The sequence below is a fragment of the Notechis scutatus genome, chromosome 3 (assembly GCF_049901735.1).
Source record: "Notechis scutatus isolate UNSWTSFEM ecotype Mainland chromosome 3, rNotScu1.2, whole genome shotgun sequence".
Classification (NCBI taxonomy): Eukaryota; Metazoa; Chordata; class Lepidosauria; order Squamata; family Elapidae; genus Notechis; species Notechis scutatus.
Window position 1 is genome coordinate 108,553,657 of NC_142011.1, and position 116,593 is coordinate 108,670,249.

Sequence of the window (116,593 nt, forward strand, 5' to 3'; positions counted from 1 at the left end):
AGGCCTCCCCGGCTGGCCAGCTGCTCTCCTCCTTCTCTGCCTGTTTGTTCTGTGTGACCGAGGAGGAGAAGACCGGCCGGCTGGTTGGGGAGGCTTTCTGCGCCGAGGAGCGGCTGCTGGTGTCCAGCTTTGCTCCGCTTCTCCGATGGTCCGGCGCGGCCCTGTTCTTTACTTGGGCAGCCAGGCGCCCACGCGGCGCCCACGGCGGCAACAGGCAGTTCCGCCCGGGCTCCGCTCAGGTGTCTGGCTGGGGCTGTCGGGAGTTGCTGCCGCCGGTGCGGCCCCAGTCCGCGTCGCCTCGGGAAGGGAAAGGCAAAAAGGAAGAGCGCGGCAGTGCTGAGTGCAGGCAGAGAAGGAGGAGAACAGCTGGCCAGCCGGGGAGGCCTCCCGTGCTGCGAAGAGGCAGCCAACTATCTCCGGCGCCGTCCTGCTCCACACTGGCTGCTCGGACTTGCCGGGCCTGGCACATAGAACAGGGTGGTGCCGGATGTTGGAGAAGCCGGCGGGCCGGGGATCATTAGCCGCCTCTTTTGCAGCACAAGAAGCCTCCCAGGCAGAGAAGGAGGAGAGCAGCTGGCCAGCCGGGGAGGCCTCCGTGCTGCGAAAGAGGCAGCCACGATCTCCGGCGCCGTCCTGCTCCACGCGCTGGCGGGTGTCGTTGCTGCCTCCTGAGGGAGGGCGATTCTGGGCTGCGCGATTGGGGGACTTCGTGGCTTTGGGTGGGTGGGTGGGTGGGTGGGAGTGAGGACGGACGGAGTCTGTGAGCGGGGCTTGCCTGCCCTTGCTGGCTGCCTCTGCTTCCTTAGGGGCGGGGAAGGGGGCTCATCTGGACCAAGGGTGAGTCTCCCCCTCAGTTTCCCCTGAAGGATCTTCCGTCGCTTTTGCCTTCTCCCTACATCTCCGCTCAGGTGTCCGGCTGGGGCTGTCGGGAGTTGCTGCCGCCAGTGCGGCTCCGGTCCCGCGTTGCCTTGGGAAGGGTGGGGCAAAACCAGGAGCCGCTGAGCCTGAGCCTCCGGTGCCGCTGCTGCTGTTGCAAAGTGCTGCCGCGGCTCTTCCTTTTTGCCTTTCCCTTCCCGAGGCGACGCGGGACTGGGGCCGCGCCGGCGGTAGCGACTCCTGACTCAGGGGGCCTCCGAGGGAGGGGAAGAGAGTGACTCCTGCCTCCCGCTGTCATCATCATCATCTTCTTTTGGGTTAGTGAATCAATTAAACCTTTCATGATAGTGAGATCGTTTCCCAAATTAATTATTTTTATTTTTGAAATTTACCAGTAGCTGCTGCATTTCCCACCCTCGGCTTATACTCGAGTCAATAAGTTTTCCCAGTTTTTTTTTTGTAAAATTAGGTGCCTCGGCTTATATTCGGGTCGACTTATACTCGAGTATATACGGTAGATGTTCTTATTGGCATTGATGAGGATGAACTTCAACATTTATGAAGGATACTCAAATTATCTATTTACTCACATACTATATAAGCACAATGATCTTTGTTATTGGTCCAATACAGATTAAGAAAAACTTGGAGTAATAACTGCAGTTATCCTATGGCACCAATTTTTGCATATTCCATAATTCATACTGCATAAGATCTGTAGTGCTCCTCAACAAAATATCCATCACATTGGGTCCAAATGTCCATCAAGAGCTTACACTGGTATAGACCACCCTGTCCTTGAATGGATGGGTGGACTGGACATTAACATTTGAACCACTATTAAGTCCATGTATTTGCCATACGCTAAATAAATAAATAAACTGCATCCTAGGTCAGTGGAGTGAGGAAAAAATCAACACCAGTCATTTTACATTAGAACAAACTACTGCTAAAGCTTCTAGACCATAGAAGTAAAATTAGAAGTAGTTGCAACTGCAGGGACCAGCAAAAAGTATGCTTTCTAGCTATGCCCTTCCCTCACAATGCCTTTCTCCCATCTTTCTATTTTTTTTTTTTGCTAGTCAAAGGTTCTTAGTTGTTTGTAGAAGAATTAGTGCAAGGACTCCATTGCCTCCTTTCACTGTTGTTCTGTGGCTGGTTCTCTATTTGTTTCTGCTATCAAATGTTTTGGTCTGCTTTGCAAAAAAAGATTAGTGGTATCCTTAATCAGGAGTGGTTCAGGTTCAGGACAGGTTCGGGTGAACCAGATCCCCTCCCCTCTCCGGAGTCCCCACGAGGCCCATCTGGCTCCCAGGTAACTGTAGGGTAGCCTCCTGGGAGCAAAAACGGGGCATGGGGGGGGGGGTCCAGCGCTGCCCCCCTGCTTTTGCTCCTAGGAGACTCCAGGGAGATTTGCTACACCAAAAACACAAAGTAGGGGGGTCCGGCGCTGCCCCCCATTTTTGCTCCTAGGAGGCTCCAGGGAGGCTTGGGCCTAGGAGGCCTCCCTGCAGCTTCCTGGGAGCATCTAGCCATCCAGTATGCCTGGATTCAATGTTTAGCCAAAAGAACACTTAGAGCTAATACAGTATTGATTACTGCCGTGGGAATGTTCTAGGTAAACAAAACTATGCAATCTCCTAAAACTGTTGGAGCCAATCTTCTTTCTTTATTCCATATCCCCCTCTTCAAAACTAGTAAGTTGCTCTGCTTTTTCATGCCAGGATTAGTGTGGTAAGTTCAGAGTGGATTTTGTAGAGAACATCTTACCTTTAGGTCTCAGTCATTTGCTCAATTTCAGGGCATACATTACACAATTTCCAAAGCATAATTCAAACCAGTTTGCCTAGCTGCTGCTTCATTACTTCTATTGCTGTCACAACCTTTATGGAGTGCCCAATGGCCTTTTAAGTTTGACAAGCAAAAACACAGTAAATATTTCTCACAAATATTTTCCTTCTTCCACTTTGTTGTTCGATATTTAACATATCAAATTATGTGCTCTGTTACTATTCAGGTAGTTTGCAAACTTGTGTTTTTGTTGTTGGAAGACAACTCTTTAATTTGAAGATGGTGGTAAATTCTTGGTAATAAAATGGCAAGTAGAAAGGCTCATTTCTACTTGCCATTTAGAAAGGGTTAGAAAGAATGAGAAGGTTAACCTTTCCTTTGTTTCCAATCTCCTTTTCTTGACTTGGTCTTCATAAAAAGTAGCTTTGGAATTGAAGCCATATGTGTTAAAACAAAATTCTTTCTGTTTAAGTACAAGTATGCAAAAAGTTTCAAGATTAATCCAAGATGTTTAATGGCTTTAAATATCTTGGTTTTGTACTAAGGTTTAACTCAGAGGTCTTCAAACTTGGCAACTTTAAGACTTGTGGACTTCAATTGCCAGAATTCCTAGCCAGCTATGCTGGCTGGAGAATTCTGGGACTTGAAGTCCACAAGTCTTAAAAGTTGCCAAGTTTGGGGACCCCTGGTTTAAGTAGAAAGAGGTTCCAGCTGAAAATATACCATGAATAGCATAGAGATGCATAGTAGCTCTTTCTTTCTTTCTCTTTCTTTCTTTCTTTCTTTCTTTCTTTCTTTCTTTCTCTTAAAAGGAAGAAAAAGAAAGATGGAGGGATGGGAGAAAGTAAGGGAGGGAAGGGAGAAAGAGGGAAGGGAAAGGAATGTGAATGAGATATGGATGGATGGATGAATGGATAGAGGGAGGGAGGGAAAGAAAAAGGAGATGAAGGAAGGACCACAAACCCTGGCATGAAACGCAGCTTCAGAGGATGCTTTGAAACAGCACAGCAATCCAGGGCTGGAAGGAACCTCAACCCCGCTCCAAGAGCATTGTTAAAGTGAGTTTCTATCTTTTGACCCAGCCAGTCACGTGACCAAGCCATGCTCAGCCAGTCATGTGACCATCAAGACACACCAGCCAGCAAGCCACGCTACCCAGTCACATGACCACCAAGCCACACCCACAAATTAGGCCATGCCCACAGAACCGGTTGTTAAGAAATTTGAATCCCACCCCTGTCCTTAATATAGCTACTTCTTGAAAAATTATTCAAGATTAACTTGTTGTAGAAATATGCAGTAACAGTATGACTTATAAATCCATTTGAACAGGACTTCCTGAGCTACACGTTCTTTCCAATAGACTGCTTCTAGCTACTCATCCAAGTGCCATTCTCCTCCCCATACCTCATCTTTATTTCTTGAGCTGCACGTAGGACAGATTCCAGCCTGCCAACATCTATTTTAACAATGCTGATGTGTGCACGGGGGAAGGATGATAATAAGTTGTCACGGGTGGCATTGGCTTTGTCCATGTTTCTGCAGGCTAAACAAATATGGATGTTTTCATCTTCCTGGAGCAGACGTTCACACAGCGCAGAACCAATCCCACTGCAAGAGTAACAACATACAGTTAAGGCCTGTCATAGAGTATCACTATCAACGCTCTTTGAAGTTCATTATGCAACAGTTGAGAAAATATATTCCCTAGTATCTCTCTGTAAATGTATGCATTCCATAAATGCCAAAATGATTTTCCTATAGATGTTAAAAGAGATTTTATAAATTAATTGTACGAAGATACACGAGAGTAGGAACAGTGAACTAGAAGACCCTGAAACATTTCTTCACTGGTGGACAGAAAGTGGCTTTGCTTTGTCTTCAATGACTTAATTTAGCATGCTGAAGAGGATCTTGGAAAGGGATTCGACTTATAGTGCATCCCTGTTCTTTCCTGTGAAATAATCTCACTACCATTAATTGGATAGATATGATGAATGTTAATGTTGGGAAGATAGGACATCATTATAATGAAAAAAAACTTATTTATAAGAGATCACCTGATTTTTTTAGTACAGATCCAACAGACTTGCACAAAAAATTTATCTGCCATTATATATTTGATAGAAGACTATTGGTTCATTATCCAAACAACTGGATATTATTAGAAATACAGATAGATACAATAGCATGACAAACATATAGATGGTTAACAAAATGAAATTCAATGTAGAGAAAAATAAAGTCTTACACTTAGGCAAGAAAAAGCAAAAGTACACATATAGACTGGGTGAAACCAGGCTCAATAACAGTAACTGTGAGAGTGATCTTGGAGTCTTAGTGGACAACCAGTTAAATACGAGCCAGCAGTGTGCAGCAGCAGCCAAAAAAGCTAATGCAATCCTAAATTGCATCAACAGAGAGATACAATCGAGATCTAATACCACGCCTTAGTAAGACCACACCTAAAGTACTGCATCCAGTTTCGTCACCACACTATAAAAAAGATGTCGAGGCTCTAGAAAAAGTACAGAGAAGAGCAACCAGGATGATTAGGGGGACTGGAGACTAAAACATATGAAGAATGGTTACAGGAACTGGGCATGGCTAGTCTAGTGAAGAGAAGGACCAGGGGAGACATGATAGCAGTCTTCCAATATTTGAGGGGCTGCCACAGAGAGGAAGGAGTCAAGCTATTTTCTAAAGCACCCAAAGGCCAGACAAGGAATAATGGATGGAAACTGAACAAAGGAAGTTTTAACCTGGAAATAAGGAGAAACTTTCTGACAGTGAGAACAATCAACCAATGGAACAGCTTGCCCTCGGAAATTGTGGGAGCGCCATCACTGGAGGCTTTCAAGAAGAGATTGGACTCCCATCTGTCAGAAATGGTGTAAGGTCTCCTGCTTGGGCAGAGGGTTGGACTAGAAGACTTACAAGGTCCCTTCCAATTCTTATTATCTGTTATCTGTTATGGTTGTTAGAGCTAGAGAGGAATAATTAGTTGTGGGATATATTAGCACCAATAATTCTAAAAGAGCTTTTTCCAAAAGGCAGCTGGTCTTTCTTGGCTTTTTCTTCGAAAACATTTCCCTTCTTATCTAAGAAGCTTCTTCAGTTTTAACTTTAGAAGTGAACCTAATAACCTGGATGACTGAGAATCTACACAGACAATTAGCACCAGTAATATTCAAGAAATATATAGCTGTGTCATTCCAGAAGCAAAAAAAAAGTTTGGTAAGGAGGATGCTAAAATCCAAATAGTCCAAGATAAGCCATCTACCACATTTCACATATAAGTCAACAAAATTTCCTTGCCAAAGAGACTACAATTGAAAAAGCAAATCACCAATCCATATCAGACTGGCATGGATGACATGAGCGGGTTTATGGTGGTTCTGGAAAAGAGGAGCCTGGAATGAGAGTATACAGACAGATCTGCTTTCTTGCTATGCACAGGTCTTGCTCCTTAGTTCAATACACTGTAGGCAAAATGGCTTCAAAACATGCGGCCGAACTGCCTTATTGGTTATGAAATCTTCTAGCAAGGCATCTTCACCTTCTCCAAAGTAGCCTGCATTTATAGAATAAGTTGCAACCATTCTGCCTTGCCTGATTTCAAAACTAAAATTGCAAAGGCTCCAAAATATTGCCCTCTAAAGCATGAAGAGATTTCTTTTAAAGGTAATTTACTGAATCCCCTTATCCCTCACGGAGAGACCGCAGTGAGACTTTTAAGTGCATCCTGGGAAAGAGAACTCTCTGAACCCTTAATTTAAGTAGTTGTCTAGGTGGTGGCAAATATGGTAATTGAATTATGCACTTTGAAAAAGTATTGTTTTATTGGCTTTAAATCGTTTGCTAGTCTACTTAATTTGGCGACTCCAAGTTACAGTATTAAGAGAAGTTTCTTTTTACCCAGTTTTTTTAAAAGAAAACTTTTATCATGTAGAAAAACACCCAGATACTTTAATGTTTCTTCACAAAACTGCAACTATCTGATTGCTTCTTTTAAGATCCAGTTATTTATCAAGCTTGACATTTTACTGACAGCTAGAACAGAATATTCATGTTCCTTGCCTTTCCACAAATGAAAGGATTAGATACTTGATCTGCCTTTGACCTGCTTTTTGTTAAGGGATGCAAAGATATTAGGCTAGCTGACAAGAACGAAAGTTGAGTCTTAAGTAAAAATAGCAAGGCATCCTTTAATTTATTATACTGATATATACCATTCAATTCTGTTTCACCGCATTTATCCCTGTCCTACAGAGCCCCCTTCACTTTACCGAACTTTCAAGAGGATGGTGAGCACAAAGCAGCTTGTTCTTAAAAGTCAGTCAACAAAAATTAAAATATTAAAAGAATGTACAAAATGTAGCCTGGACACAATTCAACAGAGTAGAATATTTTCAAGTTCCCACCGAGCCTACGCTTTTACCCACAAGGTTCATCAATACACCGGATCTAAGCATGCTATTCCTGCCGGATCGTCTTCTATGGGACCGGCACCTCCTTTCAAATTAACTGCATAAACAGATTACATCCCCCCCTTTTCCAGGCTTTATCTCAGCGATCCGTTCTCACCTGGTGGCGCCGGTGACTATGGCTACCCTTTGCATAGTTGTAAGGATCACAAGTCAAGGGGGTCGATCGAAAATGAAGGCGAGACGCCGGGACCGGCTATTTAATTCAGGGTGTGCGCTGCCTCCAAGGCTTCCTTCTCAGCAAGCAAGGCCCCGCCCCTTAGCAACTCCTCGCTGGCTCAGATTGGCGGCCACCTCCCCGTCCCCAGTCCGGAGGAAGGTCTGAAGCAAATGGGGAAACGGGGCGGTGGCGTGAGAGTAGACCGATGATGGGAAGGCGGGACCTGGGGAAACTCAGCCACTTCGCTTAGTCACAGGCATTGGGACGGCGAAAGAACGTTCCCCGGGTTGTGAGCTTGTCATTGGGTGGAGGCAATGCAAAGGAATATGTAAATAGCTATGGCTCTGCTGTAAGAAGGCGCGAAAGGCGGCTAAGGTAAAGAAAAGCGGCTAAGGTGAAGCGTATGAGCTATTAATGAGCCGATTAAGTCGACTTACCTGCTTGTTCCCAGACTTCGGCTTTTATTTATTTATTTATTGATTGATTTGATTTGCCAATTGTTTACAAGATAATAAGTATAAGTGTATACATAGTTGTGAATACATGAAATGGGTACATATAAGAAAAATAAAAGAATAAGAGAAACAATAGGACAGGGACGGTAGGCACGTTGGTGCGCTTATGCACGCCCCCTACATTTTCCCAGAGCCATTGAAAGAGATGATTGGCTCTTGAAAAACCAATGCTTTAGATAAGAAGGCTTCGAATACAGGCCTGTAATATACTCAGAAATTAATACCATTTAATTTAATGAAATTCACGGAATTGAACATAGCTTTAAGAGGGCCTGAAGGAATTCGTGGATCGAGGCTACTTGGTAGACCACTCAGTTAAAGATAGCCTCCCTGTTTGGAAGGAACGTGTCTCCCTGTACCACTTACAAGTTGCACAAATAAAAGTAAAGGCAGAGCTTTCCAGAGCCAGCTATAAAGCCAATTGCAAAGATGGTAGGATTGCATGGATCCTCCTGAGCTTATTGGGGGACTCATCCCTAATTAAACATTTCTCTCAATACAAGGCTTGATTTGAACAAATTACTTCATTCACAGTCTAGGTTGGTGTTTCATAGAGTTGACAACTTTAAGATGTGTGGGTCTCAACTTTGAGAATTCCCCAGTCCAGCTCTGATTAAACACTACCTTGATGATGCAGTCAGTGGTTGCCAGTTGTTGAGCTTCTCTTGGTTGCGTGGGCTGTTGCACCATGCCCCATCACCTTCAGTCACTTCAAGGCCATTTTGGCCTGGGATGCAGGGAAAATGGGACCTTTGATTTCCATAGAAGCATCTGCTCACAAGCCCTGACAAGCTTTATATGGGTTCTTTTTTTTTTTAAAAACCAAGTTTTATTTTCAAGACAAACAATACATAGATACACATAAAACAAAACATAAAAGCATAAAAAAATCTCTTATCTGAAAGTTGATTAGTCCCGGGTTAAAACTCTTGGTACAGACACAAATTCAAATTCATATTCATTTTACATACCATTTCATATCTTATTAACATTTTCAGTTTTCTATATGTCTTCTCCTCTCCTTTAAATTTTCTCAATTTTATTTTATTTTATTTATCTCCTCTCAATTCATATCATAATATTTATTATTCTTTGTTCTATTCCAGCCAGCCCTTTATTTTCCTTCTTTAAAAAAAAGAAAAAACTTCTCCTGCACACTATATGGAGTATGATGCCTTTATCTCTTTCCCCTACATTTATAATACTTAATATAAAACACATAACATATATTGGGATTCTGTCTGGTACATTCTAAAATTATACTATATTATCAAAAATAATACAAATCTATTCATTAGTATTAATATTCATTCATATCTTAAACATTTAAATCATTACTTTTCAATCAAATCACATACTTTTATGGGAGCCCTATTTTCCATAGTTATATATTATATCCCTCATCATATATTATAACTCATTATTTCATTAAAAAGTACCTCCTTCTTCTACTTCAATTCTCATTTCACAAAAAATTTCACTAGTATACCATATTCTAATCATTAATATTAACAATCATTTATATCTTAAACATTTTATCCATTTCAATTAAATATCATGCCTTTGTGGGAACACTTATGCTTTTCAAAGATTATTACCCCCACACACATCACAATCTTGAATTATGTTTCGTTACAGTACTCCCTTTTCTTAACCAAAAATTTCACTAATTTATGTTAAATATTTTATCACATTTTAGGTTACATATTGTTTCTAATTTTCTATGTTTACTTCTAAATACAAGTATAAAAAATGCAGTCTTATGTACCTTTCTAGAATCCCTTTAACCATAAAGCTTATCCATTATCTCTAAAAAAAAATTGCTTCTTAACATCTTGCTCCCCACCATTAGGACTTCTCATCCCTTCCTTTCTTGTTCCTTCTCCTTATCCTCTTTAACCACTTGTCTCTCCACCTCCCTTTTGTTCTGCTTTCCCCCTTTCTGTTGTTTCTTAACATAATATCCCCTTTTCACCTTATTCTTCTCTTTTTGGGCTATTTTTCCAGATCTTAAAGACCTTTTCCCCTTTTTCTCTTGCTTTTTCTCTTCTCCAGTCAAAGTAATTTGTTCATCAAAGATGGCATCTCCTTCTTCTTTGTCCCCATCATCCTCATTCTGCTTCACATAAATATAAACCACCATTTCCAAGTATTGAAAAATAGTGTCAAGACCATCTTCCCCTCCTTGTTTTTCTCTTTCAAATTTTTGATATATAAGTTCCAATTCATCCATAGATGATGCCATTGTGTAGAGAAAAAGTTTTTCCAAACAACCACCCAGATGATTTAATCAGAAGTAATTTCCAAAGGTTCCAAAGTCACCAAACAATCCAAACAGACTATTTCTTTTAGATACCTTTTTCTTCTTCATTTTCTCTTTCTGGGGTTAAAGTAATCACAAATCTTTTTCAAATATATTTTTTGGAAGTTTTTAAACTCTTTGTAATTCTAGACAATCTTCTTCTTATTTTCAAATTTTGCTCTAATTCTTTTTTTCACTCTCCCTTCCCACTCACAGCCAAAAAGGTTTTTGTTTTTTTCCGCTGTCACTTTAGGAAGGAGAGTAGAACAAAGAAAAAACTTTCCCCTTTAGAATATTCGCAAATTAAAACTCTCACAGGGAACAATATATACTTAGCAGCCTTCAAGATTCCAGGTCATTTTCTCCCGTCTTGTCCCGGTTAGAATCAACTTTCACTTTTCTTTCAGCTTCCTCCCTCCTGCACCTGCTTGTCCGGCTGCAGCTTTCTTCGTGGCGGCCATTGCTGACCGCCGTTCCTCCGCTTCGGGAAAAGGGGGTTTAGCCGGCTGGGGAGGGGGTTTGCGACACCCCCAAGCCCCTTGCCGGATCCCCCCTGTCTTCAGCTGCCTCTGCGGGGCAGCTATATCCCCCAGATCCAAATGGATCGGGGGAACCTTGACGGTGAACGCAGCAGGGATCGCGCAGTCGCGAATCCCTGCCGCCGCCGAAAGGTTGCAAACCGGAAGTCCTAAGCTTTATATGGGTTCTTATACACACTACTAAACTAACCACACTTGTTGGTTTACAAGGGATAAGGGAAGTGGTGGAATTCAATTTTTTTTTACTACCGGTTCTGTGGGTGTGGTTTGGTGGGTGTGGCAGGGGAAGGATACTGTAAAATCTCCAGTCAGAGCTGATATTTGCCGGTTCCGAACTACTCAAAATGTCCACTACTGTGTTCTCCTGCTGAATACCACCTCTGGGTAAGGGTGGAGGGAAAAGAAGGTTGACAGTCAATTTAAAATTGAGAAAGATCTGTATTGTTGGCTTCTATTTATTTGTTAAACATATTAGACTGCCCAGTTGCCAAATTCTCTGTGCTGATTACAATAAAACACAAAAAAATCACTTTGAATTCAAACATACAAAGTCAAATACAGTGCAAAATGAAAACACCATGCATACCAGTCAGCAACAAGGGGGTTTTTGGGATTCAAATTTTTTTACTACTGGCTCTGTGAGCATGGCTTGGTGGGCGTGGCAAGGGAAGGATACTGTAAAATCTCCAGTCAGAGGTGGGATTTGCCGGTTCTCTGAACTACTCAAAATTTCCACTACCAGTTCTCCAGAACTGGTCAGAACCTGCTGAGTACCACCTCTGGCTTTCAGCATATATTCTGAGGGATACATTCTACTGTCGACTAGCCAGTTGCCACCCTGAGTTATTGGGGATTGGAGTTGAAATTGACCAAAGTTCTACTGATTTCCCATTGTTAGCCCAAGTGATGGGAGGACCAGTAAAGAAGAGCCCAAATGGCAGGCTGGTCAGCAGAGGACAAGTCCAGTATGAAGTGGAATTCTTTGAGGGCACTAAGTGAGAAACTTCAAGCTTCATTCTCTTCCACTCCTTTGGGGACATAGGTTTGTTGGTCTCTATCTATCTATCTATCTATCTATCTATCTATCTATCTATCTATCTATCTATCTATCTGTCATCTATCTATCTATCATCTATCTATCTCCTGGCTTTAAAAAACTCAAGGGAGCCAACATACCTTTCTCCTCCTATTTTCCCCACAACAAACCTGTGAGGTGGATTGGACTGATTAATCCAAAGTCACCTAGCTGGTTTTTATGCCTAAAATGGGACTAAAACAAACAGTCTCCTGCTTTCTAGCCTGTTGCATTAACCACCAGACCAAAGTGGCTATGTTAAATTATATTATAAAATAGTACTGCTGTATAGGCAGCCAAATCTCTACACTGGACACTTATTGCTCAGAAAACTAAAAAGGTAGCTAAAGTCTCTGTCCCAAATTATGTTGTCTTGTTTTTCTGCTGACTTGTAGAATGGAGGAATGTTCATTAACATGGTTTTGAGAAACAGTCCTTGGGAACTGCTATATGTTTATACAAATAAAACCAAGTATAGAGAAAAATCTCCCTTGTATATTGTAAATTACAATTCTCAAACTAGGTAACATTAGTAATCCAACAATTCATCTCTGGGCTATATGCAATATATTTTCCACTAGGAATACTTCTGAATTCTTCTAAACTTTCTTTTTGTTTTTGGAGGGTGAATACCAGTGGTGGTATTCTACTGGTGGTATTCTGCCGGTAGCAGCAATGAGCAGTGGAGACAGAACTGGTTCTCTCCACTGCTCTGCTGTTGGGCCCGCCCACCTGCCTGGGCTCCCATACTCACCTTTATCCTTTGAATTTGAAGCGCAGCTACTTTGCGTGGCACAGAAGAATGCCGCGCAGCAGCTGCTGAAGCTACCGGGATCGTGCAGGCTTGCAGGAGGTGAGTTAGAATGCCTCTGTGCCTGCACAAATGCCTCTGCGCCTGCACAAAGTGCGCGTTTGGAGTGCGCATGCACGCAACGTGTGTGCACGCATGCAAAGTGTGCCCACCAAGCCATGCCCACCGAACTGGTAGTAAAAATATTTGAATCCCACCACTGATGAATACTGTGTGGCCCATAGTATATTCTATGTATTCTTGGCTTGTCAGGAATTAGTTCTGCAGAGATAAACTTCCTTGTACCTGGATTCTACCTGCTTTTGAAGAAATAGATCATGGGAGTAATATGGTAAAAGTGCCCAGGAAAACCTTGACTAGTTGTCATAAATTTAAATTGCTCATTTTTTTTTCTTTCTTAAATTTGAAGTTGCCTTGGCTGCGATGAAACCAGTACTGTATCAATAAGAAGCAGCCCTTCCTGGTCCAGACTATTTGTAAAATAAGGCCCCTCTGCCCAATTTTCTACTTGTAGGGTCTTTAGAAACAATTTAAAGATTTGGGGCAAGTTTTTGGTCTTTTGATATTTAAGAAATGTGTTTTAAGTATAGGATTTAAAGTATAGGATTTGTTAATTTAGCAATAATCTTACGGCCACTATGATTGCTTGATCCATTTATTGGATTAAAAAATAAGATAGAATCCAAAGAATCCAAGCTCAGTAAAAAAGATTACATTTAATGTCAGGCAGTTTGGTGCAGTGATCAAAGCTAGGAAATTGGTGAAGACTAGTTTACCCTTCTACTTCATGGATGCCTTCATGCCTTCTCATGGCAAAGGGGCTTGCGTAGCTCAATGAAGCTATGAGCTATGCTGTGCAGGGCCACCCAAGACGGACAGGTCATAGCAGAGAGTTCTGATACCCTATTGAAAAGAAATGTTAAAGATGTCAAAGATTATAACTAACATTAATGATAGAGCTGAATTGGAATAGAATAAGTATTTTATTTATTATTGTTTTATATATATATATATATATATATATATATATATATATATATATATATATATATATATATATATATATATATATATACACATACATACATACATACATACATATATATATATATATATATATATATATATATATATATATATATATATATATATATATATATATTCTCTTTAAGAACTTGGTATTTTAAGAATGTACCAAGCAGAATTCGACTGAAAGTTATGTGTTATATTGAATGTTATCATTGTAAAGGCATAAATTGAAGTTTAAATAAGAGTTGAATGGATAAAAAATAAAAGATACAAAGGTGTCATACTCCAATTAGTAACTACAGGGAAAAAAATTTGTTTAATGAGAAAAGAAAATATGAAATTGAAACAGGACAGACAAAAGTATAAATATAATGACTAGAAAGGTATTGATACTTAAAAAAAGATATATATAATTGAATTTAGGAAGGAATGAGATAATTAAAAGTAAGATTGAGAAAATGAAGAGAAGGGAAAAGTTACTGAGAAAATGTTAAAATAGTAATAAGATATGGAATAGAACACAAAGATGAATATGAAATTGAATTTGTGTCTGTATGGAGAAGTGATAACCATGCTATTCTCAAAAAAAGAAATTGTACTTGTATTATGTTTTGTGAAAATCCAAATAATTTTTTTATAAAAAAAAGAAAAGAAAAAGAAATGCAAGAAAGCAAAATGGCTGTCTGAGGAAGCTTTACAAATAGCTGAGGAAAGAAGGGAAGTGAAAGGCAAGGGAAAAAGAGAAAGATACACCCAATTGAATGCAGAATTTCAGAGAATAGCTGGAAGAGATAAGAATGCCTTCTTAAATGAACCGTGCAAAGAAATAGAAGAAAACAATAGAATTCTTGACTTGACTTGACTTACACAAAAATTATACCTCAAAATATTGATTGATTTATGCCTGGCTTTACCATTCTATTAACAAAGTAGAAGCTCAATAAATCAGTCTTGAATAATTTCACAAAATCTAAATTTATTGATAAAATCCATAGGTATTCAAGACTATTGCTAATTTCAATAGATGGCTTGAGGATGGCAATGGGAAAGCAGCAGTGATTACCACTTTCTTTCGTTCATGTGCTGCATTTATTTTGCAACCCTTATGGGAGTTACTGTAGACAAGAGCATGCTTATTTCCAGAGAAACGTTGTCCCACTGCTTCAATATATGACAGAAATAGACAATATGTTTCCATTAAGCTATCAGGGTGAGTCATTTTAAAAGGAAAAAAACCTTCTCTCGGCTCCAAACTAGTTAATGCTATATAGGACATTTGGGAAGCATGAGGCCACTATCTCACCCATTCTGCTCCCCTCTGCATTCCTTGAATGGCAGGCAATTCTTTATTTTAACTCCCCCAGTCACAGCCTTGCTTTCCCTGAACTCTGCGGTTTCTCTTAGCGATTATCATTCAAGGGAAATCTCTTCCTCCTATTCCAATGGAGAAGAAAAGTCAGACACAGCTTTCTTAAAAGCTTCTCTTTAACCAACAGAAGAACAACAACAAAAACTGAATTTGGGACAGAAGGAACAAACACTCTTGTTTACAAGTCAATGATTTGATAGAAATACCATGAAATAGGACTTTCCAGAGAATAAATAAAAGAAAAAGCCTATACATTTATTATTAGACATATTCTTTAAAAATACTAAAAAATTTAATTGGCAATAAATGTCTGTTATCTACCATTTTCAGCCTAGATTAACCATGACACCTGCACTTCCTAGAAATGAAGGGAACTCCATGATTAGCATCCTCCCGTAGTAGAGAGATTAGTTCAACTCATTCACTTGTCTTATACATATTATGCATTTGTATGTTGGTATGCATCACACACACACACACACACATACAAACACTTCCCTAGCTTCCACCCTGTAAAAAATCATTGCCCTTGAGCTGAGGGTGGCCCCACCCCTTTTGGACCTCAAGAAGACCCTTAAAATGTGGTTTTGTCATCTAGCTTGGGGATCCCATGATAGAGTAGAGCCTGCAGATGGCTGTACGTTGGTGGATGAACTTTCTATATGTTTTGCTGCCATTCGATTTTGTTTTTACTTTCTTTTTATCTTTAAAGTTCAGTTAAGGGGAGATTTGAGTTTCCTCATACCACACAGAAATTGGTGGGCCAATTGTACAGATTTTACCTCCTTTGAGGCTATAACTGAACAGTCCAAAAAAGAGGGGAAGACTCTTCAATAATGATACTGATAAGGACAAGAATGCAATTCAAGGGGGAGCAAAAAGAACAACAACCTGGCTAGACCTGAATATAGGTAGGCCCCAAGACACGGTTGCTATCTGACCCTGTCCCCTAAATCAAGGGCTCTGTGGAGGAAGGAGGACCTAAAAGAGAGAAACTGCAACTGGTGGTGTACCAGCTAATGGGAACCAGCTCTCCTCCACCCACCCTCCAGAGCTCCAGGCTCTCAAATCACAAAAGAAAAATGTCATGTGAATTTTGGACAGGTGAACTGGTCAAAAGTTATTTTGATAGCTCAACACAGATATTAGCAGGGGAACTTGCGGCCAGATCCCATATCAAGTTGCCCATAGTAAAACTTGGGCCGTAATAATCTTATCAAAATGTACAGTATAGTAAATGGCCTCATGAATCTAAATCTAATAGCGTTTCAAAATAAATAATATAGACTCGAGAAAAGTATATATTGTGAAAATTTAGCTGTTTAATTTCTAATCAGTTTAACATTGGGATCTGCAGAAGGGAAGACACGTGTCATAATGTCTGTTGTAATGAGGCAGTCAAGGTGTTTGATCATGATCAAATGAATCATGATGACTTTATTGGAGTCTAGTCTTGCATTTATACACATTTTTAGTAATCCTCCAACATTGGTTAACTTTGGTTTCTGCTTAACTTTCATTACTGTTTAGCATAGTAATTAACACAATTAATTATCTCTAGTTAAAGTCTAATATATGTTTACTTCCTCTCTCTAATCCTCCTTTACATTAGTGACTTTGTTTGCCTGAGTTGTATTTGCTTTGTAAACATTCTTTATCTGAGGTTTGCCATCCAAGATAAGAACATTCCTGCAATTACAACTCTACATATCCTCGTTTTTTATTTTAAATGGAGGATTCAAAGATTTATGAATGTATCTCAATTGTAAAGGAGTAAGAGAGGGGGAAGAAGGACGAAACAATGCGAATAAATTTGGAATACATTGAATAAAACAACAGGTTACAATTAGTACAATAATAATAATTATAACATAAAAGAAAAACTGTCTGAGCCAAGACCAATCAGGGAGCCAATTGGTTAGCCACTCAAAAGGTGAGTACTGAGCATGGATATTATTTTGAATGTATGATTGCAAATTGGCAAGCTCATCCTCAATAGGATTCTTTATTCAAAGAATGAAAAATTCTGAGGATGAACATTAGTAGCATATTTATCAAAAAAGAACCACATATTAGGATTCTTAAGCTGCCAACCAGCACATATCGATCCTGTATTAGAGTGATCAGAGGCATTAAAAATAGGAAAATTGTCAGGATACATATCAGGAGCTGTATTAATTCCATATAAAGAAGAATTAAAGGTACCTGACAACCAATAGTAGTTAGAACAATAACTATAATTCCCTAGCTTTTTTAATATGTGCTAAGCAGCATCATAATCAGACCAATTATGAAGCCAAGTGTGTTTAGCATGACAACAGAAACACAGACCCCTTGTAAATTGACTAACTTTCAAGTAACGCCAACGGACAGAATTAAATTGCATAGGGGGTTTAGAAAATAGCCAGGAGTGTGAAATAGATTGTAGTTGTGAGACAATAAATGTAGAAGACATGATCAAGTTAGGGGTAAAAGAAATTTGACCAAATGCCATTAGGGGCTCATAGTATAAAGTAATATTTGTGCGATGGGTCATAAACATATATTGGGCATGACGAACCCACAAATTAGGGTTACGACGAACCACAGAAGTGTCATTTTGAGCAGAAACACCATTAACCATAAACAAGAAAATACAAAGTAAAATGGGAACAGAGTTAGCAGTAATAATAGCAAAAACAACAGCAACAAGATTTTCAGGAGTCTGAGGTAATGAGGCCTGTTGCAGTTGTTGTTGAACTTGATATGTAGTAGATTTAACCTGGCCCCAAGTGATGGATTGCGGGCGCTTCAACCTTTGAAGACGGACTTCTGTGTTCAGATGAGGATTGAAATCCGGAATCAGGTTGTGAAGGCCTTGGTGCCATGCCATGATATGGACGAACACAGTGCGCTGGAAACCACACTGCTTGTCCAGTAGAAGGATCTTCCATGGCAGCGTAACTGCGACCCCAGGTGATCAGCGGTGTAGAGCCTTTCCAGGTTGGATCTGGAGCTTGGCGATACTTTACCAAAGGCCTTGCTAAAGATTCAGTAGTTCGAAAATGCAAATTAACAGGTGAGTCTGCAAGAGAATCTAAAAAGGTTAAATAATTCCAAGTATATAATGCTACAGCAATGAGATTTTGAATCTTTCGCAGATGGTAAGGGCCAGACTCAGTTTGTAATTGTTTCTGAAGCAATGCCTTAAAAGTACGATGAGCTCGCTCAACTATAGCTTGACCCTGAGAGTTGTAAGGAATTCCATGCACTAAAGTAATATTCCATTTCTGACAAAAGGTTTGAAATTCCTTACTAGTGGGCGTCGCTGGCGTCGCGACGGTACGGTCTGCAATCGAGCTCCAAGATTGCAGCCAATATCTCAGCCCCTGGTCGGTCCAAACGGACCTAAACCGTCCCGTAGAGACGGTGATAGTGAAGGGCACATCCTGTGGATCCCAGGGACACCGCAAAGTCCCTGGTTGACCCAGGAGAAGCCCTTTTGCCAGCGGCGGAGAGCCAGCCATCAAGCTGCTGAAGTTGGGACAGCTCCGGAATGGAAGAGACTGAAAGAGAAAGTGTGTCGGTTGGGTGAGAACTTTTTTTTTACTATTCTTCTGAGACTTAAAGGACACCCTAAGAAAAAGGGAAATCTGTAAAAGTTTTGACAGAACTGAGTAAGCGGCGGGTTTTAAATGGAAACGTCAAAGTGAGGCTTGGCTTTTTACTTTTTTACTTTTTTTTTCTACTGGACTTCTATCGTGATTTAGCTTTGTTAACTGGACTGGTTTTTTTCATATATATATTTATTTTTTCTTCTCTTTGTTGACTTTTTAATTTTTTAGATTAGAGGCTCCCTTTAGTAATCTTTTTCTCTCTTTTTTAATATATATATATTTCTATCTGGGAAAGGAGGGGGGGAGTGAGAACAAAGAAACTTTCTAACACCGTCAACTAGAGGCTTAAAAACATTTTACTTGAAGTTGAGAGAACTGTGAAAGATTCCTCTTTCAAGGACATTGCAACTTGATAAGATAGAGGGAAGAACATGAGAGTGTTATTACAGGTGTTCTTCTGGACTTCTGTCAACAATTGAAGTTTGGCTTTGAAGCTTGTGGAGAAGAGACTTTTAAAAAGAGCCTTGGATAATTAAATAAAGTGCAATGCGTTCTTTTTTATTTTATTTTTAGCTGTGCCGCCCCTCCTTACCAGTTTTACTGTTCCCCGTTTCCTTTTTTTTTCTCCTTAAAAGAATTTTTTTTTTTTGGTAAGATTTCTATTTTTGCCTTCTGTTTTAAAGGGAAAGCCTCAGAATCTCTCCTTTTTCTTTTTCCATTGGGATTTTCTTTTTTGCTATTCATATTTTTGGTTCATCTTTATGGTTTTTTTTGTTTTTTTATTTTTCACTTTTGAGACCTCTTAATTGGATTAAGGTGTGAAGAACCTGAATAAATTTTCTCTCTCATTCTTTTTTTTTTTTAATTATTATTGGGCTTTTTTCTTTTTCTTATTTTCATTTTTTATCCTGGATTACAACTGACCATTTTATAATTGGATTAAGGTCTTGAAGAACCTGAAGAATTTTTCTTTCCTTTTATTGGGCTTTTTATCTTTTACCACCTCTACCCACCATTTTGGATTATAATTGGCTACTTGAATTTGAAGATTTCGACGTTCAAAATGAGTAGGAAACTCATACCTTCTGGCGCCTCAGCTTCCGCCTCCCCACCATCTGGAGGTCAACGTTTAATTCAGACAATGTTAAAGCAAGATAAAGAACAAGAAAAAGTGACTCTACAGATGATTATGCAAGGAATCCAAGACATTAATTTGTCTATTAAAGACATTAAAATAAAATCAGATACTATTGAAAAAAGAATAGAGAATATTGAACAAAGAACAGAGAATATTGAACAAAGAACAGGCAAGACTGATGAAAAAATTGAAAATATTCAACAAATGATGGTGAAATATGATGAGAGATTCCAAAAAATTGAAGAAGAAGATAAACAAAGAGAGAAGAAGATTGGAAACATTGACAGCAGACTAACAGTGGTTGAACAAGATAAAAGTGGGATGCTGAAGTGGGAGATGGACAGGTCAGAATTCTATCTCAGATTTCAAAATATAGAGGAAGAAAAAGGACAAAACCTAGCTGCGATAATGATAGAAATTCTGGCTGAAGCCTTGGAAATAACAGAGGAAAAGATGATGGATGGAGTAGATGAGGTATACCGAGTCTTTACAAGATATGCGATGAGAAACAACTTACCAAGAGAAGTTCACATCAGATTTACAAAAAAATCCATTAAAACACAAATATTACAAGTGCCAAGAGAGAAGACGTTGAAATATAAAGGCAAGGAGATTGTGGTTTTAAAACAAATACCTAGAAGAATGAGAGAGACGAGAAGAGAATATCGATTCCTGACTAAAATGTTATTGAAAAAGGAGGTGAATTACAGATGGTTGATTCCAGAAGGACCAATGCTTACATGGCAAGAACAGAGACATAGAATTGATTCAATTGAGAAAGCAGAACTTTTCTACGCAGAATTTTTTGGAAGGAGAGAGGAAGAGGCAGAAAAAGAGGTCTCACTAATTGAATTCCAAGAGGACCAAATGGGGACTGAAAAAGAGGAAGGCGCAGTAGGTGGACAGGTGGAGATCAAAGAACAACGTGAACCAAGATCTCCGAGAGCTGCCAAACCTAATTACAAGATATAACCATGGAAGAGAAAAAACTGATTACAATGAATATAAATGGACTTAATTCAGCCGTTAAAAGAAGGAAATTTTTTTTCACAAATTAGAGAAATTAAAATTTGATATAATTTGCTTACAAGAAGTACATATCAAAAAACAACACAAACAATTGCTGGTACAGCCAAAATTAGGGAAAATATTTACTTCTTTGACTCAATGTAAGAAAAGAGGAGTGGTTTTATACATTAAAGAGGCTATCCCAGCAAAATTGATTTATACTGATGAAGATGGAAGAGTATTAATGGTGGAAATAATGGATAATAATATGAAAACACTCCTGATTGCAATTTATGCTCCGAACAATAAACAAGAAGAATTCTACAAAAATTACACATGAAAATAATTGGACTGGACTATGTCAATATAGTTATGATGGGAGATTTTAATGGAACTGTAGACAATAAACTGGACTATACAGCAACAACAACAAAGCAAAACAGAAAGACTCTCCCTAAATCCTTTTTTAAAATGACAGATGAATTAAATCTAAAAGATATATGGAGAGAAAGAAATGCTAAAACCAAGCAATATACTTTCTATTCAAATAGACATTTATCATGGTCCAGATTAGATATGATTTGGATCTCAACAGAACTAATATCTAACGTTCAAGAAACAAACATTGAAACAAGTACTTGGGCAGACCATAATCCAATGACAATTAAATTGAAAGGACAAAAGAAAAGATCGAGATGGACGTTAAATAATACTATTTTAAAGGAAAAAGATTTTACACAATGGATGGAGAAAGAACTGGCCTTTTTCTTTAGAGAAAATAAAAAAGAAGATACTTCAATTCAGAATGTCTGGGACACAATGAAGGCATATGCTAGAGGCTTGATAATAGACTATATAAGAAAAAAGAATATCAGGAAAAGGCAAGCCACTAAAGTTTTAGAAGATGAGTATAAAAGACTTGAAAAAGAACTACAGAAAATGCCACAGAAAAAAGACATTAAATTAAAATTGGACATAATCAAACATAAAATGGGCCAAATAGAGAAAGAAGAATTGGCACAGAAAATTAGAAGTGCTAAACAGAACTATTTTGAAGATGCAAATAAACCAGGTAGATGGTTAGCATACAAATTGAGAAAGGAGAAAGAATCAAGGAAAATATCACAGTTAATAGATGATCAAGGCCAGGTTTGCTATGGTAATAAAGAGAAAAAGGAAATTATTCGAGACTTCTATGGGCAACTATATAAGCAAGAGAATATTGATGAGGAAAAAGTCAAACAGTATCTACAGAATGCTAATCTACCTAAGATACCTAAAGAGACTGAAAAAATGTTAGAAAGTAATATAACAATGATGGAATTAACTGAAGCACTTAAGAAGCAAAATAATGGGAAAGCACCAGGTCCAGATGGGCTTCCGGCAGAATTTTATAAAACACTACAAGAATCATTGAGCATTCCACTGCTAGAAGTCATGAATGAAGCTATGTTAAAGAAGATGATACCTAAAGCATGGTCAGAAGCTTATATTACACTTATTCCAAAAGAAGAGGCTGATCAATTGCAAATTAAGAATTATAGACCTATTTCTTTACTAAACGCAGACTATAAAATCTTTGCTTCAATTTTGGCAGAAAGACTTAAAAAATACTTAAATAACTTTATTCATCCAGATCAAAATGGATTTCTGCCAAAGAGACAAATCAAAGACAATATGAGAGTAATCTTGGACACTTTGGAATATTATGAGGCACATCCTGAAAAGCAAATGGCTTTGATATTCTTAGATGCCCAAAAGGCATTTGATAATGTGAATTGGAGATTTATGTTACTATTATTGGAACAGATGGGTTTTGCCAGAAAATTTATTCAAGCAATAGAAGCCATATACCATAAGCAAACGGCAAAGGTAATGATAGAGGGAGAATTCACAGATTCTATTAACATAAGAAAAGGTACAAGACAAGGATGCCCTCTATCACCTTTGCTATTTGTATTGACTTTGGAAGTGTTGAATAGAAATGTTAGATATGATAAAAGCATAAAAGGAATGAAAATTAAAAAGGAAGAATTTAAATTGCAAGCCTTTGCGGATGATCTGGCCTTTATTTTGGAAGACCCTTTAGAAACAGCTCCAAAATTACTCGAAAAGATAGAGGTGGCTGGTTTGAAAATAAATAAAGATAAAACAAAGATTTTGACAAAGAATATGTTATTAAGACAAAGAGAAGAACTGGCAGACCTATTGAAAATTCAAGTCACCAACAAGGTTAAGTATTTGGGGATATATTTGACACCAAGATGTAGTACATTAAAAGAGAACAATTATATTAAACTTAAACAACAGATAGCGTTGGACTTGAAGAAATGGGAAAATCTACAACTATCACTAATAGGGAGAATCTCAACAATCAAGATGAATATCCTACCCAGAATCTTATACTTGCTTCAAACAATACCAATCAGGCTTGGAAAAGACTATTTTGAAGAGTTAAATAAAATTGTGTTGAAGTATATATGGCAAGGTAAGAAAGTGAGAATAAAGTTAAAACTTTTACAAGATGCCAGAATTAGAGGAGGTTTTGGTTTGCCTGATTGGGAGTTGTATTATCAAGCTGCAAATTTGATGTGGGCCAAGGAATGGATAACACTAAGAAAGACTAGATTGTTGACATTAGAAGGTCATGATTTGTTGTTGGGCTGGCATGCCTTTCTGTGGTATAAGGGAACTAAAACGCAGGGCTATTTTAGAAGACATTATATATGGGAGTCTTTGTGGTTAAATTGGGAGAAGATCAAAAGACAATGTTATTTGAAAATTCCAGTTTGGTTATCGACCATTGAAGCATTTTCCTATCCTATAATCTATAAGTAGGAACAAACAGTTAGATATGGGGAAATACTGGATGAAAAGGGTGAACTTAAATCAATGCAAAACTTAGAGGAACAATGTATAAAGATGAATTGGTTTTCATATGCACAAATACATTCAAGGTATGATGAAGATTTTAAAACAGGGATTTTATGATAAATTGACTGATTTAGATAAGATCTTGACAGGTACTGATGAAAAGGTGATTAAAAAATTATACGGTTATTTACTGGAAATTAAATTAGAGCAAGAACAAGTCAAAGAAACTATGATTGCTTGGGGGAAGAATTTTGGATATGGGATAGATTTAGAGAAATGGCAAAAATTGTGGTCTCAGAATTATAAAATGACTATGTCAACAGCTTATAAAGAAAATTTGTATAAGATGTTTTACAGGTGGCACTTTCCCCTGACAAGAATAGCAAGAATGTTCAAGAATAAATCTGAAAAATGCTGGAAATGTCATCAGATAACTGGCTCATATTACCATATGTGGTGGACTTGCAAGGACGCTAGAAAATACTGGACTAAAATTCGCATGTGGTTGGAAAAAATGACAAAGAAACACATAGATTTGAAACCAGAGATCTTTTTATTGGGAATCTTACCTGATACATATAATAAAGATTTGAAATATCTGATTGTAAATGTATTAACAGCGGCTAGGATTGTATTTGCTAAAAACTTGAAAAATGAGAAAATACCATTGCAGGAAGAAATTATTAAGAAAATATTGAAATGTGCTGAAATGAGTAGATTGACATTTGAAAGAGAACAAGAGGAGAAACAATTCTATAAAATTTGGGACCTTTTCTATCAATGGTTGGATGATAAAATACAATAATAGAATATTTAGAATTTTAGATAATAATGAATATATAAAGAGATTTTTTTTTCTTTCCTATTTGATATCATATCTATAAAATGTTTTCAGGATAGATTTGGTATGATTATATGATTTGTTATAAAATAAATTAAGTAAATTATAGTTATCTCGCAAAGTATGAATGAATAAAATCATAGTCAAATGATTGTTTAATAGTGATACTAGGGTATATAATTTCTGATTGATAATATGAGTTATTATGTAATGTAACTGTAACTGAGACTACGAAATGAATGCACAAAAACTGGTAAACCAACCGATACACTGTTTGTATATTTATGAAAGAAAGCTGGATATTTTTATGTTTTGTTTGTTTTGTCTGTCTTTAAAAACTAATAAAATTGTTTTCAAAAAAAAAAAGAAAGAAATTCCTTACTAATATAAGCGAGGCCATTGTCAGTTTTCAACTGAGAAGGCCGACCCATTACAGCAAAAGAGGATAGGCAATGAGAAATAACATCAGAAGTACGTTCATGTTTTGAAACAGTAACCCAAAGGAAATGTGAATGAGTGTCAATAGACGTATGAAGATAACAGTATGGCTTAAAGGTTGAAAATTGAGTTACATCCATTTGCCAAATTTGATTAGCTTCGGTTCCTTGTGGGTTAATACCTACTGGAAAGGGAACTTCCAGTTGCTGACAAGCTGGACAAGCACGGACAATATCCCGGGCTTGAGATAATGAAATTTTAAATTGCTTTGCAAGCGATTTGGCATTTTGATGAAAATAAGAATGGCTATCAACAGGATCAACAAACAAAGACACAACATCCTTTAAGGATTCATTTGCCTTCCTATTTCCTTCAGTCAAGGCATTAGTAAAGGGAGTATGACTTCGAATGTGTTCTACATACAAAGAATACAAGCGAGTTTCCAAACTTCTTTAAAGATAAAAACAAGGATAACAAATTCTTATCCAAAGAGAGAGCACAATAAGAAAAGGGAAGAGATTGCATAGCTAAATACACATATTGAGTATCAACGATCAAGTTAATAGGTTGGTCATTGAACAATTGTAAAGCCAAAATCACAGCAGCCAGTTCAGCACGTTGAGCTGAAGTCTGCGTGGCAGTAAATTTAGAATACCATTGTTGTTGAATCTGCCAGACAACCACACCCCTTGTAGGTGAGCCATCAGTAAAAACTGTAAGAGCTTTAGAAATAGGATTTCGCACAAAAATGGAAGAAAAGGCCGAATTTAAAGTAGTAGTAACCACTTTTCTAGGATCCTTGGGTAAAGAATACAATAAGTTTCCCACATATTGAGAAAAGGCTATCTGATATGATTCTGAAATCATATAACAAAAACAGGAGTATTCCAAAAACTAGTAGAAGGTTCTATATGACCAGCAGCCAATTGTTCTTGAACCAATTGTTGTAAAGCAGCAAGTTTTTCCCTTGATAATGGCCATTGTTCCACCCAAACCAGCATAGAACAGAGCCATTTAAGAGGAAGAGCCATCATCAAGAATCAAATGAGCATTAAGGAGAAAGGATATCATGGCTCCAAATATTAGTATGAATATCTAGAATGTATGGTTGTAGGAAAAAGGACTTACCAGCAGGTGTTGTAACATTAATTTCTTGAACACTCTGCCAAGCAGCTGTAGAACCTCCTATTCCCCACAATAAAGAAATTGTCATTTTTTGGCCACTGTACTGGCCACTGTAAAGAGGAGATGACAGTAACATCGGCTCCAGTATCCAATAACCCTTGAAATGGTTGTTTATTTAGGAAGAGTGTTAACAAAGGACGAGAGGAGTTCAGCTGATGAAGTAAGCCTACAGATAAAGAAGTTGATCCAAATCCTGCATCCACACGATTACCTATACCAGGAGATGGATTTTCATATAGAAGAAGAAACAATTGAACAACAGAAGAATTACAAGGAAGAACTTGAGGAAGATTCACCCAAATCTGAATCATGAAGATACCAGTGTAATCTGAATCTATTACCCCAGGCACAACAAAACAGCCCTTTTTGTGTGCAGAAGAACGAGGCAAACTTAAGCCAACTAATCCTGAAGGAAGAGGTCCTTTAAATTGAGATGGAACTATTTTAACTTCCAAGGGAAATTTAAATTCAATTTCCTCTTGAGTGATTAAATTGATCCCAGCACTACCGGCTGTGGCTGGGGAGGAGTGAGAGAGACTGCTGGAGGAGTCAAGTGATATTTGTTTCCAATCTTCAGGGATCATTGTATAACCATTTTTTATTCCTTCTACAAGTCCTCTTGTAAAATTACCACTAATCCCATAGTCTGTAACTGCCTTTTTTAACTCTCTTAAGATCTGATAAGGCAGACCCTCCCATTCTGCTACTTGCAGTCCAAGCTGTGGCCCCTGACCAGGATGATATTGTACTGGACAAACAGACAGTAATTCTGCAAGTTCTGTTCCTGAAACAGAGGCATCCTTATTACAATTCTCAACCATTTTCTGAAAAGAAGACTGGACAATAGAGTCAGGAGGCTTTTGCCCTGTATCTGCAGGAGCTGAGGGAATTGAAGATTCAGGTGAAGAAGGGGGATAAATGACAGCATTAGTATAACGTGAAGGTGGAGGTGTTAAAAGAGAAAGTTCATTGTGACCAAATTTTTCAATTGCATGTCTACATAAATGCCACACCTGCAAAACTTCTATTTTTGCTCGAGGTTCAGTATGCAATGTTTTCCCTATACATTCCCAATCAGTTAATTTTAAAGACCCACTCTTCTGGGTACCATAAGCACTGAGCTGCAATCTCCTGGACCAGCCTTAAGAGATTTCTCTGTGGTACCTCAGTATTATTTTTCTTCAACAAATAGCCTAATTCATCTACATGCTTCCTTTGTTCCTCAGAAAGCGAAGACCCCATACTTACAGAAACCAAAAGGTTGAAGAAACCACAAAGGGTTGAAGGTGCACCAAATCCTTGCCGGATGAAGTAAGAGGGTCCCTGTTCAGGCGCCACTTGTTGTAATGACAAGGCAGTCGAGGTGTTTGATCATGATCAAATGAATCATGATGACTTTATTGGAGTCTAGTCTTGCATTTATACACATTTTTAGTAATCCTCCAACATTGGTTAACTTTGGTTTCTGCTTAACTTTCGTTACTGTTTAGCATAGTAATTAACACAATTAATTATCTCTAGTTAAAGCAGAGGTCTCATTCTCACGGCCCGCGGGCCAATTGCGGCCTGCAGGACGATATCCTGTGGCCCCCACTGTGATATAAAAGTATAATATTAGTGCGGCCCGCAGGGGGAATGGACCTCTGAAGGAAGTCCCGCCCGCCGTTCCTCGTCGTGGCTGAAATTTGGTGCTAGGCTAAGCTACACCGACTTCATGCACACTACACTTGTAACAATAGTGTGGCGGATGACGAACAGTCCGGTAGCAGTCGCCTTTTTTTGCGGTCGCCATTCCGGTACTTTCTACCATCAACAAATGCCACAATCAAACGCAGAGAAAGGCGACTGCTACCGGGCTGTTCGTCATCCGCCGTGCTGTTGTGACAAGTAGAAGCGGAAATGACGTCACGTGTCGAGACATTCTCCATGCGTCGCTAGCTGGCTAAACACTTCTATGAAACGTGGAACAAGAGCAACGCCAAGTGGAATAAACTAAATTTTGTCACACCCTCATCATGTCTTTGTCAAAGCCTGCAGTGAAGAGAAAGATAGGTGACGAGCACAGACAATTTCAGCAAAGGTGGGAGATGCAGTATTTCTTTGTTGAGCACAGGGGCATCCCGACATGCCTTATTTGTGCTGAAAAAGTTGCAGTGCACAAGGAATACAACCTGAAACGTCATTATTCAACTAAACATGCTGAGGAATGTGCAAAATATCAGGGGGATGAGAGAGCCAACCGGGTTGCCAGCCTTAAAACATGTCTAGTGAGGCAACAAGATTTCTTCAAGAAAGCAACCAAAGAGAATGCTGCAGCAGTCGAAGCTAGCTATATGGTTAGTGAGATGATTGCTAAGGCAGGAAAACCATTCACAGAGGGCGAGTTTGTAAAAAAATGCATATTACAGGCTGCAAGTATAGTTTGTCCGGAAAAGAAAAGTCAGTTCAGCAACATTAGCCTTTCTGCCAACACAGTGGCAGAGCGCATTTCTGATCTGTCAAGTGACATTTATCATCAATTGTGTGAGAAAGCCAGATGTTTTGATGCATATTCAGTTGCTCTTGATGAGAGCACAGACATAACTGACACTGCTCAGCTCACAATTTATGTCCGTGGTGTTGATCGCAATTTTGAAGTGACAGAGGAGTTGCTCAGAGTAATTCCAATGCATGGCCAGACCACCGCTCATGAGATATTTCGCCAGCTGTGTGATGCCATTGAGAATGCCGGTTTGCCATGGAATAGGTTTGTTGGAATAACAACCGACGGAGCGCCATCAATGACGGGGAGGAAAAATGGACTGGTGGCACTTGTTCAGAGAAAACTTGAAGAGGAGGGTATAGAAGAGGCTATTGCTCTGCACTAGCCTGCATTATCCATCAGCAGGCCCTTTGCAGCAAATGTCTGAAGTGTGACAACGTGATGTCCGTTGTTGTGAAATGCATCAACCACATCAGATCCAGGGGCTTTTAGAGGAAATGGAGTCAGAATATGAAGATGTGCTGTATTTCACCGAGGTACGTTGGCTCAGCAGGGGAAATGTCTTGAAAAGATTTTTTGAACTGAGAGAAGAAGTGAAAGCCTTCATGGAGAAGGATGGGATGGCTGTTCCCGAATTGAATGATCAGAAATGGCTCATGGACATAGCTTTTCTTGTCGACGTCACACATGAGCTGAATGTACTGAATAAGAAGTTACAAGGCCAGGGGCAGCTTGTCAGTGCTGCCTATGACAACGTGAGAGCATTCTCCACAAAACTTGTGTTATGGAAAGCCCAGCTCTCTCAGACAAACCTTTGCCATTTCCCAGCATGCAAGGCACTTGTGGATGCAGGGACACCATTCAGTGGTGAGAAGTATGTTGATGCTATTTTGAAGCTACAGAAGGAATTTGATCACAGATTTGCAGACTTCAAGACGCACAGAGCCACTTTTCAAATTTTTGCAGACCCCTTCACCTTTGATGTGCAAGATGCCCCTCCTGTGCTTCAAATGGAGCTTATTGACCTGCAATGCAACTCTGACCTCAAGGCCAAATTTAGGGAGGTGAATGGAAAAGCAGACAAGCATGGGCAATTTTTGAGAGAATTGCCCCCCAGCTTCCCTGAGCTTTCCCGAATGTTGAAGCGTACCATGTGCCTTTTTGGGAGCACATATTTGTGCGAAAACTTCTTCTCCATCCTGAACTTTAACAAGTCCAAGTACAGGTCCAGACTTACTGATCTTCAAGCCATACTGAGGGTCTCAAGTGCCTCCTCTCTCAAGCCAAATGTGGCTCAGATATGTGAGAGGAAGCGTTGTCAAGTCTCTGGCAGCAAGGAGTAAGCTGGAGAAGCCATGTTCTGAGGAACTGTTCATGATCTTCATTCAATGTTCCATTCATGTGTTCAGGACAGTTCATGTATTGGAGAAATCATTAACTGTTGATGACATTTGAGGATATTTTTTTAACGTTTTTTGTGGAATCCCTTATGCGGCCCAGCCTCACCCAGACTCTACCTCCAGCGGCCCCCAGGTAAATAGAGTTTGAGACCCCTGAGTTAAAGTCTAACATATGTTTACTTCCTCTCTCTAATCCTCCTTTACATTAGTGACTTTGTTTGCCTGAGTTGTATTTGCTTTGTAAACATTCTTTATCTGAGGTTTGCCATCCAAGATAAGAACATTCCTGCAATTACAACTCTACAAATGTCCACAGGCATCACACAGGCTGACCCCTGACTTATCTAGTAACCTTGAAAAAGTTTTCGGTGATGTGGTAGTGACTTATTTATTTATTTATTTATTTGATTTGCCAATTGTTTACAAGATAATAAGTATAAGTGTATACATAGTTGTGAATACATGAAATGGGTACATATAAGAAAAATAAAAGAATAAGAGAAACAATAGGACAGGGATGGTAGGCACGTTGGTGCGCTTATGCACGCCCCCTACAGACCTCTTAGGAAAGGGGTGAGGTCAATAGTAGACAGTCTAAGGTTAAAGTTTTTGGGGTTTGGGGAAGAAACTACAGTGTCGGGTAGAGTATTCCAGACATTGACCACTCTATTGCTGAAGTCGTATTTCCTGCAATCAAGGTTGGTGCGGTTAACTTTGAGTTTGTATCTATTGTGTGCTCTTGTGTTGTTATGGTTGAAGCTGAAGTATTCATTGACAGGTAGGACATTGCAATGTATGATTTTATATACCATGTTTAAGTCAGACCGAAGACGGCGTAATTCAAGGTTTTCTAGTTCTAGAATTTCAAGTCTGGTGGCATAAGGTATTCTACAACGAGTAGAGGAGTGGAGAACTCTTCTTGTGAAATATTTCTGGACTTTCTCAATTGTGCTAATATCAGATACGTAATGTGGGTTCCAGACTGATGAACTGTATTCGAGTATTGGTCTAGCAAATGTTTTGTATGCTCTGGTTAGTAGTGTGATATTACCAGAGAAAAAGCTACGTAGGATTAGGTTAACAACTCTTAATGCCTTTTTGGCTATGTAGTTGCAGTGGGCTCTAGCACTTAGATCATTAGAGGTGAGTATTCCAAGGTCCTTTACAGAGCTTGGGTCATCAACAAGATCTTGACTATTCAGCTTGTATTTTATTTTCTGATTTTTTTTTGCCAATATGTAAGACAGAGCATTTATTTGTTGAGATTTGAAGTTGCCATTTGTTTGACCATTCTGATACATAGTCAAGATCTTTTTGTAGGGTAGCAGTATTGTCTGTGGTATTGAACAGCTTTACATCATCAGCGAAGAGAACGCAATTGCTCTTAATATGATCACAGAGGTCATTTATGTAGAGTATGAAGAGAGTTGGTCCTAGAACACTGCCTTGGGGGACACCACTATTGACAGGTACTGGATTTGATAGGACGCTCCCAATTTTGACCATTTGTTGTCTGTTTGACAGGAATGCTTCTATCCAGTTATTCAGTTGTCCAGAGATACCATAGGATTTTATTTTTAGGAGTAGTTTGTCGTGTACCACTGAATCAAAGGCTTTACAGAAGTCTATGTAGATTGCGTCTATTGCTTTGCCCTGGTCGAGTTGTGTCGTCCATATGTTTTTGCAGTGTAAGAGTTGCAGATTACAGGATAGTTTTTTTCTGAAACCAAATTGTTTATTGGAGAGTAGGTTATTTATAATTATTTACATTTATTTTATATTTATTTACACAAGTTATACTTGTGTAAAGGAAAACACTAAAAACCAGTCCTCTATATCATCTTTATTTAAAAACTTGTTCCTAAACAGAACTTAACTGAACTTAACAAAATATTGAGAGAATGAATTTCCATTTCCCCTTGAATTGTAACAGTTTGGCTTGTGTTTTGATTATAAATACAAATGATAAAAATACAAGTATCTCTGACCTGTCTAGAAATTACAATACTGTGCCCTAATATGTGATTCATGTCCGTATTATAAACTCAGTGACTACTATAATCTATTCATTAATTTGTTTCAGCAAGATGATAATTGTAAATGTGAGGGGGGAAATCAGCATAGATTATCTCGTGGTTGTAGAATTCACTGAGCTGTCCACAGCCTTTTGCACAGGATGAGTAGCCTTCTCAGTTTGTAAACTGCATTTCTTTAAAAGGCTTTTTTTGTTTTTTTTTGCTCTTTAGCTTTTATAGGAGTAGGTATGGGAGGTTTGGAATTTATTTCAAAAAATAAAGAGAAACAATAAAACAAACACATCAAGTCTAATTTAGGCTTAATTTACTTACCTGGATTATTATTATTTTTTTAAAAAATACTATTCAAAACTACACTACCATAATTTGGGGAAAGCCCAGATGTCATAAAAAAGAATGGTAGATGCTTCAGTTAATAGATTGCTGACCTATGCTTCAAGATCTAGTGTGATACTTTACAGAAATTTTGCAAATGAATATTTTTAAAAAATAGATAAAAACACTGCATTTACTAGTTACTGTAGTAACTTATACAAACTACTGCTTATTTCAAAGTTCTACAATTTGTATTTGCCCAGTTTTATTTGAACTGCACTGCAAATATGATTTAAATACAGCTTTATAGATGAATTCATGAAAATATGCTCCTGTATTGAGGGCTTGGGGAAAGGGTTACTTACAAAGCTTCAGCTGGATTGTCCATAAAGGGTTGTTTCTTGCCTTATTCTCCTATTTGTGAGCAATGTGAGTTTATTGGCATTTGTTTCTTGAAGAGACAAGTAAAGGACTGATTATTATTGCTTGCGACCCAGTTAGAAGCTCAAGCCCAGCTTCTAATTAGAAGTTCAACCCCAGCTAGAAGCTCTAGCCAATTCATCTATAAAGTAGGAGAAATATCAATTTTTCAAAGGAGAAGTGTGTGTGGTCAGGAATATGTGTGGTCAGGACATGAAGATCATTTTCTTCCTACATTTAACCTACATTTAAAATGGAATTTAAATTCCATTTTATCCCTAGCCTTGTTCTGATTCTACAAGTGAGTTATTTTCGTATAGTTTATGAGCACCCAAAGTAAGTACAAGGGGAAGAATTTCCTATGGCTGCATTTTAAATGAGCAATCAAAAAGAAGACATGCTATTGAATTAATAGCATAAAATTTGCAGAAGAAGCCAGGTTTAGGTACAGAACTTTCCATCTATAAGATACACGTTAATGAGTAAAACAGAAAAGCAGAATTGGAATACATGAGTCTCCCAAGACATTCAAGATAAAAGAACCTGGCTAGTAACTTCACTTTTCTTGTCCTTGACCAATGATCAAAGAAATAGGTAAAGAAGCTGACCATAAAGACCAGCAAAGCTTGAGTTAAAGGTCTTTTGTAGATTAATGCCAAGAAAACAGAGATATATTCCAGCAGCAATCCATTTGTGCAGTATGTGATAAAACTGTGCTGCAAACATAATTTCTCATCTCAGTCAAAACATGTCAAGCCAGGCCAGCCTTGAAGTTTCAGAAAAGAATTTCTCCTCCCCGCAATACTTTGCCTAATCTCTCCAAGGACACTTACTTTATTATTTCTAAACTATACTGTTATAATTATATGGTACTCAGTTTTCAATGTCATTGAGACAGTCTGGTCTTTGTTCAGGGTCTACTGATCCCACAATCTGTAAAAGAAGCAACTTGCCCCAGTTAACTGATGGGTCCAAGTCATATCTACAGATCATAACTTCTTGGTGTTCTGTCACCAAACAAATAAGGAGCCACTGATTTAATATAAAATCTATAGCATGAAAAGATCTGCATGACCAAATTTTGGAAATTTATATTCACAATGTCTTAAATTCACAATGAAGAAATCCAAGACATTTGATTGCAAGAAGCACAAATCAACCTATTCTTAATATGGTTCATAATCTAATGTGAACTATAACTATTGAAATATCACTCAACCTGTGTCAACTGTCAGTTGATAGCCTCTCTTCCATAGATTCCACATACAAAAGAAAAACATAAGAAATCTACTTTAACTGCACATCACAGTGATTTTTGAGGTTTGATCTAGCAGCAGTCCTGTATCAACATTCTTGCTTTTTGTTTAACTGGACATCCTAATTCTACACATTTTTTAACTCCCATACTATGCACGATTTAATAATGACCATTTTAAAGCCCATGGCCTGCTTGTAATTTACTAGATCCAAATTTCATGCCCTAGCATCCTAAGACTATGTTGCAAAATACCAATGGCTTTTTTTAAAGTGATAAAACTGGAACATGGGGATCTTTGGGCATTTTTTTCTCTCATACTATATTCCCATATCTCAAACCTTCAAACTAACCTGAAATTGCTTGTTTAGGAATTTGGATAATTGAGAGTGGAAGGTCTCTCCCCACACATATGCAAATAATTTGAAATGTGCTCCACAGATAGCTATTTAGATTATTTCTCTGTGTTGATGTGGAGGAGAAGTTTGCCTCTTGGAGGTGTCCTGCTTCACCAGCATCCCTAAAACCTTGTGGGGGGGGGGAATAACTGAAACAAATTTAGTCCCTTCCCTTACATCACCAAAAGGTTTCTTATAGTCCCCTGGAAGGTCAGGGGCTAAACTGCAATCTTGGCTGGTTTGTCCCAAGTTGTCCTGAGTAAAGAGCATCACACATGCTAGTTTATTCTCATATGCTCCATTCCTTTGATCATTCTCATTGCATTTCATTGCTCTTTATTGACATATCCTCCTTTCTTTGGGGGCAATCAGAATTATATACAGGCTTCCAAGCGTGACATAAAGCGCTTCCAAGAGACATAAAGCCCATGAGAAAGGACATCTAGGACATTCAAAAGCATGACTATAAAGCAGCAGGTATCGCAGCTATATACCAGGTAAAAGCAAACCCATCTTTGTGTCTTGAAGTATCTGCTGTAAGCTAAAATCAAGGTCAGATATTCAAGCTAGAAGAGCCAGAAGCCATGAGGGGAAGTAAGCAAGATATACTTAAAAGTTATGGTAACTGCAGCACAGCACGGGAGGAATTGACTAATTTTTCCAGTACCTAAGTTCTGAACAAAAGACATGCATCTGAATCTACCTAGTATCAAGTTTTTGTATATAACTAAGTGAAGTGAAGAAGGGATATATTTTGTATATAACTAAGTGAAGTGCCTCTGTCTGGGCCAAACTTTATCCAATGCTCTTATGAAATGCCTTGGCCAAACCTGTTTGACTGTGAGATTGCACATACAAATGGAGTATGATTTGCATAAGAAAATCAACAGTTTTATTGTTACTCTGCTTTCGCTCAGGAATGGCACATCTTTATTTAAAGAACTTTTAGTCGATCTTCAAGATGTCTTCACGTGTCCCAAAAGTGCTTTTCCAAAACTTCTGAAGAAACTTCTTGGATGAGAACTGAAACATTTTCAAGGAAAAAAACAAGAAAGTCCAGTTGCCTTTTGGAAAAGCATCTTTGGGATAACCATTACCTGAATGATTGATAATCTCCATAGACACAATGTCTGCTACCTATTAATACATGTCACCTATTGTAACTTTTCTCTTTTATTGTATCCCTCCTCTTCTGGCAGCACCCAGATTAAGAGCCAGGGAGAGAGGCCGAGGCACTCTGTTCTGTACAGGGCAGTGAGTGAAATGTGTTAAGACTATAAGCGAGACATATTCTATATCATCCAGATTTTTGTAACACACAAACATTCGCTCAAAGCATTCTAATTACATTTTGCAAAGTCTGCATAGTGTTTAAATGATACAAAATTGTATACTTTCTCTAAGTTTACCCAACCCATCCTGTATTAGCAAATCCTGTGCTAAATCACAGAAAATCGATTTCAGTACCTTCTTTGGCTTTTGAGATTTCAGCAAGCATTGTCCAAGCCACAATCTGTGTCCAGTATGATATTCTTCTCTTTTACTGCCTCTTACACAATTACAGTTCTTGCACACAGCAGCGGCATAAAACACTACCAATTGCTTCAATACTTTCCAAGTTCATGTGCCTATTTCCAGCTCAATTCCATTTTCAAGCTTTTTTTCATATCCTTTTTTAAGGAAAAATATATTTTCTTCTCTTTCACAGACAAACTCCATTAAAAAACAACAACACACAACCTAGAACATTTACAAGATAAATAACTTTTTCAGTCTTTACCAATCCAAAACACAGCACCATGAATGAGTTTATGTGGCAGACCTGGTCAGATCCCCATTTCTCTCTCATCTGTCCTTGGACGGTTGATTTGAGTCCAGCTGTGTTATTGAAGGAAAGGTGAAGTGGCTTCAGTTCTGGGTATAATTTGGAGAGGGTCACGTGGCGGGGGGAGGGGTGGTCTATAGCATTTGAAGGCATCACTATGAAGTGGTTGCTTCTTGAAGAAAGCAGTGGATTTCTTGGAAGGAAGGCCGAGCTTTGGTATCTCGTCTCCAACAGTTGAGCATTAGCTTATATACAGGATCAGGGCAAAATGGAGGCTGTGGAAGGTAAGTCTGAGAGGGGAGAGGGAGAGAAAAGTGAATATTGAAGGAAGGCAGAGCAATTCCTTCTTAAAAAAAACATTAAAACCTCTTCTGTTCATATTCTGTTCATTTAAGGGATGTTAGTTGCATATGTGATTCATAGTAGATGATCTCATTTATTTTATGATGGTGATTTATTTAGCACATTTGCATCTCACCCTTTCTCCACAGAGTTCAGTTAGTTTGTAAGATGCTACCTCTCTCTATTCTTAAAACAACAGAGTGAAATAAACGTGGGTTAAAAGTGATTTTATCAACACATTGCCCAGCAATATTTCTTTTTCTGAGTTAAATACTGGTCTGCTCTGCAGAATCAAGCTTGGGCAAGACACTGTTTCTTGAAAGCAAGAATGCATAATGTTACTATCTACCCAACCTGAGCCAACACAGAAGGAAACTTCCACTGCTCAATCTCTACCGTTAGACATCAAAAGTAGTGTGTTTGACTTGCACTAGCACAAGTGGTGCTCTCTGGTTTTCCTATTGTGCCTCATTACATTGCAGGCAAACACATTCAGTCCACCTCCCATTGACACTGCTTTACGTGGCCCTTTTTTTAAAACAGATTTTTAAAAACTGGACTTTTGTTGTTGTTATTAACTCTTCAATGAAAGGTGGTCATTTCTCCTTTCTTTTTAACCTTGGGGATTTGACAAGAGTTGTGCTAGTTTTTCCTTCTAGCCCAGGTGACAGGAAGTATGGTAAAATTGGTGGATTTTTCCCTTTTTTTAACCAGTCAGTGAATGCAGCATACAAAAATGTGTCAAAATAACATGAGTCAAAAAGCATGCCTACTCAAGCAAATAAAGTGAACATAAATTATTCATAGCTAGATACTGAATTGCATATTAAAACACAGGAGGTCCTCACTTAATGCCAACTCACTCAGCACCCAGGTCACCATTGCAACCTTGCAGCATCCTCCGGTTACATGGTCACCATTTGCGACCTTCACTGCTACCTCCAACAAGAAAAGCCTGTGGGGAAATTGGCATGAGGATGCAAATGGTGACCATGAGATGTTGTGCTTAACAACATCACACAATTCCTTAACAACAGTAATTGTAAAGAACTAGAACTGCTGTTGCTAAATGGGGTGATCATGTGACATCAGGCTTCATCAGACCACATCACTTAGCAATTGAAATTCTGGTCCCAATTACCATTGTTAAGTAAGGGTTACCTGTATAGTGTCCCCAAAGATCAAATGATGTTTCCATTTTCTGAGTCTGCAAAAATCTATCTAAAATATTCATATATTTTCATACCTGTCGTCCCTGATTTCTGAAAAATTCTCCGGTGTTCTCAATTACTTGTTCATCAGATAGTTGAGAATATGGTTGCTCTCGGCAAAATGTGAAGGTTTCCCAGAGTGTAACACCAAAAGCCCACACGTCACTTGCAGTTGTGAATTTTCCCTGGTTGGAGAGGGGAGAAAATCAAAAACACATAGCTAATCAGAGATTCATGGTTTCCATAAGAATTAAGCAGCTCCAAGGATTTTCTATTTCAATGTTTCTGGAAATTGGAATAGATCTATTCATCTTTCAATCCCCATCTGGAACAGGGAGGGAGGAAAGAAGAACAAAGAATGGGGGAGGGGAAGAAGGAAGGAAAGAAGGAAGGAAGGAAAATTTTCTGACATTCACTGCCCCTTTCCCACAAGGAAACTTAATGGGAAGTTGGAAGTCACTCCCACTGATTATTATTTTTTAAATGCCTGTGATCGTTTTGTTTCTAGGTCAGGAAATATCTTTGAAATGGTGGCCCAACAAGTCATGGGTTGTCTAGTCCATGATTAAATGTGCATTAGGATAAGAGTGAAAATGCTACTTTAATACTGGCACAGATAAATATGGTCTAAAGATATCTCAAGCATGTGCTGGTGATGAGATAAAGGCAATATCATGAGATCAAAAAAGAAAAAAAAGATGCTTAGCGTTTTTACATGAAAGTAGGGGTAGGCCCTGTTGTCAGATTAGTGGGCAGTTATTTCATGGCTATCGCTAAAAGCTCCACTAATCTCTAGTCATAACAGCAAGTGCAACATGCTCACCAAAAGAATGCTTTCCCAGGACATCCAGCGAATAGGGAGCACTGCCCGGCCCTGGATTCTGTAGTAGTCCCCACTGTAGAGGTTGCGGCTCATGCCAAAGTCTGCTATCTTGATAGTGTAATTCTTCCCCACCAGACAGTTGCGTGTAGCCAAGTCTCGATGAACAAAATTCAGGGAGGAAAGATACTTCATGCCGGAAGCAATCTGGATAGCTATTAATTTCAGGTTGGCATAACTGAATGACAGAAGAAAAAGAAACAGAAATAGGTCCTTTAGTAATTGTCAGCAGTCTTAAAGAGGAAACATGCCGTGTACACCGTCAGTTACCCAGGACAAAAGAGTAGGATTTCCACTCAGAATGTTTGTCAAATCTTCTGCAGATTAAAGTAGATGATACATAAATTATTCTGTTGAAGTTCCACTCGTGTGTTTGTAAATAAATTGCAGTCCAGTCAAGATCAGAACCATCACATCTGGGGAAGAAAGAATCATTCCCACCAGGCCCTTTATATATCCCTACAATCATGATTGCCCCTTAAAAAACTTTCATGGACACACAGGTAGTCCTTGACTTATTAGTACAAGTGATCCCAAAATTTATGTTGCTAAAAGAGACATTTGTTAATTGAATTTTGCCCCATTTTACGATCTTTCTTGCACAGTTCTTAAGTGAATCACTGCAGTTGTTAAGTTAGCAACGGTTATTAAGTGAATCCGGCTTCCCTATTGACTTTGCTTTTCAGAAGGCCACAAAAGGTGATCACATGACTCCAGGACACTGCAACAGTCTTGAACCAGTTGCCAACCATCCAAATGACCATGGTGATGCTAGTTGTAAGTATGACAAATAGTCATAAGTCAGTTTTTCAGTGCCTTTGAAATTTCAAATGGTCACTAAGTTAATAGCTGTAAGTCGAGGACTACCTGTCGTTTAAAAAAAATAGAAATCTCTCGTGGCTAGGAATGAAATTTTAATACAACAAGAAATTTAAGGAAGCTTGAGGATTCCCAGACAGATCAGGCACTATGTATTTAACAACGAAGTGAATTAAAACTTGAGTAGAACAGCATGGTACACAATTAACATATTGTCTAGTTTAATTCTGGGTGTTATGTTTCCACCATACTTAACAGTGCAACTTTTCTTTTGAAGGACAAGCAGCCATCTGGATGGGGATTTGCAATCAAACAATAAGGAATAATCTATCAAAGCTGACTTACTTTCATCATTGCCTGCATCAACTTCTAGCTCATCGTTTGCCAAACAGAAATGGGAGGCGGGTTAGTAAATTCCTAGGCAGGGGGGAAGGCTAAGGAATGCATGAGAGCCTTCTGCTGCTGGAGAGGAGATGCTCACCAAGGCCAAGTTCTTGGAGCGATCAGCCAGCTCAGAATGTTTTCCCAATACAAAAGTACTAGTGTAACTGGTGGACAATGAACTGTGGGTGGCCTAGGGGTGAAATGGGAGTTTTACCTATGTGGGATTTCACAGGAAAACTTCAGAGCTGACTTTGCTTCTGCTGTGCCTAAATGGATCTTTCAATAGTTTTACTCTTGGTAGTTCCTACGTGCTAGGAATTTCTTTTTTTGGATGTGACAAATGGAACAGTTGATACAATCTTCCTTTCCTCTGGCTATTAGCAGAGGTCAAATAAGAAGAGAGTGAAGAAATTTATAAAAGCATCCCCAAGTCAGAATCTTCTAATGTGTTGTATCTCCATTGTCAAAATGTAGATGTAAGCTTAATTATACAGAAAATTCATGACGCATGGAGTCATATGCCAAGGCCACTGAAAGTTGTGGAAAGGAAAAGTCTTCTCTTCCCAAAGCCAAGGAAAAATAAGTAGTAGAGATAATTAAAACATATTTGGCTCTAACTAAAGCCTCAAAAAACCCTGCAACACTCTTATCATAAACACATATTCCCAAGCTAAGATAGGTTTTCAACTGAAAAGTGGAAGAGGCCTAGCTCACAAGAAAAACTGTACAGGGTAGAATTGAGGAAGTCCTTATTTTCTACCTGACAGGAGGAGTGGAACTCTCCGATAAGTTTTGGGGTTCCTGACGAGACAGAAACTGGTTGAGATCACCATTTTCCATGTACTCAGTAATCATGCAGAGAGGGTCATCAGTGATGCACACAGCCAGCAACCGGATTATATTGGGGTCCTTCAGTTTGGACATAATCTTAATCTCTTTGAGGAAGTCATTCCTGCCAGAAACAAAGTCATGCAAAGGTGAAATTAGTGAACTATGTTGTTTTCAAGAAAATTTGCTAGTATGGGGTAGAAGCCAATAACCTCCTATAAATATACAGTGGAACCTCTGGTCATGAGTGAAATCTGTTCCAGGACTTCGGTCACAACCCAATTTGGTCATGACCGGAAGCAAGATTGACTGCGAATGCATGGACAAAAACAACAACAACAAAATGACACGGAAGGGAAAATTGTCGTGGCTGTGTTTGGTCGCCAACTGAAGATGCTTTTGCAACCAGATGCAAAAATTTTCCAAAATTTTTGGTTGTCATCCGATTTGGTCATGGATAGAGGTGTTCACAACCCGAGGTTCCACTGTATGTGAAATGTTTGAACATTCAAAAGCATTATGTACGAGCTATGTGTATTATTTTAATACATGACATTAATTTCCTGATTCAGTTTACCAACAATTTATTCTTTAACTGGTAACAAGCTATCACAAATCCCTTTGACTTTGCCAAGGGTGTAGCAAGAAGCAAAAAATTCAAACAGCATCTGAAACCCCAACATGAATATTAATTAACAAAGGGCACAATGCACCAAGAAGGCTTCCAGCACAAGTGCCTCTGAAATGAATGGAAGTGGCAAAACCTTTGCAATTCATCATTTCTTTTATTAGGCTATACATTATATTTGCCTTAATTGATAATAAAATCACAGGAACAGGGGGAATGGAAAATAATGTTCCCCTCAACCTCTTAAAATTATTGTACCTTTGGTAGTAACACTGTAGAAAATTAGTTGGAGATAGTGATGTGGACCCTTATTTTTCTTACATGCACAGAACTCTACTGTATATTCCCATGTAATGGCTGAGTGTACAGTACAGAAATAAGCATTTTAACCACTAGAAGCTTATACTGTGTCCTGTCTTTGATCTAGGAAACCTGGGTAGAGTGATGCTCTTTCTCATGTTCAATACACTTTAACCTTGGGATAGTCTCATCTTTGGCAAGATTAGATACTTCAAGAAAAATAAGATAAAGGTATCATAATTGCCCTTGGCAAAATCAAACCGGCAGCCCACTTGCCATCAATGTTTTGAAGTTCCCTGACAAGCAGAACGGTTACGGGTTCTTTCTTATTCTCTTCCCTGCATTTCAGAATGTTATAACCTTATTTTATCCCCAAGGGAATTGGAATAAAGCCTTAAATACTCATACTTGTGGGGTTACTACGTTATTTTTGGAGGCATCCAATCTGAAGGGTCAGTTTTGAACATTTTGTTCAATTTTGCCATGAACTAATAAAACATTTTTAACATGAAGACTTAGAAATGTCTCCTGTACTAGTTTACTGTATTTGAAATGTGATCCATTGTTTCCTTACAGACTTTTCATTATGTGATTCAATAACATCTAATGATATCTAGTCAGGTAATGAAATATCTCTGAGGAAACAGCCACAGTCACAGAAGACCTAGGACTTCTCTGTTCAACCCTGAGAACTGCAGCTGTACTCAGCCTCTTCTTCTGTTTGTTCAAAGCACCTGGCATTCTTGTTGGCATCAGCTCTCAGCATTTTCACAGCCAGTAGGACAGGCTGGGTGACACTACCATCCAGAACAGAATCCTGATCCACAAACCTCTCCATTCCTTCCACTTCACAGAGGTGAACCTAGAGAAAAAGCAATGGGCATAAGTGGTTTGATAGGTCACTCTTGTTTACATAGACAGAAGGTCTCGATTTTAAGAAAAAGGCCCATAAGATCTCATTTCCTATTCTCTGTGAAGACTAGGAATGCATCCAAAATACAATTAATTTCAGGGTCAAATATCCTTGGGAAAGTTAAGATAATCTGTTTTTCATTCCAATGTGTTTATCCTTTTATAAGAAGCCTCACAGACAAAACAATTATCTTCAAGGATGTTAAACAGAAAAGGGCAACTTGACCGTCTAGAAGAATCTGATTGGTGCCCACTCTAAATCTGAGAGATTAATGATTAATCCTTGACTTTTTTGAGCAACATAAGTGATACTGTGCAGGGCCGTCTTAACAGCATTATGGGCCCTGGGCAAAGCAGTGTACTGGGACCCCTACGACAACTACTCATAAAAATGTAAAAATGATCGATAAAATTAAACATTTATTTTATTGGCACTTCCAACAAAATCGGTGTTGAAACATTAAAAACATGCTGTGCAGCAACAACTAATCAGCATGATAAACATTTGAACAATACACGAGGCTTGAAAAACACAATAATACTCAGTAAGCCATACAGTTGCTGTACTTATATGATACAAGGTGCATTGAAGGGTTAACATACACAGATTAGTATGGAGCCCCTATGCTTGTGGAGTCCACGGGCAAGTGCCCATCAGGCCCATGCATTAAGACAGCCCTGATACTTTGGTTATCTTAATACAGACTAACTGCAATATTAAATAATATTCTCCCTTAAAATCGAAGAAACCACAGCAGGTATATCTGGTTCAAAATTCAAATCAAAACTTTATCTTTAAATTGTTTAATAGCTGCTGGTATATGATTGTTGCTATGTTGCCTTGAATATTTAATAATTGTTTTGGGGGCTTCTACAAGGAGCTCCATTGCTTCATTGCTGAAACAAGTAGAGGATTGAAAGTGAGTATCTAATAGTCATAATGTGATCAATAAACTTGCCATTTGATCATCCACTTAATCAGGGACTTAGGGCACTTTTTGGAAAAAACTAGGATTCTTTTTTAGAGCAATTATAAAGCCAAAGAGCCAGCACTATATGAAAATGTCTCTGTAGTCATGTGGCTGGCATGACTAATCGCCAAAGGTGCATGGAACACTGTTACCTTCCCACCAAAGTGATCCCTATTTTTCTACTTGCATTTTTACATGCTTTCGAACTGCTAGGTTGGCAGAAGCTGGGACAAGTAACGGGAGCACACTCCGTTGTGTGGCGCTAGGGATTTGAACCGCCAAACTGCTGACCTTTCTGATCAACAAGCTCAGCGTCTTAGCCACTGAGCTACCATGTCCTAGATGTTTCCTATGACAATACAAATATAAACTTTCAAAGCATTTATGCAGGCCTACTTGTGTTACGGAAACAGTAGCCATCAGCATAGAGAAGAAAGGGAAGATGGGTAAGAGATGAAGAAAGAAATTCTGGTTTATTGTTGGTTTACATCAACAATATCATTACTGTATAGATTAAGCCAGAGGTCTTCAAACTTGGCAACTTTAGGACTTGTGGACTTCAACTCCCAGAATTCTGGCTGGAGAATTCAGGGAGTTGAAGTCCACATGTCTTAAAGTTGCCAAGTTTGGGGACCCTTGGATTAAACAATAGTGGAGCAAGACTACAGCTTTATTTTACACCTTTTAGGATAAGGATTGATTGAGTTAGGTCTCTACAAGTTATGTTTTGATTTCCTACAGAATCTCACACATGCCATCAAGGCCAACTTAGCTTTATAAAAGATATATTTGGGAAGATGTAATATGTCTCACTAGGTGGTATAGTGTTGTACATTGATCCATAGTTGAATTTCCCTACCTGTTCTGGGCTAAAATGTCTCAGAAAAAATCCAATCCAGAAGTTTATAGTAGAAAAACTGATGTATGTAAGTCATTCATTACAGAAAAGAGACTAATAGGGTGGTAGCTGTCAGGAGGATTTGACCCCCTTGATCGAATTAAGCCATTCTTTGGGAATGTAGGAGTTATTTGTGGCAGAAAAAAGGGGGGACTATTAGAGATGCTCACAAAGCAGGATTAAATTTTAAAAATTCTGGTACAGTTATGTCTTTGCTAGGGACTTTGTTATTTTTCAGGGAAAATTTTTTTAACTTCTGAGTTCAGACTAAAGGCCCTTTGGAAAGGGATTATCTGGTGGCAGAACATAAGAATCAGCATATAGCGATGTATCAAATAGGCCAGTGATCCCCAACCTTTTTTACGCCGCGGCCCGGTACCGGCATCAGCTGGGCGCCGCCATCTTTTTTTGATGAAAATGTGCTTCCGGTGAGCTTTCTACCGGAAAAGCTCACCGGAAGCGCTGGCGCCGCCATCTTTTTTTGATGAAAACGTGCTTCCGGTGAGCTTTCTACCCGGAAAAGCTCACCGGAAGCACTTTTCATCAAAAAAAGATGGCGGCACCCAGCAAGCCAGCGGCCCGGTAGGAGTTGTTCCGTGGCCCGGTACCGGTCCGCAGACCGGTGGTTGGGGACCCCTGAAATAGGCCATTGGAAGTTTCTGTCCCAAGATTGAGGCAAGATTAAATTGTTAATAGCTGGGCTAAATTTTGCTGAGAATCAGGAAATGAAATGCCAAAACAGGCAGGCATCTTTATTTGTTACAGCTGTTGGAGCTTAGCCCAGTTCTTTAATTTTGTTTCTCCTCCCATAGAAGGTTCTTGTGACTCTGGTTTGGAGTATAAAATGTTTTGAGGGAAGAAAGATCACTATAGGTTTAATCATTCTTATATGCAAGTATTACTAGAGCTTTCACTGGGTTTTAGTTGCTGATTGAATTGGAAGGAGAAGGAAGTTTATTTTATCTAAGAGCTAAACTAATAATTTGTTGCAATACAGTAATTATTTTATAAGCATCGCTAGCTACACTTTTTCAAATTATAGGTTTAGCAGGGCTACAAAACATTGAGCAACAATCACAGATGGCTTATTACACAATACTGGACAAAAGTTGGAGGAAAGGAAAGTAAGTGCTGTAAAGACTGGCACTGTTCAGGTGAGTTAATAGTGAGGGATCCTGCCAGGAGATAGTGGTTGCTTTCTAGATTGAAAGACAAAGAGATATGTTTATGATGGAGGCAAAATCGTATAATCTAAAATGAGACTTCTTCTAATCTCAAAAATTAGTTCATTGTCTGGGTCACCAGGAATTGATCCACTGAGTATTTTCAAATCTTTTTGGTATCTAGAATCTTGTTAAGTAAGTTTTGCTCTATTTTATGACTTTTGTTGCCACATTTTTTTTTGACAAGTTTTATTCAGTTTTTCACATTAAAAACAAAAATCTCTTTTTAGTGGACAACATATTTCTGGGTCATCACCTTTACATACAAATATGACAGCAATCATACATTCATGTAATAATAATTCTATTATTACCTTTTCCATTCCACATTTTCAGTAAGGAAAGAAACAAACACATTAATTCTAGCCTCTTTCATTAATCTCAATTGAAACATCTTTTTGTTTCATTTCAATTATTTCAAATACGATCCTTTAATATTTATTTTAAAAATAAAGATAAACAATATGTGTTTGCCTAATAATAATAATAATGATAATAATAATAAAAAAGTTACCAATGTCTCTCCTTGCTTTTAATAGTCTATGTTAACTTATTAATTTAGTTGGTTCTTTAGTCTGTCATATTCCCTTTCCATTACACATTCTTTTTATAAATTCTAGATTAATACAAATTTTAACACTAAAAAAAAACAAGTATAGGTTTCCCTCCTTTTAGTGCTTTGAGTGTGACACCTCAATGATTAAAATATACCTTTATTCCCTCATCTTGATTCCCAATAAACCATTATTTTTAAGAAGTTACAATAATAATCATTACATCTTTTCATTTGGATTCCGCAGCATATTTCCCCCCTTGATTTTTAATAAGAGTTATCAGTATCTATATTACCCTATTTTCTAAATATTTTTAATTGCAGAAATATTCTTATTACCCCTTGTCACCCTGCAGAATCCCCTTTTTAATTCATCAACCATTATCTCTGAAAAAAACAATTTCTTTGCAACATTTTACTATTTCCGTATTTCTTTATTTCATGCACCTGTTTCTTACTGCTTCTCCTCCCCCTCTCTTCCCCATATCTTTTCTCATTCCAGTTTATATCCCCCTCTTTCTTAATATCTTCCTTTCCCCTTTTCTGCTGGGTCTTTCTGCCTTTCCCAACTTCACAGGTATTCCCTTTGATTGCCTTCTTAAATCTCAACTTTTTAACCTTCCTTCTTTCCCCACTTCTTTGTAGTGTTCTTTGTGTTAATTGTCTATTTAAAATGTCTTCTCCTTGAGTCGACTCCTCCTCCTCTGAAGCTCTTTCTTCTCATTCTTCAATCGCCATTTCCATTTTTTCTAACACAGAGCAAAGTGATTCGTCTCTTTCCTGTAGTAATTATCTCATATTTTTAAGTTCCATTTGTAATTCCCGAAGAGATATCATCATTACACACTCTTATATTTTATGATCATTAAAATCCACAAAAAAAAAAACACTTTTATTTTCCTTCTTTCTTCTTTCAATTTTCTAAAGTTCTCAGTTATTCCAGCCGAGGGTCTATACCAAAAACATCAATCAATCCCACAGTCAGTCTTTCCTTGCTTTTTTCTTTATTCTGGTTCTGCTTTCACTTTCTAAGATTCTTACTTTGTTTCAATATTTCTTTAATGTTATATCCACACAAGTTCATTCAGAAACAGGATGTTTTCCATTTTGTTTGAGTTCAAGTTTTTGTCAAAAGGTGGCACTCTCCATTATACAGAGTCTTCACCTTTTCCCCCTATTATTTTATTTAGGGTTTTTCGAACCTCAATATTCCAGCACAGTCCAGTCTCCAATTTGTAAACTTTATTATTATTATTTTTTGACAATCTTAAATCCAGCTTTATTTTATGCCTGTTTATTCCCAAAATATTTTAGTCCAATTTAGTTAAATCTTTAGTTCCAGCTTCTTCCTTTCCCGGTTCGAAGCCCCGCTTAGCTGTCAAAAATATTTTCTTATTTTTTTTCCTGTCCCTTTGTAATTTCGCAGCTCACTTTTCTTTTCTTAAAAATTCCGGGGTATTTTTGTTTAGTTGTATTGCCCAGTTGTCCCGGTTCAGATGTTATCCACCTCTTTCTTCCCTCCTGCACAAATCTTAATCCAGCTGAGTCCTCCTCTTCGGGGTGGCCATTTTAAACCACCGCTGCAGTCGTCTTTGGGGGGAAAAAGACCAAGCCCATAGGGGGAGATGCGGCTCCCCTCAACCTGGCTTGCAGCTTCCCCTTACTCCACCGCCCCTCCAAGGCAGCTTCAACCCCTAATCGTAATGATCGGGGCTCTCCAACAAAAGAGCATGGACCATAGCCGCAGAGAGTCACTATCTACGGTCCGTCAGCGAGGAGGCTCCACCTTCTTCCCCCCGTTGCCAGATTTGTTAAGTGAATGACTACAGTTGTCTAATTAGTAAGATGGTTGTTAAGTGAATCTGATTTCCCCATTGACTTTGCTTGTCAGAAGGTTGTAAAAGGGGATACACACAGCTCCAGGATACTGCAACCATCATAAATATGAGTCAGTTGTCAAGCATCCAGATGTAAATCATGTGACCATGGGGATGCTGCAACCATCATAAGTGTGAAAAATGGTCATATGTTACTTTTATTCAGTGCTGTTGTAATTTCAAATGGTCACTAAGTGAACTGTTGTAAGACTACCTGTATACAATGATTGAAAACAAAGAAATAATGAATTGCTATAGCATAAACTTTATATCAATTTTATTATTTATTTCCACCCAGATTTTGAAGATAAATCTACCGTAAAGAACCAATGGAGAAAGTTCTCACCTCCCCAAACTGTCCTTCTCCCAATTTCTCCTTGAAAGTCAACAGCTTCCTAGGGAACTCAGCCACAGCCACCTCTTTGCCATAGAGTAAGTCCATGGTGATTGCAGGGACAGAATAGGTGTTGCTGCCTGTGACTCCCTGCAAGTTCACAATATCCGCTTCTGCATAATGGGGAACCCCTTCAGCTCCATTTGGTTGAGTTGGCTTGGTGATCCCACTGCAGCCTAAGAGGAGAGAAGATTAGAGACAAGAAAATATCAGTGAAGAAGATCCTGAGCTTTGATGGCTGGTAACTCAGAATAACAGAATAACAGAGTTGGAAGGGACCTTGGAGGTCTTCTAGTCCAATCCCCCCGCTTGAGCAGGAGACCCTATACCATTCCAGACAAGTGGCTGTCCAATCTCTTCTTAAAAGCCTCCAATGATGGAGCACCCACAACTTCTGAAGGCAAGCTGTTCCACTGGTTAATTGTTCTCCCTGTTAGGAGAACAGTAAGAACAATTAACAGTGAGAACAGGAGAACTCTGGAGAGACAGCCTGCCTGATGCTGCAGAACACAAAGGACTGCCAAAAGAAGAAACTCCAGGTAAGCTATGGAGAAAAATAAACATAAATCAGACTAAGAGCTGAGGTGGAGCAGTGGCTAGAATGCAGTATTGCAGTATTGTTCGATTCTCATTGGCTCAAGATTGACTTGGCCTTCCATCCTTCTGAGGTCGGTAAAATGAGGAGCCAGATTGTTTGGGGCATAAAGCTGACTGTAAACTGCTGTAAAGCCCCGTGAAGCAATATAAAATTCTAAGTGCTAACTATGAGCTATAGTTAAGACATAGGGCTGAACTGATTCTAAATTATTCAACAAGTAAAGCTGAATTTGATAACTAGCTTTAACTGCACAAATTAAATGTTTTTTTTTCTTAATTCATGTCATTTATATTGGTTTTCTTAATGAATGGATATGGAATTATACATGGATATGAATATCATATGTTTTAATCAACCATTCCATTTAATTGGATAGCTCAGAACCATCTAGACTAGAGCAGGACTGTCACCCACTGGCCAGATGGATCACATGCTGGTCACGCCCATGCCTGGTTTAGCAAAGGGGGAAAAAGTCCCGATATGTCATGTGATGCCGCCATGACTGTGAGTTGGATACCCTGATCTAGAGATTGGATATCTGAAGAATTTCTTTTTTCCCTGTTAGCATTCTTACTTGAGGCACTTCTATGCACCTTCACATTATCTGTTATAAGATAGAAATGACCCAGGACAGGGCTTTTTAGTTGTTCATATCGCTCTTCTATCACAATCCACTTTTGCTACCATATATTCAACTTTACTGATAGTGAATCTTTTTCAAAGAATTAGAAACAGGTATGGGAGATGCTTTTCCAAAAAAAAATCCAACAACCCCAAAACCTTGGAATGTTTTTTATTTTTCCTCCAGAAATTCAGCAATGTTTGCACATATGAAAAGGCTAAAAACAGTTCTAAAATAAAATAAAAGTAACTCTAAAAAGCTTTATTTTTAAGAAAGTAAACTCTACACACAAAACCATATTCTATGTTTAATTCCCCCTCCCCCCTTCCATGGCTCCAGGGCTACTTTTGCAACTCTAGACTCACTTGCATCGTATCAAACACACCCTGACGGCTGTACCTCCCCACCCCACATCCCCCGTTGTCCTGTGACATTGTCTTCATCTTGTCCCCAGTTCATGAGTGAGACAGCCCTAAGTGATCCTCAGTTCTACTAGCGTTAAAGTATTGCTACTCCCTTAAGCTGATAGCATCCAAAACCAGCAGTAAATATATCACCCAGTACATCAGAGGACAAGGCAGATGAGCAGATGTCAGAGACACATAAAGAAATATGTCTTTTTGTCCCTGGTCAATCTTGTCTGCCATCATTTGACTATTGCCTTCCTAAAAAGTGAGACACAGCAGTGCTTAGCTTGTGGCCATCCAGATTTGCACAAGAGTGATAGAACTGCATTTTTTTAGCAGTGATTCTCCTTGTGGGGGTTTGATAACTCTGCTCTAGCTGCATGCTTGATTTCTTTCCACAGCTTTCATTGATTCATTAGTCTTATCACTGCAAATTTAAATGGTGGTCTTTCAGAACTGTGCCATAGCATAGGCCACTCAACCAGCAGTATTTGATTTGTAAGGTTAGAAACACCAGTTTAGCACAAAGCTAAAGTAGTGGAATCCTTCCCAGTGCCTTTGAACAAAATATATAGGAATCCGGAAGCCAACATGTGTTACCTATGGACAGGAAAAAACATAAGGAAGGCAAGAGAATAAAATAAAAGTGCTGATTTGTTACTCATCTCTCTTCATCATTTTCATATTTTTAAAAAAACATCATTTGTCTCAGAGTATAACAGAATGGACTGCAAAGAGATGAAACAGCCTAGAATAAATATAAAAAGAAACTTCCAGTCCAGCCTCATCAGTGCTGTGATTGGCACATGTTTCTCTTCCAGTTACATCTGGTGATAGATAGAAAAGGGATAAGCAACCCACAAGATTCGATGTAATGCTTATGTAATGCTGCACGTGTATAATCACAACAGCTTCTCTTGTGGCCAACTCAGAACAGAGAAAATGGCGATGGGATAAGAATCTAGGATGGGCTCTATCATCACCATATAATTTCAGGGATAATGAAGGATAAGTGGATAGTATTGTGTCAGTTGGGAGCAACAGCCATCAAGTCATTTAATCTCATAATATCTAGCCTAAATCAGTGGTGATAGACAGTGGTGACCAGTTCAGCCCGGTTTGGCCAAGCCGGTAGCAGCAATGAGCAGCTGCCTGCTTGAGCTCCCATACTCACCTTTATCCTCTACTTTTGAAGTGCAGCTGCTTTGTGCAGTACAGCAGAGTGCCATGCGGCAGCTGCTGAAGCGACTGGGAGAGTGCAGGCTTGCAGGAGGTGAATTGGAACATCTCTGAGCCTGCGCAAAGTGCGTATTTGGTGCCTGTGCGCACGCAAAGTGTGTGCATGCATGCAAAGCACGCCCACCAAGCCATGCCCACTGAACTGGTGGTAAAACTTTTTGAATCCCACCACTGGCCTAAATAATCAAGGAACTTTCACTAACCTGACATTGCATATTATTTACATAGATAAAATATAGTATTTCTCTATTGCAGCTGAGAATTTCACATTTGACCTCAAGAAAAATTGCTGATTTTTTTTTAATTTGTCACATTTGTGATCAGTTTGATCTGAGAGCAACATGGATGACATTATCCCAATGTATCTTTTCCACAATCCATACAGATGTTTACATAGAGTAGGGGTCCCTAACCCCTGGGTTGTGGACCAGTACCAGTCTGCAGCCCTTTGGGAACCTGGCCACACAAGTAGTGGGTGAATGCACAAAGCTTTAATTGCACATGCATAGGATCAAGGCGGCATGTTGAAACCAGCCCCTCCCCCCCACCAATGCCTCTGCCACATCACTGCTCTGTGGAACTAGAAAGTTTGGGGTCACTGACATACAGCAACAATTATCAATTTACCAAATTTTGTTCACAGTTCTATTCTCGAGAGCCAAATTACTGTATATGATATAGCATAAAGGAATAAGCCAGCTATTGTTAACAGCCTCATCAAGTGGCAAACACAGATAATTGAAATTAAACCACACTTTCTTATTCTAGATTTTTCTAGTAGATGTGGGAATCTGTTCATAGTCTCTTTACACCTATTGCCAATCTGACCTGCCTCGTCTTCCCCTGGGATGAATTCAGGAAGCTTGCGGATCAATCGTGATGGCTCTTGATAGTCAACTCCAAGGGGGAATATGCGGTCATAAGTGGAGTTAGTTTCTTGTTCACTGGATGGAGTGGAGCTGCTGTGGTGAAACATATTGGATTCGCTAGGTAGAGAGAGACTCACAGTCATTTCATCATCCAGCATCCGGCGAGAGGCCTAGAAATCAAAAGAAAATGCATGTGATGCTCATATTCACTATAAATTGATAATGACAGAGTATATTATAGAGCAGATTCTAACATAAGGTGGCATCTCTGTTATGTAATATATATGTAAAACAACTTAGAAGCTTTCCATTGTACAGAGTTTTTAATGGGACAGGTTTCATATTTGCGTACTCTTCTGTTCACATGTGTAGGATACATGCAAACAGAAATTATGATGTAAAAGACAAAAAAATTACTTCAGTTATTACAATTAATTTTAGATGATATATTTAATATGTTTGTGTGTGTATATGTATGTGTGTGTGTGTGTATGTGTGTGTGTGTGTGTATTATACACATATATACACATACATACATACATACATACATACATACATACATACAAGTATTCTAAAAATATGAGTTCCAGGTATACTTGTAAGAAAAGAAACAGACATCTTGCGATCTCTGGAACTAAAATTATATTTATTATACTTACTAAGCTTTTGTCAGCCTCTGCTGACGTTGTCAGAGTATTAAACTACTATTACAGAGATCTAGGCCTTTATATATCATTAATCAGTTTAGCCCTTGCATGTGTAATAGGCAGGGGTGGGATTCAAATTTTTTAACAACCGGTTCTGTGGGCATGGCTTAGTTGGTGGGCATGGCTTGGTGGGCATGTTATTGGCTGGGCATGGCCAACTCACATTGAGGCACGCATCTCCTCGCCTGGCCTCTCATGACTGTGGGGATGCTGCAACAGTTGTAAGTGTGAAAAATGGTCATCAGTCACTTTTTTCAGTACCATTGTAACTTTGAATGATCACTCCACACAAACAAAGTATCAGCAAAGGAGGGGAAAAAAACTCCAGAGAAGTTCCAGAGACAGGAAATCTAGTCCTGCCAAGAATGTAATAAGGGTTAACAGAGAGGCAGTTTCTGTAAGCAACACCAGAATATTTACTTCCTGCCTTCCTTACAGGATTAGGTCAGTAATTTCTTCTAACAACCAGTTCTCCAAATTGCTTAGAATGTTAACAACTGGTTCTACCAAATAGGTGCGAACTGGTAGAATCCCATCCCTGGTAATAGGCCCTTCAAACCGCCTCCCACCTGTAATTAACTCTGTTGTTTTTGCTTCAGTCATGTTGCTTTCCAGCTTGGATTGCTTATCTCTATGAGGTGATGTTAACCTGTCAACTATTGCAATTTGTTGCTTTGCCCATGCAGGCCAATCACAAGGTCACGGGCAAAGCAACAAATTGCAATAGCTGACAGGTTAACATCACGTCATAGAGATAAGCAATCCAAGCTGGAAACCAACATGACTGAAGCAAAAACAACAGAGTTAATTACAGGTGGAAGGTGGTTGGAAGGGCCTATTACCAGGGATGGGATTCTACTGATTCTGTCTACCTCTGTAGAACCGATAGCTCTGAAGAGCAGCAGACATAGAACCGGTTCTATGTCTGCTGATGGTTTTGCCCACCCACCCACCTGGGCTCTTACCTGACCTTTATTTCCTGATTTTTTCAACTTCAGCTGCTGTTCGAGGCACAGCTGCAGTTTAAAAAGCAGGAAAAAAGGGCTTTTTCAAAGGCTGCTTCTCTGCACGCAGCGTACTGATGACGATTTACAGGCGCACGCTAGCAGCGTGCAGGGAAGCACATCGTAAATCATCGAACCTCGTAAATCACCGAACTGGTAGTTAACCCTGTCGGATCCCACTCCTGCCTATTACGCATGCAAGGGCTAAATTGATTAATGATATATAAAGGTTTAGATCTCTGTAATGGTAGTTTATTTTTTTAAAATTTTAAAATAAACTTTACTGAATACAAAAAATTAAAATATACAAATATACAAACTCAAAAGAGAAAGATTCATACAGACAAATGTCACAATAATCTCTGTGCTAAAACTAATTAAACTTTCCTTTAATACATTTGACAGTGAGTAAAATATTTCCTAAATTATATAATGTGGCAGATATTTCTTGCTTCCTATAGGTTCTCTGTTATTTATGTTCTATCAAACATAATGTTCTGTTATTAATGTTTGTTGTTGGATTATACTTATTTATTTTTACTGATAAATTCCTTCTATTGATTGTTTAAAGAACGAGGGAGTCTAAGACTAACATTAACAATTCCTGTTTGTTATTGTATGTGTCATAATCTGTTTCATAAATTTGTTTTCCCCCCTTGATTCCCCTTTTTGGTTTTTTTTTACGTTCTAGCCAATCATAGCACTTATTCCAGATAGAGTAAAATTCTGCCTCTTCTTTTCCTTTTAATTTTAATGTGAGTTTTTCCATTTCTGCACATTCACAATTTTTTTGAATAATAAATTGTATTGGTAGTATATTAGGTGATTACCAGAATTGAGCCAGTGTGAAATATGTGCCGCTGTTAGGATATGGATAATCAAATATTTTACTTTTGAGGGATAACCTTCCTTAATGATACCCAGAAGATACAAATTAGGTTCCACTCCAATCCACCCTGGACAATTTCTTCTAATCAAGTTTTGATTCTAATCCAAAAAATTTTGACCACTGGGCATGTCCACCAGAGATGGAAGTAGGTACCATGATTCCCTTTGCATTTCCAACAAGTTGGATTGGATGTTGGATATATTTTTGCTAATCTGGAGGGTGCTAGATGCCATCTATATATCATTTTATATAAGTTCTCTTTATAAGACACAGGTTTAGTTATTGTAAAATTTCTCTGCCAGATTTCTTCCCAGTCTTCTAAGTCGATATTATGGCTGAAATTTCTTGCCCACGCTATCATTGGTCCTTTCACAATTTCCTCAGCTAATTCATATTCCAATAGATAATTACATAATTTGGATATAATATTTTTATCTGGGCCCAAAAGTATCTTATCAATTTTAGTGCTCTTTGATTCTATTCCGAATTCTTTTAAATCTTTCTCATATCTTATTGCTATTTGGAAACAGGACCAATGATCAATCATTATTTTTGGGTTTTCTAACTCTTGGGTCAATTTGAGCTTTCCTTCTTTGTCTAAAATTTGGTGATATTTGAGCTTTTTACTGATGTCCATTGTATTAGGGTGGAACATTGCTTCCATTGTTGACAACCATAACGGAACTTTAATATAATGGTTTTCCCTAATATCAGCCCAGGTTTTTATCAAAGATTTGCGTAAAGTATGTCTCTGAAAGTATGAGTGACTTTTACTACTCAGGTTCTACAAGAAGGCATGCCACCCTATTTGTAAGCTTTATCCTTCTAATGTTAGAATTCTTTTGTTTCCAATTTAATCCAATCCTTTATCCACATTAACATTGCTGCTTTATAATAGGTCTCCCAGTCAGGGAGACCAAAGCCACCTCTGCTTTTATTGTCTGGTAAATAAATTTTCTTAATTCATGACTTCTTGCCTGCCCAAATGAATTTCATAGTAATTTTATTCAATTCTTTGAAAAATGATTTATCCAATAATATAGGGATTGTTTGGAATAAATAAAGCAATTTGGGTAGAACATTCATTTTAATTATGGCAATTCTGCCTAATAAAGAAATCTGCATTTTGTTCCATATCTCCAAATCTCTTCCTATTTGTTGTAATAGTTTAACATAATTGTCTTCTTTCAAAGTTATTGTTTTGGGTCTTAACCATATACCTAAATATTTAATCTTATTGACAATTTGTAATCCCATTATTTCTTCTAGTTCTTTTTGTTTATTATTTATTATATTTTTAACTAACATTTTGTTTTTTTCTTTATTGATTTTCAACCCTGCTAGTTTACCGAATTTATCAATTTCTTTTAATAAGGTTGGTCCTGACTCTATTGGATCCTCTATAATAACAACCACATCATCAGCAAATGCCTGTAATTTATATTCTTGTCTTTTAATCTTAGTACCTTTAATTTCCTCATTCATTCTAATTCTGTCCAGTAATGTTTCTAATATTGTAATAAAAAGCAGAGGCGACAATGGGCATCCCTGCCTGACACCCTTTTTTATTTCAAAAGGATTGGTAAATTCTCCATTTATCATTACCCTTGCTTTCTGAGTTAAATAAATCGAATCTAACATCTTTGCGAAGTTATCCCTGAATTTCATCAAGTTTATCTGGGGTTTCATAAATTCCCAGTTTAGGTTGTCAAATGTCTTTTGTGCATCCAGGAAGACAAGAGCAACTTGGCTTCCTGGGTGTGTTTCATAGTATTCTAATATATCAATTATCATTCTTGTATTTCTAATCTGTTTTATGGGAAGGAATCCATTCTGGTCAGGGTGAATTCTTTCATTAAGAATTAGCTTCAGTCTTTCTGCCATCACACTCATAAAAATTTTGTAATCTGTGTTTAAAAGAGATATTGGTCTGTAATTTTTTACCTGGGTGGCATCTGCACCCTCTTTAGGGATCAATATAATATGGGCCTCTTTCCACGATTCCGGGACTCTTGCCTCTAATAATACCTCATTGCAAATCTCTAGGAACAAATTTTCTAGTGGTTCTCCAATCTCTTTGTATAATTCGCTTGGCAACCCATCTGGGCCTGGAGTTTTATTACTTTTTTGTCTTTTAATCACTTCTTTTAACTCATCTAAAGTTATTTCCTTATTTAATATCTTCCTTTTATCTTCCGTTAATGGCTGTAATGTGCTTTCTTTCAAATATTCCTCTAATTTGTTTGCATCTATTTCTTCTTGGTTATATAAATTCTCGAAATAGTCTCTTGCAATTGTTTTCTTTTTCTCCAATTCCATCTCTAATATCCCATTATTATCTTGCAATTGGTATATAATTCTTTTTTGGTTTTCTTTTTTCAGTTTATACGCTAACCATCTTCTGGGTTTGTTTGCGTATTCAAAGTAATTTTGTTTTGTGTATAGCATTGTCTTAATTAAATCTTCCTGGTCTAATATATTCAATTCATGTTTAAGTAATATCAAGTCATTTTTAATTTGTTTGTCCCCTGGGGCTTTCATTAATTTATCTTCTAAAGCCTTTAGTCTTTTTATTAACAAGTTTTGTTTCTTCCACTTTTCTTTGTTTCTGTTGGCTGTATAGGCTATCGATATACCCCTTCATTGTGCCCCAAAGAATTTGCAACGAGGTATCTTGTTTTTTATTAAACTTAAAAAATATCTCTAATTCTTCCTTAATTTTTTGAGTGTATCCTTTTTCTTTCAGTAGTTGTGGGTTAAGTATCCACCGAGCTTTCTTGTAAGTTTGAATTTTCCAAGTTATTTGCAATGGGTTATAATCTGCCCAAGTGTTGGTTAATATTTCTATATTTTTTATATCCTTGAGTAGATCATTATTCATCCATGCCATATTTAACCTTGACCAGGATTTATGTAGATTGGAGTAGAAGGTAAACTGGGTCACTTCTGGATTCAATTTCCTCCATGCATCTACTAAATCTAGTTCCTCAGCCATATCTAAAAAACATTTAGGCAATGTATTTCGTTTTATATATATATATATATTTGATCACTGTTTATTGTTAGAAATTGCATTAAATTCACCAATTATGCAGATCATAGGGTTGCCTAATTGTATTAATTTTGCATATAGAGTTTTATAGAACTCATTGTGATTTGTATTGGGGGCGTATATCACTACTAGTAAGATCTTTTTGTTTTGTATAACCACCTCTACAATTAATATTCTTCCAATCTTATCATTATAAATCAGTTTCGATTCTATTATGCATGCAAGGGCTAAATTGATTAATGATATATAAAGGCTTAGATCTCTGTAATGGTAGTTTATTTTTTCAACTTCAGCTGCCGTTCGAGGCACAGCTGCAGTTAAAAAAGCAGGAAAAAAGGGCTTTTTCAAAGGCTGCTTCTCTGCACGCAGCATGCTGATGACGATTTACAGGCGCGTGCCGGCAGCATGCAGGGAAGCACATCGTAAATCACCGAACCTCGTAAATCACTGAACTGGTAGTTAACCCTGTCGGATCCCACCCCTGCCTATTACACATGCAAGGGCTAAATTGATTAATGATATATAAAGGCTTAGATCTCTGTAATGGTAGTTTAATACTCTGACAATCTCAGCAGAGGCTGACAAAAGCTTAATAAGTATAATAAATATAATAGTTCTAGAGATCATAGATCACAGAATTGCATCAAAATTCTTTTTGTGCAGTATTTTATCCATATACTTATCAATTTATGTAGATAGAACGGAACAGGGAAGGGCAGAATCAAAAATAACTTAATAGCACATAGTCACTCAAAGTCACAATTATATCAAGATTCTTTGGGTGCACGAGGAACTTATGTGTACATAAAAAGTATGCATGAGCATGCACATGCTTGCACATAGCCACACACTTCCCAATTTGTATTAATGACCTTTAGACCAAAAGTTAATGTCATTAGCCAATTTCAATAATATTAATATGTATTGAGTTCTAGCCATTAAACCAGACATTAACCTCATTTATGATATGGACATACCTAGCATCTGCCTGTAATCTTACCTTTTCTAACATCTTCTGCCAAAACTGCCTCCACAGAATGATTACAATGATAGCCACAAGGATAAAGATGATGGCCACTAAACAGCCAATTAAGATGCGAGTGTTGCTGTCATCTACTTTGAGAGTAGGATCTGTAGAAGAGACAAGGATAATTGTGTAGCATACATTTTAGGTGAAATGATAAAAACAAAGACAGGATAGCCAACTAGCTGCCAATCCTTGTGGGATTCCATTCCTTTCTTCCTCCAAATTACCATTAGTTGTTTACCTATTTTGAAGCAAGTCTTTCTGTCATAAGAATATTGCAATTTCTCATCAGTCATTGATAACATTTCTCTTTCATGGGAGGTGGGTGGCTATAGAATTATACAATTTATATTATAAATTAAATAAATAATAGTAATAGCACTTAGATTTATATACTGCTTCACAGTGCTTTACAGCCCTCTCTAAGCAGTTTACAGAGTCAGCATATTGTCCCTAACAATCTGGGTCCTCATTTTACCGACCTTGGAAGGCTGGAAGGTTGAGTCAACCTTGAGCCTGGTGAGATTCAAACTGCCAAACTGCTGGTAACCGGAAATCAGCAAATTTAGCATGCAATATGGCATTCTAACTGCTGTGTCACCGCCACCACATAATAATAATATATAATAAATCATTTATTAACTAGAAAGATACGATTTTCTCTTACCATGATAACAGTTTTTTAATGTGATTTTTTGAATTAAATAGATGACAATTACTGTACCCAATCTATCACATAAATAACAGCTGGATAACCCACCAAGCATAACGAGACTTTCATGAATATCTAAATTAGTCTAATCATGCTAACAGAGTGCTGGTGTTAGTATTAATGATGATCTAAAAACAGAACAGTATCTTTCAAAATGTTCATTTTTATGTTCATTGTTTGAAGCATAATTTCAGGTACTATTTTTATTTTTTAAATCCAGAAGCAATTGGGGCCAAGGCACTTGACAAACCATGCTTTACTACATAAAATTGCCCTAAAATTAAGATATTTTTTTTTAGTGGGGAAGTGTGTGCCTTTGAGTCAATTTTTGACTCCTTGACAACTGCAGTTTTCCTGGCAAGGTTTTTCAGAAGTAATCTGCCAGTATCTCCTTCCTAGGGCTGAGAGAAAGTGACTGGCCCATGGTCATGCAACTGGTTTTGTGCGTAAGGTGGGATTAGAATTCACAATCTTCCAGTTTTTATCCTGATGCTGTAAGTATTGCACCAATCTGATTCCCAAGATAATGTCTGGAGACCCTTATCTGGCTACTAGATTTTGAAGATAATGGCAGCGATCATTGCAGTTAAAAGTTTTGTTGTTTTAGTTTAGCACTGGAAGATTTCCCTCAAGGATTGAACCTTTGTTATTCATTTGGCACCAAAAAGACCTTTTATTATTAAATTTTGAAATCTTTTATGGGTTGTCTATGTTTTACTGTGGTTTTTTTTAATTTGAACAATTCTATCTTCCAGGAATAAAATGGAGGTATACAAAGGAGCTGCATGAAAAACACATGACTTCCCTCCTCAATTTCAGTCCTGGGAAAAGATGCTAAACCACCCTCCTCCATTTTGTTTCAGATTCTTTTCTCAGCAACTAAATCATTTGTCATGCTGGAGGCAGGCCCAGGCGGCATGGAGAAAGTTAGTCTCTCCTTAATCCTAGGAATGTACTGTATGATGTCACAATTGAAGGAAATAGATTTGTAAACTATCTCTATAACACTGTGCTGTTTCTTTACATTTAATTTGTTAAGTATTTGATATTTTATTTACCTATCAGTAGTAGAAAACCTCTGTCTAAGGGCTATAAACCTTTCACTGCAGGAAGGGTTCTCAAGAGAAAGATGTATTTCCTTACAGAGGTGTGGAAAGTTACTACTGAAGGCATCAGAAATAGTAAAGAACAGAAGCAAAATAGAAGTGAAAGACTGAAGGTGGTAAAGAAAAAGGTTTTGAGAACCTAAATGACAAGGATTTAAAAAGTTGGAATCCAGAAATAAGAATGAGAAATTCCTTTTTTGATTTAAAAAAAACCCTTGTAAGTTTGTATGTTTTCATATCTGTACTTCTTTAATACATGGACATTGTTCTATTTTTATTTTGTTAAGTTTTTTTCTGGTTTTATAAACATTACCCTTTTATTATTTAGTTTTATACACAAACATGCACACTAAATAATTGCACCTTCAGTGTCTCAATGACATTGAATCTGGGAATATCTCTTAAGTACCATTGAAAAGATAGCCTGGACAACTAATTATTTTTCCTGCAATGTTGCACGTATCAAGCTAACACAAGAGAGGTGAACACCTTTTGAGGCTGGTACTGAATGTTGGAAATGTAAGAAAGTTCATTGATTGTTATAACCACAAGTCAGAACATATAGCATACCATATACTAAGAAAGTGCTATGAGTGCTTCTGAAAAAGGGCTGCCAAGGAGGACATACCAAATTCCAAATTTAGAAAAATATTTCCAATTTAGAAAAATATTCCCTTTCACCTCCAATAGCATCCACTCTGGCCAGAAGAATCCTGCTATGGGGGCGGGGGTTGGATTCTGTATATAAACACACACATACAATTTTTGTGGCACTCAATAAAAATACATTTATGAATATTTGCTTAGAGACCCCAACAGAGGGAGGGTGGAGCTGGTGTCGCAGCGGTGTAATGCACAATCTTGATTCTCCAAGATCTCAGTCGATATCTTCACTGCTGGACGGTCCCGACAGACCTAAACCGTCCCGTAGAGACGGTGATCGATAAGGGCACGTCCTGTCGATCCAATGGACATCGCAAAGTCCCTGGTTGATCCAGGAAAAGCCCTTTTGCTGGCAGCGGAGAGGCAGCCATTCAAGCTGCTGAAGCTGGGACAGCTCCAGAACAGAAGAGATTGAAAGAAAGTGTGTCAGTTTGGTGAGATGAATTTTTACTTATTATTTTTTGAAGAGAACACCCTGAAAGTTTTAAAGTGAAATTAAAAGTGAAGAGAAAAGAGTTTAAGCAGCGAAATTAAGCTAGTTAAAGTGAAAGTTATTTTCCCCTTTTTATTGGAACTTTGAATTAGGCAAAGCTTCTTACTTTCAAACTGGACTGGTCTCTTTTAAATTTTCTATTTTTGCTTTTATTTTCTTAACAATTTTTTTGAAAGCCTGTTTTGATTAAGACTCTTCTTTTTGATTTGAGATTTACTTTTTTTTTTTTTAAAGGAAGGATTTCATTTTCTCTTTTTGTTCCTGGCACTGGATACATGAGGGGGGAGTGAAAGTGAAGGGAAAAAAAGTAGCACTACCATCTAGAGGCTTGGATATATTGTTTCTTTTTTCTTCCATTTGTTTATGTATTTGTGCTATACTCAAGGACTCTGAGCTTTGCACTGGAAAAGATAGTGGGATGAGCATGGCAGATTGTTTACACAGGTGCCTATCTGTGAAACTATAGATAACTAGAGTCTGGAGTTGAAGTTGAAAGAAAGAAGAATGAAGTGACCTTGAAAATACTGGAATTAAAAACTTTGAGTTGATTTATTAAAGAGCTGTGGATATTTAGTGGCAGTGGCTGGTTTTACATTAGAACTGTTTGTTACTTTTCACTTCCCTTTTTACTCCCCCTCCAGTCAGATTTTTATATTTGGATTTCAACTTTTTATTCCAGGAACTAGAATGTAATTTTTTTATTCTTTTTTGCTCTCTTCTTTTTCTCCTTCTTACTAAGATAAATAATTGGATTAAGGTATACAAGTGCCTGAATACTTTTTTCCCTTATTTTTTGGAGTGGCAATTGCCTGCCTGTGCTCTTTTTTTTTCCTTTTTCCTTTTCTCTTTTTTCTCTTTCTTTCTTCACAGATAAGTACTACAAGATGAGCAGAAAGACAACAGCCCCAGCTTCCTCAATACCAATAGCCTCTTCACCATCTGGAGGACAATGGTCAATACAGACAATCTTAGAACAGGAGAAAGAGAAGGAGCTGACATTACAGATAATTATGCAAGGAATTCAGAAGATTGAAAAGAGAATGGAGAATATTGAGCAAAGAACTGAAAAGACAGATGAAAAAGGAGAAAATATTCAACAGATGATAATGAAATATGAAGACAGATTCCAAAAAATTGAAGAAGATATACAAAGGGACAAGAAAATTGGAGATATTGATACTCGATTGAGCGATGTCAAGAAGGGCATGTGTGAACCATTAGGATGGGAATTCTACTTAAGATTTCAAAATGTAGAAGAAGGAAAAGGTGAAAATCTTGCTGAAATAATGACAGAAATGCTGGCAGAAGCATTAGAGATAACCAAAGAGAAAATGATGGATGGGATGGATGAAGTGTTTTGGGTCTATACAAGATATGCAATGAGAAACAGACTACCAAGAGAAGTTTACATCAGATTTACTAAAAAGATCATCAAGACATAGATACTGCAGGTGGCAAGAGAGAAAACATTAAAGTATAAAGACAAAGAAATTGTGGTACTGAAACAGGTACCAAGAAGAGTAAGAGAGATGAGAAGAGAATACTTATTTTTGACCAAAGAGTTACTTAAAAGAGGAGTAAACTACAGATGGTTGATGCCAGAAGGACTCTTGTTCACCTGGCAGGAACAAAGACACAGAATTGACACAGTTGAAAAAGCTGAGTTATTCTACTTAGAATATCTTAGAGGAAAGGAGGAAGAAGCAAGAAAGGAAGAGTCATTAATTGAATTCCAGGAGGAGTGTATAGCAGTAATTGAAAAAGAAAAAGAGGAAGGTGCAGTAGGTAGTGTACCCAGAGAGCAATGAGAATTAAGATTTACTAGAGCAATAAACCTCCACACACACAAAGCCTAACATGGATGAAAGAAAATTGATTACGATTGACATAAATGGACTTAATTTGCCTACCAGAAAGAAAGAAAGAAAGTATTTCACAAATTAGAGAAATTAAAATTTGATATAATTTGCCTACAAGAAGTACATATCAAAAAACAACATGAATATATATTGAAACAAAAAAAATTAGGGAAATTATTTACATCGCTGGCACAGTCTAAAAAAAGGGGTGTGGTATTGTATATTAAACATACAATTTTGGCAGAACTAATTTACACAGATGACGATGGAAGGATTTTGATGGTGGAAATAATGGACAATAATGTTAAAACACTTTTAATTGCAATTTATGGTCCGAATGATGATCAAGAAGAATTTTACAGGAAATTACATATGAAAATAATTTAACTGGACTATGTTAATATTTGTATGATGGGAGATCTTAATGGAATAATTAATGATCGGTTGGACTATGAAACACAGAAATCAACAAAGAAAGTTAGAAAGATACTACCAAAATCTTTCTTTCGAATAACAGAAGAATTTAACTTAAAAGATGCATGGAGAGAGAGAAATGTGGAAAGTAAGCAATACACTTTTTACTCAAACAGGCATGTATCATGGTCTACAATAGACATGATACGGATGTCAGCAGAATTACTGGCTAACATACAAGAGATTGAAATAGAAACAAGCACCTGGGCAGACCATAATCCTGTGACAGTGATTTGGAAAGGATATAAGAGGAGATCTACATGGACTCTAAATAAAACACAATATTAAAAGAAAAAGACTTTAAACAGAAAATAGAGAAAGAACTTGTTTTCTTTTTTAAAGAAAATAGAAAAGAGGATACATCTTTACAGAATCTCTGGGACACGATTAAGGCCTACACAAGAGGCTTGATAATAGACTATACAAGGAAAAGAAATATAAAACAGAAAAAGATTTTCAAAACATTGGAGGATGATTATAAAAGACTGGAAGAAGACCTACAGTAGTCCCCACAAAAAAAGACATTAAAAATAAAATGGATATAATTAAACATAAAATGGGACTAATGGAAAAAGAGGAACTAGCACAAAAAATTAAAAATGCTAAACAGAATTACTTTGAAGATGCAAACAAACCAGGCAGATGGCTAGCCTATAAACTGAGAAAGGAAAGAGAATCAAGAAGGATTAGTCAATTAATAGATGATCAAGGCCAAGCTTGCTATGGAAATAAAGAGAAGAAAAAAAATTATACAAGATTACTGTGGAAAATTGTATTTTCAAGAGAATATTCAAGAAGAAAAAGTTAAGCAGTATTTACAGAAAGTGAATTTACCCCAGATACCTAAAGACACTGAAACAATGCTAGAAGGGAATACAATGTCAACTGCATATAAAGAAAATTTGTATAAAATATAATATAGACATATATAACCATTGGATGAAAGTATATAAATTTTAAAACAAAATTTTGAATATTTCTTATAAAATGATGGAATAAATAGTTTAGTCATGGATGATTAATAACAGATAAATATATAAGCATGTTAGTTTGACAATGTGAAAATTGATATAAACTGGGAGTAATGACTACAAAAGGATAGCACAAAAGATTTGTAACCAACTGACACACTGTATGTATATAAAATGGAAGATGGTTTTGTTTTTATGTTTTGTTTGTATATGTTTGTCTTAAAAAATAAAAACTTTTTTTTTTTAAAAGAGACCCCAACATAGCAACATACATACCATAGATAGTGGGAGTCACTGAAGATTCAGGTAGGGCTCCAGAATTGTTGTACATAGCTGTATCTAAGAAAAATGAAGAAAGAAAGAAAGAAAGAAAGAAAGAAAGAAAGAAAGAAAGAAAGAAAGAAAGAAAGAAAGAAAGAAAGAAAGAAAGAAAGAAAGAAAGAAAGAAAGAAAAGCATTAGTCATATTCATAGCATAGTAGAGACAATTGCAAACTTTTGCTTTAAAACAATGATCTGACTCCAGTATGTTGGATATCAGATCCAAAGCTGTCTGTTTCAAACTGCATTTGCATTTGCAATGAATATGCTTGTTAGAAAAAGAAGGCATAAAGGTATAAGTGCACTGGATATAAATCTAATGTTTTCTTCAGGCACCAGCAAGGACCATGCATTATTACTGATAACAATATCCCACTTTTGTAAGTATTTGCTAACTGAAGAGAATATGCAATCAAAAATAAAATAAATCTAGCAAGCTGATTTCAAATACAGTATAATCCATACAAACCAGTGATGGGATTCAAATAATTTAACAACTGGTTCTCTGCCCTAATGACTGGCTGGGTAGGCGTGGCTGGGTGGTCATGTGACTGGTGGCCGTGGCCAACTTAACATCATTCATGTTGAAGGGTACCTCTCCTCGCCCAGCCTCTCCTTGCCTAGCCTCTCCTCGCCACGCCTGGCCACACCTGGCCCCTTCTCTCACAGCCACTCCTTGTCACACCCAGTCGCTCACCTCACTTGTGGAGTAGTTTTAAAATAAAAAAATGTTTGCCTTGTGCAAATAAATAACAAACATCTTGACTTCAGGTTTGAGGCATCTTGCAGAGCATTAGTACTCATTCTAGTCTCCTTTCCTACTAACAGGTCCATCTCAGATTGTAATTTGCCAAAACTTCTCTTTTGTCTTTTGCATCATTCTATGGGATTATTCTGAAATATTAACTGTGATGTTTCCAGCTTTACAAGTTTGTTTCCTCCAACCTTGTTTTTGCATGCAATTCTTGTTTTTTTTTAAAACCAAGTTTTATTAATTTTTTCAAAAACAAACAAATCATCATTAACCATTACATACTTAAACCTTTTTCCATTATAAATTTAACAAGTCAGATAAAACCTTAATTCTATTTTAAACCATTTCCATAAAGCATACAAAAACCTCTTATCCAGTTTCTCTTTACCTCTCTTTACTCTTATTCAGTTTCATTATTATTGTTTCATCTATTTCTTTCTGACTTGACCACCATCATTCCCATTCTATACTTCTGCAAGGTTCCACTAATTCTCCCAAAAACATAAACACACAACACATATAACATAAAGAAAACAAAAAAAAATCTTTTAGGAAAGTAACTTGGCCCCAGATATCTCTCTCTTCATGAACTTCAATTATATTCATGCTCATCTTACATATCATTACTTATTTTATCTACCATTCTAAATCTTCTATATTAACTTCTCCACACATTTCACTCTTCTTAATTCTATTTTAATTAATCCATCTTAATTTGAATCATTACATTTATATCTTTTGTCCATTCTTTATTGTCCCTTATAATAAAAAAAAAAGAATTTCTCCTGAAATCACTAATCAGAGTATGATGCCTTTCTGTCTCCCCTCTAAATTAATCAAATTAACATTTAAAATAACACCCAGTACCCAATCCGATTCTGCTTGGTACATTCTATCTAAATAATAAATCCAAAATAATTAAATACATAGTTAAACAGTAAATCTAAATGTTGAATCTTATAACATTCCCATTGTCTTTTCCAAAAACAAATGCTATAATAAAAATTTTATAATAACATCAATATCATAATCTTATTAAACTCTTTAATTAAAACTCAATATTCTAAACCTTCCCTTTAATATTATTAAATTTAAAATCAATCATTACTAAACATTTCAACATTTTAATCTTTTATCAACTCTTAAACCATTTTAATTTTCTATTTCTAATACAATGCTACAATATCATCTTATGTACCTTGCAAAACCTTTTTAAAGAATTTATACTTTACCCTTTATCCCTAAAAGATTCCTTTTTCCCATCTAATTTCAAAACTTTGTAGCTTTTCTCCACCATTTTCCTTCCTTTCTTCCCCACCAAACCTTTCTACCCCAAATTCTTCTAGCCTCTGCCTTACTGGCTTCCCTTCTCTGTTGTGTTCCTTTTCCTTTTGTTTACTATCATTATGTTGATTTTGCACCTTATTTTTTCCCTTCTTAAATGTTTTTTAGATCTTAAGTCCTTCATTTCTCTTCCTTTCCCTCTTCCTTCTTTCTTGGTTAAATTCTGAAATTCATTAAAGATGGCTTCTTCCTCTCCTTCTTCTTCTTCTGCTGTCTTCATCTGCTGTAATGTTTGTTGATAGTTAGCAAGCGCCATTTCTAAGAAAAGGAAGGCTTCCCTCACAGCATCTCCACCATTTTTTTTGTTTGCTCATATTCTTTTCTCAGTTCCTCAACAGAAAAAGCCATTATAAATCTTTTCTTTTCTTTTCCCCTTCTTTCTTCCTACAACAACCAAGATATTTCAAAAAAAAAAAAAACAGTCCCAAAGTTATCAATCAGTCCAAGCCAAGGCAAAGTTCTCACTTTCTCTTCCTGGGGTAGTATCAATCAGAAAAAAGAAAGTACAAATCTGTTTCTTAAAGTCTTATTGCAATATATTTCAGTCTTCAAATCCTTAAGGCATCTCCTCCAACAGTCTTAGCACACAAATATTTTTTTAGTCCTCTCCCTTCTCACTTATCACTTAAAGCCAGTTTTTACCTTAAAAAAATAGGTTTCTTAATATCCACTTATTAAATCTGTAGAGAAGGAGAGTAAACTTTCCTTTCAGCACCACCAAGCTGCCGCTTATTTTCTCTTCTAGAAGGTATCATTCAGAAAGCCATAATTTCCAGGAGTTTTGTTAAGTATATCTTAGAGTCCCGGGACCAAGAAAAACTTTCTCTTTTCAAAAGCTTTCTCCACTTCCTCCTGCGCATTCTTACCCGGCTGCCAGCTTCTTTGTGGTGGCCATTGCAGACCGCCGCTGCACTGTCTTGGGAAAAGGGGTTCTGCCGGCCGGGAGGGGTCTGCAACACCCCAAACCCCTTCCCGGATCCCCTATCTTCAGCTACCCTGCAGGGTAGCCTAGCTCGAACCCGTCCGGATCGGAGCACCAAAACGGCTAGCGCGGCGAGGGATCGCGCAGTCGCAAATCCCTGCCGCCTCATGAAGCCGACAAACCGGAAGTTCTGTTTTTGCATGCAATTCTTACATGTTATTTTGACATTCCTTCCTCCTCTTTAAACAAAGTAGTAGTTAAGGTACTGGCCTAGAAACCAAGAGACTCTGAGTTCTAGTCCCATTTTAGGCTTGAAAAAAATGGCTGACTAACCAGTCACTCTCTCCCAGCCCAAACTACTTCTTAGATTGTGGTTGTGGGGAAACTAAGAGGAGGAAGGAAGTTTGCAAGGACAAGGTAGGTTCTCCACTTTGAGTTCCTTATAAAGTAATAAAGGCAGGATCTAACAAAATAAATAAATCATTTGTGAGAATGATGTCCTTCTAAAGGAGAAGGGGCGCTGACTGCCTTGTCCCATGCCTTACACTATTGCATTTATTTCATTTTTATCCAATTTATTTTTCTCTACTTTTTGGTTTATTTTAAATGATGGCAAAGCCTGTGAAATTCTTACCTGTTTCACATGTCAGGGTTATGTGCAGTGGTGGGATTCAATTTTTTTTACTACCGGTTCTGTGGATGTGGCTTGGTGGGCCTGGCAGGGGAAGGATACTGTAAAATCTCCAGTCAGAGGTGGTATTTGCCGGTTCTCTGAACTACTCAACATTTCCACTACCAGTTCTCCAGAATGGAGGTAAACTCGTCCATGTGACTTACAGGCAATGGCAGCAGAAATCATTAGGCAGCTACATTAAGACCGAAAGGTGGAGGCACCAGGGTGCAAAAAGCAGAGGATCTCAAGGAGAAGAGAACTGAGACATCCACTTTTCATCAAACTGGCACAATCTAGTCAACTACAGAAAGGTAGGAAAGTCAACCATGCCTCTTTTATGTGCTCTTTCCACTGGAAATTTTGAGGTTGTTTCAAACTGACAGTGCAAAAGTTGCCCCAGCCCTACAATGATCTTTCACTTTTTATCTAGAGGAAGTGCTGACAGGATTTAAAAAGCAAATTCAACCATGCCCATTTTTCCATTTAATCAATTTTGCCAAACATCTCCCCAACGCACAATAAAATAGCCTTGTTCCAATATTTGAGGGGCTCCTACAAAAACGGGGGGATCCGTCTATTTTCCAAAGGCACAACAAGAAACAATGGATGGAAACTAACTAAAGAGAGAAGCAACCTAGGACTAAGGAGAAATTTCCTAAGAGTGAGACCAATCAACCAATGGAATAGTTTGCCTTCAGAAGATGTGGGTGCTCCATCACTGGAGGCTTTCAAAAAGAGATGGGACAACTATTTATGTGAAATGATATAAGGTCTCCTGCTCTAGCAGGGAGTTGGACTAGAAGACCTCTGAGGTCCCTTCCAACTCTATTACTCTATGTTCTCTATGTTCTAAATTGGGTGCTTCACAGCAGAAGCAATACAGCAGGCTGGACCACACATGCATTACATTCAGGGTCTATATGATGAAGCTTGTTAGGGTTTGAGGAATTAACCCCTAGCAGAGTATTGCAGCAGTAGTCAAGCCAGGCAGCCAAACGAGAGCGGAAGGGCCCCAGAGTATACACACACTGAACACAAACACTGTTTGTAGTTTAAATAGTTTTTAATCCAGTTAGAGTTTAAGCATTGTCATTCAGTCCATTAATTCATTCACAGTATTTCCATCCAGTAAGACTCACTAGTATAGTCCAAGTTAAGAGTCCTTGCAATATCTTTATCAGCCGATAAAGATATCTTCTCCTCCTCCGGTTTCACTCTCCAGAGAAACAAACGCTGGATATTCAGCAAACAGTAGCAAACAATAACAGTTCAGTCTCAGGCACTCACAGTCAGTAATCTCAGTTAGTCGCAGCAAGACACAGTTACAGTAGCACACAGTTACAGCCAGCAAGCAAGCAGATCACAGTAAGCTTTCCAGCTTCTAATGCTTCCTTATATAGTAACTTCTAACCGCACCCTTAATCGGCTAATTGCCTGCTGCATTGTGCTTAAAGTGATAAGCACTTAAACCATGATATCTAAGTTTTATATATTTATTCACCCAAACCATATTTGGTATCAATGTTATACCTAACATACTCCCCTTTTGGGTGAAATAAATATATAATACCTTTACAATCTTATCCCATATTTTTCACAACTCTCCTGGTGCTTACTGGCACCTTGGGCTTTAGTAAAATTATCAGCTAAATTGTCCTCCGACATACAGTACTCTAGCTGAATCATCTTACTTCTTACAGATTGTCTCACGTTTAGGTATCTTAGATCTGTATGCTTGCTCCTTGTTTTTACTCCAATATTTGTGGCCATTTGAATTGCTGCCTGATTATCTTCATGTATAATTATAGGATAATCTACAGTTATACCTATATCAATTAACATTTGTTTATACATTATTAACTCTGTACATAACAATGATAAACAGGAGAATTCTGCCTCCATAGTAGACAAACTTATATGCTGTTGTCTAATTGACTTCCAGCCTATTAATGAATTACCCAGCATTATGGCTGTTCCTGAAGTCGACTTTCTAGTGTCTCTTTCTGATGCAAAACTAGCATCTGCATAAGCACTCAAAATTAAATCACCCTTTGGTTCCAAATACAATGAATAATTCATTGTCTTTTTAAGATATCTTAATATCCTCTTAGCTGCAATCCAGTGTCTTTCACATGGTGCAGAATTGAATCTAGCCAACTGATTCACACAGTACGATATATCTGGTCTAGACCAATTACTAATATAACTCAAACTACCAATTAAAGATTGATAAATCACCTTATCAAACTCAGGGCTTTGTTCATCAGTGTTGCTAAACTCCTGACTCATTGGAGTCTTAGCTGGCTTACAAAGCTCCATCTTGTAATCTTTTAGTAATTTGCTTATCTTATCTTCCTGAGATATCTTAAAACCTTTCCTTGTTTTCTTTATATTCAAACCGAGATACTTCTTTATCTCCCCTAATTGCTTGATCTTTATTCTCTTTCCTAATGATGCTATTATTTTATTTGCTTCATCATTAGTTTCAGTAATCAAAGCAATATCATCTGTGAATAGTAATAATAATGATACTTTCCCATTTGTCTCCCTTTTAAACAGACATGGATCGGCTAAACCAGCTTTAAATCCTATATTGTCTAGTACCTTTACAATATACTGGTTCCATTCATAGCCTGATTGTTTAAGACCATAGAGGCTTTTCTTTAACAACCAACAATCATTATTATTCTTATTTTCACTTTTAATACCAACAGGTTTTTGCATATAAATAATATGTTTTAATGGGGCGTGCAAGTAAGCAGTTTCCACATCTAGATGGTTAACTATATAGTTTTTACTAGCTGCCCACACTAAAGCTGCCCTCAAGGTTGCTGCCTTAAGACTAGGTGCAAACACCTCATCATAGTCATTGGCATTCTGCCTAAAACCTTGGGCTACTAACCTTGCCTTATGGATTAAATTACCATCCTTATCTGTTTTTACCTTAAATATCCATTTGCAGCCAATGGATTTCTTTCCTGCAGGTAATTTGGCATTTTCATACACCTTCATATCTCTTAATGAATTCAGTTCCTTATTCATTGCTGCATACCATTTTTCTTTTTCCTTATTAGGATACTTTTTAATTTCTTCAACAGAATTAGGAACTTGATTAATCTGGCACACTGTGTTAGCCTGGTACCTATCAGGCGGTCTAGATACACGTGTAGTTCTTCTGGGAATTACAGGGCTTACAGGAGGACTTTGTTGAACTACTACCTGTTCATCTTCCTCATCCTGTTCAGCTATTGAATCTGTTTCTTCCTTTATGGGCACTATTTCATCCTGTATTTGTCTCTTTACTTTATTTTTAAAGTTACAGGGATAACTAATGGGATTTCTATAGGATTCAATAATTACATCTTTATTGGCATCCTGTTCTAATTTCTCCCATCCTTCATGTTCTAGAAATTGGGCACTAGCACTACATAACACTTTAGATGTGCCTTTCTCCCAAAATCTATATGCCCTATGGTTTGCCTGATAACCAACGAAGAAAAATCTTTTAGCTCTATGTTGCCCTTTTTTTCTGAGTTGTGCAGGAATATGCACCCATGCTGGTGCACCAAATGTGTGCAGGTAACTTAGATCAGGTTTCCTGCCATGCCATCTGGTGAATGGAATTTCACCTGTTGTTGTATTAACAACGTTGTTCAATATGTTATTAGCACACATTGTAGCCTCCCCCCACAAAGAATCAGGTAACCCAGAATCATTTAACATTGTTCTAACCATTGCCTGTAGTGTTTGTCCTCTTCTTTCAATAAAAGCATTATGTTCTGGCCTGTATGGAGCAGACTTCTTATGCTCTATTCCAGCTACCTTAATTCTGTTCTGGAATTTGTTATTAATAAATTCCGTGCCATTATCTGTCACCAGGGTTATCAGTTGTCGTTTAGACTTTCTTTCAGCAAACCTAAGCCAATTGAAAAAATGTTGATATGTTTCAGTTTTGCTTTTCATTAAATAGCAAAACCCATATCTAGAATAATGGTCCATAATGCTCAGTATATATCTAGCACCTCCCATACTGGGTTTCTTTGGACCTATGATGTCTGCAAATACCACTTCTAAAGGTTCTTTTGTTTTGAAACCATTTAGCCTATTTGCAGGCAATACCTTGCTCTTATCTTCACAGCAAACATTACAACGCAAATATTTATCACAAGGTTTTAACCTTATTCCTTCAGATAACTCAACTGTACGTTTTAGCATTTTAAAATTTACATGCCCCAAACGCCTATGCAATAAATGGATACATTCTTCATGAGGCTTTATATTATTAAATACAGTTTGTGCCTCCCTTTCTTACTATTATCTAAGACATATAATGTTCCATTTAAAGCTGCAGTTACCCTTTTGTTATCTTTTTCAATTATGCAATTATTATCTTTAAAAGTAATTACATAACCTAATTTATCTAATACCCTTACTGAAAGCAAATTAAACTTTAGTTGCGGTACATACAACATTTTTATATCCTGGTTTATGTACGGACAATGTGCAAAACCTTGACCTTTAGCTTTCAGTTTCCAGCCATTTGCAAGTGATATATGTTGAGAACTTGTAGACATTTTTATAAATTTTGTCTTATCTCTTGTGATGCAGTGGGATTCGCCACTGTCAACCACCCATAAATTATTCTTCACATCAGAATTGCTAAACGTGGCTAGTTCAAATGCTTTCTTTGGCTTTTTTACATTCTGGCTTTTTCTCTTTTTGCAGAATCTTGCCAAATGTCCTCTGCCTCCACAATTAAAACACTTTTTAATTGTGTATGCTGTCGAAGATAAATTCTCTTCTTCCAGGTGCTTTACTTTGCTTTGCTGGTTTCTTTCAAACTTTGAAGATAATTTCTCTTCTTTCTTATCTTCTCTCAGCTCGTCACGCTCACGCCTTCTTCTGGCTTCTTCTAATAGCCTGCCTGTAATCTCGGTTAATGAGAGACTTTCTTTTGGCAATACTTCCAACGAAGTCACATAATCATCATAGCTTTGATCTAATGAAGATAATATTATGTAGACTTGTTGCAGTTCATTAAATATAAGCTCTTTTTCTTGCAAATCTTGAAAAATGCTCTTCATACAGTTTAAATGAACTAACATATCTCCATTCCTCTGAAGATGCGTTCGAAAAAGCTTCCGTGTAAGATTTATATGTGCTCCTACACTGTCCCGAACATAAATCTTCCTGAGGTTCTCCCCAGCAGTTTGCAGCATTTTCTTCTCCACGAATATGGACAAGCTGCTGATCACAGAGAGTCAGTCCTATGATGCATAAAGCCTGCTCATTCTTCAGTTTAAAGTCTTGTAACTTTTCTTTATCATCATCATTAGCAGGATCCCAGCTACTCACATCTGGTGGGTTTGCTATAATGTCCCACAAACCTTCTCTGCGTAGAAGTAAACTACATTTCATTGACCATGAAACATAGTTAGTTCCATCCAGCCTGGATATCATGGACAGTTGTGACAAATTTACTTGTGCCATTACTCTTCAGATATTTTGACTATTTTAAACTAATTAAAACAGTTTGTTTTTACAGTAATGTGCAACTCACACCAACTCTCTCTGCTATATCCTGGTTAGTTAGACTATGCTGCTGGGCCCATAACCAATGTTAGGGTTTGAGGAATTAACCCCTAGCAGAGTATTGCAGCAGTAGTCAAGCCAGGCAGCCAAACGAGAGCGGAAGGGCCCCAGAGTATACACACACTGAACACAAACACTGTTTGTAGTTTAAATAGTTTTTAATCCAGTTAGAGTTTAAGCATTGTCATTCAGTCCATTAATTCATTCACAGTATTTCCATCCAGTAAGACTCACTAGTATAGTCCAAGTTAAGAGTCCTTGCAATATCTTTATCAGCCGATAAAGATATCTTCTCCTCCTCCGGTTTCACTCTCCAGAGAAACAAACGCTGGATATTCAGCAAACAGTAGCAAACAATAACAGTTCAGTCTCAGGCACTCACAGTCAGTAATCTCAGTTAGTCGCAGCAAGACACAGTTACAGTAGCACACAGTTACAGCCAGCAAGCAAGCAGATCACAGTAAGCTTTCCAGCTTCTAATGCTTCCTTATATAGTAACTTCTAACCGCACCCTTAATCGGCTAATTGCCTGCTGCATTGTGCTTAAAGTGATAAGCACTTAAACCATGATATCTAAGTTTTATATATTTATTCACCCAAACCATATTTGGTATCAATGTTATACCTAACAAAGCTGCATCATTGTCCCCTCCGGGATTCCCCCCCCCCAGAAGAAACAAGAAGTAGCCAACACTGCAGCAGCTATAAAAGGTATTGGGGAGCTCCAGGGAGTATCAGCTGATCACAGAGGTGTTATTTAATACCTTTTATAAAATGAAAATATTTGTAATCTTGTCCTTCTGAAGGGAAGAGGTTAATTCCATCCCTAGTTGGATCATTGATGGATTTCCCTGCCCTAATACTGTCAGTTTGTTTTGTTTATTCAAGGCAGGTGCCAGCTGCATTCTTGTAGTTTTCTTATCGGAACTAAGTATGCCTGTTAAGTAATTCTTAGCTGTCTGCCCGGAGCTATTAACCGAAGGGAGAGAGAAGGGTTTTTTTAAAACCCTCTCTTGCACTTTATTTTCAGCCAGTTTGCTGAACTGCACAAAAAGTTAGTTACCAGTTCGGTTGAACTGTTGCAAACTGGCTGAATCCCACCACTCATACAAACCCATAATAATGGACCTAGAAGAGGAGTGTCAAACTCAATTTCATTGAGGATTGCATCGGGGTTTTGTTTGACCTCAGGGACGGAATGGGCGTGGGTAGGGTGGGCATGGCCAGCTCGAGATCACTTGTGTCGGGGACACCTATGGTAGCCAAGTGCTAAGGTAGGATTTCCCTGAGACCCCCCTCCCTCTCACTATAATTTTCCTTTCTTCTTCCCTCCCTCCCTTCTTTCCTTTTCCTTTTCCTTTTTCCTGTTCATTCTCCTTTCTTTTTCCTTCCCCTCTTTTCTTATTTTTCCTTCCTTGCTCTCTTCCCATCTTCCCTTCTTTTTCTTTGTCTGTCCCTTCTTGGATGCTCAAATGCAAAAGGGGAAAATTTCTCTGTTTGTTTTGCTTTCAGTTTGTTTTGCTAGCCCTCTGCCAGCAAAATGCAGCCCTATTGCAGAGAAAATGGAACTTGGGAGGAAAACACGTGCCACCCTGGGCCCCGTTTTTTTGCCACAATGGCCTCTTGTAGCCATTTACCAGAAAAACAGAGCTTTGGATGGGTGCGTGTGGCCCCCCCGGGCCCATTTTCAGCCGTGATGGCCTCCTGCAGCCCTCTTCCAGAGAAAACAGAACTTGGGGCAGCCACACGTGGCCCTCCTAAGCTCCGTTTTTGCTGGTAGAGACACCATGGGCTGATCCTTTGTTGTTTCCAGAGTGGCCCCATAGGCCAGATCTTAGCGGGGCGGATCAGGCCCACGGGCCTTGAGTTTGACACTCCTGACCTAGAACATATTATCAGACAATGACAAGCTGAATCTGGCAGCAACACTGTAAACCAAAATTTCTGGACTGGTTCCAAAAGTAGCCTCACATAAAGTAAATTATGGCAAACCATTGAGAATGATTGGTCACATCTAGGTCTGACTTCTCCAGGAACAGTTACAATGGAAAATAATCAAAGATACATAACTGGTAAGAGGTACGCCTCACCAATTGGATGGTTCTCCCTTCGTAGAGAAATATAGCTGTCAAAGCTGTTCTATTTAGATTTTACAACAAATGCATTAAGGGCAGTGGTAGTGGGTAGACCATGATCCACTTCACATAATTTGCAGTACTATAAATAAACAGACCTAAAGAGTATAACCTGCAGTCTGCAACATGGCCACAGCCTGTGAGGCATTTATCTTAGCCCATCATGAATGAGCCAAAGAAATAGAGGAGGGGGGCAATATAATTTAAATACAATGATTACCAGTTCAAAGCCTGGTTTAGAAAGGATCTCGTGCAAAACTAAAAAAACAATATCTGCCTCAGATTCTTTTGATATCTGTGATCAGCATTAAAGTTTCAGCTTCTGACAGACTGGAAGCAGCATTACTGTTCTGAGATTAAATTGAATTAAATTGAACTAAAATGGAAGGAAGGAAAGGAAGGAAGGAAGGCAGGAAGGAAAGGTTGGTTTGTTTAAGTTTTTTTCCAGCGGAACATAAGATTCTTTTTCAAAAAAGGGGACAGGTTCCTTTCCCAATAAGTCAGGGGTGTCAAACTCAAGGCCCAGGGGCCGGATCTGGCCCACGGGGCTGCTCTGGAAACAACAAAGGCTGAATTGGGAAGAGAAGGTTTGACAAGGTTTTCCTCCTCAGAGGTAATGCCATCTACAGAGACCCCCTCTCCAAAGCAAGCCTTCTCAGTGATGGCCTCCTTTCTATGCAACAGCTTACTTCCAGATATCCACTCCATTTTCATCTTATCGAACTGCAAAGACTGTTCAGGAAAACATGTATGGAAGTGAAGGTTTATTCTACCTTTGTGGATGACACTGTTATAGTGTGCTGATTGGGAATGTTTTGTGGAACTAAATTTTTAAACCCTCTGTTATGTTTTTTTCCCCAGCTGCTCAAAGCCTGTGGGAATTAAGCAATACAGAAGCCTCAGCAAGCAAAAATATACAGTAAATCTCCTATCAACATTGATAAAAACAATGACTGCTATCTATGGAAGCCTAACAAGTGTGACGCATGTCAGCCCGACCTGCATGCATTGGAATGCCAAGTTCAGCAAATTCTTTCTACAACTCAAAAGGAAAAACTGTTTTAGTCTATATTATTGACTAAAACATTTTCCTATTTTGTCTCCTTAAGAAGGCCAAAGATCTTGCGGGAAAATGCTGCTGACAAGGCATTAAGTAGTAGCATTGCAGTAAGCCCTGACCCATAAAATCCAATATAAAGTCCATCATTGTTTATGAACCACCCAGAGTCATGTAGGTGATGGTATAGAAATTTGATAAATAATCTGTAACTTTATCTCCAGAGTTTATTTATAAGTAACATCTTAGATGAGGCTATTTTTGCCCCTTTTGTGTATTAATGTATTAACAGTGATTTCAGTATATTACTCTTCCTTTAACACCCTGAATTCCCTTCATCGTACCTGATTGGAAGGTAATCTCACTGAACATCATCCAGGTATCAGCAAAGTAGAACTGGCATTTGATGGCATTAGCCATCCGATGGAAAAGAGGTACTGTAACAAAGCGAGCACTGGGATTGACATCATCTAGTACCAGTAATGAGGAGACAGTGTTTGGTTCCCATTCAGTTGCATCAGAGCGGAAGTAACACTGCACCTCCTTGAAAATCTTTACTCCTTTGGCAAACATATTGTTGCAGTGAACCTGTGTAATAGAGATAGATGTTCTATAAACTGGTCACATTTATTTACTTCTGAAACCATGATATAAAACCATGATATAATATAAAATATGCTGGAATACTACAGTATGCCCCTACTTTCCAGTTGAGAGTCAGCCTGTCTATGAAATAGCAAGTTTGGAAAGCAAATTTATATAACTCAGGGGTTTCAATTCATCTCTATTTCAGCTTGGTATTCATGCTTATGTGAACACACTAATATGCCAATAATTCATGAGATATTCTGAATTCACAGGAACGTTGCCAGGGTGAGCAAATTCACAATTTTCTGCTTTCATTTGTTTTTATTTCTTTTAATTGCACATAAACAAAATTCACTATACAGAGAAAAGATAGGTACCATTTTTGGATAGAGAAGATCCCTCAACTCTCCAATGCACTCTAAATAATATTTAGTTTGCAACCTAAAAGGAATTCTGAATGCAGCCTCAATTTTGACAACTAACCTTCATGGTGGTGAAATTTCTGATTCGGTCAAATTCAAAGGTGATTTCCACATGTCCATTTGTGGTGCTTTCATTGCTCCAACCAACATAGTCATAACCAGGCCATACATGATATTCGTGGCTCTGGCTGAAATCATCCAAGCCAGAAACCCCATCTGTTAGCTGTCCTAATCCTTCTGTCATGCTGATGTCAGTCATATGAGAAGGAAAAGAAGAGGACAAGATTAGCATTTCCTTACTGAATTTCCACAAAATCAGTTTGTCCAAAACTGGCAGCAAAAGGGGATTTTTTCCAACCACAATTAAAATGGATGGAGTGGTAGGCTGATTTAGCAGAAGCTGAAGCATGGAATCCTTAGTGGAAAGTCCATTTAGATTAAGACAGAGGGAGCCAATTCCCAGATCAAACAGCACTTCTTTGTCCGCATTAAACTTAGTAAGTTTTGATTTCAACTGCAGCTACTCACAAGTCTTCACATGACAAAGCTGCTACAAACGTTTTTTGGAAATTCAAACATCTGTCAATGATTAGCTTTAGATATGCTAACAAGAAATAATAAATGTCTGTATTTATGTACGTACATACGTACGTATGTATGTATCTATGTACATATGTATCTTGAGAGCATATGTACCAAAACATATTCCTTATGTGTCCAATCACACTTGGCCAATAAAGAATTCAATTCTATTCTATTCTAAAAATGTATTCAGCTACGAAGGATTAGACTTAGTGTCTTAAAATACCTTAACAATTAACAATTTTTTAATTGCAGCTACTGGTCAGTATATTAGCATATTCTTCAGCGATGAATAATTTGTTAAATCCTGGGAAAACCAGCTGTAATAGTTCATTAAAAGACTTATTTCTTGCCTCTGGGTTACTTTAGTGATAAGATTTTTGTATTCCAGATACAAGAGACAATTATTTTACCCAAAGGAAGATGGGAAATTCAAATAACAATGCCAAGAGTAAAGCAATGAAGTTAACAAGAATAACAGCGAAAAGCCAAAGAAGCATCTCTTTTGAGATGCTTTTTATTATTATTCTTCTGGTCAGCAAACCCAAGCCCTACACACTATTGCTCATATAAGATGCACATTTGGAAATAAGGATGGTTGCACTGAACACAAGATCTCTTCCCTAATCATCAAAAGTATATGAAGGTGCCAGAAAGCCAAACTCTTCTGCCAAATACTGTAGTTACATTTTATATTTTATTCCTATTGTTCTCATTTGAACACTGGACAATTTTGCTCAAGCATTAATAAGGTCTAAAAAGTTTTCCCTCTCCCTCATTGGACATATGAATAGAGAACTCACCTGTAACCATCATAGATTGAATCATTCAAGTAAATCATGTTGCCATCGGGTAGAACTAATTGTTGCCCTGCTGGAGTGTTATATGAAACCAACCCATCTGTAAAGGAATAGAAGGAGAGTTACTTTTGTTGCTTCTTTTTTGCAACTAACACATTTACTTCTTTAGATGCACAAAATGGCTAGACTGATATATGTTTAAATTGAGGGGGGGTGGGAGAGAAGGAAGGGAAAATAGCATAGTTATAAAATATAGGTGAGATGCAAGACAGATTACAAGTACCTTATCAATTAATGTGTAATGCTTAATGTATTTATTAAGGCCTCCTTCAGCTGCCTGAAACGCTTTTAATAGTCATTTTATTAAAAATTGTAATTACAATAGTAAAAACTAATAAAATTCTTCAAAAATATCATTCAATACATCCAGTTGAAATATTTGCTTCATTTTGTAATTGTAAGTGAAGTATAAATGTTCTTCTCCTTTAATTGTAATCTTTAGTTCCCTCTAGTGCCCAATTTTAAAATTTTTTATCATATTGAGTTTTCCTATGGGAAGGATTCTTTATAATTAATTCCAAAATCTTATTTCAAATTTATCTGGACCCTCTTTCTTTTTTGCATAATTTAATAAATCCAGCCTCTGCACAGAGATAATACATTTGTTTTCTGCCTTTTAAATTGTTTCCATTTCACATACTTCTTTAGCATTGAAAAAGCTTTTTGGATGAGAAACAAAATGTTTTCAAAGAAAAAACCAAGAAAGTCCAGCAGCCTTTTGGAAAAGCACCATTGGGACTAATATAAAAGAATTAGGATTTGGGCACGAGCAAAATAGAGTTTCAAGCAATCACTGCAATGATGATCTAACATTAACATAGACTAGATATTGCTATAGTGATAGAGTGGTGTTACAATGTTCTAGTACAAAATCTTCAATTTGTATTTTTCCTGTACCAATCCAATTGCAAGACACTTAATAGGAAAAAAAAGAAAAACTCTCCCAAGAATCTAGTGTCGGTCAATACTCTGTTATCAATGATTAAGAAGCACATCAAATAAAAACAGAAATCAGAGTATATTTCCTAGCAAATATAAGTCTAATTTCATTCCACAGCTCCAATATGTATTATGTTACTAGCATATCCAGGGGTGGCAACGGGATCTACTCCAACATCACACACACACACACACACACACACACATACACACAAAAATCCAAAAACCCTCTAGCAGGTTCTGCCTGGGCAAATCAAGACTATCTGTAAAAATCAACTTCTGTTTAAGCTTATAGAACAATATTTTCTTATGCTTATCTCTGGATAGGAAGGTTGCATTTCATGCAGTCAGAGAGTAGGCTTGATTTTCCAGATCAGTGTTTCTCAACCTCAGCAACTTTAAGATGTGTGGACTTCAGTTGAGAGTTAACATCCACACACCTTAAAGTTTGCTGAGGTAGAGTAACACTAGACAATTGGAGGCACATCTCCATCCATAGACATCAACCTTTTGCATCTTTTATCCTATTGACAATTTGAGCCTTAGGACTTTTGAACCTTTATCCATCTGCTGTTCCCTGACTGAAATATTCTTTCAGCATGAATCCTCTTCAAAAGTTGTTGTGCTTACCCAACCAAACACAACCATACAGCTCGACTCTGAGACACACATTTGTAGAGTGATCAGTCACAGGGATGAAGCGAATGAATCGCCCAATAATAGGTGGCTCCAGGTCCTTGAGGACAATGTCATATGGATTAGTGTTTCCTTCAAGTACCTGAGGAGAAGAAAAGGAAATGAAAGGCAGAGAAGAAGGTTATTAGCCAGTGGGCAGGAGCAGAAGGAATTTAGTCATGCTAACTTATCAAGTATCATCTAAATATGTATGAAGATGTATGTATGTATGTAAATATGTATGTAGCATATTTCTATTTGGTTCAGTTCAGGGCATTTCCATATGAGCAGCTGGTTCCAGTCTGGACCCACAGTCATGCAATATTGGCTAGTTTTAAAGAAATTGAGCCATTTTTGTTTTATTTTGCCACAATTTACTTGAAACCAGAGCAAAGCATTTTTTTTTAAATACACTGTGACTTTGCTGTGTCAGCTCTGCCAGAGCTTATAAAAATTAGGACAGCCAATACATCTTTGTCCAACCATTCATAAGGCACATATATATTAACAGCAGCAAAAGCCTAGAGAGAAGTCTGGAAAGGGAGATGGAAAATTAAACCCTAACTAGCCTTTGCTCACTATTTTGACCAGTAGTTGTAGAACTCCTCTATCATCTTGCCAAACCTCCATGATATACACTGCAGTTGCCCTTTAGTGTCCCTATATAATATAGTGACTCGGATTTTTATATATTAATATAAGTGTGTGTGTATAAGAATATATATAGCCGGATTATATGCCAGCAAATTGGTGTTGACTCTGTGACCACATAGATTGACCTCCTCCAAAACAATATGTCTTCAAACCTGACTCTTCACATCCTTCCTACAGCGCATCCATCGCTGCTGTAGCTGAGATCACCAGTCTTGCAGATGCTAGTCATTTTTCTCTCTCTCCCAAAATTATGGCCCTGTCAAGGGAGCCAGGTTTTTGCATAAGATATCCAAAATATAGAATTACTATGACTTTTTCACAAGCATAGATTAAATAAATATTTTCTTAGCATTACATATGAACTGGATCACTTTCCAGTTTTGGGATATATTATCAGCTTTATCAAAATGTTGACAATCCATTATAACTTGGTCTTGCCATGCAGAAAGACCAGATTGCACATTAGGAGACCATGATTAATCGGAATATTTTTTTAACTACAGGCACCAGGAGATTGCTCAATTAATAAAATCCACACCCCACTTTTTTTTTTAACTCCAGTGTTCTGCAAGAACTTGGTGCCCATGAGATACTTAGACCTCATCTCCCATTGTTCATAGTGATCACATTTGATGAGAGCTGATATCTAAAATAACTAGAGAATACTAGATTATCTGCTTCTATCCTGCACCATTTTCTTAAATATTGCCTGTTCTTCTCTATAGTTCTTTAATTATGAAGGAAACAGAAGCTAAAAAGTAATTTGGATCAAAGAAATTATCCTGCATCTTTTCTATTAAGCATTTTATGGGCAGGAGTTTTGTTAAACCATATAGTCAAATAATTTCTGTGGTCTGCAGTGGAATGGTTAAGTTATAGGTTTTCTACCATGGTGAAAATTAGGCTGTTTTCATTTTGCAGATCTATAATTCCCACTGCTAGAATAGTAACAGTTGAATGTGAATAAAACAAACTACTAACCACAAAAAGAAACAGGCAACATAAGTCAACACAAACATATTATATGAATTAACATTTGGATCCGACCAGGCTCCCTTTCTACTTTGAAGTGGGGATGGCAGAAATGTCTGAAAATGGTGTGTGTGTGTGTGTGTGTGTATGTATGTGTGTAAGAGAGAGAGAAAAGTCAAGATGGTGCCCTGACTTTTTACATGCGCAAACAGGGCATAACTTTGATCACCTGCTTCTAGTCACCATCTGTTAGCCCTTTGAGACTGACTAGTCTAGGGAATTATGCATACTAATCCTACTTTTATTATAATGTAACAGAATCTCACAAGTCTGAATATATTTTCTCCCTCCCTCTGTTTATCTTGGTGAAAATTAGGAAAGGTCTTGTCTGAGATGCTCTGTCAGTGTATATTTCTGTTCTGGACTCAGATTTCTTTGATTTGAGTCTAGGGCAGAAAAAAGTGGGCCTCGTCTTGATTGCTGCTCTTCCTCCTATACCTCAAGGTTATTTCTTCTGCCCATGATACCATCTTGACTTTTTTGAATCTCCTCTAAAAACATTTCCTCCTCAATGATGAAAGTTCAACTTGAGATCAAAGTAAGTTGTCCGTTCTTTGGCACTGAACCCAATTGAATCAGGACTCGGAAGCTCCATTCAGGCTTGAAAGAGCTTTTATTGAATACATCGTATCAGCACTTAGAAAGTATTAATTTGGACAAATGGCAAATTCTATGGGAGAGAAATAAAAAAAAAATAACATTGGCCAAATTGTACAAAGAAAATTTATACAAAATGTTTTACAGGTGGCACATCCCTCCAATAAAATTAGCTAAAATGTATCCAAATTTATCTCCTATTTGTTGGAAATGCTCCCAGGAAAATGGATCGTATTATCATAATATGGTGGACTATTATAATATGGAAATAATATGGAAATAATAATATGGAAAGCCCAGGATTTTTGGCATAAAATTCATAGTTGGTTAGAGGAAATGGGTGAAATCAAACTCAAATATAAACTGGAACTCTTTCTATTGGGAATCAACATAGAGAGATCCAATAAAAAAATGATGTATCTAATAATACACATGATTACAGCTACAAGACTAGTCTATGCTCAAAACTGGAAACTCAAGGAAATTCCCAACGAAGCGGAGATAATTAAAAAGATATGGACATGCAAAAAATGGATAAACTAACGTTGGAATTATAAAATAAAGGCGAGACTGAATATTATAAAGTATGAGATAAATTTTACCATTGGTTGGGGGAAAGGAAGGACTTAAAATCAAAACTAAAATAAGATAAGGTTGTTAAGATAACAGATTAGGAATATAGAGAATTGTTGGAATATATAAATGTATATATTATGTAAATATGTGTTATTTGCCATCTGCAATAGTTATGTATAACAAATAGGTATGTCAGGATGATTACACCACGTTCACTGTTTTTAAATGTTTTTTGTTTAATAAAAATTTATTAAAAAAATAAAAAAAGAAAGAAAGAAAGTTGAAGCTAGCTCTGGGTTATTCCCACGCCTCAGAATAATAAGGAATAGAAGGAATAGAAAATTCCCACCCCCCTCAGGTGCCCTGGGTCACGTTAACCAATCAGTCGAGCAGTAGCTCCCCATCGGTCTCAGCAGATGTTCATTGCCATGACCTTGGTTCACACACTGTTTCTGGTGGATGTTTTGTCTAGTTGACTCAGGCCTTGCATTCCAGTCGTCTCTCACTTCCCCCCTCCCCCCAAAGAGTGGCAACTAAGAAACGAAGTGAAAGTAAATATGGCTTTGGCCGAAGTCATTTCGAAGTTGACAATGAACAATTTGCATAAATTTTGGACACACTAGTTAAGCACCGCCATACATTCTTTAAGCCTATCCTTTATAGGGCTAACTCAAAGAGCTGCTCACAGATACTTTCAGTTAATAATGATCACAGATCAGTCCAGAGTTTTTATTGTAGAACTCACAGTGGAAATTATGGACATTGTGCATTCAAAAACAGAACGTTTAAACATGTCATCCAAGTTCATCAATTGCTAGTATTTCTTGAAAATCACAGCCATTTGATACCAGAAACTATTGATACCAGCTAGTATGCATTTTATGCTGGCAATAGCTCTGCCTTCTTTAGAGACAGTCTTCAGAATCGGATAGGTTGCCTCCCATTTAGAGACAGAAAATAAATAAATAAAGCCTAAAAACAATTCAGTCTTTAAATACAAACCAGATGTTTCATGTTTAACAATGGACAATAACAATAACATCACAATCCCCTCCTCTTCCTTTCTTACCTGACTTCCATGCCTGTTTTGCCAAGAAATCCACCGGGTGCCATCCCGGCTGTAATTAATTTTGTACATTGGAGCAAATTCATTGCCATGGCCTCCTGCATGCCGGCCTTGTGTCCCTACTAAGGTGATAAAATGCAACTCGTGTAAATCAACCTCCAGGAACTCTTTGAGATCGTCAGGTTCCACAGGGACTTCAGGGCACCAGGCACCATCACCATCTTCTGATCCTAGCCTAAGGAAAAGCAGAAGGGTGGGGGGAAATGGCTATTGTGGTCCATCGTCCCAAAGCTATACCTTTATCTTTCAAACCTTTATGCATTACCAATTATGTTGTACTATCTTGTTGCCTAATTATCTGAAGAGCTAGGCTCCAGAACATTTTTTTCTCAGTGCTTTTGTGTCCCTGGCACATATGATCCAAGCTTCACAATTCCCATTCAGCATGAATTCATGGCAATGATGTTGTTGATGGAAGGAACATGACAAGATTGGGAACTAAAACCCTAGTTTGAAATGTGAGATTGACTGACAAGTCTAGAACTACAAGGATATCCTGAGGTCCAATTATTGTATGTTGTCCAAATGCATGCACTGAATGGTTTTTAGCTTATTCCAGCTACTTGCAGAAAAATGCAGACAACTCAGGAGTCAGCATAATGAGTTTTTTAGGTTCTTAAACTAAATTAGCTGAACTCTCTAAAACAACATGTGAAGGCCCAGATCTAAGTATGCAATAAGAAACTGAAGCCGATGAAGTATGAAATGCTAACTATATGTTGAAATTGGCGCTTTCTGTTGTATCGTTACATTTGTTCCTGAAAGTACTTAATCAAAATAAAATTAACTAGGACACAGGGTTTGTCGGGTTCCTCAAAATGTATCTAAGGCCACATTGTTTGATGTTCATGTCCAGCATCTATCGGAATGTGCGTAAAGAGGACTAAGGCATCCCAAAATTACAAATACTTTTTTATAGCTCAGAAAACAAAATCCTTCATTCAGGATGATGCTGATAATCAATGGCTACATTTTTATTTACAATATTCAAAAATTTAAAGCAAAAGATAACTTTTGCTAAAAATCTATATAGTTATAAAGATAACTTTTGCTTTTGATAAAAATCTATATAGTTGTTGATGGGGCTAAGCCATGGATACCAGTAGTCATCGGCCCAGCCATGCTAATTTCTTATCATATCCCTAAACCTAACTACTTCTCTGGATACTATATTGTAAAAGTTCTGAATTAACTAGAGACATTTATAGCCGCAGGAAAAATGGCACATCAATCTAGCTGGCTAAGGCACCCAGATTCCAATTGTTCTTACCTTCCATACTTGGCTGCTGTGGATTCTGACCATTGGCTTGAAGCAGAAATGTCTTCGTCAGGAATGTGCCCACCGGACATACCTAGGGGGTAGCGACAGATAGCTGCAGAAAAAGAGATAGGAAGATATATCATTCCCTTCTAAATGGGTGGTGAGAATTTAAATCTCTTTGGCAGACCCTCTCTTCTTCTTCTTCTAGAAAGTTCCCAATAAAAGGTACTTTTGATAGGCTGTTACCAGTTAGGTCAGACTTCTAACTTCAGTAGAGCCAGGGGTGGGTGAAGTTGGGCCCTTTACCCAGAACAGCTCTGTTCAGCTCAGCTTTTAGTAAACAGAAAGGAAAAGGTTTGGGGATCTTACTGCCCCAAATGCAGAAAAACCTATTGAGCCAATCCTGAATACAAAGCATAGCAATTATAAAAGCACAGCCAAGTTTGTATAAGGTGGCAAAAATCAGGAGACAGCATCTTTTCTAACACATTTTATTTGAAGGCATGTGCTTTTATAAGTTGCAGCTCAGTGTCAGATGTATAAAGTGATTAAACAAATGTAGTATTTAAATTGGGATTGTAGGGAAGGGAAGGGAAGGTAGGTTGATTAAGCAAATTATATGTGAGACAAATTGCAAGTACCTTTTCAAGTAACAGTTGTAATGTGTTAACAACTGAAACCTTTTGATGTATGCGAATTCAGCAACTTCTTGCTTAGTGGTGGTTTTAAAGTTGTGCAATCTTCAACATAGGAAAGTTTTAATAAGAAATTGCCTTATAAAATTATTTTAGCTATATAAAGGAATTTATTCAGAAAAAGGAAACATAAAGAAAACAACAACAATTACACTCACAATTCAAAACTAGAAATAAAACAAATACAATCAGTATAGCTAACCTAGTTATTTATGCCCTCTTTTTGGGATTTTAGCACATATCTTTTGCAGTGTGGTAGATAGTCAAAAAGGGATATTTTGGCCCTTGTATTTGGATGTTAAGATGTGACATCTTGTTCTTTCTTCTATTGTTCTGAATACTTATAATTGGTTTTATAGAATGCAGGGGAAAAGTTAGGGGAGATTAACTGTAGTTTTGCAAAAAATGCTCTATCAGTGTTGACTTGGTTCTAGCCAGCAAATCAGAAAATATCTAGGAGCTACGTCTACCTTCCTAACAATATTGGATGGATTACAAAGACCCAATTTGGTTTTCACCCATTCTGTCTTTGTATAATGAGATTATATAGATGGAGCTCTTTTCTGAAACAAAAATTGGACTCCTGCTAGTGAGTCTTCTCAGCATGTAGAGTCATACCAAATACAGGATTTGCTCATATTTACTCAGAAATTGCTTTTTAAAGAAATGTTTGTTTTTTATATTGTCAAAAAGTTCATAACTAATACCGTTTTTTCTTTCTTTCTTTCTTTCTCTTTCTTTCTTTTTTTTCTTTTTTTCTTTCTTTCTTTCTTTCTTTCTTTCTTTCTTTCTTTCTCTTTCTTTCTTTTTTTTCTTTTTTTCTTTCTTTCTCCTTCCTTCCCTCTTTACAAAATGAAATGCAATGTGCAGAAAAGTAGTCGTAAGACTTAGCCAAGAAAAACCAAAAATACACATATAGATTAAGTGAAACCTGACTTATAGCAGTAACTATGAGAGGGATCTTGGAGTCTTAGTGGACAATCAATTAAATATGAGACAACAATGTGCAGCGGCAGCCGAAAAAGCTAATGCGATCCTAACTTGTGTTAACAGAGGGATTGAGTCAAGATCAGGTAAGGTACTAATACCACTTTATGAAGCCTTAGTAAGACTACACCTAGAATACTATAGAAAAAGGTGTTGAGACTGTGGAAAGAGTGCAGAGAGGAGCAATAAAGATGATTAGGGGCCTGGAGGCTAAAACATATCAAGAACGGTTGCAAGAACTGGGACCAGGAGTGACATAATAGCAGTGTTCCAATATTTGAAGGTCTGTCACAGAGAGGAGGGGGTCAACCTATTTTCCAAAGCACCTGAAGGCCAGACAAGGAACAATGGATGGAAACTGAAGAAGGAGAGATTCAACCTAGAAATAAGGGGAAATTTTCTGACAGTGAGAACAATCAACCAATGGTACAGCTTGCCTTCGGAAGTTGTGGGAGCTTCATCACTTGAGACTTTCAAGAAGAGACCAAACAACCACTTGTCAGAAATGGTATAAGGTCTCCTGCTTGAGCAGGGGTTGGACTAGATCACCTACAAGGTCCCTTCCAACTCTATTATTATTCTATTCTGTAACTCTTCCTTCCTGTTAAAAAAAAACTTTATTTACCAATAATACAGACACACACACACACACACACACACAGGCGCGCACATGGACACACACACACACAAATATTGAATTGTATATTCATTTCCATCAAGGTACATCAATGTTTTAATTTGATGTAGCGTGACTGTTTTTTATTTAGTCTTATTGTAATCCTTTTATTTTAAAAAAGATATATTTTCAAGAAGAATATCAATTATTATTCAATATAACAGGTTCTATAGTAATAATGATAAAAAAGTATAAATGTGTGAGTTTAGTGACCATATCTCTACTGTGGTAGAGTTTAAAATAGAAGAAAAAGAAAAAAAGGGGGGGAAACACACTTTTAAAAAATATAAGTAAAGATTTAATTTCTGAGTTCCCCTTTCTTTGCATTCTCTGTATTCCCACTGATTTGTTGGCATAATTTTTAGAAACCATACTCTAAACATTTTCATTGACTTTGCTGTGCAATATATAATATGTACAGAAGTCATTCTTGCTTAATACAGCTTCCGATTCTAAGATACTGTGCCTGAGTTCGCATTACTTATGAATAACAAAATAAAACATTATTTATCCAAAACTTAGATGAAATGAATAATGCTTAAAGGCTAAGTGAAAATTCTCTGGACTTATTAAAAACCAGCTGCAAATTTCATTTGCAGATTCAGCAGGAGAAATATGTGTGCTGTAAAAGAATAGGAGGAGATCTAATGTTGCTTTTACTTATTTAAAAGTAAGTTTCGGCTAAACGTAATGTAATACTGTTAAATCCATTCATCTTCTGATTAAAACACTGCATAAGGTATTGCATTTGGAATTAGATACGGATGTTTCTGTCATTCAGGAATCTGACAAGACTGAATACAACTCCCATACTTTTCCATCTTTTTGCAAGTATTTTTATTCAGCTTGTTCCAAATATGCAAATTGTCTTACTTTCCATAGATGAATTCATTTCCACTGAACCTTGGAAGATTAACAATTTTCAGTTATTGTTTAGACAGTTGTTTTTCTGTTAATTATGAAAAAAGTCTAGTGTTTCATAAGCATAAGAAAAGTTTAGATGGTTCCGGTTTGAAGTCTCTTTGGCGACAGAAAGAAATCCACGATCGTGCGCGGCTTTGGTCTGGGCTCGCCGCTGGAGCGCCCCGAGCCAGCTAGTTTCAGGGCTAAACCACCCCGTAGAGGTGGTGAAGAGGGGGGAGACCACCAGTAGGGTCGAGGAGAGCCGCATCTCTCCTCCTCAGCTGGCCATTACTCCCTTTCCCGAAGGCGGTTGCAGCGGTGGTCAGAAATGGCCACCACAAAGAAGAACTCAACCGGAAAAGAATGTGCAGGAGGAAGATAAGAAGTGAAAGTTTTGGCTGACCGGGTTAAATTGTAAAAGCAACAACTAAGGTACCCTGGAATTTAAACTTACAAAAAAATAACATCGCTCCCAAAGAAGAGTCGGAAGCAGAGAAGGAAAGTGAAAAGGGAAAGGTTTGGGTTTTTTTTCTCTCTCTCTCTCCTTCCCTATACTGACAACTAAGAGACTTAAATAAGAAATCGGAAAAATCTGCTTTGACATCAATAGGCAATTAAGCTGAAAATAAAACAAAATGTCAAAGGGATAATAAAGATTTCTGGACACTAAATTTTTTTTTTCATAAGCAGGAAGGGAGAGAAAAAGAATAAGGGCAGGATCTGGAAGAGGGAGGAGACTGCCTGGAATTAAAAAGAATCTACAGTAAAACTTCAACAAGACTTCTAAAAGATACATTTTAACTGAAACTTCGTAACTAAACAGTAACCCCAGGAAGAGAAAGTGAAAAAAAAGAGCAAAAAGAAACAGCTTGTGTGTATTTGGATTATTTGGTGATCTTTGGATTCTTGTTTATTACATTTGAATGACTAAAATTAATCGGGTGGTTGTTTAAAAATTTATACAATGGCACCACTTCTGGATGAATTGAAAATGGAACTTAAAAAGTACAAAGAAGATGCACAAGAAGGGAAGGGTTCTTTTGGCTTCATTTTTCAATTCTTAGAAATTGAGATTTGGAACTATGAAACAACAAGAAACATCTGCAAAACAAGAAGACTGGGACAAAGAAGAAGCCATCTTTAATGAACAAGTAATTTTATGTGGGGAAGAAAAAGGAAAGGGGGAAAGAGAATGGAGAATTTAAGACTTAAAAAAACAACCAAAGAAAAGAAAAATAATTCAAAAATAAGTATAATACTGGAAAGCAACAGAAAAGGGGAATACAGAAGAGAGAAATAGAGGTAGAGAGACAAGGGGGTAAAAAGGGGAGAGAGAAGAAGAGAGGGAAGAAGGAAAGGAAAGAAGTTACAAAGAACCGGAGCAAGATATAAACAGGACCTATTTAGAGATAATGGGTGAAAATCTAACTGAAAAAGGGATTCTGTAAAGGTACATAAGATTGTATTGTTATATTAGTAATAGAAATAACTTTAGAAAATTGGAAACCATGTATGATTAAAATGAGGGATAAAATAGTTAGTGTAAATTAGTGAAATGTTTGTTAATAAAATAAGTGAAATAAAATAAATGAGAAAATTGAATTAGGAAGGAATGGGAACATTTTAATTAGTTAATGTTTTATAAAATATAAGTGAAGGGGGGGAATTAATTATGGAAAGCTTATAATTGTTCCCATAGAAGTATGATATTTAATTGAAAAGTAATGTTAAAGAAGTTAAGACTTTAATGAATATTAATATTAATGATAGAATTGAATTGGAATGGAATGTGTTGTTTTAATTACATACATTTATAATTTTTTCTTTTTTTAAGAATATAGTGTGTATTTTAAGAATGTACCAAGCAGAATCCGAATGGAAGTTATGTATTATATTGAATGTTATAACTTTAGGGTATATATTGAAGCCTAAATAAGAGTTAAATGGATAAACTTAAAAGATATAAAGGCATCATACTCCAATCAGTAACTACAGGAGAAATTTTGTTTAATGAGAAAAGGTAATAGATAATTGAAACAGGACAGACAAAAAATATAAATACAATGATTTGAATTGAGATGAGATAATTAAAATAAAATTGAGAAAATTAAAAGAGGGGAGAAGCTATGCAGAAAATGTAAAATAGTAATAAGATATGGAATAGAATATAAAAATGAGCATGAACCTGAATTTGTGTCTGTACGAAGAAATGTAACCCGGGATTACGCTACTTTCAAAAAAGATGTTTTATTTGTACTTTTTTTCTCTTTGTGAAAACTCAAATAAAATTCACCAAAAAAAAAAAAAAAGTTTAGATGACAGATTTTTATATGATGCAGTGGGTCCAGGAATATAGATATTTAGTGAAAGTATTTAAGCTAATAGGGTAGTAACTGAACATTGCACTCTAAGTGGGATATTTTTAGATTCATGCAAACTTCAAATGTAAACATTACATTATTTTTTTCCCTAGGATATCTGTTGTAATTGAATGTTCATAAAGATATTATTTTAAAACAACTGTCATATAGAGCACCTATTTGGAAATAAGATAATTGTATGGTTTAGAAACAATACCAGCAAAGCTTTAAAAATGCAGTTCTTAACACAAGTAAGTATTGCATAGAAGTTAAGATTGAAAATGATAACCTTTAGAGGTGTTCTTCCTAATTGTTCGCTCTGAATTACTGCTGTATTTGGACTGCATCGTTTGCTACTCTTTCAGAACTGAGCTTTATAATTTTCAGGGATTTTTTGGAACATTGGAATAGAGGCATTCTTCCAGGGGAAATGTTAGCATTCCTTAATTTCCTCTTTTCTTTTCTTTTTAAATGCATTGATTTAAATGTTAATGAATAAGATTAATTTTGTTCAATATCTTGAGATGTATTTTTGTGATCTTTTTTGTTTTTTTAAAAAATACAAATTAAATAAAAGTAGGAAAATTATCTCCTATTAAATGGACAGAGGGCAATGCTTGTAAGTTATATGCAGGGGGCAAAAACCAAGACATGCACATCCTGATGTAAAATCAAGACTCAAAATTGATTTCTTTGCAATGATCTTGCAATGATGCTTTTTGAAAATGTGCTAATTGGAAAAAAAACAGATAACTTTATCTTAGTTCTATTTTTCATCTATGCCATAATCAACATTTTTGATGTCTCCATCATTTGCTAGATATATTTTCATATTGAAGTCTTACTTCTACAACAGAACCTGGTGGGGCTGTATCCAGTTTCTGCTCTCAATTGTTCTGAACAACACTTCCAAGATGCTCACATATCCCGTGCATTTTGGCCTGTGTCCATATATCAAAGAGCATGCCTAGTTGCAATGGATCACAGCTCAGGTTACCCTGCAGAAAGTTGTAGTGGTACCTAACTGGCCTCCTGGAGTTTTCTTTGGGAATCTGTTCTGAAATCTATAAAATAAACCAACCATCTCACCTGAAAAAAATCTCTCTATTGAGTACTAGCACTACTGGACAAAAAGAAAAATAGCAACTGCCTAATAATGAAATAATCTCATCAATTCTTTTCATCAACTTAGAAGCAGAAAGTAGAAAGATGGATTTTGCAAGAAAGGAATGTAAAAAAATTGATATTTAAAGAAATGAATCAGAGACCATTTAAAAATTTACTCATTCTTCCAAACAACTTTATTTTGCCTTTTGAGAAGTTGACTATTTTGTTTTGAAAGAACCATTATTTCACAATTTCCAAGACAGAAAATGGAAGATTTCATTTTATCAGTTATCCTGTGACTTACATTATATAAGAATAGTCATGAAATACAAACCTCAATGTCCCTTGAATATATAATAATTTTCAGTAAGAACATAATACAATACAAGCAAAATTTAATCACAAATAATTGTTTTCAATAAGCTAATGTAGCCACTTTTATTTATACTAATTTCAACCAAATTGAACCAAAGCTGATTCTTACAACAAATCAAATCCTTTTAGTAAAATCCTATATACCATATACAGCTTATGTATGAGATGACATTATATAATGATATTTTTCTTTTCTTTTCCTTTTTTCTTCTTCTGTTAATTGAAGGCAAAACAAAAACTCCAATATTGATGAATAATTTAATTCCACATACACACAAACTGACAATTTTATTGCATGTTACTATGATTATAGAATTTGGAAAGGCTTTTTGAACAAAAGTTTTTGCCATACTGCATAATCCTTTGGATGGCTTTTTAGACTTTTAATTCATTTATCATTTTTGAATACTTAACTATACTATCACCTCTCATAGCAGCCCCTCAGAATGGATTTCAAATTGCTAGAACAATATAACAAGTACATTTAGATTAATGCGTCATCATCATAATAATAATTTATTAAATTTATAAGCCAATGACTCTGCACAGTGGACCATGGAGTGAAAGATGCATGCTAGCAAGTTTTTAATTTTTTAACTTACAAAGATGGGGACATATTGGTGGAAAGGACAAGCAAATATTGGTCAGCTTGGAACCAAGAGAGGAGAGCACTAATTACTATAGTAAGTGGAAGAACTTTGAAAGATAAAGAAATATTGAATAGAGAGCATATGAAAAAAACGACTTCACCATTTCTTAGCATGAATCATCTGATACTGAAATGGTGGCAGTATCAGTCTAATGCTGCCTCAGCCATGTTAGAGGTTGCTCCACTGCTCTCTACTTTCACAATTTCTGTGTTGTTTCCCTCTCCAAAGCACAGATTACATTTTCAACTTAAGGAATATCTCAACTAGCATTTCATCTTGGCAGACAGAATGAAGACAACAGCTAAAACAGCTACAGAAACTCTTCTCCAGAAGCACAATGCCTTAAGGCGACTTATATACTAATTTTCTTTCCGTGCATGAAATTAGAGTAAAGAATTGCTGTGGGCCCGTCGTTTGGCTGCCATCTGGGCAGCACTGATTTAGAAAGTCCTCAGGATGCCAGACTTGGAGCCTTTCCCAGAAGTGAAACCCCTTTAAAAACTACTTTAAAATGTGTGTGGGTATGTGTATGTGCATGCACATATGCAATGGGCTTCCCAGTAGAAAAAAAAATCACAATAAATCAGCATAACACCATCATAAAAGTATAAAACACTTTCGAACAAAATTTAGAGTTTAAAAAAGCCAAAATAAACATGATAAAAGATGTAGCATTTATTTATCTAAGACATTTATATAGCTGACTATCTGGGCAGCTCACAGAGCAATAAAAAACATAAAAGCACAACATTAATTTTATGTATTTCCCTCGGATCAGGGAGAATGTGCCTTGAAGATACCGAGAAACATATCCCTTCCCAGCCTCTTCCTCCAGTTTAGAAATGGAAAACTACCAATGCTTCTAATTTGCAAGAGGTTAGCCAAAGCATTTCAGAAGGCTTTGCTCAGCTACCTGACATTATTTTTGTAAGCTTAGCTGCCAGAAGAACTTCTCAAAGAGCTGCTTATTTTACAGTATTTACACTCTGACCGCTGGACCCAGCCCAAAACTCTATCCATAAGTTGCCTGGAAGTTAATGCTTAGAAAACAAGCTACATGCGGCATGAAAAATGGAGCTCAACTGAACTTTTTACACAGAGGAATCCTGATCCAGTCTAAGGATAACCAATATCTTTTAGATTACAACTCTTACAATCCCTTGTCATAATGTACACTTCTAAACTATGCTCTAAAATATTCAACATAGCCCACACATTCCAGAATGGTATAGACTGGAGTGATCTGATCCAGTAAAATTGCCTTTAGATTCAGTTAGGACAGAAGAAATGAAATATTTCTCACATGTATAGAATTTCCTGCAAAAAGATGCAGTAGCTGGCTAGTGGCCTGAATAGCTTGAAATTCCATTCTGTAGAATTGCATGAAAGGAAAGTCCATTAATAACTGTAGCGAACAGTACCTACAGATTTAGAAGTGTATCTCTCAGTGCCAGACTGCTGAGATAAATAGCAGAAATGAGAATTCCTGCCCAGATTGTAGGTTTTCTAGAAACCATTAGCCAAGTGCTACTAGAAGCAGAGCCCTGTAACCAGATGGACTTTCAGTTTGGTTCAGTAGGAATCATCTTAAGAGATCAACTGAGATAATAATTACACGTGCACTAAAAGAACTATTATTTATTAAAACTGTAATTTCAAGTGCCTGAAACAACCAACATTAACTTAAACAAATCCTATTCAACTATTGCATTCAGCAAAATAAATTCAGTAATTTTAGTTGTATTATGATGCTGGCTACGTTTAACTTTTGGTTGAAAATACAAAGGGCATATAAAGGATGCACATTGCCTTTGGAGTGTACTCAGAGGTTTGTAATATTGTAGTGGTATTCTTTGTAATATTGTAGTGCCATTACAGTGCTATTCTTCTAGAATCTAGAACATCAACCAATTCAGTGCTGATGTTTATAGTTATGCATCTCTCTATTTCATCTTTGTCTTCACCATTAATGCCACGTCCTCCAGGAAGAAAAGTAACTACATAGTTATTACACATAGGAAATATAAACGGTGTGGTTTTCATAACCTCGGGCACCTGGAAGCAGGGGACTGAAATCCAGAATAGATTATATGTTTGCCATGGATTTATTTATACTGTAATCTTTTTTTTTTTAGGTAATAATATATTTATCACAAACTAGGGCTATGAGATGGCTGCAAGAAAAAATTCTGTTTGCAGTCATCCATTACTGGTTATCATCAGGATTTTTAAATATGTATTTATTTATTCAATTTATAGGATGCCCTACTCCCAATAACTCTGGGCAGATTACTATTTTTTTTACAAAAAAAATCCCTAGTTTTTAACAAAGGCTAATAAGTATATTTCCTACTGTCCATACAATAACAGATACCATCAACTTTTTTTTCATAAAACAAGGATCTTTAACATTTTTCTGAAGCCCAGAGTGGTATATGGCTCAGAGGTACTGGGCTAGAGACCAGTAAACCATGGGTTCAAGTTCTGCCTTAGGTATGGAGCCAGTTGGAGAATTGGAGCCAGACATTCTCTTAGCCTTTAGGGAAAAGGGAAGGCAAACCAGTTGTGGAAAATATTGCTTAGAAAGTGCAAGTATTTCTCCATGTAGTCACGAGTGACTCAAAGATAAACACACACATATATATAAAGCCTATTTTCCATCAACAACCATCTGCACAAATATGCCATTTCCTGTCATTATACTATGGGAGATTAATACCATCTGCAAGGGATTTTGGTAGGAAAATGGCAGGGAGGAAGGGGTTGGGTTTTTTTTTGTAATATTGATTCAATCACATTTTACTGTTTCTTAAGAAAACTAGGCAAGTAATTAGAGAGGGCAAGACTGACACAAGAACATTCTGTTCATGAAACCAGAACTTATGCCTTATTCTCAACTAAGTGAGACCTCCTACTTTGGGAAAATTTAAGGTCAGGGTCGTTTTCCATGAAATTTGATCTTCCTCAGTAAGATTCACACAACTGGATATACCTACACCTGACTGCAGGTTATAAATCTGATCCAACAAACTTAATGAATGATATATGCCTGTGAATCTTAAAGAAGAAAAACAATATATCAAGAATATTTTGATATCAAAATAAAGAAAAAAGCAGATCAATCTGAACGGAATGATTGTATGTATGGCACTTATTGCAAAAGGTGCTCAAAAAGTCCTTAATTACTTCAAACTACTACAAATACCAGGGTTCTTCATGTATTTTTCAACACAACATGAACTCTCTTCATAAAGAACTAGGAAAAGTACTATATGCATTCAAAAGCCTGAGGTATATTGAAGAGCATTTTAAAATTTGGTTCCTTTTTAACATTCAAGAAAGTTTTCACTTATCACTGACAAAATGTTGAAGAGCAACTAGAACCCAGCTGATTAGTGATTCCTTTCTGCCAAAGAATGACATTTTACCCAGTACAAATGTAATGTTCTTACTGAAGATGAAGACCTTCCTCAAAATAAAATTGCAGCTGGAATAAACTAGGATTCTACTGGCCACATGTAGCTAGAGTTGTGCTAAAAAAAATTCTGGTCAGAAATTTCATTTTTGTTGCTCAATGACATACATATTCAGAGCCAAGTTAAGATCTTGCAAAAGAACTGGATGTGGGAAAACAGGAAGTTGGAAGACACCATTGTTTTTAGAGACCAGTGAAAGCAAGGGGCCTTTTACCCATCTATTACAGCTCCCCAGTACTCATCTGTATTCCTGACATATATTTTCTGGTGTGGGGAAAATAAAGAGGAAGGAAGTGCAAAGGAGAGACTTAGAGTTGAGAATAGCGTAAAATTAGAGTTCGGGCTGATGGCTGCTCTAAATAATAACTTGGAAAAGTTTTATAACTACAGGCAAACATCTATTATCTTCTGGATGAAACAACAGAATGGGATCTGCTGAGCTTCTATTGGCTACGTTAGGCTGCAGTCATTTCTCCTTCCTTTTGGTCACTGGGCATTGCCCTCTGTGATCATTTTGGGTGGGGTTAAAGGAGAGACTCGACCTCTGACTTCTACATGTAGGAAGCTGCCACTCCCCTAGAAGAATGAAATATTTTGAGGAATATTAAAAAGGAAGAATATTATATTATATTTCCCTAAATGAGAAATGGAGAGACTTGTTTTTTAGAGGCAGGAAGCAGACTCACTCATAATGGTCCCCCCACCCCCAGCAGATATTTTGTGCCCATTAAGAAAGACTGGGACAGCCTATCTACAAAACAAAAGACCTTCAGCTCCAGGATGATGGGATGAAGAAGGACAAGATATGATCAATCAGGACATAGTAGGATTAACCCACTACCATTTAGCAGAAGATAGAGCTCACTACATTGCACAATCTCCTAAGAGTATTCCAGTCATTGCATCATCTCAGAGCAGTCCAAACTTCAACCAAACCTGGGAGCTCAGACAAACTCCTAGCATTTGTTCTTTGCCTATAGAGCCAGCTATGACCCCCACATAATCCCTATATGGCCCCATGGGAATCTGACAACAGCCAATAGAATACATGTTCTTGCATAGGAACAGGAAGCGCTGGCCATGCTGTTTAGTGAAGGGGGGAAAGTCACGATGCATCACATAATGCTGCCGTGATGACGCGAGTTTGACACCCCTGGCTTAGATCACCAGTGATGAGCACTAGTTCACTCCTCCCTACAGGCCACTGATAAACTGGAAGATAGAGATGGCTGCTTTCCTACTGCAAACTGAGGATTGTACAGTATTGGAGCCCTAATAAAAATTCAGCATGCAGGCAGGAGCAACAGTACAAAAATGGACGTCCCTTGAACCATATGCAGAAAGCCATTTGCCTGCCTACTATAGCATTCACAAGCATTGAACCATGGATTGAGGAAAACTGCCCAATGAAGTAGGGATGGCTGCAGAGGCTGCAAGATAAAATACATAACTCTCACTACTTCATCAAGTGGCAATAGGGGGTAAAGTGTCTGTCTTCCTCACCAAGTGTTTTTACACTTTGACAGTGAGCTGACCCCATAGGTCTAGCCATCAGTCAAACTTGCCTTCAGTTGTAGTCACTGGGAAAATAACCATTAATGTTGCTGTTTTTCCCATTGGCTGATGGTACTTGGTGGAAGGGAAAACAAAGCCAGGAGAATCATTTTTCTTAAATTCTCCTGCATTAAATCCACAAAAACAACACCAATCACAAAGAAAATAGACCCCAACTGTCAGAGCAGAGCTATTTAAAACAGCATACTTTTCTGCTAATCCAAGAACTGGAAGAATGTGCGTTAGTAAACAGAGGTTGGGCATAGAATGAGGATTCACAAAATAACGATCCCTAAGATTATTGTTTCTTTTTTAAAATTTTATTTTTAGACAAACATACACAAACACATCATAAAAACATAAAGCCATCTTCCAATTACATACATACAGTGTGTCGGTTGGTTACAAAAAAAATTGTGCATCCTCTCCATAGTCCTCACTTACAATTACTTGTATATATTCTCATATTATCAACCAGATGATGATGGAAGATCTTAATGGTGGAAATAATGGACAATAATATGAAAACACTCCTGATAGCAATCTACGCTCCAAATGATAATCAAGAAGAATTCTTTAGAAAATTACATATGAAAATAATTGAATTGGATTATGTTAATATTTGTATGATGGGAGATTTCAATGGAATAGAAAAACTGGACTATACAACACAGAAAAACTGGACTATACAACACAGAAAACAATAAAGCAAAGTAGAAAGACTCTCCCTAAATCCTTTTTTAAAATGACAGATGAAATAAATTTAAAAGATACATGGAGAGAAAGAAATGCTAAGACTAAACAATACACTTTTTATTCAAACAGACATTCATCATGGTCTAGATTAGATGTGATATGGATGTCAACAGAATTGATTTCTAATATACAAGAAATTGACATAGAAACAAGTACCTGGGCAGATCATAATCCAATGATAATTAAATGGAAAGGACAAAGAAGATCCAGATGGACTTTAAATAATACTATATTAAAAGAAAAAGACTTTATACAGAAAATGGAGAAAGAATTGGCTTTTTTACCCAAAGAAAATAAAAAAGAAGATACATCAATGTAGAAACTGTGGGACACAATGAAGGCTTATGCCAGAGGCTTGATAATAGACTATACAAGGAAAAGAAATATTATGAAAAGGCAAGCCTGTAAGGTATTAGAGGGTGAGTATAAAAGACTTGAAAAAGAGTTACAGAAACGGGACATTAAATTAAAAATGGATACAATTAAACATAAAATGGGATTAATGGAAAAAGAAGAATTAGCACAAAAAATTAGGGGTGCGAAGCAGAATTATTTAGAAGACGCAAATAAACCAGGTAGATGGTTAGCATATAAATTGAGAAAGGAGAATCAAGAAAAATATCACAATTAATAGATGATCAAGGCCAAGCTTGCTATGGAAGTAAAGAGAAGAAAAAAATTATATGAGATTACTATGGAAAATTGTATGAACAAGAGAATATAGATGATGAAAGATTTAAACAATACCTGCAGAATGCCAATCTACCCCACATACCTAAAGAGACAGAAATAATGTTAGAAAGTAACATAACGATGATGGAGTTAACTGAAACACTTAAGAAAAAAAATAATGGAAAGGCACCAGGTCCAGATGGACTTCCAGCAGAATTTTATAAGACATTACAAGAATCGTTGAATCTTCCACTGTTAGAAGTTATGAATGAAGTTATGTCAAAGAAGAGGATACCCAAATCATGGTCAGAAGCATATATTACACTTGTCCCAAAGGAGGACGCTGACCCACCACAAATTAAGAACTATAGACCTGTTTCCCTGTTAAACTCAGACTATAAAATCTTTGCTTCAATGTAGGCAGAAAGACTTAAAATATAATTTTATTCATCCTGATCAAAATGGGTTTCTGCCAAAGAGACAAATTAAAGATAATATGAGAATAATTCTGGACACTTTGGAATACTATGAGGCACATGCTGAAAAACAAATGGCTTTGATATTCTTAGATGCACAGAAAGCCTTTGACAATGTGAACTGGCGATTCATGTTATTACAGCTGGAACAGATGGGCTTTGGTAAGAAATTTATTCAAGCCATAGAAGCTATATATCATAAACAAACGGCAAAGGTAATGATGGAGGGAGAATTGATGGATTCTATTGATATAAGAAAAGGGACAAGACAAGGCTGCCCACTGTCACCTCTGTTGTTTGTGTTAAAAAGAAATATTAGGGAAGAAAAAGATATAAAAGGGATGGAAATTAAAAAGGAAGAATTTAAACTACAAGCATTTGCAGAAGACCGGGTTTTCATTTTAGACGATCCATTAGAAACAGCATTTAAACTGATAGAAACGATAGAGGCATATGCAAAAGTAGCTGGTCTGAAAATAAATAAAGATAAAACGAAGATCTTGACAAAGAATATGTTAGTAAGATAAAAGGAAGAATTGGTGGATGTTTTGAAAATCCAGGTCACAAATAAGGTTAAGTACTTGGGGATACATTTGACAGCAAGATGTAGCACACTTAAAGAGAATAACTATATTAAACTCAAATAACAGATTTTGAAAGATCTGGCAAAATGGGAAAATTTACAATTATCATTAATAGGGAGAATATCAACAATTAAGATGAATATATTACCTAGAATTTTATATCTGTTTCAAACAATTCCAATTAGGCTAAGGAAAGACTACTTTGAAGATTTAAATAAAATAGTGTTGAAGTATATATGGCAGGGAAAAGAAAGTGAGAATAAAATTAAAACCGTTGCAAGAAGCTAGAATAAGAGGAGGATTTGGCCTGCCTAATTGGGAGTTATATTATCAAGCAACAAACCTGATGTGGGTTAAGGAATGGATAACACTAAGAAATACTAGATTGTTGACATCAGAAGGACATGATTTATTGTTGGGGTAGCATGCCTTCCTATGGTACAAGGGAATTAAAACACAGGGGTATTTTAGAAGACATTATATACGTGAGGCTTTGTTACTAAACTGGGAGAAGACTAAAAAGCAATGTTATTTAAAAATTCCAGTCTGGTTATTGACTATTGAAGCATTTTCTTGTGCTATAACATATAAAAAGGAACAAGCAGTTAGATATGGTGAAATATTGAATGAAAAGGGTGAACTTAAATCTATGCAAGAACTAGAAGAACAAGGTATAAAGATGAACTGGTTTTCGTATGTATAAATACACTCTATACAATAACAATTTTAAAACAGAAAGTTTTTATGATAAATTGACTGACTTAGATAAAATTTTGACAGGTACTGATGAAAAGGTGATTAAAAAACTGTATGGACATTTATTAGAAATTAAGCTAGAAGAAGAACAAGTTAAAGAAACAATGGTTGCTTGGGGGAAAATTTTGGATATGGGATTGACTTAGAGAAATGGCAAAAATTGTGGTCTTAAAATTATAAAATGACAATGTCAACAGCATATAAAGAAAACTTGTATAAGATGTTTTACAGGCGGCACTTACCCACAACAAGAATAGCAAGAATGTTCAAGAACAAATCTGAAAAATGTTGGAAATGTCATCAGATACCTGGTTCATATTACCACATGTGGTGGACGTGTGCAGAAGCTAAAAGATATTGGACTAAAATCTACACATGGTTGGAAAAAATGACAAAAAAACACATAGACTTGAAACCAGAGATATTTTTATTGGGAATTTTACCTGAAATATACAGTAGGGAATTGAAATATTTGATTGGAAATGTATTAACAGTGGCTGGGATTGTATTTGCTAAAAATTGGAAAACTGTGGAAATACCAATGCAGGAGGAAGTTATTAAGAAAATAATGGAATGTGCTGAAATGAGTAAATTGACATTTGAAATTAGAGAACAAGATAAACAATTTTATAAGATTTGGGATCTATTCTATCAATGGTTAGAAAATAAAATAAGGTAATGAAATATGTAGAAATTTACAATATATGGAGAATAGAATTATATAGAATATAATACAAAGATGTATTATTATTGGATGGATTTAGAATAATAATATGAATTGTTATAATATAAATCAATTGAAAAATATGGAATATCTCGTTTAACATGAACAATAGTACACTCAAATGAATGTAACAATGATAATAATGTATTTAGAAAGATTATTGTTTCTTAAAGCTTACGTTTTGCTACAGATATTCACCTCGGTTAACATCGTCCCTTGAGTCTAAAATTTCATCCTTTATATTATCTCATGTCACCCCACCTTTGCTACAAATGATTTATCATTATCTGCATTTCTACAATATCTATAGGTTGAAGTCTTTAAATTTATTTTGGACTATAGAAAAATATCTTGAAAGTTGTGAGTTAATGTTACTTGAATAGTGTGATTGCAGATTTCAAATTATGTTTCCACAAGGTCAGGGAAGATAAGTGATTTCTATCTATAATTGATTGTCCCAGCATCTACTGAAAATACCTAGCTTCAATTGAGTATTCGCAAAATGCAAATACTGAACCGATAGTAATGCTGGTTGAATCCCACCCCTGCCTCAAGCAATTGTCACAACCAAAAATCGCTTTTAGGCACAAATATTTTCTGGCTGGTTAGTTGACCTGGGCTTTTTTGTCATCTTATTAACTATTGACTTAATAGAGAAATCATCTTTTTTGTCCCTCTCCCTGGAATGGATCCCTGGAATCCATTTTAGGAAACTATGATGTATTCCAGTTCTCACATTCTTCTCACTTACCTGGGTTGACTTGAGTTTTCACAGCAGTTGGAATATCCAGTAGCAGCAGGAGTAGCCAAGGCATCAGTCTCTGAGAAGGAACCAGCATCTTCGAATATTCCCTCAGCCCTTTACTAAAAGAAGAGAGTCAGAGTCTACAATTAATAAAATACTTATTGTGAGTAAAGCAATAATGGGTGACTTTGACAGCAGGGATTTAAGTTTCTTTTGACCTTAAAATTATGTTAATAAAAAAAAACCCGGTAGTCATTAGATATATATAAGAATGTGTATCAGGGACTGCTAGCAGTTGTAATGGTAGCCAATTTGAATGGTTTAAAAAGAAAATGATACAGTTTCATAGAGAATAAGCCATTAATGGTTACAACACTGATAAATACAACATTTATTATCTCTTGAATCATATGCAGAGTATCTTCAATATTGTTTTCTGGGAAGCACCATGGAAGGAGCCTATCTCCTTTCAGTCCAGGCTGAAAGATGACATGCATGAAAGATGGCCGGTGTGCTGTATGTATGCCATCCTTTCTCTCATACCTAGGTGTCCCACCAGATCAGCCAATAGTGAGCACCATCCATCCCACCCTGCAGGACTTCAGTAAACTGGGTGGCTGGCATGGCACCCAACTGAGGGTTTAACATGTAAGAGAAGTGGTGGAAGTAAGTAAGTTAAGTTTTTATGAGCAGTATTGAGCAGTGTAGTGGCAGATCAGTTTGACAGAATCTGTACAGTCATTTTCCCCCCTGAAGTTTTGGGTTCTTTTTTACATTGTAAATTTTAATAATTTGTGTGGGATAGTACTTTTTATTGAGTCCTTGTGCTAAAATCTTTTCCTCAAATGTTAAACACTTTCCTTACCCAGGGAGCCTCTCCTGGATTGGCTAATTTAAGTAGGCTAATATTAAAGAACTACCTATTTAAAATGGCTGGTTACAGGCAATATATTAATTATTATATGAAATAGTTAGGGGAAGATCCCTGCCAGACAAAGTCTGCATGAATACTCCTTTCCTATATCCAATTCAGTTGGCTGAAGACAAGTCAGCTATGTTATTTGTTTGCAAGTTTGCTTGATTACAAGGTTTCTATGCTACTATGGACCATTAAGTGACCTATAAAACCATCTCCAATAAGAGAAATAAAAACACTACATCAACAAAGAATTTATCAAAATAATAAAATTGCAATTACGTTCACTTTACACTAAAGAAATAATCAAGTGTATACCCCAATGGGAGTAGGGTGGGAGAGCTCACTTTCCACAGCAATTCTTTTTGTTACCTTGGGAGTAACAAGTTACCTTGGGAGTTACCTTTACACTATTAGAGCCGTGATGGCGAACTGATGGCACGCATGCCAGAAGTGACATGCAGACCCACTTCTACTGGCATGTGAGAGGTCGCCTGGAAGAGCCCCACTGCGCATATACGCCCGCCGCCCACCCGCACTGCTCGCCAGCTGATTGTTGGGTATCTGGCATGTATGCGCAGGGGGAAGTTCCATGGGAGACATGCATGCATGTGCAGAGATGCACAGTGTGGGTGGGGGTCTCTTGCACATGCACAGATATTCACGGCACATGGGGTGGTCGCACACACATGCACAGGGGGCCTGGGGGGGCCAGCACGCATTGCCTCCTGGGTGCACGCACATGCAATTTTCAGCACGGGAGCCAAAATAGGTTAGCCCCCATTGCATTAGAGGATAAAGGACTGCTCCTATTGGCTTTCTTAGAACTCTTGGCAGGTTTTGATACCATTGTCCACAATATTCTTCTGGATCTTTTTTTCACAAAATTGGATTACTATAACATAGCATAATGGTCATGCACCCACAGTGTAAAGACCAGACTCTCTCTCCTTCAGACAATAAGAGTGAACTTGGGTATTTCAAAAGAAATTCTTTATTGAAAAGGAAGACAGCAAGTCAAATTCAAAACAGGGTCTGATATCCCTCCAGGCATGCAGCTTAGATAAAGGGAGTTAAAACCCCTCCCCTTAGTCCAGTGTGGATTTTGTCAATACAAAGAAGCAACATGTTAATTCCCCCTGCTTTTTTTCTGGGAATGTAGTTGAGAAGAGATTCCCAGGAAATATCTTTTGGAGATGGAATTTTTATGGCCCCTTCTCTTCTTGCTATCTCTCCAAGAGGTGACAAGTTTCCAGGCATGGGGGAGCGGGGGGGCATCCAGCCCACAGATATAAAGCAGTACAAGGATTAGGATATTCAGGTTACATCAAAAAGGATGACTTGTATCCCCCCACTTCTTCTTCCATTGAAGAATGGCAGATACATAGATCTGAGACACAGTATGTTACAGAGTTTTATCTTGTCTATCTTGTTCTGCGGTTACACTTTACTGACCGAAAGATCAATAATGTGGAGATCATAGATAGTCCTTTTGCTATTTTCACCTAATTTCAAAAATGAACCGAATGTTTCTGAACATTGGCTAAACTCATTAATGGGTTGGTTGAAGGTGAAGAGTAAGAATGAACAGAACTGATTTTGCTCAGTTACAGTCAGGCAGAGGTCAGATACTGAATTTGTTCTGGAAGAGGACTCTCTGAAAGACCAGGGTCACTTATGTAGGAGTACTCCTGTAAGACAAGAAGAAGCACAACTTGGGGGCAGAGTCAAGAGGGGAATCAGTCTGGAATCCTTATGTTGCCATAAGAGATCCAAGACGAGCCCTACCTTGAATTCCATTGACTCTTATCTAGCAGTAATTTAGTACTGGCCAATAGTTGACTATATTCTTGTGTATAGACCAATAGTTGACTATATTCTTGTGAACAATACATCATATTAAATGGAACCTATAGTATGATCCTGATTTTTCATGCCTGACAATCTTTGGTTCTACGCTGTTCCTGGATCTTTAGGCAAAGAGTAATTACACGTAGTGCACCAATGTAACCATCCCTGAGCTCTCTGCTCTGACACTGCTAATGTATTAGTTACAACTACAACAACGTTCTACTTGATGCCACCTTTAGAAGATTATCTTGTTAATTCTACTGGTATAAACTAAAGCAACTAAAAAGCTAAGTGGTATCCAAAATGTATTTATTTACATGGCCACTCATCTCACACAAGTGACTCTGGACAGTATACAAGGATTAAAAACACACACACCCAAAATAATCCTTCCATGATATATATCCCAACGATCATCTAATTACATCATTCCAATATTGAAAGGAAGGGAAATTCAGTTTAAGAAGTTGGTTTTAATCTTTAAAATCCTACATGACTTTGCCTTTCTTCAATTGGGCACCTCCAGATGTGTCAACTTTTTTGGATGCAATCTATGAAAGCAAATGACAAACAGGACATCAAAAATTGGGGGAAGTACTTTTCAGAATTATTATTTGCTTATTGCTTCACAATTTGCCTTTGTTGTAAATGATGGTAAATTGGTAAACATAATTTTTCCAAACAGTAAAATAGCTATTCATTGTGCTTGTGAATTCAAAAAATCTACTGAAAAGAGTTTAAGTACAATCTAAGTAATTATTACAAAATTTTGAAACTTGAAAGGGCATTGTTTTACTGAGTACCAGATGACAAATTATTTCCAGTACTTGCTTCTTCTGAAAATGTACAAAGTTTTGTTAGAATATTGTACAATGGCCTTTGCAGTGTTTTCAACATGTGTGTGGTTATGGACAAATCCTTCCTACATGAAAAATGGATTAGCTGAGCAGATACTGAAAATATTGTAAAAGCTACTGATCAAAGTCTATCTGATTCAGGATCTGCCTTAAGCAACCAGATATATTTCACACATTATTTTACTACATTTCTTGATTTGGGTTCATACAGGAAAAAAATTTTTATAGGATTAAACATTCCACCTCTCCCTTTAGGGCTTGAAATGCAGCATGCTTGCTTAGGAAGGAAGAGAGAAGCTTAAAAAAAAAAAAAGATTTGTGCATTTTGTACATAACACAGCACACTGAACAAACCACTTATTTTGGATCCTGTCAGCTGTCCCAAATAACCAGACAGGATATAGACTAGTTGAATTAACTCGACTTTATTGTAAAGCTACATTAACAGAATCATACAAGTCTGAAAGTGAAGATGGGAAGGCTGAAATTTTCCAACTAAGCTGAGCTACAGCTTCTTATCATTTTTATTTTCCAAGAAGGTTGACTCAGCCGTCCATCCTTTCGAGGCCAGTAAAATGAGGAGCCAGGTTGTTGGGAGCAATATATACTGATGCTGTAAACTGCTCAGAGAATGCTGTAAAACAGTGTGAAGCATATAAGTCTAAGCGCTATTGCTACTGCTATTATAGAGATTTACTTTCATAACCTTCCAAATTCTATTGCAGGAAATGTCTGAGTATAAGAGAATTCTATTCTGCTTAATGTTATTTTATTTTAGAATTATGTTGGTTACTGCATTTGGCAGGCATTATGCTATTTGTTTTTATTGTGTCTGATTTAGTGTCTCCTTGTGTGGAGAAATACTATTCTATTAAACTCAAGTTGGATAATGAGAAAAAAAAAGTAGACATTATAGGTCTCTTTTCTTGTTCTCTTACTGTCTTGCTCACTTTCTCATTGACAGCCTCAAGATTTTTAGTTTTCTCAACAGTTTATCTCTGGGTCCAGTAGTTCTGCTATTTGATAACAGTGGGACAAAAACAAAACTTCTCTTATCCATGATTTGATTGAGGATGAGGACAAGGGAGTTAGGAGAAGTTTCTGCTTTGTATTATTGATGGAAAAAGCTTTTCTACATCAGTACTACTTCATTATCTCAGTGCTATCCATGTGTAACTTTCTGAGTTTCCCCACTGCTTTTTCATTGTTCTTGCTTACTAAAAATTATTTAAGAGGTCTTTTGAATGAAAATATTGGAAACCCATTAGTTTGGAAGTGAATGGGATTCTAAGGCAACTAAAACCTTGAGTCCTCTGTATAAGATATATTTGCACAAATGTGTTGGGCAATGCCCTTCAGTCTCTTACTTGATTTCAGTTTTAGAGCCTTTTGACTCACAATACATAAAGAGGGCGCTAAAAGAATGCAAAGCAAAGTGTCCGTCTCAACATCAGTTACATTTTTGGATATAATGGTAGTTGCATGCCAGTGTTTTATGGTAAGAGGAGGCACCTGCTTAGGAAAAGAGGGAAAAATAGGCTGAGGTGGCAAGAAGTATCCTGGAAAGCAGAAAGGAGAGATCAAAAGCACTCAATGCCTTGTTGCCAGTGGTTCAGTGAAAAGATCCATTGTGGTAGTCCAGAAATATTTTCAAAATATGAAATATGTTCTTCATTCAGACTGTGTCATTTATTAAGTGAAAGCACATAATTATTCTGCAAACTCAAGCAATAACCAAGTGTCCATTCAATAACACGATCAGTATTATTTGTTTCTGAAAATGTATTCATTTTTTTTTCATTACTAAATATTCTGAATGAATTTTTCTTAGGGAAAAAGAATTTATCTAACTAGCATCAAGGCTGTTTGTTACTAAAATTTAAAATATTGAGAACTTTCCCATTTTTCCTAAACCCACAGCATTGAATATACAACATTTGCATTTTTGAAACCGTATTATCCCATTTGGTGGAGATTCTGGCTTTGAAATACAGTAGATTGCTAATAGTCTTTGGAGAAAAAAAAACCTCCTGGGCATCATGCAACATGCAACAAATTGCACCATGTTAAGCAACTGTAACAGTAAACACACTAATATCTATGCATCTTTAAGGAAAAATACATGAACAGCACATTAAGATCAAAGGAGTACAACTAGAACAGGACACTGCTTACTTCCAATAATATCCAGTCAGTTATTTCAAAGAAAACAACGTCACAAGATAGTAGCTTTCTCCATTGATTATTCCCAGTAAAAAGACCTTAATTTGTCCTGAGTGCCATCTATCCATTAGAACAGCAGAAAGAAATGTAAATAAGAATAAAAGTTTATAAAAACTATGGAGTAAAAATTATACATTTACAAGGTCCGCAGCATATAAGGAGAATGTTTTATTGTTGGCATTTGGCACCAATGAGATTGGCAAAGATGTATCCCAATATGAATCCAAGATGTTGGAAATATAAACAGAGCTTCTTCCACATGTGGTGGCTATGCCCCGAAGCCAAAAAAATATTGGGTCAAAATATGGAGTTGGTTACAAGAAATAACGAAATGTAAAATAGACTTCAAACCTGAACTGTTCCTTTTAGGAATAATTAAGGAGAAATGTAGTAAAAAGACCAAATACATGATATTACACATAACGACAGCGGCGAGGATTGCATTCACACAATGTTGGAAGCCAGATAGTATACCACCGGAGGAATTAGTAATCCAAAAGATATTAGAATGTGCTGAGATGGACAAACTCACTCTAGAGCTAAAAAGCAAAGAAGAGTCAGAGCACTATGAGCTATGGGATAATTGGTATGAATGGTTGAATAGTAGGAATAAGAATAGTAGAGATAAGAAAAATGTATATAAATGTATATAAATCTATGAAGTTTTGTATATGTAACAATGATGCCACAATGTTGTTAAAGATGATATGTAAATGTGAAAAAGCATAATAATAAAAAAAGAATAAAAGTTTATATTGCTTCTGGCAGGTCCATTTTATTTTGGTGTGATACATTGTCTTTGGTTAAATCTTTTAATTGAACCTTTTGAAAGCTATTGAAGGCACTGATGATCACCACTTATTTTTAATTGAATTCCATAATTTAATTGAGCCTAATTAATAGTATTTTGTTTAATCAGATCTAATCTATTATATTGGGTTACTTACTAGTACTAGAGAGAAGGCAGTTCTGTCAACTTTCTCTACTTCTAGTACAATGTGATTTTGGAATATAAAGCTATTATTATACTTTTCATGCATCCAAAAACTTTTCATGAGTTATGCAATAGGAAGAATCCATTTGTCACCAAATATACCTGTCAAGGAATCAGAATCAACAACAACTTCCATATCCATATTTCACAATCATTTATGTTTACATTTAAGGTTTTTTTTTAAAAAATATCATGCATTTTTAGAAAGTGTAACACTTCTTTATATGTAGCAATATATCTTCCTTAAAATATGTTAAAAGGCTGTTTCCCTATTTGAAACTAGCAGAATTAACTCCTCACCCGCACTCCTCACCCGCACTAAGCTTTGCTCTCTCTCTCTCTCTCTCCTGGGCCTAGAATTCCCAGGAAAAGAAAAAGGAAAAAGCATAGGTTCTGGGCCCTTTCTGAGCTTGGTCCTGGTGGCTTTGCCAGGAAAAGATGCGGGCGCCACCAAGAATAGGACAAACAATCATGAAACAGAGGGTTGTCACGAGACACGCTTATACATCCAATGAAAGAGAGTCTGGAAACGTCTCACAATTTCCCAAGAGAAACAACTTAATGCAAATGGAATTTTCGGCTACTGAATCAACAATCTGAAAGCTTAATTAGCCACAAAAACAAGAAATATCTGGGGTTTTTTGTGGCTTCAGAGCCTTTTCTTTGACTCCATCAGTGGCATCTGTAATCAACCAGCCTGGGCTGCCATGCAAACATTTTTTTTAAAGAACCATAGTTATTTATCTTTTTTTGTGACAGGTATGCCAGGAAAATACATAATATCATCTTTCATATAACCTCATTTTTTCCCTAACGCTGTCCCAAGTGAGACTAGCCTTTTGTTGAGAAATGGCTGAGATGTCCATTTTGCTCCTTCCACTAGATAGACCGAGAGGGAAAAAGTTTGGTTATCTGTTTATAAAAAGCATTATAAAGTCCATACCTGGGTGTTAAAATGATCTTTCAGCAGAGAAAGTCAGGAGGTTTCCAGAAATTTAATCCACAGCTTTAAGGGAAAGTAGATAGTTCTTGTTTTCTCTTCCTAGATGGAGAAGCCGGGCTGGAAAGAAACTTCTGTAGGCTGATGCAAGATGCCTTTGCGAGCAGTTTAGCATTCTGAGGATTCCTGGGACCAGGCCAGAAATCCCACAATCCAACATATTTCACATTTGGTTTCAATTAGGAAATGAAAAAGGAGAAAGAAAATCGCCAATTGAAACTCAGTTCTCTTTGGAGGCTCTTTTCCCTCACTCAAGGGAACTAAAGCTAAACTATAATTTACAACAAAGCTCATTCATTGGAGAGAAGAGAGCTATAGTGAACTGGCTCCAAGAATCTGTGTTTGCTTTTCAAACATGAAAAATATGACCCCTTGTTTTTATTTTTCTTCTGAGTTAGATAAACAATAAAAACAAAAGAAATTCTGTTCAGTGTTGGAGAACAGTTCTGGAGGAAAGATTTAAGTTATGGAGTTTAGTTTTAAGAAATACAAATATTGGAAAAAACTGGCTGGATGAATTTTTCTTTTTTGGTTTAAAGGCAGAAAGTTCACCCATTTGTCTTAAGATTACGGACTCCAACCCTGAGTAGCCCTTTCCCCCTTTACCTACTTCCTAAAAATGAACAGAATAGAAAATGAAATAAACAGGAAGATGCCAAAATAACAACAAAAGTGTATCTTGTATGAGTGAAATGGATAATGATATGAGATGATATAAGATTAAATGGAAATGAAAGTATGATTATGTACAAGTGTTATAATCCAGAACCATGGTGCTCACGTGAAGAGATGTGTAAAATTAAAAAAAATTAAAAACTTTATACACATATATATAAAAGTGTATCTGAGGGTTTCTTATAAATTTATGTTTTAAAGTTTACATACTATTGTAATAAAGTTTGATCACATTTCATAGTAATTGTTCGTACACAATTTATGTCTGTGAACAACTCATTCATAAATTACAGTAACATCTAGTCTTTCTCTACCAAATAATTGGGGTACAAATTATCTTTCCAATGATGTTGAAGAACAAATCTATTAGCAGAAATAGGTGAGGAATCCTTTTTAAGATGAATAGCTTAATATTAATATGGCTTAATATAGATAACAAGATGCACCTTGTAAGGGCCCCTTTCCAGGATTACAGGAGAAGATGGTTGATAGTTTTGAAGGCAGAAGAGGGTTTTATGCCCCAAAGGCAGATAAAACGGTAGAACCATCTTCTAGGAGAAGGGAAACTCTGATTTCAAATCTCCACTGCCTTGTGGCTATATCTGTTATTAGAAAAGGCTTCAGGAGTCAACCTCAAGGCAAAATCCAGAGCGGGAGTCCTGGAAGCAGTTAGTGACTGTGTACAATCACATTCTGGTAACTCCTGCGACGCAGCTGGAACTAATCGTATCAGCTCTGCCATTCCATTAGACTATTTCAGTGACGTGGAGAGGGAGGATCTGCTGCTTGGGTAACAGTTTATCCTCCATTTTAAATTACCCAGGCCTCATGCTCTGGAGAGGACACTCCAGCTTTTCATCCAGCATTGAAACAACACGGGAAATGGCAGTTATCGGTTTCATAGCACGATACCATAGTCTCTTGAGACTGAAGGAGGCCAATTCAAGATGTAAAGTCTGTTGAGAAATCCTATTTGATCTTTAGTACCAAGGAAAAAGTAAGACTAAAGACAAAACGTAGACTAAATTTATCCCTTCCTATGCCATCCCATCTTATCTCATCTATCCTGTCCTATTCTATCCTCAAAATTTGAATGTTAAAATGTAATTCATAATTAGGTAGTTGAAAACATTTAGAAGTGATGACCTCTGTTAATTGTTGGAACAATGATAGGAATCAAATATGAAACTGTAAATGCCATTGAATATAAAGATTTTTAAAAATTACTGAAATATGCTAAAGTGTTAACATTTGGTTTGGTGGATTTGCTAAAAGGAGCCCATTGAAACAGCCCTTGCTCTGACAAAATACCATTTGCCCTGGAAATTCTGCTATTCCTGGAGAACATCAATATGGGTAAAAGGGTCACTCTAGAATGATATTACGTCCCAGGAAGATATGTGCTCCTAATGCTATAGTAACTCAGAACATAGGGCAGTGCAAATTCAAATATTAGAAATTCTAATGATAAGATACATTATGTTCTAGCTATTGATTATTGAGAAACATCATTCCATGTGGTGAATATTGTAATGCATTTACTGAATATTTGGCTGACATTGAAAGTGTTTCTGCCTGTTGAAAAAATGTGGTTGACAATCAGGAAGCCTTTTTAAATTCATTGAAATCAGGCAATATTCTCTATAAATTAGCAGGGATGGATGAATGGATGAATGAAATGAATGAATGTAAAATTCAACTGTGATTTTAACAAAGAGCTATTATCCTAACTATTTCACAGATGCTGTCATCTCTACCATCTTTGGCTTGCTGCCTTGCCAGCATCCTGGCATCAACTGTTAGGGGGGAGGGGAAGGAGAGCAAATGGGCAATAAACATGTATGGGACATTGATGGGAAAAAGAGAAGAGGGTTCACAGTTTAATGGAAACCAGAGGTGCAAGAAACCAGCCTGTGCCAGGCTATGAAGCTTGGGAATGGAATGTGGATTGCTCCAAACCTTGACATGGTTCATAAAACACCATCGGGCAAAGGTGAATTGGTCAAGAGGGAAGGGCTGGGACTAAGGGGAGAAGTTTGTAACCTTTTGCATGGGAACTTTAGTTCTAGCATGCTTTTACTGCAGCCAGCAATCCTTAGTAAAAAAAAAAAAAACTCTATCACTTCAACCAAATGAAGTCGAGGGTCTTTTTTTCCTAGAGATCTAGGAAAGGAGCAGGTCTGACAGATGCGTCCTCATTGTGGGATTTCTGTAACACTGCTCATTTGACAAAGCACATGGGCTTTAGTGTTGAAGTATGGACACTCTGAGACATCTACAGTAAATTGAAAAAGGAAGGTGGTTAGAGAACAAGAGTTATCCCCAAAGCAGTAGCAGTGTAATTAGAGGAAAATTAAGAGTACTTTTAAATAATGATTTCAATAGCCCATATGAAGCAGCTCTTCTCAAGGTGCCCTTGAATCATTTCCATTGTGCTCATTACTTTAAGGAGTTAACCTTATAACCAAAATAAGATTAAAAGTCTACTATCAAATGTTTCACATAGAATACTTGTATCCAAGTTGGTTGCTTTCATCTTCCTTTCTCAAATGCTTCTTTTCTTTGTATTTTATTTGTCCTCCTGCTACTGTACTTATTTTGCTTTCTGAAGTATCTTCTCAGATTTGCTGCTCTGTGGAAATGGAATGACTTGCCAGAAAATTGGGGTCTACCTCATTTGACTGTCAGTCCAAGAGGCTTTATTGCCACTCCAACTACTTCAGGTTAGTGTTCAAAATTGCTGAGGTATCCTTTCCCCACATTGCTAGTTCCATGAAGAAATCTATGTTCTATCTTTTATTTGTACATCTGTGGAACAGATGTGCTACAAAGGATTTTTTTCACTTTGGATTTTCACCTATCATTTATTTTTAGAAGTGTCCACCATTATGCTTATGGGTTCTAATATAAAAGGAAGCCTTCACTGTTGCCCTCTACAAAGCAAAAATATGTGCTAATCAACATCCAAGTCCTTATTTGGGCTCAAATAAGATGAGCAGCATTATATTGTGCATTGTAATATGTGTCTCAAATACAGCAGATTCTTTCCAGGGCTTCTGCATTGCTGGGAATAAAGAAAAAAAACCGGAACAATTTGCATTTCTTGCAAATGGGAATGAGAATGCATGAATGTCTTAAATACAGGGAACTTCTTACGATCTACCAACAAAAATTGTGCTTTGCAATCCAATCAGCTGACCGGGAGGAAGGTGGATACATACCCACTTTTGCAGGCCATGCAAGAAGTTTTTGAGAGTCGGATTTAGTCTCAGGAATTTGCTAATTTCAGCCTAGCTTGTTTCTTATTGCTGAATGTAACATTTTAGCATGTGATTCCAACCAATGGATTTTTTAAAAATCCTGCTTACACCACCACCAATCTATGTCCATATATC

General features: G+C 37.1%; 3 protein-coding genes and 1 pseudogene across 3 annotated transcripts in view; 2 read left to right on the plus strand and 2 right to left on the minus strand.

Annotated features, from left to right (window-relative positions):
- The window catches only part of HSD17B7 (hydroxysteroid 17-beta dehydrogenase 7), a 24,105-nt gene extending 16,549 nt beyond the window's left edge, over positions 1-7,556 (minus strand). The window contains exons 1-2 of the mRNA XM_087960923.1: positions 7,255-7,556; positions 4,075-4,278 (exon numbers count right to left, since the gene is read on the minus strand). Of these exons, the coding sequence (XP_087817049.1) occupies positions 4,075-4,278; positions 7,255-7,289 (239 nt within the window). The 5' untranslated portion in view covers positions 7,290-7,556. The remainder of the gene's footprint in view (positions 1-4,074; positions 4,279-7,254) is intronic.
- A 20,493-nt stretch (positions 7,557-28,049) lies between these two features.
- LOC148131331 (general transcription factor II-I repeat domain-containing protein 2-like) lies at positions 28,050-28,901 on the plus strand. Its single transcript, XM_087960034.1, has one exon. It carries the CDS (start codon positions 28,050-28,052, stop codon positions 28,899-28,901), a length of 852 nt encoding a protein of 283 aa, XP_087816160.1.
- A 73-nt stretch (positions 28,902-28,974) lies between these two features.
- LOC148131332 (general transcription factor II-I repeat domain-containing protein 2 pseudogene) lies at positions 28,975-31,792 on the plus strand (annotated as a pseudogene).
- A 2,867-nt stretch (positions 31,793-34,659) lies between these two features.
- Positions 34,660-112,638, minus strand: DDR2 (discoidin domain receptor tyrosine kinase 2). The gene is made up of 17 exons (XM_087960925.1): positions 112,467-112,638; positions 104,689-104,801; positions 87,196-87,298; positions 85,869-86,100; positions 81,896-82,043; positions 80,270-80,366; positions 78,946-79,129; positions 78,219-78,462; positions 65,354-65,416; positions 58,773-58,903; positions 52,080-52,290; positions 48,338-48,561; positions 42,292-42,419; positions 40,562-40,753; positions 38,542-38,776; positions 37,754-37,903; positions 34,660-36,455 (listed from the first exon to the last, which is right to left on the minus strand). The coding sequence occupies exons 2-17, from the start codon at positions 104,774-104,776 to the stop codon at positions 36,321-36,323; spliced, it is 2,565 nt and encodes an 854-aa protein (XP_087817051.1). The 5' UTR covers positions 104,777-104,801; positions 112,467-112,638; the 3' UTR covers positions 34,660-36,320.
- Positions 112,639-116,593: the final 3,955 nt, after the last annotated feature.

What these genes read in the sequence shown, in the direction of transcription:
- LOC148131331 (XM_087960034.1), top strand. Translation starts at nt 28,050, where the DNA reads ATGTCTTTGTCAAAGCCTGCAGTGAAGAGAAAGATAGGTGACGAGCAC.
- DDR2 (XM_087960925.1), bottom strand. Translation starts at nt 104,776, where the DNA reads ATGCTGGTTCCTTCTCAGAGACTGATGCCTTGGCTACTCCTGCTGCTA. An exon ending in ACAGCAGCCAAGTATGGAAG is followed by an intron (nt 86,101 to 87,195) that starts GTAAGAACAATT and finishes GCTTTTCCTTAG; the next exon opens with GCTAGGATCAGAAGATGGTG. An exon ending in CCTGGGAAAGCATTCTTTTG is followed by an intron (nt 37,904 to 38,541) that starts GTGAGCATGTTG and finishes CTCTCCAACCAG; the next exon opens with GGAAAATTCACAACTGCAAG.